Below are 141,469 nucleotides of genomic sequence, written 5' to 3'. Positions count from 1 at the left end.
TCCGTAGGGGGCGTCCCGTCCAGTCCTGACGTCAAGACGCTGCCGCCTCTCAGCTTCAACTCACATCTGCACAGTGCTACAGTGCAGGGGGAGTCCGTTTGGCGTTTCAAGTGCATTACTGGCAGGCAATTTGAAGACACAGACAATTGAGACAAAAGTGGCCTCAATTACCGAGAAGTTCATCTAGCTGTCGAAGACTTCAATCCGCTGTAACAATATTTGTTCTCGTTTTCCAAACGTGCAATGGAAAAATATTGTAACCACATAGGCTAGTAGGGGAAGCTCATACACGCGGTAGTTAGTAGTAACTTAGCAGATGAACTAAAGCAGATACAGATGGGAAGCATGAAATAAAAGAGAATGGATGGATGATGGCGGGATGGAGGGAGGGCGGAGAAGCGAGTGCCTGAGGGAGGAAAGGAACTTTCCCAGAGAAGCCCATTAAACAGATTGATGACTTCCCTCAGGGAATGTTTCCCCAGGTGTGTGTGTGTGTGTGTGTGTGCGCGCGCGTGTTCTAGTAGTTACTCTGAGTAGTTTAGAAATGCTGTCCTTGGAAGGGTGACAAGGTCAATAAAATAAATTGGGGGGAGAAATCACTATTACATTTTGGCAGAGTTTATGTAGCCTAATAAAGACACTATACACTGCCAAACTCTCGGTTAGCTGGAGGAGCATTGTTTTCTTTGAAAGCTTAGTCGATTTAGCAAAGCAAGTCTATGAGACAGAAGCTGTTAAGACAGTTAAAGGCGACAAGTACTAGGGACGTAAAATCCAATAGTGTGTGTGTGTGTCCGATATACTGTGAGAGGGTAGTAGCAGGTGCACATGTCCTGCCAAAAATCTGTACCCTGCAGCAAGGTGTAACTAATAAAGTGGGCCTAAACAAGGCATTGGTATTTGTCAGACTTCCCCCTTCGTCATAACAGTAAACACAAGGTTTGTTCTTCACAGAATCAGAACAGACTTCACAAGTTATTGACTTCCGTTATGAGGGGTTGAAATCTTGACACCCAAAGTGTTATAATTAGCATACACAAACCCAGCTGTGGACAACATTGCTTTTTATTCAAGTGTTGTCTACAGATGATCCTCCTCGTGTTTCCCGGACCTTCATGTTGTTGCCAGCTTGCCAATCGGTGACACCGGTACACCTGCAGACGCTGCCAGTCCCATGTCACAGCTGAAAGAACCAGGAACTGGGAGGAAGAGTACAACCCTGGCTACCTCATGTCACCTACTTCCCCAGGCTGCTCCCCATATGGACAAAGGACCCATGACCCCATAGGACAGGCCACCTATGCTCCCCCTAGTGTCTGGGGGTGGTTATGATCACCTCTCCACTGTAGATCACCGTCGTCTCCCCAAAGTAGGACTCTGGTACCGCATTGAGATCACGTCCTGGAATAGACAAAAACACACAAGGTACTGTAATAAACCTAGGAAATTTGGTTAGAATTTCTTGCAAGCAGCTTCACTACAGTACGGTAAGGCAGTATTCGCCAAACCTAGCATTGGAGGGCTGGCTACTGTTCACTGTATGCAGGCTTTTGTTCCAGTCCAGCAGTATTAAAACAATTGTATTGAATCATCAAGTCTCATGATTTTCAACATGTATTTTAGATCAAGAACAAAAGCCTGCAGGGTTGGCAACCAATGCTCTGAAGACAAATCTCAAAGCCCCATATGTTATTCTCTATTGAAGTAGTGCTAGAGTACTGCAATACCAACACTCAGCCACCCACTCTGTCAGTGACAGTTTCATTCAATTGTTGGAAGCAGTTGGGTAGCAGACTGAACATGCTGCAATGGAAGACCTGGAAAAATATAAACACAACAATACCAAATTCATATTCACGAAGGCGTAACCATAGAATTAGGAATTAGAACATTGCAGTGGACATGAACCTTCTTATGATGATGCAAAGGTCAGTCATGTTGATGTTGGTCAGGGAGTTGATCATCCATGGTTAGCCAGTGCTGTGATAACATATTTTGTAAAACAATGAAAGTGAAGAATTTATCTGCACTGTATGCGTGTTAACTAGCTCGCCAGTTTTAGAGGATTGATTCAATACATTTTTCTAATTAACTGCCAATATGGCAACATTCTATTCAAACAATCAGTTGATGAAAGGACTTAGACAAGTTGTAAATTCAACAAGTACTGATATTGTATCATATAATAGCACTCAGAGCTTTCTAAGAAAACAAAATCAGAAATGTATGGTTTGTTTACATATATTTTAGAGGCTATTTATCCAGAACATTTGTGTTAAACCCAAGTTGTATTATTTTGACCTTTATTTAATTAGGCAAGTCAGTTAAGAACAACTTCTTGTTTACAATGGCGCTCTATGGGACTCCCAATCACAGCCAGATGTGATGCAGCCTGGATTCAAACCAGAGACTACAGTGACACCTTTGCACTGAGATGTAGTGCCTTAGACAGCTACACCACTCGGGAGCCCTTAAATTGTACTTATATTTACATGGTAGTATAATGCCATTACACAATTTCTGATACATCACCCCTAACTTTTGTTTTCCTGCATAAGTAAAAGCAGGAAATGCATCAGCTATGTTTCTACTGCCATTAATTAGACTGGTTTCCCATTTTCACCCCATTATGGAACTTTGAGGGTTCATGACATAGCCCCTCTAGTAATCTTTATTGACGTAACATGAAATCAGATCAGACAGAAATGAAGGACATACAGTCTATACGTTATATTTACATCTTCAGCATTCGAAAAATATTGAGGCACGTTGAATTGACTCAGGCTCAAAGTTCAAGGTGGGAGGTCAAAGGTTAAAGTTCAGAGTGAATAGCGTCAGAGGGAAAGAGGTGAAGCGAGAAGTTTCACTTACTCATTTTTGTATGGAGGTCAATGAGAGTCAAACTTGGTCAATAAAAATGGAATTGCTAATTTGCAATGTGAGGCTTATTTGATCGAACAGAAGTTTCGTAATGGTTAGGTTGTGACAAATTCACTGATATAAGTGGATCCACCCCTCAACTGTACATTTGTCATGAATAAAATGCAGAAACAAAGAGCACCACATATTGGTCATTGGTCTCTGTTCCTATAGAACCTATCAGCCCAGGTCAAATCACTAAAATAATTGAACCCACAAATGGCATTTTGGCAACTTTGAAAAAAAATGACTATGTTGTAATAGGGGATGGGGGGGGGTGGATCAGCTTTAATGTTGCAAATAGATTTTGGGTTCTATCAATGTAATTATCTGCATAATTTCCAATCCAGGAATTTCTACCAGAGCTGTTGCCAGATAATTAAATTGTCATTTCTCTACCATTCGCCACCTCCGACCTCATTTTACAGAATTTGGCAGTACGTCCAACTGGGCTCATAACCACAGACCACGCGTAACCACGCCAGCCCAAGACCTCCACATTCGGCTTCTTCACCTGCAGGATCGTCTGAGACCAGCCACCTGGACAGCTGATAAAACCGGGTTTGCACAACCGAAGAATTTCTGCACAAACTGTCAGAAACAGCCTCAGGGAAGCTCATCTGCGTGCTTGTCATCCTCACCAGGGTATTAACCTGACTGCAGTTCGGCATCGAACACTGGCTTCAGTGGGCAAATGCTCACCTTCAATGGCCACTGGGTCCCTGGAGAAGTGTTCTCTTCACGGATTAATTCCGGTTTCAACGGTACAGGGTAGATGGCAGACAGCGTGTATGGCGTTGTGAGGGCGAGTGGTTTGCGTTGTGATCAGAGTGCCCTATGGAGGTGGTGGGGTTATGGTACGGGCAGGCATAAACTATCAACAACGAACACAATTGCATTTTTTTGATGGCAATTTGAATACAGAGATAAATTGATGAGATCCTGAGGTCCATTGTCGTGCCATTCATCCGCTGCCATCATCTCATGTTTCAGCCAGATAATGCATGGCCCCATGTCACAAGGATCCATACACAATTCCTGGATGATGAAAATGTCCCAGTTCTTCCATGGCCTGCATACTCACCAGACATTTCTCCCACTGAGCATGGTTTGGATGCTCTAGATCAACGTGTACGACAGCATTCCAGTTCCCACCAATATCCAGCAACTTGGCACAGGCCACAATCAACAGCCTGGTCACACCAGATACTGACTGGTTTTCTGATCCATGCATGCTAACCATGTGTATGTGACAAATAAAATTTGATTTGATTTGATTTTTGATCCTACTTTTCTTTTAAGGTATCTGTGACCAACTGATGCATATCTGTATTCCCAGTCATGTAAAATCCATAGATTAGTGCCTAATTTATTTATTTCAATTGACTGATTTCCATATATGCAAACAGTTGGATATTCACACAGCAGGAATATATACATAGCCAGACAGAGAAATAGAAGGGTTAGGCACTTAAAATGTACGGCCCTCTCTCAGATCTTGTCTGATCTAAGAAGGTGTCACGGTTGTCGTAAGAACGGGACCAAGGTGCAGCGGATGTTGAGTTCCACATATTTATTTCAAGGTGAAACTTCAAGCAAAAACAAGAAATCAATAAACAAACAATGAAACGTGACTACGTGGTGCTACATGCACAATACACAAAACAATACCCCACAAACACAGGTAGGAAAAATGTCTACTTAAATATGATCCCCAATTAGAGACAACGATTACCAGCTGCCTCTAATTGGGAATCATACAAAACACCAACATATAAAATATAAACTAGAAGACAACATAGAAATTATAAACAAGAATAACCCCTAGTCACACCCTGACCTACTACACCATAGAGAAACAAGGGCTCTCTATGGTCAGGTCATGACAGAAGGCACCTTTACAAGGCTGTAAATCAAAGTGCACATACACAAACCTCGAGAAACTTGTCAATTGTGCCCTGTAATTCAACAGTACAATTTAAGGCTATACATTGCAGCGGTAATATTAAAACAATATATATACACCTTGCTGATAGACATACTGAGTATATAGCAACGATAATTACCTTATTGCTTATTACAAATATGCTAATGATAACCACACTAAACCCGAGGTAGCATGCACTGCATACACACAAACAATGCAAGCATTAGCTGGAAGCTAGCAAAACACGACTTATCTACAAAAACATAGCGCAGGTACAGTGCCTTGCGAAAGTATTCGGCTCCCTTGAACTTTGCGACCTTTTGCCACATTTCAGGCTTCAAACATAAACATATAAAACTGTATCTTTTTGTGAAGAATCAACAACAAGTGGGACACAATCATGAAGTGGAACGACATTTATTGGATATTTCAAACTTTTTTAACAAATCAAAAACTGAAAAATTGGGCGTGCAAAATTATTCAGCCCCCTTAAGTTAATACTTTGTAGCGCCACCTTTTGCTGCGATTACAGCTGTAAGTTGCTTGGGGTATTTCTCTATCAGTTTTGCACATCGAGAGACTGACATTTTTTCCCATTCCTCCTTGCAAAACAGCTCGAGCTCAGTGAGGTTGGATGGAGAGCATTTGTGAACAGCAGTTTTCAGTTCTTTCCACAGATTCTCGATTGGATTCAGGTCTGGACTTTGACTTGGCCATTCTAACACCTGGATATGTTTATTTTTGAACTATTCCATTGTAGATTTTGCTTTATGTTTTGGATCATTGTCTTGTTGGAAGACAAATCTCCGTCCCAGTCTCAGGTCTTTTGCAGACTCCATCAGGTTTTCTTCCAGAATGGTCCTGTATTTGGCTCCATCCATCTTCCCATCAATTTTAACCATCTTCCCTGTCCCTGCTGAAGAAAAGCAGGCCCAAACCATGATGCTGCCACCACCATGTTTGACAGTGGGGATGGTGTGTTCAGCTGTGTTGCTTTTACGCCAAACATAACGTTTTGCATTGTTGCCAAAAAGTTCAATTTTGGTTTCATCTGACCAGAGCACCTTCTTCCACATGTTTGGTGTGTCTCCCAGGTGGCTTGTGGCAAACTTTAAACAACACTTTTTATGGATATCTTTAAGAAATGCCTTTCTTCTTGCCACTCTTCCATAAAGGCCAGATTTGTGCAATATACGACTGATTGTTGTCCTATGGACAGAGTCTCCCACCTCAGCTGTAGATCTCTGCAGTTCATCCAGAGTGATCATGGGCCTCTTGGCTGCATCTCTGATCAGTCTTCTCCTTGTATGAGCTGAAAGTTTAGAGGGACGGCCAGGTCTTGGTAGATTTGCAGTGGTCTGATACTCCTTCCATTTCAATATTATCGCTTGCACAGTGCTCCTTGGGATGTTTAAAGCTTGGGAAATATTTTTGTATCCAAATCCGGCTTTAAACTTCTTCACAACAGTATCTCGGACCTGCCTGGTGTGTTCCTTGTTCTTCATGATGCTCTCTGCGCTTTTAACGGACCTCTGAGACTATCACAGTGCAGGTGCATTTATACGGAGACTTGATTACACACATGTGGATTGTATTTATCATCATTAGTCATTTAGGTCAACATTGGATCATTCAGAGATCCTCACTGAACTTCTGGGGAGAGTTTCCTGCACTGAAAGTAAAGGGGCTGAATAATTTTGCACGCCCAATTTTTCAGTTTTTGATTTGTTAAAAAAGTTTGAAATATCCAATAAATGTCATTCCACTTCATGATTGTGTCCCACTTGTTGTTGATTCTTCACAAAAAAATACAGTTTTATATCTTTATGTTTGAAGCCTGAAATGTGGCAAAAGGTCGCAAAGTTCAAGGGGGCCGAATACTTTCGCAAGGCACTGTATATATAAAAAAACAATCACACCAAATATCCCACAGAGAAAATCCCCAAACGTACATGCTAAGGGGCGCACACAACACTTTAGTAAGGAAACCACATGTTAAATATGGTGTCAGTTCCAGTTTCAAAAGTCTAACCGGCGCAAGATTACGTGCACCTGTGATCCAGTGAGCAGAAGCTCTCAAGTTTAAATTGTGCTCAACTGACCTGTGCACACGCTGGAACCGTCCTCTGCTCACTCGACCACATTTTTTCTCTCTTAACTCAACGTTTGCTCTCACAACTATGTTTCATCTTGCTCGTGCACATTTTACTTTTGAGTTGGATTTGACACCAATGGTAAATTATCAATGAACCTACCAGGTACAACCTCAAATCCGTAAACAAGGGCACCCTCATAAATATCATCCTAACCAACCTGCCCTCCAAATACACCTCTGCTGTTTTCAACCAGGATCTCAGCGATCACTGCCTCATTGCCTGCATCCGTAATGGGTCTGCGGTCAAACAACCACCCCTCATCACTGTCAAACGCTCCCTAAAACACTTCAGCAAGCAGGCCTTTCTAAATGGACCTGGCCCGGGTATCCTGGAAGGATATTGACCTCATTCCGTCAGTAGAGGATGCCTGGTTGTTCTTTAAAATTGCTTTCCTCACCATCTTAAATAAACATGCCTCATTTAAAAAAAAAATAGAACCAGGAACAGATATAGCCCTTGGTTCACTCCAGACCTGATTCCTCTTGACCAGCACAAAAACGTCCTGTGGCGTACTGCATTAGCATCGAATAGCCCCCGCGATATGAAACTTTTCAGGGAAGTTAGGAACCAATATACACAGGCAGTTAGGAAAGCAAAGGCTAGCTTTTTCAAACAGAAATTTGCATCCTGTAGCACAAACTCCCAAAAGTTCTGGGACACTGTAATGTCCATGGAGAATAAGAGCACCTGCTCCCATCTGCCACTGCACTGAGGCTAGGAAACACTGTCACTAGCGATAATTGAGAATTTCAATAAGCATTTGTCTACGGCTGGCCATGCTTTCCACCTGCCTACCACTTCCCCGGTCAGCTGCCCTGCACCCCCCACAGCAACTTGCCCAAGTTTCACCCAAATCCAGATAGCTGATGTATTGAAAGAGATGCAAAATCTGGACCCCTACAAATCAGCCGGGCTAGACATTCTGGACTCTCTCGTTCTAAAATTATCAGCCGAAATTGTTGCAACCCCTATTACTAGCCTGTTCAGCCTCTCTTTCGTATCGTCTGAGATCCCCAAAGATTGAAAAGCTGCCGCAGTCATCCCCCTCTTCAAAGGGGGAGACACTCTAGACCCAAACTGCTACAGACCTATATCTATCCTACCCTACATTTCTAAGGTCTTCAAAAGCCAAGTTAACAAACAGATCACTGACCATTTCGAATCCCACCGTACCTTCTCCACTATGCAATCTGGTTTCCGAGCTGGTCATGGGTGCACCTCAGCCACGCTCAAGCTCCTAAACGATATAATTACCGCCATCCATAAGAGACAATAATGTACAGCTGTATTCATCGACCTGGCCAAGGCTTTCGACTCTGTCAATCACCACATTCTTATCGGCAGACTTAGTTTCTCAAATGACTGCCTCGCCTGGTTCACCAACTACTTCTCAGACAGAGCTCAGTGTGTCAAATCGGAGGAGGATGGAGGCGGTAGAAATCACTCAGCAGTGATGGATACAAGATGTCCTCCACCGGTACCCAGCACTTCTCCTCCCCTCCCAATCCACGAGGTACTGCAGGCCCCTCACCCCCTCACCCCTCAGTCCAGGATGGAACGTACCGTGTATGCCGGGGGCCCCTCGATGTCCAGAGGGGGCGGAAGGACCTCTGGCACCTTCCTGCAGGGGACCAGCTACCACCGGCCTGGGGGGGAGACACATGAAACGAGGTGTTAATGCGATAGTAAGGAGGAAGCTGTAACCTATAACACACCTCGTTTATCCTCCTCGGGACTTTGAATGTCCCCACACACCATGGCCCCTGCTTCCGGCAGGGCAGGCAGAGGGGCAGGTTTCGGGTCGAGAGCCAGACCCGGTCCCCCTGTGCGAACACGGGGGCCTCACTGCGGTGGCAGTCAGCGCTCACCTTCCGCTTCCCACCCGCCCATTTGAGCGATTCCTGGACGGCTCTCCAGGTCTCCTATGAGCACTGCACCCACTCCTCCACTGCAGCAGCCTCAGTCTGGCTCTGATGCCACGGTGCCAGGACTGGCTGGTATCCCAACACGCACTGGAAAGGCGACAGGTTCGTGGAAGAGTGGCGGAGTGAGTTTTGGGCCACCTCCGCCCATGGGACGTACCTCGCCCATTCTCCTGGCCGATCCTGGCAATACGACCTCAGAAACCTACCCACATCCTGGTTCACTCTATCCACCTGCCCATTGCTCTCGGGGTGAAAACTTGAGGTCAGGCTGATCGACGTGAACTGGGGACCCCGATCAGAAACGATGTCCTCAGGCACCCCGTATTGCCGGAAGACATGTGTAAACAGGGCCTCCGCAGTCTGCAGGGCCGTAGGGAGACCAGGCAGTGGGAGGAGATGGCAGGTCTTCGAAAACCGATCCACAACGACCAGGATCGTGGTGTTCCCCTGAGACGGGGGAAGGTCGGTGAGGAAGTCCACCGACAGATGTGACCAAGGCCGTTGTGCAACGGAGAGGGGCTTTAACTTCCCTCTAGGCAGGTGTCTAGGAGCCTTACTCTGAGCGCACACCAAATAGGAGGAGACATAAAACCTCACGTCCTTCGGTAAAGTGGGCCACCAGTACTTCCCCCTAAGACCCCACACAGTCCTCCCAATTCCCGGATGACCCGAAGAGGGTAGTGTGTGGGCCCACCGGATCAATTTGTCACCAACACCAAGCGGCACGTACTTACTTTGGTAACACAGGACCTAGACCAGGTTGAATTTGTGTCCCTGTCCATTGATGCGTCCAATCATGGACATGCAAAGCTGCTGCCAATACTCACAGACATGATTCAAATAGTTTTAGAAACTTCAGAGTGTTTTCTATCCAAATCTACTAATAATATACATATCTTGTCTTATGGGGATGAGTAGCAGGCAGTTGAATTTGGGCATGCATTTCATCCGGACGTGAAAATACTGCCCCGTCACCAAGAAGTTAAGTCTATTAAAGACTCATCTCTCCAGTAAGTCCTATGATTGAGTGTAGTCTGGCCCAAGGGTGTGAAGGTGAACGGAAAGGCACTGGAGCAACGAACCGTCCTTGCTGTTTTTGCCTGGCCTAGTTCCCCTCTCCTCTCCTTCCATCCCTTCCCTAGTGGGGGTGCGTTACTTGAGTGGGTTGAGTCACTGACGTGATCTTTCTGTCTGGGTTTGGCACCCCCCTCGGGCTCGTGCCATGGGGGAGATCTTCGTGGGCTATACTCAGCCTTGTCTCAGGGTAGTAAGTTGGTGGTTTGAAGATATCCCTCTCGTGGTGTGGGGGCTGTGCTTTGGCAAAGTGGGTGGGGTTATATCCTGCCTGGTTGGCCCTGTCCGGAGCTATCGTCAGACGGGGCCACAGTGTCTCCCTACCCCTCCTGTCTCAGCCTCCAGTATTTATGCTGCAATAGTTTGTGTCGGGGGCTACGGTCAGTCTTATGTCTGGAGTATTTCTCCTGTCTTATCCGGTGTCCTGTGTGAATTTAAGTATGCTCCCTCTAATTCTCTTTCTCCCTCCCCTTCCGGAGGACCTGAGCCCTGGGACCATGCCTCAGGACTACTTGGCCTGATGACTCCTTGCTGTCCCCAGTCCACCTGATCGTGCTGCTGCTCCAGTTTCAACTGTTCTGCCTGTAATTATTATTATTTGACCCTGCTGGTCATCTATGAACATTTGAACATCTTGGCCACGTACTGTTATAAACTCAACCCGGCACAGCCAGAAGAGGACTGGCCACTCCTCAGACCCTGGTTCCACTCTAGGTTTCTTCCTAGGTTCCTGCCTTTCAAGGGAGTTTTTCCTAGCCACCGTGCTTCTACATCTGCATTGCTTGTTGTTTGGGGTTTTAGGCCAGGTTTCTGTATAGCACTTTGTGACATCAGCTGATGTAAAAAGGGCTTTTTAAATACATTTGATTGATATCTGAAAGCCACTAATATTACCATTCACTTTGTTACTTTCACTAGTCTCCATATCTGTTTCCTTCAACTAGCACTCTCAAGACCCTCCCAATCACTACTGCTAATACACACGGATCACTCTCAAACAATGTTCTGCTTTTACCCCTATTGCAAGTTTTAAAACAAAACAAACATGATGACTTTCTCAATATTACAAGGCATTGTTTTCATTGTAGTCTACCCTAACAAAGTTGCTCTTAATATTTATTACCAATTTCAGCTGGATATAGATTAACCTGTAATGTGATTCATTCATAAAATATATCAGCCAATTTGGAAGGGATGTGATAAACCTTCTGGGATCAACGTGTATTAAAACTGGGCTGGCACTTTCTATCAGTCCCCTGTAGATGGTGTCCTCTGTCCCATAATAAGTCTCTACCTAGCAAGTTAAACTTTGGTTACCCATTATGCATTCATACATTGTTGCTTTATCAAATGTAGTAACACATTATATTATTAATTTATATTAATACTTTTTACACCACTTACATACGTGTGGGTGTGGGTGTGCAAGTTGTATATTATTATACTTTTTTCCATTGTTACTTCATCAAATCTCTAGTAACCGATTATACACATACAATTATCTATTTTTTCATATTCTTCTCCCCCCCCCCCACACACACGTGTTCCATTCACTCATACAATTTCCCTATATAACATTATAAAATCAACTTATATATTCACATCCACACCACCAGCTAACACACACAGTAATCTACCTTATTACTCCTTATGCATCTTCCAAGATTCTCTTGTCATTACCTCCTATGCATACATGTGTGTCTTCTGCGGTTCCTCTATAGTCTTAACAGTCGCCATAATCTCTACAGTATCTATAGTCCCTGAACATCCATATTCCATATAGCATCACAGTCCCATTAGCATCCATAGTATATATGGTCCCTATAGCATCGTAGTCCCTCAGCATCCATAGTACCAATAGTTTCTACAGTGATAAATGCTATGGTCTCTATAGACTCTATAGTCTTGCCGCTTCCCATACATATAATTGTCGTGGTTCTCCGACCACGTAGACAGTTCTCATAAATGCCTACAATAACATACTGTGCTATTTTCAGTGGTTCTCAGACCACGTAGACACTTCTCACATAAATTCCTACAGACAATTTTCAATGGGGCCTCCTCTGCCCTCACTCTAGCCTTTTTCCAAGACTAGTGGTACCCTTCGTCTTTATATTTAGTTTTATTGATTTTATGATTTTTTTTTAATTGTATTTTTTACTTACTGAAGTCAGTTGTCATGTCCCTCAATTGTTTGAGGATGATGTGTCTCCTGGGCAGCTCACAGTAAGGGTCTGGTCTGGTCGAGTCCTCGTCGTCTTTTGGTCAGATGGGAATTTCCCTAATGCTTCGTGAAATGCGCCACCGGTTTTCCTTGCAGACCCTCACTGGAAAGCTCCGCAGGCAGATTCAATCAACCCTTTTTATGATGCCAAATTGTTAAAGAAATTCCACACATGGACACTCAAAGTCAATCTTAAATTAATCATTGTTTATTAACAGCATGCTGGAGAGAACAGTCAAACTTAAGATTTATAAAGTACCGGTCTGAAGTGAAGTCCCCTGGGGCAGTCCCGTTAGTTCTCTTATATACTGCTTACACAGACAAGTTATATTTGCATGATTTAGCTTATTCATTATTCATAATTAATTCATCATTAACATTTGGTTCAAGCATGTGATCGACCAATACTGGTTCATGCATGTGACAGACCGATCTCTCCAAGCTGAGACCTTGAAACTGAGATATCCCTTTCTGTTCTCAAAACAAGGTTCTGGGCATACTGCCAAATTGCAGATACTGATAGTGAGGATTCCTCCCAGGCATGTTCATTCAGTGACTTGCATGAACACAGAAATTGGTTATTAGAAAAGCACAAACATAACATTTTCCATCACACTCTGCCAAAACATCATTCCATCACCTCGTATGAAGATGATATAACATTACCATACAACAGAGTCATCTTCAACCTGAGAGGAAATGGAATTGCATCAGGGAATTGATTAGAACATCAGGGGTAACAATCTTACCGTGGCTATCACACATTTAATGTGAGACTCACCTGTATCCAAGTGCCACAGGCTTTGACAGGGAACTGGTAGATGGCAAATGCTGCTGTGGTGTCAACAGGGCTGCAGATGTTATCATCGTCTCCTCCAAGTAGACTGACAGTGGACAAGTCCAGATGAGGTTCAGTGACCATCCCTGGTGCAGTGGAGAGTCTGAGCGTGAGAGATACTAGCAACTTTATGTAATAGGTAGGCCTAGTTCAGATCTCTTGACAAATTCAATTGGACATCCAAACAGCCAACACAAATCCATATAGCCCTAAACATTCACTAAAACAAGATGTAAAGTTCTACCATCAGATCACAATTGAATGTAAACAGCATATTAGGACTACCAGCATTCCCATAATAACACAGCTCCCTGTCAAAACAAGAGCTCAGACTCACAGTCAGTCAAATGTACAGTGCCTTCTGAAAGAATTCAGACCCCCTGACTTTCTCCACATTTTGTTACAGCCTTATTCCACACCTCAATGGGTCAATGGCTGCTTTCGCAACTGGCTGCGTGACTATTGCAGCACAATGGGTGTAACTTTTGTTCACTATTTCAATACCTTTTGGAAACATAACACATTTTATGAGGAGGATGGGATCCACCCAAGTAATTGGGTTCCTAGATATTTTCACAGCATTATAAAGCTACGTTGAGACAATGAATTTTCAATGACCCAAGCCCAGCGCAGTTAATCCCTACCATTGTGATGCTGAGTTGTCATTATGCTTCAGCAAATGTAAATTATCCCAGGGGCGTTGGTAGACACAATGTAAGTAATTTAATTTCTGTTCCTCTAACTGCCCTGAAGGCCTCTGCTGATCCTACAGCTATTGTATACAGTAATCATGTGCCTATGATCCAGATTTATACTATTAACACCTAGGCGGTGCGCCCTAGTAGGAAATCCACTGTGTGCAGCTCACCCTGCACTAAACTAAATAACATGAGTATATTTACTTCTGCTAAGCTTCCCAGTAAAGCAATGAAAACAAGCAAGCATCCCAGAAAAGTGCTCAAAATTAACTACATATGCTGGCGTGGGCTAAGAAACAAGGTTCATGAAATCAATAATTTGCTATTAACAGATGACATTCATATTATATCTATCTCTCAAACTCACTTAGATAATACAGTTGATGATACAGTGGTAGCAATACAAGGTTATTACATTGATAGAAAATACAGAAATGCCAATGGTGGAGGTGTTGCTGTTTATATTCAGAACCACATTCCTGTAAAGCTTAGAGAGGAGCTCATGTTAAATACTGTTGAAGTAATATGTCTACAGGTTCATCTGCCTCACCTAAAGCCCATTCTTGTGGGAAGCTGCTATAGACTACCAAGTGCTAACAATCCGTTTCTGGATAACGTGTGAAACGCTTGATAATGTAATGCGATATCAACAGAGAGATATATTTTCTGGGTGATTTAAATATTGACAGGTTTTCAACAAGCTGGCCACTCAAGAAAAAGCTTCAAACTTTTCACCAGTGCCTGCAACCTGGTTCAGCTTATTAGTCAATCTGACAGGTTAGTTACAAACAGCACAGGAATGAAATCAAATCTAGAGTCGGCTTTCTATTCCGCAACAAAGCCTCCTTCACTCACGCCACCAAACTTACCCTAGTAAAACTGACTATCCTACCGATCCTCGACTTCGGCGATGTCATCTACAAAATAGCTTCCAATACTCTACTCAGCAAACTGGATGCAGTTTATCACAGTGCCATGCGTTTTGTTACTAAAGCACCATATACCACCCACCACTGCGACCTGTACGCTCTAGTCGGCTGGCCCTCGCTACATATTCGTCGCCAGACCCACTGGCTCCAGGTCATCTACAAGTCCATGCTAGGTAAAACTTGTTCTCAACTAGCCTACCTGGTTAAATAAAGGTAAAATAATAAAATAAAACCTTTTTTTATGTACTGATCACATCTTTACTAATGCTAGAGAAATTAGCTTGAAAGCTAATTTCATCCATCGGATGTAGTGATCACAATATAGTAGCCATATCTAGGAAAACCAAAGTTCCAAAGGCTGGGCCTAATATAGTGTATAAGAAGTCATACAATAATTTTTGTAGTGATTCCTATGTTGACGTAAATAATATTTGTTGGTCTGTGGTGTGTAATGAGGAGCAAACAGACGCTGCACTTGACACATTTATGAAATTGCTTATTCCAGTTACTAATAAGCATGCGCCCATTATGAAAATGACTGTAAACACAGAAATCCCTGTGGATTGATGAGGAATTTAACAATTGTATGGTTGAGAGGGATGAAGCTAAAGAAATGGCAGGAATGGCTGCACAACCGATTGGCAAACCTATTGCAAATTGAGAAATTCATGTCACTAATCTGAATAAAAAGAAGAAACTACACTATGAAACAAAGTTAAGTGATATAAAAAGCTTTGGAGCACCTAAAATGAAATTTTGGGAAAACAGGTAAACTCAGCTCCATCATTCATTGAATCAGCTCATTCATCACAAAACCGACTGATATTGCCAACTTTTTATGTTTTTTTAATTGGCAAGATTAGCTAATTTAGGCATGACATGCCAGCAACAAACGGTGACACTACACATCCAAGTATATCTGACCAAATTATGAAAGACAAGCATTGTTATTTTGAATTCCGTAAAGTGAGTGTGGAAGAGGTGAAAAAAGTATTGTATATCAACAATGACAAGCCACCGGGGTATGACAACTTGGATGGAAAATTACAGAGGAAAATAGTGGATGATATTGCTTCTCCTATTTGCCATATTTTCAATTTAAGCCTAACTAGAAAGTGTGTGCCCCCAGGCCTGGAGGGAAGCAAAAATAATTCCGCTAACTAAGAATAGTAAAGCCCCCTTTACTGGCTCAAATAGCCAACCAATCAGCCTGTTACCAACCCTTGGTAAACATTTGGGGGGGGGGGGGGGGGAATTGTTTGACCAGATACAGTGCTATTTTACAGTAAACAAATTGACAAGACTTTCAGCACGCTTATATGGAAGGACATTCAACAAGCACAACACTTAGACAAATGACTGATGATTGGCTGAGAGAAATTGATAAAAATATTGTGGGTGCTGTTTTGTTAGACTTCAGTGCAGCTTTTGATATTATCGATCATAGTCTGCTGCTGTAAAAATATGTGTTATAGCTTTACACCCCCTTCTATATTGTGGATAAAGAGTTACCTGAGGGTGTTATTTAATGGAAGTCTCTCCAACATAATCCAGGTAAAATTAGGAATCTTTACTAACGACATGCCACTGCCTTTGACGAAAGCCAGTGTTTCTATGTATGCTGATGACTCAACAGTATACACGTCAGCTACTACAGCGACTGAAATGACTACAACACTTAAAGAGCTGGAGTTCATTTTGGAATGGGTGGCAAGGAATAAGTTTGTCCAAATTTTTAATATCTAAAAGCATTTTATTTGGGACAAATCGTTCACTAAACCCTAAACCTTAACTAAATCTTAGCAGGAGCTAATGGGGATCCATAATAAATACAAATACACATTGTGGTTAACCGAACAACTGACATAATTTTGCCAAAACTTAAAGGACCATCAGCACCAAGAGCCAAACGCTGAGCCAACAGGGTGCACTTCGCGTCACCAAATAACTTGAAAAGTTCTTCTTCTTCAAAGTTTAATTGGCGGAATACATCCCAAAAAGGTGGTTCGCTTCCACCTACTAAAAATAAATCATTATTTGCAGAAAAAAAATAAGTCAATATACTCCTTCAGTCAAATGCACTCAGATCCTTACACAGGTTCTGGGGGTGAGAGGAGAAAGCATTGTCAGATATTATTCCCTGCAGTGTCTCAGCAGTGAAATCATTGGTACCCAAGAACATTTGACCTGCTTTCACAATGATTTCCAGTTTCTTCGATGGTTTGTTTTGTTAGTTTGTCCCGTACAATTAATCACCTTTGCAAATAAACGCAACAAAATCAACCCCCACAATTAAGTGTTTTCAGGATCTCTCAACTAACTGACATCCACATAACTGTTGGGCATCACCCACTGCCATAGCTTCATCATCTCTGCTCGCTGCTTCAACCTTTTTCACTGCCTCTGCATAGGAGAGCTTCTCAACAGCCCTGATCCTTCCTACTTGGACCTTCTTCACCCTAAACAGGACACGCAGGGAACTCTGCAACAATATTGAGTTTGCAAACACTTGAGATGTGGGCAAATGTTTTACATTTATGACATCGAAGTGGCATTTGTACGTACGTTTGCGCTGCATATCTAATACAGTCCTGCTTTACAAGGGTCGGGAGAAATTCAGCATCAAAACGTAAAAACAGAAAGGCTTTCCTCCTTTCCATTCACAGTGCAGGGTAAGCGATGTGAAGAAACTATTCCTGGCATGTTCATCTTAAACCATGAAGCCTCAATATCTATCGAGACGCCAGATATGACACCTTTAACCGGTGCCCTTCTCCGATAATCATAGCATTCCACTTCATGTGTCGACCATTTGTGCATCCACAGTGCTTTCTCCTTTTGACACACATGAAAACACCATACCACTCTTGGTCACTTTGACTCTACTTCTCCCAATGCATCCTTCACAATCTTTGTGACGGCAAACGGGTTTCCCACCAAAAACATCCTTGCTCATGAATCGCACAAGGAATGAGGCGTTATCATACCGAAGCTTATCTTGATTTACAACTAGTCCTTTAAACTCCATTCTAAGATGTTACAGTATTCCACTAATTTCCTCAATCTATACTCGCGCCAACAGAATCAAGCATCGCTTCTGCTTCCTCCATTACTCTCAAACCCAAGTTAGAGCTTCTTCTTCTTTAGGTTTTATGGCAAACAAGTCAGTGCTTCAGCAATAAAACCTTCCATAGAGATAGCAATTAGTTCTAATTATTAATCAACTAATCAGAATTTTTGGAGATAATGAGTTGACCAATCAGGTGTAGTCTTCTGGCAGGTGGGACCGATTAGAATAGGGATGATGTCACTTTCCATAAGGCAAAAATATATTTTTTACCACATGGAAAATATTTTCCTACATTTGTGAAATAAGAATGATCAATGATGTAGCACAAAAGTAGTCAACCTAGTCAAAGGCCAATAAACAATTGTGCAGGTAAAGTTCTGTGGTCACAATTTGCCCTAGTTGAACTACTTGAATGTTTGCTGTAAAAAAAATATATATATATATATTAAATTTCATTTGAACACTGTGACTAAGTAGTTGAGAATGGAATTGTTGATTCTGGGTTGAGAAGTTACAGAGAGCCAGGTTCCAACCTTATGAAGATGACTCTTTATAGAACCTTTATTTGAATTCTGGCAACACCTCCTTAGTGTTGTTTCTTAATGTGCTTGGCTGTATCTGCTGGGTTCACATAGTTTTGGTTGATTTGCAGTACCATCCTCAGGGCCAAAAGCCTGTATAAACACTGGGACAGAAAAAACAGGAGAATACACTATTTCAATTTAGTTTATTTCCTTCAAAAAGAAACACACGTGTAAAATCGTGTTCCCATCATCGTAGACACCTAAACAGAGTTGAATGTTGGATATTTGTGCCGCATAATATTATGGAAGCAAGACTAATAGCGCACCTTCCACACAAAAAAAACAACACTTGTTGCTCTGGTCTAGGCCAGGGACCCTGACAGATCAATGCAGTTCTAGAGACAATTTCAAAAATATACCACAAGATGGCAGCACATTACAAGTTCTCACATCTCCAGCCAGGTAGCTACACCGACTTTCATTGGATATGCAAATTGTACCATTTAAAAAAAAATCCAGTATCCCAATGTTCTTGCTCCCTATACAGTAGAAGGCATGTGAAAAGCTAAATTAAATTCAGACAAATTTCAAGACTCACATGTACACAATGTGATAAGAGTTTATTCAAATTTAAAAACGGTACATATTGGATTTAGGAAACAAAAAATTACCATATAGTAGTACACTAATACAAAACATGGGCACACTTCGACAGGGTAAAAAGGCTTTCCAATTTCCTATACTTCCCCATCTTAGATAATGCAGTTGGTTTTCAATTTACTTTCATATTGTAGTGTTCTGTAGCATTCTCAGTTTCAACTTACCTACTGAAAAGGGACAGGTGTGTGTAAATTGATGATATTGATTTGATGTAAACTGTAAACAATGACACATCTATGACTATTCAAATGTTGGACACAACTGGATTGCCCCTCGCTCCATAGATACACTACATGACCAAAAGTATGTGGACATCTGCTTGTTGAACATCTCATTCCAAAATCATGTTCATTAATATCGAGTTGAACCCCCCTTTTCTGCTACAACAGCCTCTACTCTTCTGGAAAGGCTTTCCACTAGATGTTGGAACATTGCTGCAGGGACTTGCTTCCATTTAGCCACAAGAGCATTAGTGAGGACGGGCACTGATGTTAGGCGATACGCCTCGCTCGCTCTTGGCATTCCAAGTCATCCCAAAGATGATCAATAGGGTTGTTAGGGCTCTGTGGAGGCCAGTCAAGTTCTTCCACACCGATCTCAACCAAACCACTTCTGGACCTTGCTTTGTGCACAGTGACATTGTCATGCTGAAACAGGAAAGGGCCACCCCCAAACTGCAGCCACAAAGTTAGAAGCAAAGAATCTTCTACCATGTCATTGTATGCTGTATCGTTAAGATTTCCCTTCACTGGAACTAAGGGGCCTAGCCCAAACCAGGAAAAACAGTCCCAGACCATTATTCCTCCTCCACCAAACTTTACAGTTGACACTACGCATTAGGGCAGGTAGCTTTATTCTGGCATCCGCCAAACCAAGATTCGACTGTGGTACTGCCAGATGGTAAAGCGTGATTCATCACTCCAGAGAACGCGTTTCCATTGCTCCAGAATTGAATAGCGGCGAGCTTTACACCACCCCACCACCTCTACTGCCAATGTTTGTCGATGGGGATTGCATGACTGTGTGCCCGATTTTAAACACCTGTCATCAACGGGCGTGGCTGAAATTGCCGAATCCACTAATTTGAAGGGGTGTCCACATACTTTTGTAGATATAGTGTATGATAATAGAGTGGTGAAGCACTAAGGTTTGGGAGACTTGACTTAGCTCACTTTTAGCTTTCTGGGGAGCAAAACAGGAGGCGGATTGTCGATGCAGAGATAGGAATTGTAATGTTCAGTTGGTTGGTCTGCTACATACAGTATTATTGATGTTGAATGTAACTTTGCTCCATGCATTCTAACTATGTTCCACTCCAAATATCGTATGACCATTTGGGAAAGAAAGAGGGGTAGTTCTGTTAGGGAGACTTTCACTCCGCCATTTTGGATGATTTCACAGTTCTCCTGCGTCGTGAGTCTTCCCTTCTCCCTCTTCTTCGCTTGCTACCTCCACTTTGGATCCCTTCTTTCCCATGTCACCCTTCCAAACCTCCTGTAGACATTCTGAGGGAGAGAGGGAAAACCCAGGTAAGTGTTTAACTCTATGTGAACACGTGTATGTTGTGTTTGCCATTATTCAAGTGTCTTGGGTGAGTGTGTGCTTTAGGTATACGTTTGCTAGTGTGTATGCTATAGTGTGTGTGTCCTACCTTGCTCGGAGGTCTTGAGAATGTGTGTCTCACACAGGAAGCGCTCCAGCCTCTCCTCCTGATGGTGGAAGTACCAGTCCTCCACAACCTCCTCATACTGCTCTAGCATCGTCTCACACTGAAACAACCCAACACCCACTTATTGTCATGAACACGCACAACCCTCTGCCTGTAAAGCTGTGTGTTGATGTGTAAACACACACGGGTATGTACCTGTTTCTTCATGTCGGACACCTCCACTGAGGGTTCGTCCCAGAGTTCATAGGGCAGACCCAACTCCACCTTCACCCCCTTATGGACCAGGTTCTTCAGAGTGGCCATGGTCTGACTGGTACCCTAAAACACACACAGATGGTTAGTTGACTCAGGTGTGTTAATACTGGGCTGGAACAAAATCCTGCATGCCATGTGGGTCCACAGGACCAGGATTGAAGAACACTGTTCTAAAGCATGAACATTGGTTAAACTGTGAAGATGGAGAGGTGTGAGGACCTTGGCGTATCGGAGGCTGCCAGGTCTCTCAGCATGGACACTGTACTGTAGGATCCCCTCACAGATGTTATCCACTGCCTCCGTCAGACGGGTCTCACTGAAAACAGTTATTTCAAAAATCACAACTACAAAATGAGTGGTCAAATCACTTCAGTCTATGACAAGAGAGCAGAGCTCAATGAGAGGCTTCCCTCTCCTTCTCCATAACATAAAGTGGCTTCCTCTCCATGTATCCTTCCATTCATCGATCTTAAAGGCCAGTTGACCCATCCTGTTTTATCACATCAACACGGTTGAAGGAGAGGAGGGACACTTTAAAGTACTCGTCCTGGGGTTACTTACGAGGTATTGTATTTGATCTTGCGTCTGCGTTTACCCGTGTCCAGCACTGCTCCTAGCTCCAGAACCTCCTTGGACCGACCCGTCTTCTCCAAGGCTGCTTGGAGCTCCACCGTCAGGAACTTACACACTATAGGGTTCCGACAGGCGGATGATGTTCAAATGCATGTTAATTTACATTTATAAACACGTCCAATGTAAGTAAGAAAATGCATTCACAGACACTGAATCTCCTAGTTAGTTATCTAGCTAACGTTAGCTAAGTATACAAAAAGCTAACGCTGAGCAAGACATCGTCACATTCAATGTGTAACTACTGTAGCAAACGTTACCTTCGCATCGATTGGGCAGTCTTTCGTCCTCGGCTGATATAGCGAAGCTGCACACCCAAAAAAGGCACAAGAGGAAAAGTTCCATTGCAACTTTTCGCCAACTTGATTCCCTAAATCCGTTTACAGAAGCCACATCGGCATTTTTCTGAGAGACTCACAGCACGTAAATGGCAAGGCGCAGGCGCAGTGTAGTAGTTGAAGCTTCCCAAAAAGGTATTCACTTAACACAGCCAGAAAGTCATAAATATGGCTAAGCCCCGCTATTTCCACAATTTATTTTCATACAATATTATTTTAGCCCTAACCTTAACCACACCGATAACCGTATGGCTAACCTTAAATTAAGGCCAAAAAGCGATTATTTATTATTTTCATACATCTTTACGTTGCAGCCAATTGTGACTTTGTGGCTGTGTTATCTAGTGGAAAACACAAAAGGGGAAAGGTGGATCGTGCGAATCCGATTTAGGAAATCTAGTCGAGCATTGAAAAATTCAAACTCAAGGTGGGGAAAGATATTTAGAGTGGACATTTGTCAAATGTAAACGTTACAAAAAAAGATGAACGTGCATTTATTTTATCTCATAGGGATTGTATTAAGTGAGTTTAGAGCTTTGGAGTCTCAAGCCCGCACTCCCGAGTTAGCAATGAGCACTCTGGCCAGAGGAAAGAGTGCTGTGCCTTTTTAGCCGATTTATCACGCGGCTGCAATGCTCCTGAAGTTCACGTGCCGTTTTCCTCGCACAGCCTTTGCTTGTCAGTGCTATAATTCAGAGCTAGGGTCTACTATTTATTGACCCCCATGATGAAATCTGGAGGGGCCTGTGGATCGGTCTTCATCCGTTCGTTCGCACATTAGTCATACAGGATATCTCAGACAGCAATGGCCTGATTTTGACGAAATGTGGGTAAATGATGCGTCTTGCCATTAAGATCCGGCATTTAAAAAATACACTGATTGGCCAGATGGTGGCGCTGTAACAAGAGATTGAAAATGCAAACTTTGAAAGGTCACGCCCCACATCCCGTTTGACCTAAAGTCATGAAATTCGGTACATAGGTTCCTCTCCTCACAAGGAATACATTTGCCTAGGGACCCATTAGGACTGTCATGGTGGATCTTATGCCATTTAGAATTTTGTGAAAACACTACTCTGTTACCGAATGACTGATCTGCACAAAACTTGATATGTGGCATCGATGGACAACGGTCTCTCAACGCAATATTTTCCAGACTTGTACCTAAAACAACATAGACCAATAAACATTAATGTGGGTGTGGCCTGGCACATATTTGTATTGTAACGAAATTTGGTACATATTTTGAAAACACTGTCAAGACTCAACAGATGCAAGAACATTTTGACCTCACAGTTGCACTATAACGGGCACATGTTTATATCTCTTGGTCGGTTTGACTCACAGCGATGAAATTTGGCACACATGCTCAGGGACATGAGTCTAGCTAATCCATGCAATATCTCGGACACCACTGGCCCCATTTTGATGAAACTTGGGTGAATGATACATCTTGCCATAGAGAACCGTCATTTACAAAATTACACTGACTGGCCCAAGGGGGGGTGCTGCATCATTTGTGGGGGACAACATGTTTACTGTTGCCGTGTATATTTATATTTAATTATAAATAGACAGTGTATATACAGTGGTGCAAAAAAAGTATTTAGTCAGCCACCAATTGTGCAAGTTCTCCCACTTAAAAAGATGAGAGAGGCCTGTAATGTTCATCATAGGTACACTTCAACTATGACAGACAAAATGAGGGGAAAAAAATCCAGAAAATCACATTGTAGGATTGTTAATGAATTTATTTGCAAATTATGATGGAAAATAAGTATTTGGTCACCTACAAACAAGCAAGATTTCTGGCTCTCACAGACCTGTAACTTCTTCTTTAAGAGGCTCCTCTGTCCTCCACTTGTTACCTGTATTAATGGCACCTGTTTGAACTTGTTATCAGTATAAAAGACCTGTCCACAACCTCAAAAAGTCACACTCCAAACTCCACTATGGCCAAGACCAAAAAGCTGTCAAAGGACACCAGAAACAAAATTGTAGACCTGCACCAGGCTGGGAAGACTGAATCTGCAATAGGTAAGCAGCTTGGTTTGAAGAAATCAACTGTGGGAGCAATTATTAGGAAATGGAAGACATACAATACCACTGATAATCTCCCTCGATCTGGGGCTCCACACAAGATCTCACCCCGTGGGGTCAAAATGATCACAAGAACGGTGAGCAAAAATCCCAGAACCACACGGGGGGACCTAGTGAATGACCTGCAGAGAGCTGGGACCAAAGTAACAAAGCCTACCATCAGTAACACACTACGCCGCCAGGGACTCAAATCCTGCAGTGCCAGACGTGTCCCCCTGCTTAAGCCAGTACATGTCCAGGCCCGTCTGAAGTTTGCTAGAGAGCATTTGGATGATCCAGAAGAAGATTGGGAGAATGTCATATGGTCAGATGAAACCAAAATAGAACTTGTTAATGCTGAGTTGCATCCAAAGAACACCATACCTACTGTGAAGCATGGGGGTGGAAACATCATGCTTTGGGGCTGTTTTTCTGCAAAGGGACCAGGACGACTGATCCGTGTAAAGGAAAGAATGAATGGGGCCATGTATCGGGAGATTTTGCGTGAAAACCTCCTTCCATCAGCAAGGGCATTGAAGATGAAACGTGGCTGGGTCTTTCAGCATGACAATGATCCCAAACACACCGCCCGGGAAACGAAGGAGTGGCTTCGTAAGAAGCATTTCAAGGTCCTGGAGTGGCCTAGCCAGTCTCCAGATCTCAAACCCATAGAAAATCTTTGGAGGGAGTTGAAAGTCCGTGTTGCCCAGCAACAGCCCCAAAACATCACTGCTCTAGAGGAGATCTGCATGGAGGAATGGGCCAAAATACCAGCAACAGTGTGTGAAAACCTGGTGAAAACTTACAGAAAACGTTTGACCTCTGTCATTGTCAACAAAGGGTATATAACAAAGTATGAAAGTGTGATTTTCTGGATTTTTTTTTCTTCTCATTTCGTCTGTCATAGTTGAAGTGTACCTATGATGAAAATTACAGGCCTCTCTCAACTTTTTAAGTGGGAGAACTTGCACAATTGGTGGCTGACTAAATACTTTTTTGCCCCACTGTATGAAACATTTTGACACAGCAGGGTTTGTAGGGTTCATATCATCGTGGTGGTATTCTTGTTGACAGTGTTGGGTATGAGAGAGGAATATACTTTGGCTAGGTAGAGAGTGTGAAGAAGTTCAGGTATGAAGACGTGAATAGATTAATAATCAAAGTTGGGGTTTATAAATAGATGACTGATGTAATGTGATTCCGACGAGCAGATACAGTAATATTTCATCCAATGCTTCAATGCCATCTGAATCATCACAAAATGACCTGGATGTTCAGGAAACAACAGACATATACAGTATCTCAAATATTTGATAGACAAGTGGTAGCAGCAACATAAGTTATGTTCATTGGCATCACATCCATAGTCATAACTACAACATGCTTTTATGAGCATAGCTTTCCAGTCTGCAGTAGTATCTAGACAAAAGTGGTGGCGCCAGAGGGTAGGGCTGCCGTCTTATCGGCTCTCAATCAATCATGCTATTTTGTTTGTTTTGTCGCATTGTTCGTAACTTGTTTTGTACTTAATGTTGCTGCTACCATCTCTTATGATAGAAAATAGCTTCTGGACATCAAAACTGGGATTACTCACCTCAAATTGGACAAGGAGTTCCTCTTCAATGAGTTGGCCGCAGGGGATATACTGCAGACACCCGACAAGGCCCCGATCCCTGTGATTTGCTGGAGAAGGAAATAGAGATTGAGGCAAAAATGCATTTATGCATTTATGTAACAACAGCTGGTGCAAGCTATCTAAGGAAGTCTCAAAGTTTTGCTCGCCTGAGGTAGAGTATCTCATGATAAGCTGTAGACCACACTACCTACCTAGAGAGTTTTCATCTGTATTTTTCGTAGTGGTCTACGTACCACCACAGAGCGAAGTTGGCACTAAAACTGCACTCAATGAGCTGTATTCCGCCATAAGCAAACAGAAAAACATTCACCCAGAGGCTGCGCTCCTGGTGGCCGGTGACTTTAATGCAGGGAAACTTAAATCAGTTTTACAGAATTTCCATCAGAATGTTAAATGTGCAACCAGAGGGAAAAACACTCTAGACCACCTTTACTCCACACACAGAGATGCGTACAAAGCTCTCACTCGCCCTCCATTTGGCAAATCTGACCATAACTCTATCCTCCTGATTCCTGTTTACAAGCAACAATTAAAGCAGGAAGCACCAGTGACTCAGGCTATAAAAAAGTGGTCAGATGAAGCAGATGCTAAACTACAGGACTGTTTTGCTAGCACAGACTGGAATATGTTCCGGGATTCTTCCGATAGCATTGAGAGGTATACCACATCAGTCACTGGCTTTATCAATAAGTGCATCGAGGACGTCGTCCCCACAGTGACTGTACGTACATACCCCAACCAGAAGCCATGGATTAGAGGCAAAATTCGCACCGAGCTAAAGGGCAGAGCTGCCACTTTCAAGGAGCGGGACTCTAACCCAGAAGCTCATAAGAAATCCCGCTATGCCCTCTGACGAACCATCAAACAGGCAAAGCGTCAATACAAGACTAAGATCAAATCATACTACACGGGCTCCGACGCTTGTTGGATGTGGCAGGGCTTGCAAACTATTTCAGACTTCAAAGGGAAGCACAACCGAGAGCTGCCCAGTAACACGAGCCTACCAGACGAGCTAAATAACTTCTATGCTCACTTCGAGGCAAGTAACACTGAAACATGCATGAGAGCATCAGCTGTTCCGGATGACGGTGTGATCACGCTCTCCTCAGCCGATGTGAGTAAGACCTTTAAACAGGTCAACATTCACAAGGCTGCTGGGCCAAACGGGTTACTAGGATGTCATGGCTCACCATTATCCCAGAAACCCTAGACCCAGAAACCCTAGACCCACTCCAATTTGCATACCGCACCAACAGATCCACAGATGATGCTCTATTGCACTCCACAAAACCTATTCCCCCTCAGGAGACTGAAAAGATTTGTCATGGTTCCTCAGATCCTCAAAAGGTTTTACAGCTGCACCATCGAGAGCATCCTGATGGGTTGCATCACTGTCTGGTATGGCAACTGCTCGGCCTCCGACCCTAAGGCATTACAGAGGGTAGTGCGAACGGCCCAGTACATCACCGAGCCAAGCTTCCTGCCATCCAGGACCTCTATACCAGGCGGTGTCAGAGGAAGGCCCGAAAAATTGTCAAAGACTCCAGCCACCCTAGTCATAGACTGTTCCCTCTGCTACCGCACGGCAAGCGGTACCGGAGCGCCAAGTCTAGGTCCAAGAGGCTTCTAAACAGCTTCTACCCCCAAGCCATAAGACTCATGAACAGCTAATCAAATGGCTACCCAGACTATTTGCACCCCCCCCCACGCTGCTGCTACTCTCTGTTATCATCTATGCATAGCCACTTTAATAACCCTACCTGCATGTACATCATTACAATTACCTCAATTACCTCGACACCGGTGCCCCCGCACATTGACACATTGACTCTGAACCGGTACTCTGAATATAGCCCCACTATTGTTATTTACTGCTGCTCCTTAATTATTAGTTATTCTTATCTCTTACTTTTTTGTGGGTATTTTCTTAAAACTGCATTGTTGGTTAAGGGCTTGTACGTAAGCATTTCACTGTAAGATCTACACCTGTTGTATTCGGCGCATGTGGCAAATAACATTTCATTTGATAATGTTGTCCTGTCCCACTCTTGTCTGTGTACACTGCAATCCAGCTTTAAGCTGCAAGTGTATACAACATGTTTATACATCGATACATAGCTATTTTTAATTCAAATTAGATCATCAGTTTTGAGTCTGGTGATGGAGGGGTTAAGTGAGGGGGATGGGGAAGAAGGGGGGTGCCCCCTGCGGACTCAGGAGACACGGGACACATGCTTAATGACAACCTGCGAGAGGGTGGGAGGAGAGAGAGAGAGATGACGGAAGGAAAGACCAAAAATAAAGAGAACGAGAGGTAAAGTGTGAATAAAGATTTATGTGAATGTGTAAATGACAACTATAAAGTGTGAGAGAGGGAGAGAGACGGACAGAGAAAAAGCGAGGGGGAGGAGAAAGAGAGAGCGGGCAAAGAAGAGGAGGGAGAGTGAGAGGAACGAGAGGGGTCTTGCATAGATAAAGTTGCTGGGGGAGTATGGAGTTCAGGGAGAGGACAGAACACTATGCAGAGGAGCCAAAGAGAGGAGCAGAACCAGAAGTAAGAGAGACGTCCTCTGACACACACACACACACACACACACAAGAAACAGAGCGAGAGAAGTCAGTAAGTTGCTCAATGAAGAGATAACCAAACAGCACCTTAACGTGTGTGTGCTGTGTGTCTTTGCATGGAATGGCCTTCACAATAACAGTAATAACCTTGGATGGCCTCAGATCTCAAGTACTTTTTATTGGTTTGTTTGTGTGGGCTCCCCGTGTCCTATGGTCCTTGGACAGCTTGCTAACACACTTGGTCCAGAGGACGAAGTGTTCTTGATGTAATGCACTGAAAAAGCATGTCTGAAGTAACCATGTGGTTTTCCCATACCTCTATGGGTTATCCCCAGTGTGTGAGGCACTGTTGCTAATTGTGTGTTATCACAAAGAGGGATGGAAGGAGTATACATTGTCTGTCAAGGGATACGTTTACAGCAGCACATAGCTACACAGGTCTACGGATGTTACCGATGCCCTGTCAATCAAGCCCACTTTCGCTGGTGCGATGGACTTCATTGAATAGACACAAAAGAGAAATCCCCGCCCATCTGGCACTCCAGCCAGGCTTAAGCAAACACTGAAAGTATTTAAGAGATTTTAAATAGTATTTTAACCCATGTGTGACACACACCCGCATCAGATTAAGTCATAGGGAAGGCACACATTTTGACACACCCCAGGACAGGTCGTCACAGGTAGAACATGGACATTATACATAGAGTGTCACTCAACTACACGCTGTCACGTACGCACAAACACACTTATACGCTATAAAAAAAGTCACAAGCGACGTCGCTTGTGTCAAGACTACATACACAAAGCGGTCAGACAGAGGCGGACACACACACACACACACACACACACACACACACACACACACACACACACACACACACACACACACAGAATTAAACTAAATCAAATGAGAACAGCCAGATATTAAGAGTCGTCAATCCATGCTGTAATAACAATATGCCGACTTACTGAAAAAAATGTTTTAATTCACCGATTTTTTTTCTCCATTGAACTTTTATTTGATTCAGGAAAATCTCACTGAACATAAATAACGTATTTTCCAAAGGAGACATGACCAACATGCCACTATAAAACACTGTAAAACTCTGACAAGACCTAGAGCTGATCAGCGAGCCTGTACCGGCTGCCTTAGAAAAGACAGGCAGGAACAACAGAAGCTGAACCGGTCACTTCATACACCCGCTCTCTCGAACATATTCTATGGAAGATATGGATGTCCCTAAAAAGAGGATTTTCTGACGAGCTGATATCGAAGACGCGTCCTCAGTTATAATGTATTAGACAAAACAGATATATTTGACCAAGAGGGAAGGTTTAACAGGACGTAATTGAGCTCCAGGAATTCTCTCCTTCCAGAAACAAATTGGATTATCTGACAAGCCATCTAGAACAGGTATGCCTTATATTTACAGTGCCGTTGGAAAGTATTCAGACCCCATTACTCCAAATTTTGTTACGTTACAGCCTTATTCTAACATTGATCAAATATTTTTTTCCCTCATCAATATACACACAATACCCCATAAGGATAAAGCAAAAACAGGTGTTTTTTGCTAATTTATTTACATAAATAGTCAGACACTTTCACTCACTGCTTTGTTGAAGCACCTTTTGCAGCGATTACAGCCTCGAGTCTCATTGGGTATGACGCTACAAGCTTGGCACACCTGTATTTGGGGAGTTTCTCCCATTGTTCTCTGCAGATCCTCTCAAGCTCTGTCAGGTTGGATGGGGAGCGTCGCTGCACAGCTATTTTCAGGTCACTCCAAAGATGTTTGATCGGGTTCAAGTACAGGCTCTGGCTGGGCCACTCAAGGGTATTCAGAGACTTGTCTCGAAGCTACTCCTGCGTTGTCTTGGCTGTGTGCTTAGGATTGTTGTCCTGTTGGAAGGTGAACCTTCACCCCAGTCTGAGGTCCTGAGTGCTCTGGAGCAGGTTTTCATCAAGGATCTCTCTGTACTTTGCTTCGTTCATCTTCCTCTCGGTCCTGCATAGTCTCCCAGTCCCTGCCAATGAAAAACATCCCCACAACATGATGCTGCCACCACCACCATGCTTCACCATAGGTGTAGGTTCTCCCATCTCCACAGAGGAACTCTGGAGCTCTGTCACCATTGGGTACTTGTTCATCTCCCTGACCAAGGCCCTTCTCTCCTGATTGCTCTTGGTGGATCCAAACTTCTACCATTTAAGAATGATGGACTGTGTTCTTGGGGACCTTCAATGCTATAGAAATGTTTTGGTACCCCTCCCCAGATCTGTGCCTCGACACAATCCTGTCTCGGAGCATTACAGACAATTCCTTCGAACTCATGGCTTGTGTGACCTTATGTAGACAGGTGTGTGTCTTTCCAAATCATGTCCAATCAATTGAATTTACCAACGGTGAACTCCAATCAAGTTGTAGAAACATCTCAAGGATGATCAATGGAAACAGGATGCACCTGAGATTAATTTCAAGTCTCATAGCAAAGGGTGTGAATAATTATGTAAATAAAGTATTTCTGTTTCTATTTTTAATACATTTGCAAAAATGTCTATAAACCTGTTTTTGCGTTGTCATTATGGGGTGTTATGTGTAGATTAATGAGGAAAAACATTTATTTCATCAATTTTACAATAAGGCTATAATGTAACAAAATGTGGAAAAAGTCAAGGGGTCTGAATAATTTCAGAATGCACTGTAGTTAGAAAACTTTATTATATGGAAATGATGCTGAATCGTTACAGGTATCATAGAAACATAGTACACGTTATATTGCAAAGAAATACTGTCAAAAGGCTTATTTCAGTCTTACCTTTGTCATGCACAGAGAATATTTTCAGTTCACAGACATACTCTCACAGACAGAACCCATGTTAGTTCATTTTAGAGCTGTTAATGTGAAGGAGCGCTTCTCGTCAGTATAGTTCCCCTTATGATAGGCATCCCGCTAGCGGGACACCAGTCGACAACATCCCGTGAAATTGTACGGCGTGCAATTCAAATAAATAATCGTAATATTAAACATTCATGAACATACGAGTGAGTATCTTATATCATTTTAAAGCTTAGATTCTTGTTAATCTAACTTTGTTGTCCGATTCACAATAGGCTTTACAGCGAAAGCATACCATGCGATTGTCTGAGGACGGCGCCCCACATTAACATATTTTTGAACCAGCACAGGCTTCATAAAATCACAAATAGCGATGAAATAAATCACTTACTTTTGAAGATCTTCCTCTGTTTGCAATCCCAAGGGACCCAGCTATAACATGAATGGTCGTTTTGTTAGATAAAATTATTCTTTATATCCCAAAAAGTCAGTTTAGTTGGCACCATCGTTTTCAGTAATCCACTCGTTCAACATGCAGACAATGGAGTCCAAAAAGCTACCACTAAACATCATCCAAACAAGTCAAACAACGTTTATATTTAATCCTCAGGTACGCTAAAATGTAAATAAACTATAATATTTAATACGGAAAATAGTATGTTCAATAGGAAAGTAAAACTAGTAAGCGCGCACCCTCTTCCTCGCGCTCCGAAAGACTGATATTGTTCCGGTGCTGTCTTCACTAAAACTCCAAATTCTTGCTAGTTTTTCAAGAAAAAGTTAGAAACCTTGAATAAAGACTGTTGACATGTAGTGGAAGCCATAGGAATTGCATTCTGGGAGCAGGAATTACATAGGACCCATAGCTTTCCATTGTAAGAGCATGGAACCTCAAAAAAAAAAAACATTCAGGTTGGTTTTTCTTCGGAGTTTCGCCTGCCATATCAATTCTGTTATAGCCGCAGACGTTACTTTAACAGTTTTAGAAACTTCAAAGTATTTTCTATCCAATACTACCAATTATATGCATATATCTGGGCCTGAGTAACAGACAGTTTACTTTGGACACGCCAGTCAGGCGGAAATTCAGGAAACTAGACCCTATCTTAACATGGTGGCCAGAAACGGCAAGCAAGAGGTTTAATTTACTAACGCTGGCCTGTGTGTGTGTGTGTGTGTGTGTGCGTGTATGTGTGTGTCTGTGCGTGCGTGTGTCGGTATACAGCACCACTAGACCCCACAGCCACCTACACACTGGCTTCTGGCATAAACACTGACACAGAATCGCACCTGGCTAACACACACACACACACACTGCTGGCTGGTGTCAGGGCCTCGTTGGCAGTAGCTAGGTGTAATGACCTAAACTGTGTCCTCGCCTCATGTCCCCTGACCCCTACGACCATAACGTTAACCCTTCTAGCTCCACACTTTATGAATACTATGTACAGTGCCTTCAGAAAGTATTCACACCATTTCACTTTTTCCATATTTTTTGTCTTACAAAGTGGGATTAATATGGATTAATTGTCATGAGCAAAAAAATTCTCACATTTTTAAAATATTAAAACGAATATATCTTGATTAGATAAGTATTCAACCCCCTTTGGCAGCGATTACAGCTATGAGTCTTTCTGGGTAAGTTTCTAAGAGCTTTGCACAACTGAATTGCACAATATTTGCCCATTATTCTTTAAACAATTCTTCAAGCTCTGTCAAGTTGGTTGTTGATCATTGCTTGACAGACATTTTCAAATATTGTCATAGATTAAGTCAAAACTGTAACCAGGCCAATCAGGAACATTCAATGTCATCTTCGTAAGCAACTCCAGAGTATATTTGGGCATGTGTTTTAGGTAATTGTCCAGCTGAAAGATACATTTGTCTCCCAGCGTCTGTTGGAAAGTAAACTGAACCAAGTTTTCCTCTAGGATTTTGCCTGTTCTTAGCTCTATTCTGTTTATTTTTATCCTAAAGAAACACTCCTTAGTCCTAGCCAAAGACAAGGATACCCATAACAGTATGCAGCCACCACCATGCTTGAAACTATGAAGAGTGGTACTCAGTGATGTGTTGGATTTGCCTCAAACACAACACTTTGCATTCAGGGTTTTTTTTGCACTATTACTTTAGTGCCTTATTGCGAACAGGATGCATGTTTTGGAATATTTTTTTATTGTGTACAGGCTCCCCACTCTGTCATTTATGGCAGTATTGTGGAGTAACTACAATGTTGTTGATCCATATTCAGTTATCTCCTATCACTACCATTCAACTCTGTAGCTGTTTTAAAATCAATTTTGGCCTCATGGTGAAATCCCTGAATGGTTTCCTTCCTCTCTGGCAACTGAGTTAGGATGAGCACCTGTGTCTTTGTCGTGACTGGGTGAGTATTGATACACCATCCAAAGTGTAATTAATAACGGAACCATTCTTTCTCTATAGACACCAATAGAATGAGAGGACTTTGTAACATCATGTTCTAACTACTGAAATGAGCAGACATTCTCTTCGCTGTTCCCCCCTCTCCTCTCTCAATCCCCATCTTTTTCTCTCTCAATCCCGGTCTCCTCGTTTTCTCTCTCACCCTCAGTATGCCAGAGAGAGTGTGTTGGTTCCAGGGGCAGAGTTACCACAAGCTGAAGAGGGCATGTCTGCAGCGGGGCAAGCTATTCAAGGATCCCCTCTTTCCCCCATCCGCACTGTCACTCTTCTACAAACGAGCCCCACCCCCTGGACTCACATGGAAAAGACCACGGGTGAGCGGATCGGGGATGGAACGGAGGGGGAAGGTGGGGGAGAGAGAGATGGAGTGAGGCAGTGAAAGAGTGGACGAGGGTGAGAGATAGAAGTGGAAAACAGAGGTAAAATCATACACAGACAAAAAGACAACAAAAAAACACACAAAAAAAAGAAGGAAAAAAAAGAGAGAGAAGCGGCACCAGAACAGAATTTTTCATCAAAATCAATCACTTGCTTTCTCTCTTCCTCTACAACCACACACACACACTTTAGAACGTCTGGACTCGCCTTTGTGCCCTTTCCCAGGAGGCACCCGTTTAAGTCCCCAGTCTAATTCTAGTCGTCCACTCAGCAGGTTTTATTCCAGATATAGTTCATTAAAGCCTTTCTAACAGACCAGAGACGTCAGGGCAGTGTAACCCAACACCAACGGGAGCGTGTGTGGCGTGTGTTGCAGATTTGGACCTGAATATGACCAGGGTTTCAGTGTGTGTTTATTAAAGCATCACCTGATGATTTAAATAGCATGTGTTTGTGATGACGAGTGGAGAAGGGCTGTGTAGTGGTGTAGCTTCAAGGGTGGCTGTTTATTGGACATCAGGTTGTGGTTGTAGTCTTTCTTAAGTATACATAGTAGATATACAAAAAACAAAAACAATATGAGGAACGAAATGTTCCTATAGGAGGTCAGATTTTTGTTGTTGATTGCATTAATCGATAGAATACTGGACTGCACAGGTATTCTCTTTGCTCACTGGAGTGTGTGGGGGGGGGGGGGGGGGGGGGGGTAATTTAAGCCTGCATCCAACAGGAGTCAAATGATAGGATGACATCTGTCACCTCACTTTGCAGTGAGACATACGCACTTGGACTCCTGTATACACACAAACGCACACACACACTTGCACACACTCTCACCAGCATTCATGCGCGTGTACACCACACACACACAACACACACATGGACAGGACGCTTGGACACTCTGAACTTCCTTCCTCAGCTATCATAACTGTTATAAAATCCGGTCAGCATCATATTTCATACAGTACTTAGCATGAACATGATGTCATCTAAGGGGAAATTGAGTTCATAACTTTTCTAGAGTTACATGTTTACAGGTTGTGACCTGTGTGTGTGTAGCAGTGCGTTTGTGTGTGTGTGTGATCGTGTTTAACTATTGGACTGGAAGTCCCCACAATATTAGGAAACAAACAAAAATTGGACCAACTGGGGACATTTTGTTAGTCACCACAAGGTCAAATGCTATTTCTAGGGGGTTTAGGGTTAAGGTTAGAATTAGTGTTAGGGTTAGAATTACGTTAAGTGTTAGGGTTAGGACCTAGGGTTAGGAGCTAGGGTTAGGTTTCGGGTTAGGAGCTATGTTAAGGTTTAGGGTTAAGGTTAGGTTTTTGGTTTAAGGTTAGGGTTAGGGTAAGAGTACGGGTTAGGTTTAGGATTATGAGCATAGACTGGATTGACACTTGTCCTGACAAAAACACTGACACCATGTCAAGATAAACTACATTGAATAGGCACCCAATTTGCACCCAATTTACTGCTGATCTTGGAGTATGCATATGTTAACATGTTATTGTGTATCTGTATTCTCTCTCTCTCTCTCTCTCTCTCTCTGTCTCTCTCTCTCTCTGTCTCTCTCTCTCTCTCTCTCTCTCTCTCTCTCTCTCTCTCTCAGGAACTGTGTAAGGACCCTCATCTCTTTGTGGACAGGATCAGCACATGGGACCTGCACCAAGGCAGCTTAGGTAACTGCTGGATGGTGGCAGCCACTTCCTGTCTGGCCTCGGAGCCATCGCTGTGGAAGAAGGTGAGGGGTCAAAGGGCAGAGGCCAAATCCCTATAGGTCACACTCAGTGATTTACTTCCTGGTCACTGATTTCATTTTCATTTCACTGAAGAAGTCTTAACGATATGTTTCTTATAGCTGAATCAGACATGTTAGTGCTGGGCTGGAATAAAAGCCTGCACACTCTGTAGCTCTGAACGACCAGGAAGCTGGCCGCCTCTGTACTAACACATTCAAGTACCCCAAAACCCTTGTTCAATTTGATTGGTCTAAACCACCAGGTGATTCCTGATCACGTGGAACAGGAGTGGAAGCCCAAGCGTCCAGACCTGTACGCCGGAATCTTCCACTTCCGCTTCTGGCGGCTTGGCCGCTGGACAGACGTGGTGGTGGACGACCTCCTTCCGGTCAGCGAGGACGGAACGCTGCTCTTCTGCCGCTCAGCCACGCCACGGGAGTTCTGGAGCAGCCTGCTGGAGAAGGCCTACGCCAAGTGAGACATTACACTGTACTAAAGCCAAGACACAGCTGAGAGATTAGATTTCAGGTTGGCTAGGAGGAGGCTTGTTAATCACTCAATCAGTATTCATTTATTGTCCCAATTGCACAGAGTAATTTTAGATATAATGAATACAGTATCCAACACAGTATACACTACACAGTATACACTACACAGTATACACTACACAGTATCCACCACACAGTGTACACCACACAGTGTACACCACACAGTGTACACTACACAGTATCCACCACACAGTATTCACCACAGTGTACACCACACAGTGTACTGTACACCACAGTGACCACACTTGACAAAATAAACCAGTAGCTAGTCAACATTCTTTCCTTATCCTCACCCATTTAACATTTCTTCAGTCTTCCAACCCTTTCCTCCCCTCTTCCTCTTCCCCAGGTTGAATGGCTGCTATGAGGCATTAGAAGGCGGTAACACGGCGGAGGCCCTCATAGACTTCACAGGTGGGGTGTCGGAGCCCCTATGCCTGGACAGGGAGGCCCTCACCCTGCACCCCGACCAGAGGAGGGCGCTGTTCCAGACCCTGGCCAAGGCCCACGGATGCAAAGCCCTCATCACCTGCTCCATACGGGTTAGTGACCAATACACTTTTCCCTGCATAACCACAGTCCTAGGATCAGCTTACCCTTCTCTCCACAGCGTAACAGTAACCATGTGTGGGGAAGATTTTCAATTGACCTTAGATCAGTGAATTAGTACTGAGGCCTCAAAATCTAGGCTTGTGCCCACCTGCCCTAGATGTGATATGAACGTGTGCATTCAGGGTGGTAATGAATGGTTTGGGATTGGGCCAGAGAGCTTCTATGAATGTTGTCCTACCAGAGAGATCACCTCTACCTACTGTACAGTAGCGGGTTATAGAGAGACAGGTGGCTACACAGTGGCTGTGTTGGGCACAGTCCAGCATTAACAATGCTAACGCTTACATTTACTGTAGTACAGAATGCGTTAGAATGGCACTGAATGCTATCTATCCTGTCACGCCTCTTTCTGTCCTTTCACTCCAGACACATGCCTCTATTGATTAATGATCTGTATTGTTCATTGTGTAGTTGTAGTATACTGCAAGATTCCAATTATACACATCAGGGTTGCCTTCATCGAGTGCCTGTGGTGTGTATTGGTATTAGCGTATCTGTATTGAGTCTCTCTCTCACTCTCTCTACAGCCAGCGGAGGGAGAGAGAGTAGAGTCGGTGCTAGACTGTGGTCTGGTGCGGGGCCATGCCTACGGTATCACCGCGGTGAGGAAGGTGCGTCTGGGGAAGCGGTCACTGCTGACTGGCCATTGTAGCGGGACGTCCCGTCTCGGCATGGTGCGCATGAGGAACCCCTGGGGTACAGCCGACTTTACCGGGCCCTGGAGTCAGGGGTGAGGGGGAACGGTTACTGCTGTTCTAGTCTATCAGGATACGGTACATTCAACAAAGAGCTATATGCCAAGGGTTGTCCCTTTTGGGTAATGTCAAAAATCAAGAACGGACTAGAAACAAGGTTTTGTCTATTTGGTCCAATGACATAGAGCTCCTTTGCGCCCCCTTCAGGTCTCAGCAGTGGAAGCAGGTTGGTCGTGATGAGAGGGAGAAGATGGGCCTCATTGTCAGAGATGTGGGAGAGTTCTGGTAAAGACATATAGTAAAATAAGCATCACTCTTTTGACAGAAAACAATGCTCAAATCATTAAACAAGTCACTACAAATACACTACAATTCCTGTTGAAAAACTAAAAAGATACTTTTTCACCTCCCCTTCTCTCAGGATGGAGTTTGAGGATTTCTGCCGCTACTTCACAGATGTGGTGGTGTGTCGTCTGGTAGAACGAACCCTGCTGTGGCCCAACACCCACTGGAGAGAGGTTCGCTGCCATGGGGAGTGGGTCCCATCCCCCAATACTACCGGAGCAACCCCCGCCACCCTCCTCCCAGGCCGCCAGGCATCCAACCTCGGGAAGAACACAGCCAAGCCTGGGGAGGTGAACCAGACTCCGCGAGGGGACCGGAAGGAGGCAAGATTGGGGAAGAGACGGAGAGGTGGAGGAGGAGAAGGAGGAGGCGGTGGAGGGAGAGAGAAGGTGGCTGTAGCGAAGAGGGGGGGGGAGAAGAAGACAAAGAGGAAGGAGGAGAGTGTGAAGAAGGAGGGAGAGGTGGATGGAAGGTGGGATAAACACATGGATAAGAGGAGTAGGTGTGGAGGATGCATCAACCACAAAGACACCTTTCTACACAACCCCCAGGTGAGTTTACCCTATATATTTCTACACAACAACCAGGTGAGCCTACACTATAGCTAGGTTTATGCCCATAGCAACTGGTTAAATGGTTCCAGGGCAAGGTTCAGTCCACTCAGAGTCTGTTTGGTAATGACCAGTAGTTACATTCTGACGGTAGTGATAAACATATTATTTATGTTCAGAGAACTACACTCAGTATGATAGTATAGTATCTCATTATATAGTATGCTTATACCTCAAGCATGTTAATAATTTGTGTTGCTATAACTGTAAGGACTCAACATGTACTATTTTGGCAACTGCTGCAATCTTAATGGTGTAGAAATAGACCTGTGAAAGCCTATTCAGAGGGGTGCAGTTAGGAAACAACATTGCTAAGCTAAAAACAACATGGCTGACACTAAGCTATATTAGTGTTACTGCTATTCTAGGGACGCTCTGCCTCCCTTCTGCCCCCCCCCCCCCCCCCCCTTCTATATCTTATCCCACCTCTCCCACTACAGTTCATGTTTGAGGTGCAGGGAAAGGAGGATGAGGTGTTGATCTGTCTGCAGCAGGAGGACAGGAGGATAAAGAGGAAGGATGGAGGAGGAGCGAATCTGCCCATCGGCTTTGAGGTGCTGAGGGTGAGTCACAGGCAATGTTCCCTCTAAGCTGGAAGCGTGCCATGTAGAAGAAAGATTAGCCCGCGCAGAGAAGCACGAGATTGAACTTCCCTGTTAGGTAATACTATCAATATTTCCCTTTACTCTGGGAATTGTGATCAAATCAATGCAACATACCGAAACAAAACAAACTGCGCAAGATTTAATATACAAAAATAATTATGGAAGAGATTTTGTTGTAGGCACAACGCATCAGAATAGGATTCTATTGCATTGACAGGCACGACTCAGGCTCGTACTCTACACAGGCCGGTGTGCCATAACCAATCACAGCTTCAGTAGGCCTATATGCAAATAGACCATTGCCATATATGGATCTGTGCCATTCACATTGAACTGGACTGTTTTTACAGCATGAGCGGTCCTGAGTAGATGCGCTTCTTTTTAGATCAAAGCGAGAACTACATGTAGCAACATGTGCACATTTGTACATTTGTTCATATCCTTTGCTAGGTACTGAGTTATTAGCCCAGTTATAGATCCTTTGTAGTCAGCAATGGAGCCTGATTGCTTCATACAAGAGCACAAAACCTCTGCATTTCTAGACATCTTTGAAAAGCAAGTCAAGTAAGAGCTTTTTTTGTCTTAATGGGGCAGTGTCGTAATTTGAGATAGGCTTGAATAAGCTAAGTAGCCAATAGGCAAAGGGTAACATAATTTGTCTGATTCTCTGTAATAATGGTATGGGAATAATGATGCATTTTATTTTGTAAAGTGGTTTCTTGCATCAAACAACACAACAACATTTTCAGTCACGTCCTTGTCTGAAGGACAAGTGGATAAACAGGTTCATGTCAAGCCCTGCATGTTTTCTTTAAAAGTCTCATGGAATGTAGGCCTACATTGAACACCACACATTGGCTTCTACTATGGGCTGAACGATAGAACAGCTATTTCCATTTTTGTTTTGGATGGTAGGCCACTCTGGTAGGCCTACATTACGATCAAATAGCCACAACAGCCTACTTGACCACTGTTAAAATGACCTTAAAGTGGGTACAGCCTCAGTGTTCACAGTAAACAATAGGAATAGGTTCTCCCTTTTCAAGAATACGTTTCAACAAGAAGTTAAAAAAAAAAAATCTGACAAGCAACCAATTAAATATGGCCATTTTCAATTTTTCATAAATTGGAATGTTTGGAAATTACGTACAGTATACTAAGACATTTGTGAAAATGGTGGTAAAGTGGCCTTGCATTTGAACAATTAATAGACATTGGCGTTAATAAAACCGAATAAAAACCTCTGTCTTGTCCAGGACCAGAGTATACACAGACGGGTGTGCTATAGCCATTCATAGCTACATTAAGCTTTAATACAGACAATCCATTTGCCACACGGGCCTGCCATCATTCACTTAGAACTGGACTGTGTGTTTACAGGCAGTTGCACAGTGCAACTTTAGATCATTAGAACACATTCGCCAAAAGCCACAAAATACACCTGAATGGATTTCTGAAAATATGTAAACACCACGGGAGTCCTCCTACATTTGGAAACTTTACAATCCTATTGATCAAACAACCATGAAAAGATAGGCTCTCTCTCCATCAGTTTTGCACATCAACATGATCAACATCTAATGCTAGCTTGAGCAAGATGAGCTAAAATCTAATGAAGGATCTTTAGATAAACTCTCTCAAACTTTTTCAGCTAGTTGGGCATCAAAATTGCACTGATAAACAATGGGGAATTGTAGCCTCATAGTCCTTCTGTAGCTTGCCTGCCAATAGATGCTTGTCCCAACCAAGCATCCAAGCTAACTGGCTAAAGTTGGCTGGCTTGCTAGCTAGCTAACGTTACTTCTAGACACAAATGAGAGAACCTCACTGACCATTTTACTCAACGTAGCAGAGCTGGATAGGATGTTTACATGTCAACTAGAGCATTCTTGACTAAGTATTCGTTTTTTTGGCCTACGTTTACTGACACTTTCAGTTTGTGTTGCTCATTTGTAAATTCCTCAGTTGTTCTGCGCTATGGCACACTCAGACGAGAGTGCTCTGAAATTGGAGTAGATAGCCAGAGTGAATTTGCGAACGCAAGACATATGTTAACTGGATAACAGTTCAAGTTCTTGCTGGCTAACCAAATGACACCTGCATCTCTAGCTGTGTATAGCCACTGAAAAAAGAAACGAGGGGTACAAATCAGTCACTCACCTACTCCATGACATGACATCCTCCTAGCACCTGGCTAGCTAGCTAGGCTCCGTGTTTTTAGCATTCCCAGCCTTGGTTACATTCGTCTGTTTTTGTCCAGAAAATGTTGTCATTGCAACTGAAACAGTGCATCCCGAATAGAGGCAGCAAACAATGTACCAGGCCAGCTGTGGTTTACAACCTGATTGCAATATTTTTTGGACTATCAAGAAATGTATTGGTGAATTGTATTAATCATTCATTGAACTGCATCCATCTTTTCTGCCAACAATGCCTTAGTGTACGTCATGGAAGGTTGATTCAAATATAACCTATTTTTAAAACCTCTTATGAAGTTGGTTTTGTAGCATAAACTGGGAATTTGATATCTGTTACTGATGTTACGATTGTCAGTTTGTTTAATATCTGCAAAGTAGTTAATAAAACGCTGTCAGTTACACTTTAAACTTTAGGTCACTGGTTACTTTGTGTGCTAAACATGAAATGTATTTTGCAATGGGAAGTAATAGTTGTACATTTCGATTGATAAATGCTTAATGATTGTGCTTTTGTATTCTTATCATTGGGATTTACTGGCTTCGTATGTCCGAGTTTATGGACTGCTTATCTTTTAACATCATGCTGTGTGTGACTCCTGTCTTTCCATCTACCCTATGCAGTGGTGTTAGTGGTGCCTGGAGAAGTGGGTATACTCTAATTTTGACAAAAGTTCCTAAAGGCCTGCCCAGCGTAAGAAAGGCACCTCGTGTGAAAAAAAATAATGTTTTCCTATGTTTTTCAATGAGTTGTCCTATATCTTTTTCAGATTTTCACTCTCAAAATTACATTTTTTTTGTATAGAACAAAGACAACATTTGATGGTCTAAGTCCACAACAGTGGTTAAACCACATCTGATTGGATGGGCCTGGGTCCACCCAGGCCCATCCATGTCTACGCCCCTGATGCTAACAGCACATCATGACAATTGCGCATTACAAATAGTCTACTAACCAAGACTTCGGATTAAACTTTTTCAATACCTGGTTTGTATACATCATGGTAGATATGGTAGACCCCTCATGGTAGATATCATAAATTGAAATGTCTTTCCTACCCTACCCGCTATCATTCTTTGTGAGCTACTACATGCCAAAACCAGTTGAGAACTGCACACTCTTTCTGCCTGCAGATGATATTCCCCTGGATCTAGGCTATGTGTGCGGCGGGCATGTGAATATATTTCACGTGCTTTGCGATTGTGTAGACTACTTTGTGCATGATTTCTCTAATTGTACTGCGTAATTGATAAGTCGTATCCCAGGTAGAAAAAATTGGTTTCATAAAGTTTTTTTTTCGGTGTTGGATTGGTTGTCTAAACATTCTGAATGCATTCAGATAAACGTTCAGTTTTGGTTTAAGTGTAGGGGGACAGATTATGTTTTGTAAACATTTGTCATAGGTGTCATCAACGTTTGGTAAACATTGGCATTAGTGTCATTTACAACATTGGCTATTAGTTCTCTTTTAAGCTTTAATGACCAGCCAAACGTTGGTAATAGGTGTCTGTATTTTTACTACTTTTAGTAAAGTACTACTTTACTATTTTATTACTATTTCCCTTTTTTTAACCACTGGACACATTTAATCAAATCGCTGGAGTTACAAAATGTCCTCTTTAGTCAAAAAGCATTCAGGTCAAATCTGTGCTTGTGCTCCTTCTCTCTCCTGGGCTTCTGTATCTTGGGCTTCCGTCTCTCTCCATTATTCCAGGTGCTGTCGTCTGAAACAAGGTAACTTGAGTGTTATAACTCATCCCAGGACTAATAACATTTATTCGAGGGGCACAGTTAACTCGTGCTCTCTCAAACCATTTGGGCACATAGATCTCTTTCTGTTTATCGGCGACTCTGTCACAAAGCCTGGAGTGGTGGGTGCGGAGTCAAGCAGAGAGTAGAGGATAATGCGGACACCGGACTTTATTATGGCCTCCAAATTTAACGCCCAAAACAACAGGCGAATAATAAAAAATTGTCCAACCCAACACAGGGCACAAACAGACAGGAACACTACACGGAACAACCTCGACTAACAGAAAACAAGCCCGCACAAAAACAGGCGGGCCTAACAGGCTTACATAGTCCTGAATCAAAACAAAATAAGAGACAGGTGCAACCAATAAGACATAACAAACAGAAAAGGAAAAGGGGATCGGTGGCAGCTAGTAGACCTGCGACGACGACCGCCGAGCGCCGCCCGAACAGGCAGGGGAGCCCCCTTCGGTGGGAGTCGTGACAGATGTGTCAATTTTGACAAGTAACGTTATAGAAGAAGAAAGTTACCTAGCATTATGGGATAGTGGTGAAGTAAACAAACATGGCTGTACCCACGAAGTGCGTATGGAATACGTTTCAAATACATTTATTTATAAATGTTTATTTTGAAACCTCCTGAAAACGTTAACATAAACGTTGGCCAGGAGTTCCTTCTCGTACGTGTCAAACAGTATCAAATCCCAACCTATTGGCTATGTTGGAATAGGTTTCAAATACATTTATTTTGAAACATTCATTTTGAAACCTCCTGACAACGTTTAGAAACGTTGGCCAAGAGTTCTCTTTCATACATGTCAAACAGTACCAAATCGAGGCACACATGATGCCGCGGAGCTGAGCAGATGTTGACAAACCAAGCTCTTCAAAGTTATTCCATTATTACCAAAATAACAACGTTGAAACAATATTCTAACATCGGCTGATAAATTGTCAAGTACTTACCTTCCCAAAGAGCCTTGGACCTCCGGCCGAGAGGCAAGAAGGACGACCTAAACGTAGTTGATTCCCAAGATAACGATAACGCTACAGCTAGCAAGATTAGCATTAGCCCTCATAACTCAGACGACAGTTCCAGACTGTTGCTCTCCGCCTCTTGCGAGCCTGCCGATAGGCTTGCTACTCCCCTCTGGGAAATGGTAACAAAGGTCTTTCTCTGAAAATTGACAGGAAATCGTCTAACTCCATTCTTCCATTGACGACCTGAAATCCTCCATGAATGATCTCCTTTTGAGAACGACTGTGATTGAGTTGTGCATTAGCACAGTTGAAGATACCATTACTCGACATGACCAGGTTCTGATACAACTGTAGAAGGACAATGCCTACCTGAAAAACAAGGTAGATCAGATGGAGAACCAGAGCAGACGTAGCAATATCTGTGTGGTGGGATTGAAAGAGGACAGCGAGGGCCGTGACCCGGTCCGTTTCTTCACTCATTGGATCCCGGATGTCCTAGGCATAATCAACTTCACCAAGCCGTTGGAAATTGAACGCGCCCAGAGAACATCAGCCCCCGAAACCCCTGGCCAGATGAGCCCCCACGAGCTGGCCTGATCAGGTTCCTCCGTTTCCAGGACAGAGAGAAGATACTGCAAACTCGCAAGAGCCAAAGGGTACATCACCATCGATGGCAAGAGGATCAGCCATTTCCCGGATATGAGCGCGGATCTCGCCAGACGTCGCAAGCAGTTTAGACCTGCCGCCAAAGCACTGAAGGAGAAGAACCTCACCGGCTACCTCATCCACTCTGCGCAGATGAAAGTTCAGTACAAAGGCCGAAGCCATCTCTTCAACACACCGGGAGAAGTGTTCACTTTTCTCAAAGAACTGAACCGGGTCTGAACCAGGATGGTCTCTCTGGGGGATAAGATACAGTTTGTTTGTTTTCTCTTATCCGGGCTGTCCTGGGACTGAACTGCTGATATCTTCTTGGAATTTGGATCCATTTACCCCGCTATCCGGTCACTATAATTGACTTGTACATTTTCAACTAACCGTTTTTTCCCCGGGGTGAGTCCTATTACATTTACAGGAGAGTATATTTTGGTTTAGTCAATATCCACTGGGCGAAGCAAATTAGTGGGCTTAGGCCCACCGCTTTCCCCCCCATTTATGTTTCTCCTCTCCTGAAAAAGACTCAAGCAGCCCTTACTGTGGGCAGTAGATATTCAGCCATAAACGTCTATTCACAATGTTTGTTTTCAACTTAGAGAGCTCGCAGGTTTTAGTTTACGCCAAAGTTTAGCTAGTAAGAGCAAGATGGATAGCGAGCAACAACGTATCTCTACAAGTGTATTCATGTTTGATTGTTAGGATTGTGGTTTTAGTCTGACAACCCCGGGTGGGGTTTCTGTTTTTTTTTCTTTTTTTTCTATGTTTGTTGTTTTTTCCTTCCTAAAGAGACACATAGGTCACTTCAGTGTTCAAACTAAAGTTGAACATATATAAGAGATTACATATAAAAGATTTCCATTTGGTTATATATTTTAAACCCAACCTATGCTTAATCCACTAAAATATGTCACATTCAACGTAAAAGGTCTTAACAGCCCGATTAAGAGGGAAAGAGTCTATACATACCTTAAGAAATTAAAGGCTGACATTGTGTTTTTACAGGAAACACATCTTACAGCCAGTGAACACAAGAAATTGAAGAGGGAATGGGTAGGACAATTTTTTGCGTCCTCTTTTAACTCCAAAGCAAGAGGAACTGCAATTTTACTGCAAAAGTAGACACATCCCCTTCTGCGTCAACAACACCATCTCTGATCGCTCGGGCAGGTTTTTTTTGGTGTAGGGGCATGCATTTTCGGAGTCTTGGACCCTATTGAATATTTATGCTCCTAACTTCGATGACTATATGTTTATTCAGAATGTCTTCCTTCAGGTCGCTCAAGCACCACCAGGATGGCTACTGGCTGGAGGAGATTTAAATGTTTGTTTAGATACATTTCTTGATAGGTCCTCTGATAAACCCTCACTTCTTACCAAAGCCGGCAAGCTCACCATGTCATTCATGAAAGATCTTAATTTGCTAGACATCTGGAGACAGTTGCACCCACAGGATAGGGACTACTCTTTTTATTCACCCCCACACAACACACACACACGCATAGATAACTTTTTACTATCGACCCAACTGTTTCATAGAGTGTTAGATATCAAGTATCTCCCCAGATTGCTTAGTGACCATTATCCTCTGGTATTATCAATCTCCATTCCTACCAAGGAGCATATAGATGGAGACTAAATTCTACACTCCTGAAGCAACCTGAATTTTGTGCATTCATCAAAGAGCAGATCAATATTTTTACTTTGACAAACAGCCCCTCCGCTCCTGACAGTTTTATTATTTGGGACACATTGAAAGCCTATCTGAGGGGACAGATAATTTCCTATACTAAAGGGTTGAAGAGAAAACACGGTGCGGAACTGAATGCCCTTGAATCTGAAATCTCTGAGCTAGAGAGAACCTACCAAAGAGGCCCAACTAAATATCTATACAGGCTTTTGGTAAATAAAAAACTTAAATATAATATTCTGAACACATATCAAGCTGAGAGGGCCATCACTAAATCAAAACAGCGTTATTACGAGCTTGGAGAGAAAGCACACAAAGTATTGGCATGGCAACTGAATGCAGAGGAAAGTAGAGGACAATTAATGCTATAGAAACTCTTACTAATGAGATATCTTTTGACCCTACTGAAATTAATGACACTTTTAAGAAATAATACGAAGACCTCTCCACTTCCCAATCAAGTGATGATCTATCAGAGATCAACTCCTTTCTCTCCTCTCTCAACCTCCCATGCCTGTCAGAGGAAGACAGAGAGCGCCTGAGTGAACAGTTCTCAGTTCCTGAATTGTTGGAGGCCATTAAATCCTTACCTTCTAATAAATCCCCTGGGGAGGATGGTTTCCCTCCAGAGTTCTATAAAGAATTTAGGGAGCTGTTAGTCCCCTACCTTATGGAGGTACTTAAAAAAGCCAGGGAAGACAACTGCTCTCCAGAGTCTTTCTCTCAAGCAGTGATTACTGTAATCCACAAGAAAGGGAAAAACCTGCTAAAGTGCGCCTCCTATAGACCAATCTCTCTCCTGAACACAGATTGTAAACTGGTCACCAAGATGATATCTAAGAGAGTGGAGTCATGTCTTCCCCTGTTGGTCAACCCGGATCAGACTGGCTTAATAATTAATAGATTGTCCTCCCATAATCTCAGAAGGTTCTTTGATATAATTCACCTTGCTAACAAAAACAAAATACCTAGTGTCGCAGTCTCCCTCGACGCTGAAAAGGCCTTTGATAGGGTTGAATGGCCATACCTCTTTCGCGTCTTGGAAAAGTTTGGTTTAGGTACCGTGTTTGTAAGTTTTATAAAATCACTCTACAAATCTTCTAAAGCTAGGATTGCTACCAATGGGATTACTTCCTCCTCTTTCCCTCTCTATAGGGGGAGTAGACAAGGTTGCTTAATTATCCCCCACCTCTTTGCCCTCGCCATTGTCGTGTCTTTGGTTATGCCGGATTAAGTGATGTGACATGCTATTCTATAAAATAATTTCTCTGTAATTAATATCACCTGATTGAGCTAATCATGAAAATGTATTTAACTAGAGAGTCGGGCACCACAAAATAATATTTGTACAGCTGTTATCTTCCGAATAAACTCTTAAAGACCTAGTAATATTTTACATCAATAGCAGTCAATATCAATCGTCATCTTAATTCAGTCTCATCTGAAAGTTGTAAATTCTTGGTTATCTGCACGAACCCTGGCTAACAATCTGAATCAGCAATACAAAATTGGGTTTAATCATTTATTTACTAAATACCTAACTAATCACACAGAATTACACATACACATAATTAAATCATAACTTGATTACAAATTACGTCATAAAGGAAAACATCCCTAGCGGGCGGAACAGATATGACAGCTTGTTACACAAAGGAAAAGGGCTGGGTTTGAGTGAAAGAGCGAGAAGACTGAGGAACAAAGGGAGAAGCTGTGCTATCGTAAATACAGTATCTCATGCATTCTAAATTACCATCTATTTGGAAAAGGAAAATGCAATAAACATTTACTCTGAGCTGCGCTTCGGTAGGTTGGTGGTAGATGGAAGGCCGTGTTGCCCAACCGAGTCCTGTGTCCTTTGAAGAATGTCTCTGCTGGTAAATTGAATACATTGTAGTAACGCCGTTGTGTGGTAGACGGGATACTCTGTCTGTTCCTTCCTAACCTACGTTTGCAGCTGCGGTTGCTAACTCAACGGCTAGGACGTATCACTTCTGTAGTGAATAATAGTTCAAAGTTCATACCATTCGCAACCAAAGCTCCCACTGATGTTGGCTTCATTCTGTAGTTCTTATCTGAACCATTCTGACATCGGACCGTCGCCCTACATCCTCGGAACAGAAAGTTATATTGTCGTCAAGGGCTTATATAGGAAGGGAGAGGAGGGCGTGTTTGAAAAGTTTTATAGCCCATGTCCCTTCACAGGGCGGGCCACTGATTGAGCAGCCCTATCTTATGAAAATCCAAATCTCTCATTTTAGTAGTTAAAATCACATTTCATCCCATCACAAATAATTTCATATTCAAACATTTAAATTGAACAACAATTCCATGTGAATCCGATAACTCTGATGTGTAGACTTTCCACTGTAGAGTTTATATCATCTTATCATTGAGAATGTCTCAGATGAAAACCGAACTGACATCATATTCATTAAGTACCACTGCATATGTTCAATTGGTCGCATTACCAGAATATAGTTAATCTCCCCCACCTTCTGATGTTCCCCAAAACTCTATGTTAACGAAGGGTTTTGCAAAAGTAACCTTAGTAGGGTAGAGAGAGGGAAAAGGGGGAAGAGGTATTTATGACTGTCATAAACCTAACCCCCAGGCCAACGTCATGACACCATCGAACTGTTGACTGAGGCTATTAGAACGTGCCCTGACATACATGGCTTTGAGGTGGGCCCCCATACCCACAAGTTATCACTCTTTGCGGACGACCTTATCTTATTTCTAACGAACCCAGAACAATCCCTCTCTCACTTGCAGATCCTACTACAGTGTTATAGTTCTTTCTCTGGATATAAGGTACATTTTGATAAAAGCAAAATCTTACCGTTGTCTGTCTTTGACCACCATACAATCAAGCACAAGTTTCCATTTAGATGGTCGCCTATGGCTTTACATATTTGGGTATAATGGTGAACGGTAACCTGAAGAACCTCTATAAACTCAATCTGGCCAGTTTGTTGCAAAAGGTGGAGGTTGACCTTTGTAAATGGATGGACTTACCTCTCACTCTACTGGGTAGAATCAATGTAATTAAAATTAAAGTCCTGCCCAGATTTCTATATTTGTTTCAATCTCTCCCTATCCCTGTGCCCACAGCATTCTTTTCCTCTCTCGACAAGCTGACCAGACAGTTTATCTGGGACAGCAAAACCCCTAGGGTTGGCCTGGATAAACTGACCCTTGATTATGGTCAAGGGGACTTAAACCTGCCCAATTTTAGAATGTACTACTGGGATGCGCAGTCTAGGTTTCCAAAGGGTCCCAGAGATAATATGAAGTGTCGTTTTGTTAGATAAAATCCTCTTTCATATCCTAAAAAGGTCCATATAGCATGCACGATCGATTTTGTATTTCCACTCGTTCAATTTGCATAGAAAGGAATCTGTGAAAATGTAACCCTAAACGTTGTTTCAACCAGTCAAATTACGCTCGTATTTATTCCTCAGAGATCCTAGAATGTAACCAGACTTCACTAAATCATTAGGAGTGTAGTATATCCTATAGGACACCAAATTTGGTCAGAGAGCGACGCCTTCATGGAGCGCCAATGACGCGTGTGGTCTTCACTTGATTGACTGTAACTTTGTCTAATAAGCACCAATCGGGGTCAAACAAAGCTTGCTAGATAGCCAAGGAGCTGGGGTTTACAGGAGTATGCGGACCCCATATCTGTCACTAAATGTTGCTGCTGACCTTGTGCGACAGCAAGCCTTTTCCTTTTGGACAAAAATATGGAGAGTTATGAGAGATAGTTATTTATGAAAACTGGGTGTTTTGCAAATGTTGAACTTACAATATGGCTACTAATACTGGAAAAGCATTAAGCATTAAGCATTTCCCAATCGAAATGTACAACTATTTCTTCCCATTGCAAAATACATTTCATGTTTAGCACACAAAGTAACCAGTGACCTAAAGTTTAAAGTGTAACTGACAGCGTTTTAACTACTTTGCAGATATTAAACAAACTGACAATCATAACATCAGTAACAAATATCAAATGTCCAGTTTATGCTACAAAACCAACTTCATAAGAGGTTTTAAAAATAGGTTATATTTGAATCAACCTTCCATGACGTACACTAAGGCATTGTTGGCAGAAAAGATGGATGCAGTTCAATGAATGATTAATACAATTCACCAATACATTTCTTGATAGTCCAAAAAATATTGCCATCAGGTTGTAAACCACAGCTGGCCTGGTACATTGTTTGCTGCCTCTATTCGGGAAGCAAGTACAGGGAGTGAATGTAATAAATAATGGAATATTGAACGAAACAAGAAACACGAATAGCGTACAGACAGGAAACACAGAAACAGAGTCAGTAACGCCCGGGGAAAGATCCAAAGGGAGTGACAGATATAGGGGAAGTAAACAGAAAGGTGATGCGCCGAGACCGGGAGCAGGAGTAGATTTGACAGTAGACATCATGAAAAACAAATCCCTGCAAGCTCCTGCAAGTCATCTTTAGCTGACACCTTTGCTAACAGGTATTGTAAACTTGCACAAGACAGTTCACAGAAATGTCAATTTAATTTTTTTTGCCAATTTATTTTTTACTAAGGCATCAGTCAAACACACTACTCATTCAAGGGTTTTCCATTATTTTACTATTTCCTACATTGTAGAATAATAGTGAAATAACTATGAAATAAAACATGGAATTATGTAGTAACCAAAAAAGTGCAAAACAAATCAAAATATATTTTATATTTAAGATTCTTCAATGTAGCCACCCTTTGCCTTGATGACAGATTTGCACACTCACACTTTTTTGGTTACTACATGATTCCATATGTGTTATTTCATAGTTTTGATGTCTTCACTATTATTCTACAATGTAGAAAATAGGAAAAATAAAGAAAAACCCTTGAATGAGTAGGTGTGTCCGAACGTTTGACTGGTACTGTACACGTAGCTAACATTAGATAGTTAATCCAGAGATTATTACCTTTGCCTCGATTCGGCAGTCTCGTCCAGATCATCATGGCATTTGTAGTTCTTTATGATAGCCACGTTAGCAGCTAATGTAAAAGATATGCAAAACTCCAAACAAAAGAAAGAAGGGAAGCATTGCTAAGGTACACAATAGTAGATTTTGGTAGACAGAAGGGGCTCGTTGGTAAAAGGGGTAAATTGGTCATCAAAAAGAAAGGAGGACCAAGGTACTCTTCATGTAATTAAAATGCCTTTATTTGTATGGCATGTTCAATGGATACAAAGTTTATAAACTACATATGTGTGTGCGTATGTCATATTTACTGTGCGTTTACCCGCATATTAATTCACCCTCCTCCATTGTTAACAGGTGGAGGTGAACCGTCTAAGCCGTGTGCAGCGTGTGGTGGAGCAGGCTGCAAGCTCTGTGTACATGGACTCCCGTAGCGTTGCCCTGCGAGTGACCCTGGTCCCCGGCCGCTACGCCCTCCTCCCCACCACCTTTCAACCTAGGGCCACCGGACGCTTTCTGCTTCGCCTCTTCTCACATTCACACCTCAGACTCAGGTCAGGGGGAATGGTGTGAATGTTAAGAATGAAGGAATGGAACGTATGTTAGGAAAGAAGGTGTAATGTCAAGTGTGTGTGAGATTCCCTGTGCATTTAGCATGTCAGCACTATATAATGATTGATAATATTGCTGTCTATCATTCTTCCTCTTTACTACTTTTATTCTCTCTCGTTATATATATATATATATATATATATATATATAGTGAGTTGAGACAGGAGTTGCCTGCTCTGTCAGTGTGGCAGTGTTGTCTCCCCCAGTCCAGTGTCGTGACCACCGTCCACCTGCGCCGAGCTTGCGGACTCAGCCAGCCCAAACAGACAGGTAGTGTTACCTCACTGGGGCATTATTAACGTTATCACAACATACATTATCATAACATACATTATTATGACATACATTATCATAACATGCATTACATTAAACATAAATGATCATAAAATACACTATCGTGACATATTATTATAAACATACATTATCATACCATAAATTATTGTGACATATTATCGAAACAGATTATTATGACATGTATTATCACAACATACATTATCATGCTAAACATTATCATAACATACATTATCAAAGTAAACACATCAAGTCTCATTGTATACAAACCTCGATATCCATCTTTCCAAAGAATATGAGACGAAGTCTGACAACACAAGAGTAATTGTCTATGTATGGTGTCTGTATCTGTGTTGTGTAGCACCAGATGTGTATGCTGTGATCTGTTGTGAAGACGACACCATAAGAACACGAGTGTTCAAGGAGGATGGAAATCCAGAGTTCAATATGAGGGCCATTTTCTACAGGAGACACCCAGATGCACACATCAGCATTAAGGTTAGAAACACACACACACACACAGCTCACAAGGATGATACAGTACTGAGGGCTAGTAGTACTGAGGGCAAATAGTTTTGAGAGAAAATAGTATTGAGGGTGAATACCACTGAGGGCGAATGTGTGTGTGTGTGTGTGTGTAGTTGTGGAGCCGTGGTCTACTTTGGGACACTCTATTAGGAGGGGCTCGACTCCAGACCGGCGACAGCGAGAGAGAGCGGAGCCAGGGGATTGACCTGCAGGGCGGCCAATCACATTCAGGATACCAGGGATGCATCTATGTGGAAACCTCATCCAGCAAATGCCTGACAGACTTGTGACAGACAGCTGTGGCTTGTCCCACCCACTACACAACCATGGCAATCACTGCTTTTCTGGATGAAGCAGCGGATTTGAATGAGGATGGATCCAATTCAATAGCTTTGAAGGAAAATAGACATTTGTCTTCGGCTTCCATGAATTACAAAGACAAATACCTCTTTGAATGAAATGTTATGAGAACTCGGAACTACTGCGTTAAGGAACAGAAAAGCACACATCTGTTTGTTGTTCACTACTAGTGCAGAGGAGATCATAAAATCATAAAAATATCCCCTAACTTTACATCTCTGCTGGTCAGACCATGTAAGAGTACAGCATTATCCAAAAAACAACAACATTTAAACTGTAAAAATACATTAATTACCAGCTGCCAAGGTTATCTAAGGATTATACATAACATGTAGGCCTACTCTTTTTTTGTCATGAAAGGTGCATCATTTTAGGAAAAACATTTTGATCAATTAAAATGTCATTTTCCTCTACAAACTGACCATTATATAGATGTTTTATTTCACCTTAATATGGTATGCTATATTTTCAAATATTTATTTTAAAAAGATACATATTTTGTTTTTTGAATGAATGTGAACAGGAGAATACCCTAACCTGTCTCTTCTAGCCGTATTCACAATCAACTATCAGGTTTCAGGTATGACCCAGATGCAGACAGTGTCGATGAAACAAAAGTTGATTTCTAGTCCAGGGGCAGGCAAACGACAGGTCAACGGCAGGCAGAGGTCAGTAATCCAGAGAGGGTACAAAAGGCCCAGAACGGCAGGAAGACTCAGGGTCGGGGCAGGCAGGGGTCAATAATCCAGTGAGGTGGGACAAGGTATAGAACGGCAGGGTCAGGGGTCAGGGCAGGCAGAACGGTCAAAACTGGGAAGGGAGGGAGGGATTTTTGATTCCTCTCCCAAAAAATTATAGTCATATTCTGTCATGCATGAGAGTCAGAAATTGCGAGAGACATTGCTAAAGTGGGTGTGGGCAAACATTTAAATTGTAAAAAAAAGATTGAGTTGAATGCTAAAAAAAGAATATTGTACACAGTATTATCAAAGACTTTTATAACTAACCAAGATAGACTCGAGACTGTCTTTTCAAATGAGAGCAAACTGGGCTTCCTCTCATCACCATATTTGGTATTTGGTAGAGTGGAAACGCCAATCGGATGCTTCACATTTATACATCTGGTGAAATATCTGTCTCATTGTTCTATCTGTGGTATGATCAACTTACTCCAAATGCAAAGCACTTTGAGGCAAAGTGTTGATTAGAATGAGTACAAAAGAGAGAAACATATTGTATAGAACTTAAAAAATATTTTTTCTGTTGTGAGTTGAGAATTGAGGCAGCTTTATACAGTACATTTCTATAGGCTGTTGATGACCAAACCTGGGTTGAAATATTTCCAATACTTTGAGCCTGGAGTGCAAGGTATGAGGGATTTGCACTTTTGAGACTTTTCTATTGGTTCCATTTCAACAGGCAACCTAAATCAATTACAGATACAGTGAATGATTTCAAATAGTATTTGAACGCAGATCTGTTGATGACAAGGACCATAATACAGCATCCTATGGAATGTTTGTGTCATGGCTCTCTTTCTCCCTCTGACTTTCCTGAATACCAGTGGTGATTTTAGCATGTCAATCTTGGTGAAGCAAACTCCCCAAATGTTTCGTTGTTGATGCATGCCAACAAAGCCACTACACAACACAACACTAAACAATGCATTCATTGCACTATAACGGTGACAAACGGTGCCCACAAACTGTTAGGGCCTACATAAAGCTGTCCCAACAGCAGAGCTTTCTTTTCAGCATCATGGAGTGAATCCTTACCATCACTACACCTGGCTATCAGCGGAGTCTTGTCTAGCAGCAAATCAGTTAATTCAGTCTTATTTACTGTCTTTAAAAAATAGATATCTGATATGGCTGACTTGCTTAAACAAATGTGGTTTCTACTGACAAACTATGGCATAAGGAGATGACGAGCAGATAGGAGGCAATCTGTAATTTCGATTAGACATTAATGAGCGAGCTAGGACGGATTTAGTCAATATAATTATTTGTTCAGCACTTTTGACATGTATAGTTACAGAATTCAGAACATGGGCCGTTCTTACAGTATTCTCCCTGTTCACCAAGTCAGAACCGTAGGATATATAAAGGGGGCGTATACAGTGCCTTGCAAAAGTATTCATCCCCCTTGGTGTTTTTCCTATTTTGTTGCGTTACAACCTGTAATTTAAATGGATTTTTATTTGTATTGCATGTAATGGACATACACAAAATATGAAGTGAAATGACAAAAATAACTTGTTGTTAAAACGGAAAAGTGGTGTGTGCATATGTATTCAACCCCTTCGCTATGAAGCCCGAAATAAGATCTGGTGCAACCAATAATCTTCAGAAGTCACATGATTAGTTAGATGGCACACAGGTGGACTTAATTTAAGTGTCACATAATCTGTCACATGATCTCAGTATATATACACCTGTTCTGAAAGGCCCCAGAGTCTGCAACACCACTAAGCAAGGAGCACCACCAAGCAAGCGGCACCATGAAGACCAAGGAGCTCTCCAAACAGGTCAGGGACAAAGTTGTGGAGAAGTACAGATCAGGGTTGGGTTATAAAAAAATATCAGAAACTTTGAACATCCCACGGAGCACCATTAAATCCATTATTAAAAAATGAAAAGAATATGGCACCACAACAAACCTGCCAAGAGAGGGCCGCCCACCAAAACTCACGGACCAGGCAAGGAGGGCATTAATCAGAGAGGCAACAAAGAGACCAAAGATAAGCCTGAAGGAGCTGCAATACTCCAATCTCCAATGTGGAGCATCTGTCCATAGGACCACTTTAGGCCATACACTCCACAGAGCTGGACTTTAGGGAAGAGTGTCCAGAAAAAAAGCCATTGCTTAAAGAAAAAAATAAGCAAACACGTTTGGTGTTTGCCAAAAGGCATGTGGGAGACTCCCCAAACATATGGAAGAAGGTACTCTGGTCAGATGAGACTAAAATTGAGCTTTCTGGCCATCAAGGAAAACACTCTGTCACACTCACACTGTCTGGTGCAAACCCAACACCTCTCATCACCCCAAGAAACCATCACCACAATGAAGCTTGGTGGTGGCAGCATCATGCTGTGTGGATGTTTTTCATCAGCAGGGACTGGGAAACTGGTCAGGATTTTTTTTATTTTACTAGGCAAGTCAGTTAAGAACATATTCTTATTTTCAATGACAGCCTAGGAACAGTGGGTTAACTGCCTTGTTCAGGGGCAGAACGGCAGATTTTTACCTTGTCAGCTCAGGGATTCGATCTTGAAACCTTTCGGTTACTAGTCCAACACTAACCACTATAGTACCTGCTGCCCCAATTGAAGGAATGATGGATGGCGCTAAATACAGGGAAATTCTTGAGGGAAACCTGTTTCAGTCTTCCAGAGATTTGATGAAATTTCCCAGTTCCGAGTTTCCAGTTGTTTTGAATGTGGCAGAAGTCATGCTCGATTGACAGCATGGCCAATATATTCCACTTTTTCTGGCCTATGGTGTTGAATGTGTATCCTTTTAAGCTTGGAAAAGAGACCTTTAAACCCAGACTTGGACCACCCACCCACTCCACTGAGTAGCAGGCTAGTGATTGCTTTGCAACGCTTATAGTTACCCACTAATTCCTTCCAAACAACTCTTTGTTGAATTTGCGATTTCCAACTTGTTGTGTAATGTTTATGTCCAATGGCCGATGAGCACCAATACATTTTATCCATAATTTCGCTTCATATGACAAGAATTGAAAGGATTTGCCAGTCGATTGTCGACGTGATTCATGATGAAGACTGCATGTCTAGCTTGCTAGCTAAGATTTTGAAAGTATGATGTTGTCATGATCAGTCCAATCAAAGCTACGGTAGATATAACGTGATTTGACATCATTTTATCTGTGGCTAATGACCTTGAGCCTTCTTGGATGGGCATTTCTAATGTAACTCTATGGCAGCATCCAAGGCGCTTGAATTTTCCAGCTCTCCCCATAGATTTTGCCGTGACGTACAGTAGTGTCCCCATGAGTGACAGAACACTGAGCCAATCATATCGCAACTGGAGAACATTACCAAACTGGCTTCCCCACCACCACAGAAAGCACTGAGCTAAGCTGAAACACCTGCATTTTGGAGATCCCTTACTCAAGAAAGCAAAAAAGAGACCATGCAGCTTTATTAACTGAATAATTAAAAAATAGATATATTTATATGTGACAGGAATTAATGCCACTGCTGAATACAACTGCAACTTTAAATCAATATAGTGTTTGTGTTTGAATTAAGATGCAGGATTAAGATGTCAGATCTGCTGCCACCCACAAGATGCAGTAGTGATAAAGTCCGGAGAATGTGGAGTTTCTTATCATTCATCAAACTGAAAGTACTACCTTTAGATTCATACTGTTACAGTAAGGTCACCGTAGTTCCCTTTTTTTTAGCCACGTTCCAATTCCCTTTTCACTTCTGCATTTATAGTTGATTTGGTGTTCAGCAGCGTAAGTGTCTGACCACTAAAGAGAAGGCAAGTTCTACAGCTACAACAGGTAGGAAATGTATTAACTCACAGGATTTCTGCACTTCTATTCTCTCTCTCCTAGACGAGGATAACTCTGATCTATACGCGTTAGCAAACCAGCAGTGAAGAGTTAAGTAATGATGGTTCAATTGTAGCATTGTGTCAACAATAGATATATTTAGTTAGCCTATGTGACTGTGGGGAGTGTGACGGTGGGGAGCCTAGAAACTGACTGGAGTGGGAGTAAAGAGAAGATACTGCCGAAGTGCAGAAGGGACACACAACGACTACAGTGTTATCACTTCTTGTCTTCATGAAAAAGTACATTTTACATTTTGTCTCATCCGCCATTCAGGTCAATCCCACCAATCTGTGTCACGCACCATGGGCAGATGTATCGAAGGTGCGTACCTGAGCTACTTTTTTTTACGTTACAATCTGACGACATTACAGAAGCCTCAAAAATAGGTGTTTAACATAGCGGCAAATCTGATGCCCAACTGTGCAGTCGATGACGTGGCACGCAACCATTGGTTGATGAAATGTAGTCCGTCTGGAATGTGACCCTTGTAACATGACATCATAACTCTTACTATACATATCGCACCCCTTTAGAGAACAGTTAGTCATGGTATGGCTGTGCTGTTGATGATAACTGAAGGGTAGGGAAACAATGACACATGTCTGTTTATAAATGTACACGATTATAAATGTATACATTTATAAAGGTTTCTAAAATGTAAAGATGTTATATCATCATGCTATGCAACCATAGATAGGGCATGAAACAACAACAAAAACATTTTGTGTTGTCTAATTCTGCAGTTTGCAAGCTGGTCTTATGGGTTGCAGTTTGTGTGACCTTCATTGTCATGGGTAAGTAGCTAGTAAGAAAAACATATCGTTATCATACCGCATCATCTTTCATCGACAAAACTCCTCTACTTCTCCACATAGGTGCTGTGTACGCTGATGACTGCCCAGTGAAACGTGTCATCCCTATCCACATGATCATTTCTGGATCTTTCGGGCTCCTCTATGTATTCTTCTCCTGCTGCAAGGACCGTGTTGTGTGCCAACATTTGTCTAAACTATTTTGGTTCATGATCATCATCTGGCTCATTATTGGTACGAGACATCAAATTACGATACATGTTGCCTGGTTTGAATATTTTTAAATGGTTCCTTCCTCACACCTTTCCTCCCGCCTTTCCTCCCTCCTTTCTTTGAGGTAATCACTGATCTGTTTCTGTATTGCTTCCAACAATCCAACATTATCAGCTCAGTGATTACTTCACGGAAGGAAGGAAGGAAGGAAGGAAGGAAGGAAGGAAGGAAGGAAGGAAGGAAGGAAGGAAGGAAGGAAGGAAGGAAGGAAGGAATGTACTGAAACTGTCATTTCAGCAAGCACCATCTCAGATTGTTCTGAAATCATTTCTGTAGTTAGAAACAGATAAGATTAGGATTTCTGCAACATTTATTTTGTTGAAAAATAATTTGATCTCTGAGAAGCTAATTGATTGCCAAATTGCCCATTTTAATTTATAGTATTCATATAATATTCTATAAATATAGTCTGATTTGGACCAAACTTTTATCTAACTTAGCCTTAACTCGACACTGCACAAAACTACACAAGATCTCTCAAACTGTGTACATTGATTACATTTCCTACTGCTTTGTCTACAGGCCATTTTTGGACCTTCTCTGTATTCCAACCCAACTACGCACGGAAAGAGATCATCGGCAACACAGTATACTGCAACAAATTTCTATACCTCTTTGTGGCCTCTACCACCATCATATTGGACATTATTATATGTATGTGGCTGCTTGTGTTGTTTGATGTATGTACATGCTTCATACTTTGTCTGGTCTGCTGTGTCTCTTTATGCAAGTCTGACGATGTCAAACCTGTGCAGGTTGTTGAGCCTTTGAGGGTTGTGGAGACTGAGGACTGTGTTGAACCTAAGGAGTGTGTGGGGGCTGAGGTGTGTATGGGGATTGAGGTGTGTGTGGAGACTCAGGAGAGTGTGGGGCATGACGAGAGTGTGAAACATGAAGAGAGTGTGGAGACTATGGAGTATAAGGAGTATGTGGTAACTGGGCAGAGTGAGTCCAACACTGCTCATTATTAATGCAATTCACTATTCACAATACCAATAGTACATGAATTTGTCTATTTTGGGGGGTGAGATCATGTAAAAATGCAATCAATGGGTCAATTTGTGCCATTATGTTACCAAAAATCTGAAGATTAAAATAAAAATATTAATTCCCACTTTGATTTTCAAGATTTAAAATGTACCTTGGTAGACAAATATTATCGTTACCATTTTTGAGCAGAATGATAATCATTTGGCTAATAGGCTGCTGTTCCACTTCACAAACACCCGCCCTGAAATAGTTTAGTGGAACGCCCGAAAACGCACACCCAAAGAAAATGGACTGGTGTGTTAAAATGCCTGGGCCGACTTTTGGTCCGATTTTGCCCCTGCTGTAGTTCGTAAATCATTACAATTATAATAACTAACTGGATCAAATTGTGTGACCATCATCTTAGTGCTTGACAAATACTAGGCCTAAGCACAACGCCTCTCCCCTATTTGACCTGGATAGTTTGTGTACGTATTAATATGTAGGCTAAGTGTAACCGATATGAAATGTCTAGCTAGTTAGCGGTGGTGCCCGCTAATAGCGTTTCAATCGGTGACGTCACTCGCTTTGAGACCTTGAAATAGTGGTTCCCCGGCTGCGCATTTTGTGGAGCGATGCACCGAGGGTGACTGTTGATGTGTGCAGAGGGTCCCTGGGTCGAGCCCAGGTTGGGGCGAGGAGAGGGATGGGCTCAAGTTATACTGTTACATAAGTGTGCCTTTTGTAAGAAATACAATTATTTATGTAGTTCTGTCCTTGAGCTGTTGTCTATTAATGTTCTGTATTATGTCATGTTTCATGTTTTGTGTGGACCCCAAGAGAGCACAGAGAGGCTGCTGCCTATATACACAGACTTGAAATCCCTGGCCACTTTAATGAATGGAACACTAGTCACTTTAATAATGTCACTTTAATAATGCTTACATATGTTGCGTTACTCTTCTCATATGTATATACTGTATTATATGCTGTTCTACTGTATCTTAGTCAACGCCCCTCTGACATTGCTCGTCCATATATTTATATATTCTTAATTCAATGCCTTAACTTGGACTGTGTGTATTGGGTATATGTTGTGAACTTGTTAGATGTTACTTCTTATTTAGTACAGCACTGTCGGAGCGAGAAACACGTGCATTTCGCTACACGCGCAATAACATCTACTAAACACGTAGATATGACCAATAAAATGTGATTTGACTTGCTTTTGCAATAGCTAATGGGCATCCTGATAAAATACCCCAAATACCAAGCTTATGGGTCTACTGTCTGTTACCAATATTAGCAATTTTATATGCAGCAGCTTGTTTACTTGGAATAAACAGAGCAAATAATGCAAATGAATACAAAGTCAAACAGAGACTAAATCGAAGTTTGAATGTATTATGGCTCAATTGAATTGATAAAATGTGCGTTGTGTTCTTCCACAATAAAAAGGCCAGGGCTTCTAGACTGGTGTGTTTCATTTGACCTACTCTATTTGAGTTGGCATAATTCAAATGGTTGCCAATCTATTCAAATGAAGTTGTGCTGCCTTACTGTAACATTGTAAATTGTCAGTCGCCCGTACCGTTTCGATAAGGTAGCCAACAGTAGCTTGTGATCTTGGCTGCTTTCAGTCGCCCGCAGCACCAGACGTGGGACCGCAAGAGCATGCGCTGTCGAGAGCGGTGGCTCCGTCAGTTAATGAGAAATGGTGAAATTGAATTATTTTCTGACTTTCCCCAAGCGCAGATCTCTCAGTAGTAGTGTTTACTTCACTGACACACGCACAACCAAGGTAAGTTTACCATATCGCAATCAAATACATTTGACATGTTTTGCCAAATTCTGTAAAGGTTTTGAATTGATCTTTTTTTATCATAGCCTACATTCTATTGCCGACAATCCATGGATGCGTTCATTGGACATAGAGTAGACGAAAGAATAAGAGGCTGATCATTACTGGTTATCAATTGTCTGCATAGGTTCTTGGTTATTGGTATTAACTTAATATGATTAAATTACATAGTATTAGATAAATATTATTAATTGTAATGTAGAACTGTCCTACTGTGTTTTATTGAAAAAAATATAGTCTGTGATGGACTAACAAAATGCTAACGTGAACAAGTGTGACAGGTCAGGTTACTTCACTATTTAATGTAACTTCAACCAAACATAAAACGTTGTATGAAAACACAACGAGAGGTGACATTGCAAAGCTAAGAAAATAAAATGTGTATAGTTATGGGATTGTTGATTGTGTGATTGATGTTTGTGTCAACTTTTCATGGTAGATATACAGTGCATTCAGAAAGTATTAAGACCTCTTGACTTTTTCTACATTTTGTTAAATTACAGCCTTGTTCTAAAATTGATTAAATAATTATCCCCCCTCTAATCCACAGACAATACCACATAATGACAAGGCAAAAACTGAAATATTACATAAGTATTCAGATCCTTTACTCAGTACTTTGTTGAAGCACCTTTGGCAGCGATTACAGCCTTGAGTCTTCTTGGTTATGACGCTAAAAGCTTGGCACACCTGTATTTGGGGAGTTTTTCCAATTCTTCTCTGCAGATCTTCTCAAGCTCTGTCAGGTTAGATGGGGAGCGTCGCTGCACACCTATTTTCAGGTCTCAAGATGTTCGATTGGGTTCAAGTCCAGGCTCTGGCTGGGCCACTCAAGGACATTCAGAGACCTGTCCCAAAGCCACTCCTGCGTTGTTTTGGCTGTGTGCTTAAGGTCGTTGTCCAGATGGAAGGTGAACATTCGCCCCAGTCTAAGGTCCTGAGCGCTCATGAGGAGGTTTTCATCAAGGATCTCTCTGATCTCTCTCAGTTCATATTTCCCTCGATCCTGACTAGTCTCCCAGTCCCTGACGCTGAAAATCATCCCCACAGCACAATGCTGCCACCACCATGCTTCACCGTAGGGAAGGTGCCAGGTTTCCTCCCAACGTGATTCTTGCCAATCTTATCTCGGAGCTCTACGGACAATTCCTTCGACCTCATGGCTTAGTTTTTGCTCTGACATGCACAGTCAACTGTGGGACCTTATATAGACAGGCATGTGCCTTTCCAAATCATGTCCAATCAATTGGATTTACCACAGGTGGACTCCAATTAAGTTATAGAAACATCTCAAGGATAATCAATGGAAACAGGATGCACATGAGCTCAATTTCGAGTCTCATAGCAAAGGGTCTGAATCTGTATGTGAATATGTTATTTCTGTTTTTAGTTTTTAATAAATTTGCAAACATTTCTAAAAACCTCTTTTTGATTTGTCATTATGTGTGGAGATTGATGAGAAAAAGGTTTTATTTAATCAATTTTAGAATAAGGCTGTAATGAAACAGATTGTGGAAAAAGGGAAGGGGTCTGAATACTTTCCGAATGCACTTTAAGTTTGTGTATGAATGGTATATAACATCATATCTCAACATCACAAACAGTCAAAAGTTTGGACACACCTACTCATTCAAGGATTTTCTTTATTTTTAATATTTTCAACATTGTAGAATAATTGTGAAGACATCAACACTTTGAAACAACACATATGGAACCAAAAAAGTGTTAAACAAATCAAAACATATTTTATATTTGAAATTCTTCAAAGTAGCCACACTTTGCCTTTATGACAGCTTTGCACACTCTTGGCATTCTCTCAGCCAGCATTACCTAGAATGCTTTTCCAACAGTATTGAATGAGTTCCCATATTTGCTGAGCACTTGTTGACTGCTTTTCCTTCCCTCTGCAGTCCAACTCATCCCAAACCATCTCAATTGGATTGAGGTCGGGTGATTGTGGAGGCCAGGTCATCTGATGCAGCACTCCATCACTCTCCTTCTTGATCAAATAGCCCTTACATAGCCTGGAGGTGTATTGGGTCATTGTCCTGTTGAAAAACAAATGATAGTCCCACTATGCGCAAACCAGATGGGATGGCATATCGCTGCAGAATGCTGTGGTAGCCATGCTGGTTAAATGTGCCTTGAATTCTAAATAAATCACAGACAGTGTCACCAGCAAAGCACCCCAACAACCATCACACCTCCTCCTCCATGCTTCACGGTGGGAACCACACATGCAAAGATAATTTGTTCACCTACTCTGCGTCTTCCAAAGACACGGCAGTTGGAACCAAAAATTTCAATTTAGACGCATCAGACCAAAGGACAGATTTCCACCGGTCTAATGTCCATTGCTCGTGTTTCTTGGCCCAAGCAAGTGTCACACCCTGGTCAAAGTATTTTGTGTTTATCTTTATTTATTTGGTCAGGCCAGGGTGTGGCATGGGTTTTTGTATGTGGTGTGTATGTATGGGGATTGTAGCTAGTGGGGTGTTCTAGCTAAGTCTATGGCTGTCTGAAGTGGTTCTCAATCAGAGGCAGGTGTTTATCGTTGTCTCTGATTGGGAACCATATTTAGGCAGCCATATTCTTTGAGTTTGTCGTGGGTGATTGTCCTTAGTGTCCTGATGTCATTGTTCTGTGTTAGGTTACACAAGTATAGGCTGTTTCGGTTTTCGTTAAGTTTATTGTTTTGGTAGTGTTTGTGTTTAGTGTGTCACTTCATTAAACATGGATTGCAATAGACACGCCGCATTTTGGTCCGACTCTCCTTCTCACCAAGAAAACCGTTACAGAATCACCCACCACAAAGGGACCAAGCAGCGTGTCAACAGGCAAGAACAGCCCAATGTGGAGTACAGTATGGACTATACTTCTTGGGAGGAGATAGACAGGTGGGCGGTCGACCCAGGGAGAGTGCCGGAGCCCGCCTGGGATTCGATGGAGCAGTGCGCGGAAGGATATAGGAGAATGGAGTTTGCGAAGCAAGCAAGGCGGCGCGGACGGAGGCCCCATAGTCAGCCCCAAAAATTTCTTGGGGGGGGGCTCAGGGAGAGTGTGGCAGAGTCAGGAGCCAGACCTGAGCCAACTCTCCCTGTTTATCGTGAGGAGCCAAGGAGGAGACCAGAGCCGGTGTTGGAGGTGAGCGAAACAGAGACTGTGAAGGAGTTAATGGGGAAATTGGAGGAGAGAGAAATGAGGGAGTTGCTGTGTTGGTGTTTTAAACATGGAATTCGCCCGACGGAGCGTGTCGGGGATTTGATGGCACCTGGGTCAGCGCTCCATACTCGTCCTGAGGTGCGTGTTAGTCGGCTGGTTAAGATGGTGCCAGTCTCACGTACCAGGCCTCCTGTGCACCTCCCTAGCCTTGCACGTCCTGTGCCAGCACCGCTCTCAAGATCTCCAGTACGCCTTCACGGTCTAACCCATCCTGTGCCACCTCCACACCCCAGCCCTCCGGTAGCAGCTCCCCGCACCAGGCTTCCTGTGCGTGTCCTCGGCCCAGTACCACCAGTGCCAGCACCACGCATCAGGCCTACAGTGCGCCTCGCCTGTCCAGCGCTGTCGGAGCCCTCCTCCTCTCCAGCGCTGTCGGAGTCTCCCGCCTGTTTAGCGCTGTTAGAGCCTTCCTTCTCTACAGCGCTGCCGGAGTCTCCCGCCTGTTCAGAACTGCCAGTTTGCAAAGAGCTGCCAGTTAGCATAGAGCTGCCAGTTAGCATAGAGCTGCCAGTTAGCATAGAGCTGCCAGTTAGCATAGAGCTGCCAGTTAGCATAGAGCTGCCAGTTAGCATAGAGCTGCCAGTTAGCATAGAGCTGCCAGTCTGCAAGGAGCTGCCAGTCTGCAAGGAGCTGCCAGAGCTGCCTGTCTGCAGGATGCCGCCAAAGCTGCCAGTCTGCAAGGAGCCGCCAGAGCTGCCAGTCTGCAAGGAGCCGCCAGAGCTGCCAGTCTGCAAGGAGCCGCCAGAGCTGCCAGTCTGCAAGGAGCAGCCAGGGCCGCCAGTCAGCATGGAGCAGCCAGGGCCGCCAGTCAGCATGGAGCAGCCAGGGCCGCCAGTCAGCATGGAGCAGCCAGTCAGCATGGAGCAGCCAGTCAGCATGGAGCAGCCAGAGCAGCCAGTCAGCATGGAGCAGCCAGAGCTGCCAGTCAGCATGGAGCAGCCAGTCAGCATGGAGCAGCCAGAGCTGCCAGTCAGCATGGAGCAGCCAGTCAGCATGGAGCAGCCAGAGCTGCCAGTCAGCATGGAGCAGCCAGTTAGCATGGAGCAGCCAGAGCTGCCAGTCATCATGGAGCAGCCAGTCAGCATGGAGCAGCCAGAGCTGCCAGTCGACCAGACTCTCCCAGATCTGCCAGTCGACCAGACTCTTCCAGATCTGCCAGTCGACCAGACTCTTCCAGATCTGCCAGTCGACCAGACTCTTCCAGATCTGCCAGTCGACCAGACTCTCCCAGATCTGCCAGTCGACCAGACTCTCCCAGATCTGCCAGTCGACCAGACTCTTCCAGATCTGCCAGTCGACCAGACTCTTCCAGATCTGCCAGTCGACCAGACTCTTCCAGATCTGCCAGTCGACCAGACTCTTCCAGATCTGCCAGTCGACCAGACTCTTCCAGATCTGCCAGTCGACCAGGATCTGCCAGTCAGCCAGGATCTGCCAGTCAGCCAGGATATGGTAGATTCGTCAACCTGCCTGAGCTTCCTCTCACTCCTGAGCTTCCTCTCACTCCTGAGCTTCCTCTCACTCCTGAGCTTCCCCTCAGTCCCGAGCTGCCTCAGTCCCGAGCTGCCCCTCAGTCCCGATCTGCTCCTCAGTCCAGTGGGGTTCTGGGTGAGGACTACTAGGCCATGGTCGGCGGCGAGGGTGGACTATCCAGGGACGCGAGGAGAAGGGACTAAGACATTGATTGAGTGGGGTCCACGTCCCGCGCCGGAGCCGCCACCATGGACAGACGCCCACCCGGACCCTCCCTATTGTTTTGAGGTGCGTTCGGGAGTCCGCACCTTAGGGGGGGGGTTCTGTCACACCCTGGTCAAAGTATTTTGTGTTTATCTTTATTTATTTGGTCAGGCCAGGGTGTGGCATGGGTTTTTGTATGTGGTGTGTATGTATGGGGATTGTAGCTAGTGGGGTGTTCTAGCTAAGTCTATGGCTGTCTGAAGTGGTTCTCAATCAGAGGCAGGTGTTTATCGTTGTCTCTGATTGGGAACCATATTTAGGCAGCCATATTCTTTGAGTTTGTCGTGGGTGATTGTCCTTAGTGTCCTGATGTCATTGTTCTGTGTTAGGTTACACAAGTATAGGCTGTTTCGGTTTTCGTTAAGTTTATTGTTTTGGTAGTGTTTGTGTTTAGTGTGTCACTTCATTAAACATGGATTGCAATAGACACGCCGCATTTTGGTCCGACTCTCCTTCTCACCAAGAAAACCGTTACAGCAAGTCTCTTCTTCTTATTGGTGTCCTTTAGTAGTGGTTTCTCTAATAACTGGTAACTCTAATGAACTTATCCTCTGCATCAGAAGTAACTCTGGCTCTTCCTTTCCTGTGGCGGTCATCATAAGAGCCAGTTTCATCATAGCGCTAATTGGTTTTTGTGACTGCACTAGAAGAAACTTTCAAAGTTCTTGAAATTTTACGGATTGACTGACCTTCATGTCTTAAAGTAATGATGGACTGTCGTTTCTCTTTGCTTATTTGAGCTGCCTTTTACCAAATAGGGCTATCTTCTGTATACCACCCCTACCTTGTCACAACACAACTGATTGGCTCAAACGCATTAAGAAGGAAATAAATTCCACTATTCCATTAAGTCACACCTGTTAATTGAAATGCATTCCAGGTGATTACCTCATGAAGCTGGTTGAGAAAATGCAAAGAGTGTGCAAATCTTTCATCAAGGGTGGCTACTTTGAGGAATCTCAAACATAAAATATTTTTTGATTTGTTTAACACTTTTTTGGTTACTACATGATTCCATATGTGTAATTTCATAGTTTTGATGTCTTCACTATTATTCTACAATGTAGAAAATAGTAAAAATAAATAAAACCCTTGAATGAGTAGGTGTGTCCAAACTTTTGACTTGTACTGCATGTACACTTTGGGGGGCAAGAGGTCCTCTGTCCAGTGTCTGTTTTCTTTTGCCCATCTTAATCTTTTATTTTTATTTTCCGGTCTGAGATATGGCTTTTTATTTGCAACTCTGCCTAGAAGGTCAGCATTCCTGAGTCGCCTCTTCACTGTTCACGTTGACACTGGTGTTTTGCAGGCACTATATTATTGAAGCTGCCAGTTGAGGACTTGTGAGGCGTCTGTTTCTCAAACTAGACACTCTAATGTACTTGTCCTCTTGCTCAGTTGTGTACCGGGGCCTCCCACTCCTTTTTCTATTCTGGTTAGAGTCCGTTTGCGCTGTTCTGTGAAGGGAGTAATACACAGGTTTGTATGAGATCTTCAGTTTTTTGGCAATTTCTCACATGGAATAGCTTTCATTTCTCAGAACAAGAATAGACCGACGACTTTCGGAAGAAAGTTCTTTGTTTCTGAACATTTTGAGATGGTAATCGAACCCACAAATGCTGACGCTCCAGATACTCAACTAGTCTAAAGGCCAGTTGCATTGCTTCTTAAATCAGCACAAAAGTTGTCAGCTGTGCTAACATAATTTCAAAAAGGTTTTCTAATGATCAATTAGACTTTTAAAATGATCAGCTTGGATTAGCTAACACAACGTGCCATTGGAGCACAGGAAGGATGGTTGATGATAACAGGCCTCTGTGTGCCTATGTAGATATTCCATAAAAAAATCGCTTGTTTCCAGCTACAATAGTAATTTACAAGATTAACAATGTCTACACTGTATTTCTGCTCAAGTTGATGTTATTTTAATGGACAAAATTGTGCTTTTCTTTAAAAAACAAGGACATTTCTAAGTGACCCCAAACTTTTGGACGGCAGTGTATGTTTACAACTGAAATCATTACCTATCATCTCTTATCTATTATCTCTGTTGTGGCTAATTGAGAATTGTGAGAGCTATACATTACATTTCTATCTCCAATGTTCCAAGCGTTGCACACCACTGAATTAATACAGCGTCCTATGTCATGTTTGTGTCATGGCTCTCTATCGCCCTCTGTAGGCCTAACTGTGTCGCACAAGATGGAGAGGGGAAATCTGCTGCAACACATGCGTCACCCTTCCAAACCAACCATATCAGGTGTATTGAAATACGTCCGATTGCATCACTTAAGAGTTGCTCAGATCAATTGAATGGTGCATTTAGGGTCTAATCCTAACTTCCACTTAAAGCGCCCTTCCGCAGTTGAAACAGTAACATAGCTCTTGGTAAACAGCTGAAGGATGGGGCTGCAGAAATGTAACCACTATCGCATAATTCATAGACATGGCTATGGATGCAAGGACTGACCATCCATGCTATCGATTTACATTTACTTTATATACAAACATTGGAGTAAAATTCAAACAAGCTTATATTTTGGGTTCTGAGGATGACAGTTGAACTAAGCTCATGAGACATTTCTAAGTTATATTATTTAATAATCAATGGGTACATATCATTAATATATAGGTCCAAAAATGTATGTAGTAGCTGCAGATTACCACTTTAAGTCAAAGGGAAAATGTAGCTAAAATATGTAGATTGGGTTTAGGGCACAAATCTGAACCTCTATCTTCTCTCTCCCCCAGGTATCTCAAAACTACGTGCGTGTGTCATTCCTATCGCTCAGATCAGATGAGTAGCTGAAGTAAAACTTTTATAATACACCTTCCTTACCATTGTTGTACACTTTGCAACCCCCTCTTGCTGCAACTGACTATCCCAAACTCTCCTACCCCTATGTATTACTTTATAGGTGCAGTGTACCTGTATGACTGCCCCCGGCAGCACTACATCCCCATTTACCTGGTGGTAATGGGGGCCTCCGGCCTGGCCCTAGCCCTGCTCTCCTGCCTACCATGTGCCCAGGACTCAGATGACATGGCCCCCAACCTCCTAAACCACCTCTGCACCACCTGGAGCACCCTGGCCTCCCTCTTCCTCTTCTGCTGGTTCATCAGCGGTGAGTCTGAGAGACCGTGGGAGAGAGAAAGACGATGTGGTAGGATAGAGAAAGAACACGGTGTGTGTGTGTGTGTGTGTGTGTGTGTGTGTGTGTGTGTGTGTGTGTGTGTGTGAGAGAGAGAGAGAATAGGAAGAGAGAGAGAGGAGGAAGTGTTCCAGCACACTTTTAAACTCTTCCAAGAACTAACTGATTCCCACCAAAAATACAACGTTACAGTATCTCAAGCTGTGACAGTGAAAGACTTGCGAAAATAACAGACTTGTGTGAGTTTTACACTCTGTTAGGAAACATTTACTTGACAAAATGACTGTCTTTTCAACTTCATACCAAAGGCCTCTCTCTTTCTCTTTCTCTTTCTCGCTCTCACTCTCTCTCTCTTGCACTCTCGCTCTCTCTCCCACTTGCTCTCTCGCTCTCTCTCTCTCTCTCTCTCTCTCTCTCTATATATATATATATATATATATATATATATATATATATATATATATATATATATATATATATATATATATATATATATCTCGCTCTCTCTCTACCTGTCTAGGTAACGTGTGGATCTACTCCATCTATCAGCCCAATTTCAACCAGACACTGACTGAGGACCCCTACTGCAACAAGACCTTGTACCTGTTTGCCTTCTGGACCACCACTCTAGCTTACGTTGTGCTGGGCCTTCTGCTGCTTGGGGGATGCTGTATGCTTGTCTGTGCCTTTATACTGGGCAAGAGGGACCCTGATGACAACAGATCATGAGGGAGAGGATGAGAGGAGGGGAGGAGAGGAGACAACAGTACAAGACAGGAGGAGGAAGGGAGAGTAGAGGGCAGTAGAGGAGAGGGGAGAAGAGAGGAGCGGAGCGGAGGAAGATCGTATTGGAGAGGAGGAGAGGGGAGGAGAGGGTGTATAATGTTTACTAAACAAACGAGAGAAATCAATTGAATAACGAATTATTGGTTTTAACTGTTATTATACATTACTGTGTTTCTGTATGAGAAATGTTGTTGCATTCATTCTCATTAGCTCAATTTTAAACTATTTTTAAACGTTATTAAATGTATTAAAGAAAATATTCAAATTGTGAATAATGTGCCTGTGTTTCATGTTATGATCCTAGTCTGGTGTAGGTATATGATTGTATCAGTGATTCAGTTTAATCTGCAGGACAAAACTGTTTTTGTATCACAATTAGTCAGTGATACAGGTCTATCAGAGCCACATTATTACCGGTTCTTACCTTCTGGGTAACTGTTGCATTTCCATGCCTAAGGTATATTGTTAATACATTATATATCTCTATGGATAGCTCTACGTAATCATTGACTAACAAACATATCAGGCTTACTGTTATGTGTTGGACTGGGAGCCTTACAACCCCTGAGATCAAAATGAAAGTGAAAGATTCAGCTACTTGAGAATCCCAGACGAACCTTGTTCAGTTTAAATGTTACTCCATTTGAACTCTTTGTACAGCTATTTTCTTTCATTCAATGCTTTCGATATGCCCTATTCACCGATAACATCACAGGATACTTCTTATCTGTATGATTTGACAAAAACAGTGCTTTAATTAGTCTGAGCTGCACAAGGCCTATCTATATGAGCTGTCTTATTTGACACATAATATTTTGGTGTCCCCAACCTGGCTTAAAATACATAAACTCCTTTCAAATATTTGAGCTGCACTGATTGAGTTGCCTTGTACAAGGGAATCAATTGAATAATCCCAAAAGTGCAAAGTTCATGCTAAATCAAACGCCATTCAAATTACCAAGACAGTTAGAAGCCTTTCAAAATCACTGGGTTTAAATATATTAAATATACAATATACAAAAGTCTACAGTCAATCACAGACTACAAAAAGAAAACCAGCCCCATCGGGGACCCCGATGTCTTGCTCCGAGACAAACTAAACAACTTCTTTGCTCGCTTTGAGGACAATACAGTGCCACCGACACGGCCCGCTAGCAAAACCTGCGGATTCTCCTTCACCGCAGCCAACGTGAGTAAAACATCTAAACGTGTTAACCCTCGCAAGGCTGCCGGCCCAGACGGCATCCCTAGCCAGGTCCTCAGAGCATGCGCAGACCAGCTGGCTGGTGTGTTGACGGACATATTGACGGACATGTTCAATCAAAAATTATCCCAGTCTGCTGTTCCCACATGCTTCCAACATTGTTCCTGTTCCCAAGAAAGCTAAGGTAACTGAGCTAAACGACTATCGCCCCTTAGCACTCACTTCCGTCATCATGAAGTGCTTTGAGAGACTAGTCAAGGATCATATCACCTCCACCCTATCTGGCACACTAGACCCACTCCAATTTGCTTACCACCCCAAAAGGTCCACAGGCGACGCAATCACAATCACACTGCACACTGCCCTAACCCATCTGGACAAGAGGAATACCTATGTAAGAATGCTGTTCATTGGCTACAGCTCAGCATTTTACACCATAGTACCCTCCAAACTCATCATTACCCCACCCTGTGCAACTGGGTCCTGGACTTTCTGACGGGACGCCCCCGGGTGGTGAGGGTAGGAAACAACATCTCCACCCCGTGGATCCTCAACACTGGGGCCCCACAATGGGACGGCCTACAGGGAGGAGGTGAGGGCCCTCGGAGTGTGGTGTCAGGAAAATAACTTCAAACTCAACGTTAACAAAACAAAGGAGATGACGTGGACTTCAGGAAACAGCAGAGTGAGCACCCCCTTATCCACATCGACAGGACAGTAGTGGGAAGGTGGAAAGTTTTAAATTCCTCGGCGTACACATCATGGACAAATTGAAATGGTCTACCCACACAGACAGCGCCACTTCAACCTCAGGAGGCTGAAGAAATGTGGCTTGTCACCAAAAACACTCACAAACTTTTATCACCGCCTGGTACGGCAACTGCTACACCCACAACCGTAAGGCTCTCCAGAGGGTAGTGAGGTCTGCACCACGCATCAACGCAAACTACCTTCCCTCCAGGACACCTACACCACCCGATGTCACCGGAAGGCTTAAAAGATCATCAAGGACAACAACCATCCGAGCCACTGCCTGTTCACCCTGCTATCATCCAGAGGGCGAGGTCAATACAGGTGCATCAAAGATGGGACCGAGAGACTGAAAAACATCTTCTATCTCAAGGCCGTCAGACTGTTAAAAAGCGATCATTAACATTGAGTGGCTGCTGCCAACATACTGACTCAAATCTCTAGCCACCTTAATAATAAAAAATTGGATGTAATAAATGTATCACTAGTCACTTTAAACAATGCCACTTAATATAATGTTTACATACCCTACATTACTCATCTCATATATATTCACTGTACTCTATACTATCTACTGCATCTTGCCTCATGCCACATATTGTTATTCATTCCTTTGTTGTTGTGAAATTGTTAGATTACTTGTTAGATATAACTGCATGGTACTGTTAGTCCATAGTAACATGTCAAACAAAGTATAGAATAAATCTTTAGGATGTTTTTAACATAAATCTTCAATAATGTTCCAACCGGAGAATTCCTTTGTCTGTAGAAATGCAATGGAACAGAGCTTGCTCTCACGTGAACGAGCGTGGCCAGCTCGTGGCTCTCTGGCAGACCTCTGACTTGTTCGACTCCACTTCACAGTAGAAGCATCAAACAAGGTTCTAAAGACTGTTGACATCTAGTGGAAGCCTTAGGAAGTGCAACATGACCAATATCCCACTATATCTTCAATTGGGAATGAGTTGAAAAACAACCAACCACAGATTTCCCACTTCCTGGTTGGAGTTTTTCTCTGTTTTTTTCCTGCCATATGAGTTCTATTATACTCACAGACATCATTCAAACAGTTTTAGAAACTTCAGAGTGTTGTCTATCCAAATATAATAATATATGCCTATATTAGCAACTGGGACTGAGTAGCAGGCAGTTTACTCTGGGCACCTCTGGGCACCTTATTCATCCAAGCTACTCAATACTGCCCCCAGCCATAAGAAGCTAGTGTTCAGCGAAATAACAACACAATGTCAAATACAGGTATCCTAGACAAATACAGTAAGTAACATCCAATCACATTAACCGTCACTCTTTCGCGGGAATTCCACTAAGGGTCTGTATGAAGCCAAACGTAGCTGCTGATCATGTTGGTATCTGTACTGATGGTGCAAAAGCCATGATGGGAGACATAGTGGAGTGGTAACGTGCGTGCAAGCAGTTGCTCCCGACACCACTTGGGTGCACTGCAGAATCCACTGAGAGGCTCTTGCCTCCAAGGGAATGCCTGACAGCTTGAAAGACGTTTTGGACACTACAGTGAAAATTGCTAACTTTGTTAAAGCAAGGCCCTTGAACTCTCGTGTATTTTCTGCACTATGCAATGATATGGGCAGCGATCATGTAATGCTTTTACATACAGAGTTCATATGCAAGAATGGCTGGAGCCAGCCATTCTTGCATGGTCCTCCTTAAGTCATCATTAATAATTCAGTATTATCATTTTTTTCTCTTTGTCTACAGGTAATGGGATGACCTGGAGTGTATATCCACCCAACTATGATCAGACCTACGGGAGCAAAACATACTGTGACAAAACTGTTTACATTCTCTACCTCTATCATATTGGACATTGCAAGTTCAGTGACACTGTCTGCATGGATTATCAAGTTCTTTCAGCAATTTGATGTCTGTGGTGATAGTTTCAGTGTTGCTTTCTGTGAGTGCTGCTGAAGATGTTATGGGAGGTGTGTGCTGTAAACACTCCAAACTATGGGAGTGCTGTGGCGGTGAGGGGACGTTAGTACCTTGGCAGGCTGTGAGGAATGTATGGCAACATAAATGTCATACAAGCTGACAATGTTTACGGGCTGCCTGGACAGGAGTGATCTCAGGAGTAATTCTTGGGGTGTTTTGAGATTTTTTTGACTAAAGGATTTTTGACTTGCCTTGTTGCTGAACCATCCAGTCTATTTGTCATATACTGTAAATCAACACATTGGTATGCTAATAAAATCAAACAACATCTTCCCCATTGAGTTCAATCAGAAATATACAGTACATACTATATGCATTATCATTGGGATACACTCATTTGAAGTGTTGCAACGATCAAGTGGTGTCTTGGGGACTATTTTCAAACATCCTGCCTTAAAGATTACAAACTAGTGTTCTGTTCATTAATGTAACTCTGGTAACTCTGGCTTTTGCAATGTTAGTCTTTGAAAAGAGAAAATGCAAAGGAAATGGCTGCTAAGAATAATTCTCTATGCAGGGTATGTAACGATGTTCGTCTGAGGAAGAAGGAGTAGAACAAAGCTCAGCGTGGTACTTGTTCATATTTCCTTTAATACACTGAACACTAAATACAAAAGAAGAAGAGAATAAATGAAAACCGAAACAGTCCCGTATGGTGAAAACACTGAAACGGAAAACAACTACCCACAACCCATAGTGGGAAAACAGGCTGCCTAAGTATGGTTCTCAATCAGAGACAACGATTGACAGCTGCCTCTGATTGGGAACCATACCAGGCCAAACACCTAGAAATATAACACACAGAACCAAAACATAGAATGCCCACCCCAACTCACGCCCTGACCAAACTAAAATAGAGACATAAAAAGGTCAGGACGTGACAGGGTATGAGTTGTGTTGTAGAGTGTGGTTAGGGGGTGGTTAGGGGGTGTTGCAATGGTTCTGCTTTGCCCTGAGGGTGCATTTCAAAACATCCTACCTCAATGGTAGAAGTTTCAAAGTTGACTAATTATGGCACAAGCTGTGAGGCTACATGGTAACGGAAAAGCAAAAATCTTGACAGATTCACTCCTTCACAAAAGAGAGGTAAGAGATACTCACAAAATAAAACATATTTTATGTATTGAATACTGTATACTTTTATCAACAACTAATTTTAGAGTTCAGTGTTTATTTCCACGTCATTTGGTAACCATTCATTTATGATTTCAGCATTTGACATAAAGTTAATCAAGTAAGAACCGATATCTACGCTGGTTTTTATCTTATTCATCATTTATTGGTGGTGGCACATTGTATAGTAGTGAATAAAAACTGAAACTAGTATAATTAAATGTCGGAGTCTTTGCTGTCTGCAATTTGGTAAATAAAACTTTGAACCTGGAACCATCTATCAAATAATTTAAGTTGAAATGACTGTTCAGAGACCAATCCTGTGTCTAGTCCTTTTAGATTTAAAGGACTCACAAAAGATGGAGACTTCACAGAGGTCTCCCGTTCTGTCATCCTGTCTGATCTCAATAATAGGTACAGTAGTTACCTCTCATATAACAAACGAATGTTCAGTGTTTTCAGGATGTTGTCGAGTTTGTGATCTCTTGATCTCTCTGTCTACAGTTGTGCTGAATATCATCCTGTGGATGTTTCTAATGTCAGCAGTGGGATTAGGTGTGTACCTCATATTTCCTTTCCTCTCCATACTCCTTACTGCGAGAATGACATTGATGGTGGATAAGATACTGCAAGATGCCTAAAACCACCCTTTGAGAGAAACTGACATACTGTGTATATAATCAATCTCCACTTTCTTCCTTTAGGGGCTATGCACCTTCATGACTGCCCCTTACAGCCTTATATCCCCATCTACCTGCTGGTGATCGGGCTGACGTCCATCGCCTCCCTGCTCCTAGCCTACCTCAATAACACACTGGAGACTGGCTTCCTGAGCCTACTGTGTTCCTCCTGCATCTTCCTCCTCCAACTCTTCAACCTCGGCTGGTTCATCACAGGTAAGCAAGAGGGATGAGGAAAGGAGATTGAGGGAAGGGAGAAGGAGGTGGCAATAGACACATAGGGGCAAATCCTATCTTCCACTTAAGTCAAATTTTCACTTGCATTCATGCATTAATGTCAATGGGAGACTAACTGAAAGGATTTGCCATGTAGAGAGGCTAGGGGAAACAAGAAATTATGTGTTGAAGTTTTGGTGCACAAACCGGTCAACCAGAACACTTGAGCACAGGAAGTTGCAGAATAGCCTAGCACCACCAACTTCACATTGTCATTCCCAATACATAGACTCCACAGTATGTCACAAAGTAAACAGTAGCGTTATTTCCCAAAATCTGTATATACAGTGCATTGGGGACTACTTTACTATTTCCACATTATGTTACGTTACAGCCTTATTCTAAAATGGACTAAATCGTTATTTTCCCTCATCAATCTACACACAGTACCCCATAATGACAAAGCAAAAACAGATTTTTAGAAATCTTTGCAAATGTATTAAAAATAAAAAAAACTTAAATATCACATTTACATGTATTCAGACCATTTACTCAGTACTTGGTTGAAGCACTTTTGACAGCAGTTACAGCCTTGAGTCTGCTTGGATATGATGCTTCAAGCTTGGCACACCTGTATTTGTAGAGTTTCTCCCATTCTTCTGTGCAGATCCTCTCAAGCACTGTCAGGGTGGATGGGGAGCGTCGTTGCACAACTATTTTCAGGTCTCTCCAGAGATGTTCGATCAGGGTCAAGTTAGTTCTGGCTGGGCCACTCAAGGACATTCAGAGATTTGTCCCGAAGCCACTCCTGCGTTGTCTTGGCTGTGTGCTTAGGGTCGTTGTCCTGTTGGATGGTGAACCTTCACCCCACTCTGAGGTCCTGAGCGCTCTGGAGTGGGTTTTCATCAAGGATCTCTCTGTACTTTGCTACATTCATCTTTCCGTCTATCCTAACTAGTCTCCCAGTCCCTGCCGCTGAAAAACTTCCCCACCGCATGATGCTGCCACCACCATGCTTCACCGTAGGGATGGTGCCAGGTTTCCTCCAGACGTGACACTTGGCATTCAGGCCAACTCCAAGTGGGCTGTCATGTGCCTTTCACTAAGGAGTGGCTTCCGTCTGGCCACTATACCATAAAGGCCTGATCGGTGGAGTGCTCCACAGAGGAACTCTGGAGCTCTGTCAGAGTGACCATCTTGTTCTTGGTCACCTCCCTTTCAACCAGAGTGGTTGAAAAACAAGTTTTAATGACTCCAACCTAAGTGTATGTAAACATCTGACTTCAACTGTATGTAAATAAGGTATTTCTGTTTTTATATTTAATACATTTCCAGAAATGTCTAAAAACCTGTTTTTGCTTTGTCACTATGCAATATGTGTTTCAAAATGCTTTGTGATGTAGTCACAACAGACAAAGATATATAGTTAATCAGACATTACCATGCATGTTGTTTACCAGCACATCAAGTACATGAAGACGGTAAGTAACAATTGGTTTCCGTTCCCTGTTTCCTGTGCAACTTCAATACCACCGCCACTCTCTGTTGTCATCTATGCATAGTCACTTTAATTAACTCTACCTACATGTACATACTACCTCAACTAACCGGTGCCCCGGCACATTGACTCTGTACCGGCACCTCTATGTATATATTGTTATTTTTTCTTCTCCTCTTTAACTTGTTACTTTTATCTCTTATTCTTATCCATATTTTCTGAAACTGCACTGTCGGTTAGGGGCTCATAAGTAAGCATTTCACTGTAAGGTCTACTACACCTGTTGTATTCGGTGCATGTGACTAATAAAATGTTATTTGATTTGATCAATAGTGCTACAGTATTGTGTGTAGATTGATGAGGAAATTGCTTTATTTAAACAATTTTAGAATAAGGCTGTAACGTAACAAAGTGTGGAAAGAGTCAAGGGGTCTGAATACTTTCTGAATGCACCGTACCTATTATTGTCTGACATTATTCCTTGTTTTTCTCTGTATCTTAAGGGAGTGAGTGGGTGTACTCCATATATCCCCCAAACTATGACACGAATGGTGGAGAGAAGTACTGTCAGAGGAAGATATACCTGTTTGCTTTCTGGTTCAACAGCCTGGGCAGCATCTGTATGGCTGTGGTGTTCTTCTGTGGAGTGTTCTTCATCTTCCTTGCCTGTGTGAAAATGGCATTTAGGGGACACCATCTACTCCATTCACATAAGAGATCGTATGGTGTGGACGCTTGAGAACTCCATGGCACAGAAACCTCACTAACATGGTTTTGCTGTTCTTTCTTTCTTTCTTTCTCTGTCTGTCTGTCTGTCTGTCTGTCTGTCTGTCTGTCTGTCTGTCTGTCTGTCTGTCTGTCTGTCTGTCTGTCTGTCTGTCTGTCTGTCTGTCTGTCTGTCTGTCTGTCTGTCTGTCTGTCTGTCTGTCTGTCTGTCTGTCTGTCTGTCTGTCTGTCTGTCTGTCTGTCTGTCTGTCTGTCTGTCTGTCTGTCTGTGTGTGTTGGTGGTGCCTAGAGAAGTGGGTATACAATAATTTTCCCAAATGTTCTGCCCGGTGAAGGAAAGTCACACTGTGTGAAAAATAGTTTTCCCATAGTTTTTCCAGGTATTCACTCTCAATTGCAATTATTATTTTTTACCATATCAGGAGACAATTTTGGGGTCTGGAAAAAATCTAAAAATCAATATTTGGGGAGGTGTAGTTGCCATTTAATTCAGTTTCACACCATGCAAGATACCTTTTGGCTAGTGGGGTTTCTGTAGCCTAGTGTACAACGTACAAGTCAGAAGTTTACATACACTTAGGTTGGAGTCATTAAAACCTCATTTTTCAACCACTCCACAAATTTCTTGTTCACAAACTATAGTTTTGGCAAGTTGGTTCAGACATCTACTTTGTGCATGACACAATTCATTTTTCCAACAATTGTTTACAGACAGATTATTTAACTTATAATTCACTGTATCACAAGTCCAGTGGGTCAGACGTTAACATACACTAAATTGACTATGCTTTTAAACAGCTTGGAAAATTCCATATAATTATGTCATGGCTTTAGAAGCTTCCTTATATGCGTCGCGGAAGTTAGAATAACAATGATCCAGGGTTTTACCAGCCCTGGTTGCACAATCGATATGCTGATAGAATTTAGGGAGTCTTGTTTTCAGATTAGCCTTGTTAAAATCCCCAGCTACAATGAATGCAGCCTCAGGATATGTGGTTTCCAGTTTACATAATGTCAAATGAAGTTCGTTCAGGGCCATCGATGTGTCTGCCTGGGGGGGAATATATGCGGCTGTGATTATAAACGAAGAGAATTCTCTTGGTAGATAATGCGGTCAACACTTGATTGTGAGGAATTCTAAGTCAGGTGAACAGAAGGACTTGAGTTCCTGTATGTTGTTGTGATCACACCACGTCTCGTTAATCATAAGGCATACCCCCGCCCTTTTTCTTACCAGAAAGATGCTTGTTTCTGTCGGCGTGATGCGTGAAGAAACCAGCTGGCTGTACCGAATCCGAAAGCGTGTCTCGAGTAAGCCATGTTTCCGTGAAGCAAAGAACGTTACAGTCTCTTATGTCTCTCTGGAATGCTACCCTTGCTCGGATTTCATCTCCCTTGCTGTCAAGAGACTGGACATTGGCGAGTAGTATGCTCGGGAGCGGTGCGCGATGTGCCCGTCTAAGGAACCTGACCAGAAGACCGCTTCGTCTGTATCTATATCCACAGTAAAACTAGTCCTATATTGACATAACCTGAAAGGCCACTCAGCAAGGAAGATGCCACTGCTTCAAAACCGCCATAAAAAAGCCATACTACGGTTTGCAACTGCACATGGGGACAAAGACCGTACTTTTTTAGGAAATGTCCACTGGTCTGATGAAACAAAAATAGAACCGTTTGGAGGAAAAAGGGGGAGGCTTGCAAGAACACCATCCCAACCGTGAAGCACGGGGGTGGCAACATCATGTTGTGGGGGTGCTTTGCTGCAGGAGGGACTGGTGCACTTCACAAAATAGATGGCATCATGATGATGGAAAATTATGTGGATATATCGAAGCAACATCTCAAGATATCAGTCAGTTAAAGCTTGGTCGCAAATGGGTCTTCCAAATGGACAATGACCCCAAGCAAACTTCCAAAGTTGTGGCAAAATGGCTTGAGGACAACAAAGTCAAGGTATTGGAGTGGCCATCACAAAGTTCTGACCTCAATCCTATAGAAAATGTGTGGGCTGAACTGAAAAGGTGTGTGCAAGCAAGGAGGCCTACAAACCTGACTCAGTTACACCAGCTCTGTCAGGAGGAATGGGCCAAAATTCATCCAACTTATTGTGGGAAGCTTGTGGACGGTTACCCGGAACTTTTGACCCAAGTTAAACAATTTAAAGGCAATGCTACCAAATACTAATTGAGCATATGTTAACTTCTGACCCACTGGGAATGTGATGAAAGAAATAAAAGCTGAAATAAATCATGCTCTCTACTAGTATTCTGACATTTCACATTCTTGCAATAAAGTGGTGATCCTAACTGACCTAAGACAGGAATTTTAACTTGGATTAAATGTCAGGAATTGTGAAAAACTGAGTTCAAATGTATTTGGCTAAGGTGTATGGAAACTTTTGACTTCAACTGTAGACCTACATTGTAAATGTGATGGCAGAGTTCGCTAAAAAAAAGAATGCCCTCCCGATTGATAAAAATCCTAATGATATCATTCTGTCAGGTAGGCCTACTTTGGAGTCATTTAATTGTGAAGGTTCTTTTGGTAAAGCCTTGTTTACTCAAACAGCGCCTGATGACTGAATTGCACTTTGCAAAGATTCAAACAAGACTTCGGACTAAACGTTTTCAATACCTGGTTTGCATACCCATTGTTCCCTTAGTTAGCATATACTGGTAGATATCATAAGTTGAAACGTCTTTCCTACCTACCCTACAGGCTCCCATTGGCTGATCGCAACCAAGAGGTGCATACGGCACCTACTTACTGTACTGGAGTGTGAGGCCAGTCACAGCCTCCCTATTCATACATTTCTCTTATCTAGACCAGGCTGGCAGCCTGGACCCATCTTCCTCTACTACTCTCTTCACTGCCTGAGCATATTACACCTTCAGTACTACTCTAATCCTGGCAACCTCAACCTGCCTTTCTCTCAAATCAAAAATCAAATAAAATGTATTGGTCACATACACGTGATTAGCAGATGTTACTGCGGGTGTAGCGAGATGCTTGTGCTTCTAGCTCCGACAGTTCGGTAATATCTAACAAGTAATATCTAACTAATTATACAACATATACCCAAATCTAAGTAGGAATGAATTAAGACTTTATACATATGGACGAGCGATGCCAGAGCGGAACGGACTAAGATACAGTAGAAAAGTATAGAACACAGTATATACATATGAGATGAGTAATGCCAGATATGTAAACATTAAATTACTAAGATACCATAGAATAGTATAGAAAACAGTATATACATATGAGATGAGTAATGCAAGATATGTGAATATTATTAAGTGAATGAGATACCATAAAATAGTATAGAAAACAGTATATACACATGAGATGAGTAATGGCAGATATGTAAACATTAAATGACTAAGATACCATAGAATAGTATAGAATACAGTATATACATATTAGATGAGTAATGCAAGATATGTAAATATTATTAAGTGACTAAGATACCATAGAATAGCATAGAATACAGTATTTACATATGAGATGAGTAATGGCAGATATGTAAACATTAAATGACTAAGATACCATAGAATAGTATAGAATACAGTATATACATATTAGATGAGTAATGCAAGATATGTAAATATTATTAAGTGACTAAGATACCATAGAATAGTATAGAATACAGTATTTACATATGAGATGAGTAATGCCGGATATGTAAACATTATTAAAGTGACTAGTGTTCCATTCCTTAAAGTGGCCAGTGATTCCTAGTCTATGCCTATAGGCAGCAGCCTCTAATGTGCTAGTGATGGCTGTTTGACAGTCTGATGGCCTTGACCTTTTTTTAAATGTAACTCTTGCAGGAAGACACATCTGCTGACAATCTCTTTAAGTGTTCAAGAACCATATGCTGTCATGAAGCCCGTGCATATTCCATGTGATACATTGGATTTTGTTGGTCTACTTTGTACTATGAGGCGCTTGGCCTTTTTAGGGCTTTTAAACTTAAACTTCTCTCCTAATGTACCAATAAAAAAAGTTTTGATTATGTCATTGTACATAAAATGGAGAAAGAGTGTTACTTAAGTACTGTGGCCAGGTTGTATTACCTTAAATTCAATTGTACCTACCTTAAATTAAATTAAAGTATAGTGGCTGGTGGGGGTCTACTTGGGGAGAGTGGGTCCACCAAGTGACTGAAATGGGATGAATGGAGGCCCCATGCACACCTCAGAGAAGTGTCTGATGCCCTCCCAGTCACCCCATCAGAGTCCCCTGGATTAAGCTCCTCTCGATTTTCACCAATAACCACCATTGAATCTTCGCTAGAATGACAAACAAGGAATGATAATTATTTGACATCCTTTCCTAGTCTTTCAGGACTCTTATTCATTTTACAGCGGGTTTGCAAGTCACAAAAAAACAATACAATTAATGCAATTCTCCCTCTTTTACCCCACCCAAGCCAAGCGTATCCCAAACTCCCATCTTTTACTCACCCTTGCCCACCCACGCCACGCTTGTCCCCACGCTCCCATTCTTACACACATTCTCGGAGCTCTACGGACAATTCCTTCAACCTCATAGGTTAGTTTTTTCTCTGGCATGCACAGTCAACTATGGAACCTTATATAGACAGGTGTAGACTGCCATCACTGGCTACCACCCGGTTACTCAACCCTGAACCGTAGAGGCTGCTTCCTTTTTGGTCACTTTAATAATGGAACACTATTCACTTCAATAATGTTTATATACTGCTTTACTAATTTCATATGTATATACTATATTATATTCTACTGTATTATAGTTACTCCTCCATTGCTCGTCCTAATATTTATATATTTCTTAATTTCATTATTTTACTATTAGATTTGTGTGTATTGTTGTGAATTGTTAGATATAACTGCACTGTTGGAGCTAGGAACACTAGCATTTTTTCTACACCCGCAATAATATCTACTAAATATGTGTATGTGACCAATAAATGTGATTTGATTTGTGTGCCTTTCCAAATCATGCCCAATCAATTGAATCAACTCAATTTCGAGGCTCATAGCTAAGGGTCTGAATACTTATGTAAATAAGGTATTTCAGTTGTTTATTTTAATACATTTGTAAAAATTCTAAAAATCTGTTTTCACTTTGTTATGGGGTATCGTGTTGATTGATGAGGGAAATAAATAATTTAATCAATTTTAGATTAAGGCTGTTATGTAACAAAATGTGGAAAAAGCCAAGGGGTCTGAATACTTTCCAAATGCACCGTAAACTGGTCTTGGGCATCACTACAGCCTGCTCAGGGCTTCATCGATGCTTGTGAATTCCATCCTCTGTGATCCCTTCCATACCCAAAGCACTGCCGGGAATCAGAGTTGATACTTGATTCCGTTTTCCTCCAGTGACTACAAATATTAATTGCACAAAGCCTATTATTTGGCAGGGAATACTATTTGTAGATCAGTGATTCTACACCTCACTTTGCTCAAGCTGATCCTCTACAACAGACCTAATCCCTGAACATCAGAGGTTATAAAAATGGGGCAATTAGGACAGTTAAAGGGGAGACTATGAATCCAATCAGAAAATATATAACATTTGCCTTGGCAAATCGCGCTGTTAAGACACTGATGCCCTTTGCAACCACGTACCTATGTGAGATTGGATTCTCGGCCCTCACTAGCATGAAAACTAAATACAGGCACAGACTCTTTGTGGGAAATGATTTAAGACTGGGACTCTCTCCAATACAACCCAACATTGCAGAGTTATGTGCATCCTTTCAATAGACAAATAAGGTTTTAAGGTTTTATATGTAAGATTGCTATATAAAGAGCAAAATAATTGATTATTATTATATTATTATTTGTGCCCTGGTCCTATAAGAGCTCTACGTCACTTCCCACGAGCCGGGTTGTGACAAAAACTCCCACTCATTCTTATGTTTAATAAATGTATCATATAGTGTGTGTCTGGCAGGCTTACAATGATGGCAAAAAAACTACATTTCAGAGTGCTCCGAACCTGGTGCTAGAGGGGGTACGCAGCTGGAGGTTGAATGTCTGAAGGGGTACGGGACTATATAAAGTTTGGAAACCACTGATATAGCCTATACATATTGGATAAAGGCAAAATCATTTGGGCATTTTTGGGGCTTGGGCTCATTGCATTTCTTTATTGTAGGGCTCAAAAAATGTTTTTAATACTTGGCTCACCAGGCTCAGGTAGCATCAGGTTAGAGTTTTCATGCTGATCATCAAAGCTGTCACGATCGTCGTAAGAAGCGGACCAAAACGCAGCGTGGTAAGTGTTCGTCATTTGAATGGAAAAACGTAACACCCCCAAGGTGCGGACTCCGGCCGCAAAACCTGAACCTATAGGGTAGGGTCTGGGTGGGCATCTGTCCGCGGTGGCGGCTCTGGCGCTGGACGTGGACCCCACTCCACCATTGTCTTAGTCCGCTTCTGTGGCCTCCTAGGAACGGAGACCCTCGCCACCGACCTTGGACTGGCAACCCTACTAAAGGGCCCCACTGGACTGAGGGGCAGCTCCGGACTGAGGGGCAGCTCCGGACTGAGGGGCAGCTCCGCACTGAGGGTCAGCTCAGGACTGAAGGGTAGCTCAGGACTGAAGGGTAGCTCAGGACTGAAGGGTAGCTCAGGACTGGCTGACGGCTCTGGCAGCCCCTGGCTGGCTGGCGACTCTGGCAGCTCCTGGCTGGCGGCTCTGGCAGCTCCTGGCTGGCTGGCGGCTCTGGCAGCTCCTGGCTGGCTGGCAGCTCTGGCAGGTCCTGGCTGGCTGGCGGCCCTGGCAGGTCCTGGCTGACTGACGGCTCTGGCAGCTCCTGGCTGACTGACGGCTCTGGCAGCTCCTGGCTGACTGATGACTCAGGACAGACTGGCGGCTCAGGACAGACTGGGGGCTCTGACGGCTCAGGACAGACTGCCGGCTCTGACGGCTCAGGACAGACTGCCGGCTCTGACGGCTCAGGACAGACTGCCGGCTCTAGCGGCTCAGGACAGACGAGAAACTCTAGCGGCTCAGGAAAGACGGGAGACTCTAGCGGCTCAGGACAGACGGTAGACTCTAGCGGCTCAGGACAGACGGGAGACTCTAGCGGCTCAGGACAGATGGGAGACTCTAGCGGCTCAGGACAGACGGGAGACTCTAGCAGCTCAGGACAGATGGGAGACTCTAGCAGGTCAGGACAGACGGGAGACTCTAGCAGCTCAGGACAGTCGGGAGACTCTAGCAGCTCAGGACAGACGGGAGACTCTAGCAGCTCTGGAGAGGAGGAAGGCTCTGGCAGCGCTGGACAGGCGGGAGACCCTGTAGGCAGAAGACGGAGAGACAGCCTGGTACGGGGGGCTGCCACCGGAGGGCTGGTCCGTGGAGGTGCCACTGGATAAACCGGACTGTGTAGGCGCACTGGCGCTCTTGAGCACCGAGCCTGCCCAACCTTACCTGGTTGAATGCTCCCCGTAGCCCGACCAGTGCGGCGAGGTGGAATAGGCCGCACTGGGTTGTGCTGGAGAACCGGAGACACTGGTAAGGCTGGTGCCATGTACGCCGGCCCAAGGAGAAGCACTGGAGACCAGATGCGTAGAGCCGGCTTCATGGAACCTGGCTCGATGCCCACTCTAGCCCGGCCAATACGAGGAGCTGGAATGTACCGCACCGGGCTATGCACCCGCACCGGGGACACCATACGCTCCACAGCATAACACGGTGCCTGCCCGGTCTCTCTCGCTCTCCGGTAAGCACAGGAAGTTGGCGCAGGTCTCCTACCTGGCTTCGCCACACTCCCTGTGCCTCCCCCCCAAGAAAGTTTTGGGGCTGCCTCTCTGGCTTCCTACCGCTCCGCCGTGCTGACTCCATTTGCCGGTATCCCTCCTCACACTGCTCCAGAGAATCCTAGGCGTGCTCCCCCCACCTGTCTATCTCCTCCCAAGTAGTGACATAGTCCAGATCTCGCTCCCATGTCCAGAAATCCTGACATCGCTGCTGCTGCTGCTGCCCATTACCACGCCGCTTGGTCCTTTTTTGGTGGATGATTCTGTCACGGCTGTCTTCGTCCTCCTCATCTGACGAGGAGAAGCGAGAAGTATCGGAGGACCAATACACAGCGTGGTATGTGTTCATGATGATACTTTAATTAAAGAAAGCACTGAATACAAAAACAATAAACGAATAACGACCGTGAAGCTATAATAAGAACTGTTGACACAAACACTACACATAGACAATCAGCCACAACCCACAATGACAAAACAGGCTACCTAAATATGGTTCCCAATCAGAGACAACGACTAACACCTGCCTCTGATTGAGAACCATATCAGGCCAAACACAGAAACAGACAAACTAGACATCCAACATAGAATGCCCACTCAGATCACACCCTGACCAAACAAAACATATAAACATACAAAGCAAACTATGGTCAGGGCGTGACAAAAGCTCTAATCAAATCCAGACATATTCATATGCTTCATATGCTTCAATAATCCTTTTTATTGACACTTCCGGTTTTGACATACCGGGTACCCTCTGGAATGGAACATTTTTAAAATATCAGGAAATATTCAACCCTAATGGGTATGTATGATAGCCATTTTTATGTCAGAAAATGTAGAGAGGAAAGGTTAACTATTCTCAGAACATAAATGGCTAGCCTATTTTCATTCGCTATAGAAATAACTCAACAACTTCCCCAACTCTGTTAAGACCACAGTATTTGGTGAGATATGCTTCTCTGCCTCCACTAAGCACACGTAAAAGCGCAGGTACTCTGAATGATAGCTATTCTGACACTGTTGAATAGTTCAATGCCTGTAAATAGGGCTACACCTTATCAGCTAGAATAACTTTAACGTCTTCACCAAGCTCTCCTAAAAAAAACATTAAGAACATATTGGTCTTGAGTGTCAGTGGATTCGCACGTTAATATGGATAGCCTTTCAGTTTTTTTTAACAGACTGCGCCTCCGTTCTTTAAATGTGTGTTAAATAATGTGTGCATTTTGGGATTGTCAACTTTTCTGAGAGGGATGTTGGTGCTTGCAGAAGCCATATCCTGAGCATTTACGTTTTTACATGTATTTTTATAGTGAATAAAAATGGCTACTTTTTTCGGAAATAGATTACATTTCCTTAGAAAAAATGCCTATTATTCTCTTATATAATCTTGATAACAGACAATTAAATATGATTTATGTTGATAGCTAATTTCCTTAAGATATGTGCATTAGGCTAAAGTGTAGGTTGCTGATGAGAATAATTGCAGGCAAACATTTAATTTGAGTCAATCCACATGGTTGGGAATTTATTTTGGACTAATTTGATCATGTATTAGTGTTCACACGTGACAATTAATTCACACATGGTGTGAGAAGGTGCAATATCGCCCACTTGAGGTCTGGATGATCGAAATGCGGTGTAGAAAAACAACTCTCCAAACAAAAAAGTGGGTATATGGGCATATACCTATAGCCCGTACACCACTGTATGTGTATGCAAGCCTTTCTGTCACTTTAATTACAAAATAAAGCTAGCAAGAAAACTGGTCACCTTGCAAAATATGTAATTGTATGTATTCTTTGAATGTGTGTTTACTGTAGTCTCAACAGAACAACGAAATGCCTGGTTCCGCTGTGGCTGGTGGCACATTGCAAATCTCCCCAAAATGACGCACACGTTCAACCAACCAATGGTGTAGAGGTCAACATTACATAAGCGTGAGTTAGTCCCTTCTGATGTATGATACATTTGCAAGACAAAACCAACTTGTGCGCTGCTGCCTGGTGCCGTAATTTGAATGAAGTTGTCCTACTCTGATCTCCAATTTCTCAGTTTCAAAAGGATTCAATGTTGCATAGCCTACTTGTGGAAGACCCGTTTCGATTCCAACTGATATGGCAGGCAAGTGCACTAACAATAGAGAGACAGCTATCTTTTATTGCCAACAGTATTTTAAACACAGAGTAGGACAATCCTAAATGTGACAGAGTTAAATGTGCAGAGTTAAAAGCATTACGTTTGTAAGTGTGTGTTGTTTGTCTTTCTTCTGTATCCTACTCATATCCCAGGCACAGACAACGCAAAAGTCAAGGAGCTCGTTTTAAAGTGCATGCATGCACGGGAAATGGCATATTGCCCTTACAGCCGGTTCCCGGTCGGTGCCGCCATATTGACAGCAGATGGCGCTATAATTACGGGTAATAATCTTAGTCAAGGAGCTTAGATATTACTGACTGATGTCACTTTTCCTCTCTCAGCCGCACATTTGACATTTTATGCTTACAGTCAAATCGATTTCGACATGTAATATGTTGTCCTTTGTGTGTTTGTTTGTGTAATAGGTTGCAATGTGGAAAATGCCTCTTTTGGGCTCACAGTGTGTGCTGAGCGAACAGCAATACAGAGAGCCGTAGCAGAGGGACACAGGAAATTCAGTGCTATCGCTGTTACATGGTGAGATACTGGCCCAGTTGCCCTTCATATTTATACCTTCTAAATTACTTCTACAACTGGTGAGACTGAACATATTGAATTGTCTATAACCATGATCTCTAATAACCAGGCTAACCATGCCTCTGGCTGGCTGTTTTTTTTCCTTCTCTCTCTCTCTTCAATTTCCATTTAATTACATTTTCAATTTAAGGGGCTTTATTGGAATGTGAAACATATGTTTACATTGCCAAAGCAAGTTCGCTCTCTCTCTGTGTGTGTGTTCTGTAGTGACATCAAAGATAGTTTTGTTGGACCTTGTGGAGCTTGTCGGCAGGTGCTCATTGAGGTAAGGTCACCACTGATATTTCACAGAACTAAATATAATAATATATCCACAGGCAGCAGGCAGGGATTATGTTTGTATGTTTGTACACAATGTGCCTCTAAATCTTTATAAAAATGTTACTACTTATAGTTAGTTACATTTTATATGTGTATGTGTATGTGTATGTGTGTGTGTGTGTGTAGTTGTCAACTGTGTTATAAGTCACTATCTCTCTCGCTCTTTCTCTCTCTCCCCAGTTTGGAACAGATTGGGTTGTGTACTTGACTAAGCCAGATGGCTCATACAAAGAAACCAGCCTCAAAGAACTGCTCCCTCTAGCTTTCTCCCCAGCCCACCTAGGACATTAACTGACACAGCCAAGGACATAGCCATAGTTAGCCTACACAGTTACAGTAATTCACACTGTATAGATATGATATTACACATTCAAAATACTTCTTCTCGCCACATTCCAATTGGACGTAGTGGTACAGCCAGGCAGAATTTATATTTAGAAATATTATATACCATTTTTTTTCAGAAGAGGAAATACAACTATGTTCAACTACCATTAAAATGACTGTTTGCATTAAATAAAACCATATGATTTTAACGTTTGTGTGTATTCATGTATTATTATTGTATTTGCATATGATTTAGTAAAAACATGGAAATAAAATAATGTTTGCTATAATTATATGGCTAGCTAGGGGCTCCCGAGTGGCGCAGCGGTCTAAGGCACTACATCTCAGTGCTAGAGGTGTCACTACAGACCCTGGTTTGATTCCAGTCTGTATCACAACCGACCATGATTGGGAATCCCATAGGGCGGTGCACAGTTGCCTCGGTGTCATCCGGGTTAGGGTTTGGCAGGGGTAGGTCATTATTGTAAATAAGAATTTGTTCTTAACTGACTTGCCTAGTAAAATAAATAAAAAATAGCTAGCCATTTGGTAAAAGTGGGAGTTTCCAGTCACTTCCGGAAACATGAGTCGAAAATAGGTCGAAAATATACAGTAGCTTCAACATAGAAACTGTGAGGCTGTTGTCACATGGTAAAAGTGAGCATTTCCAGTTAGTTACTTCCGGAAACATGGAGGCTGTTGTCAGTGAATTGGTAGCTCCCGAAGACCTTTTGGTAAATTTACGTTTTATAATTCTCTTGATTTATAACAAAGCTGTATCATGTTTAGACAAAACCGTGTCGGAGATACCCAGCTTTCCAGATACACTCGTTAATATGTGATCAAACGTTTACAACAGTTAAGGTGTAGAAGTGAAACATATGCTAACGTTATCTAGCCATATTGCTAGTAGCTAGCTAGCTACAGTAACGTTAGCTGTCATTCCTTACACATAATCACTAACACTAGCTGCGTTCTGTTGAGTCGTTTTGCCTAAATACACAGTATGCAGATATGTATGAAGCCTTTTGATGGATATTTCAATCCAACGAAACGTTTAAAAGCCAAGTGTTTAGCGCATTGTTGTGTTTTTCATATTGCATCTTGAATGTTGTTCGACCAACGTTAGTTAGCTTGCACAACCTTTATTTAACCAGGTAGGCTAGTTGAGAACAAGTTCTCATTTACAACTGCGACTTGGCCAAGATAAAGCAAAGCAGTTCGACACATACAACAACACAGAGTTACACATGGAATAAAAAAACATACAGTCAATAATACAATAGAAAAAGTCATATATATATATATATATATATATATACACTATGTGCAAATGAGGTAGGATAAGGGAGGTAAGGCAATAAATAAACCATGGTACAGAATTAATTAGAATATAGCAATTAAACACTGGAATGGTAGATGTGCAGAAGATGAATGTGCATGTAGATATACTGTGGTGCAAAGGAGCAAGATAAATAAATACAGTATGGGGATGAGGTAGTTGGATGGGATATTTACAGCTGGGCTATGTGCAGTGATCTGTGAGCTGCTCTGACAGCTGGTGCTTAACGCTAGTGAGGCAGATATGAGTCTCCAGCTTCAGTGATTTTTGCAGTTCATTCCAGTCATTGGCAGCAGAGAACTGGAAGGAAAGGCGGCCAAAGTAAGAATTGGTTTTGGGGGTGACCAGTGAGATATACCTGCTGGAGCGCGTGCTACGGGTGGGTGCTGCTATGGTGACCAGTGAGCTGAGATAAGGCGGGGCTTTACCTAGCAGAGACTTGTAGGTGACCTGGAGCCAGTGGGTTTGGCTGGAGTATGAAGCGAGGGCCAGCCAACGAGAGCGTACAGGTCGCAGTGGTATCACGCGTGACCATGATATAGCATTAATGTAGCTACTGTACTGTCAACATCATCAACATCAAACTTCCATTACTAAAGGTCCCAGATGAATCTTTTTATTTTACTATTATGACAGGAATACAGTCTTGAAATATGCTACAACAACTGAGATTGTTTATTCTCACTGCCTTCAGTAAATTCACCAGTGAAGACTATCAACACCCTGAACCCACTAAAGGTACCCATATTTGTTCTGTTTTTTGACCATCAGAAATTTGAGAAGAAGTACAATTCTGAATTGGTAAAGGGGGGCGTATCGAAGGAGACCAAGTTTGAATATGCATGGTGTCTGACCCGGAGCAAATATTCAGGCGACATCAAGAAAGGAATCGTATTGCTGGAAGGTGGGTAGCCTACAGTAGTTCTGTACTCGGAAGACAATAAGATATCCTTACAAATGCCTCTCATAAAATAATGATGTACAGTGCCTTCTGAAAGTATTCAGACCCCTTGACCTTTTCCACATTTTGTTACATTACAGCCTTATTCTAAAATGGATTCAATAAATAAAAATCCACAGCAATCTACACACAATACCCCATAATGATGAAGCAAAAACCATTTTTTAAAACAGAAAAACCTTATTTACATAAGTATTTGGACCCTTTGCTATGAGACCCGAAATTGAGTTGTGGTGCATCCTGTTTCCATTATTCTTGAGATGTTTATATAATTTCCCACAGTTGACAGTGCATGATAGAGCAAAAACAAAGCCATGAGGTCGAAGGAATTGTCCGTAGATGTATGTATTTATTTTATTGAGCCTTTATTTCACTAGGCAACTCAGTTAAGAACAAAGTCTTATTTACAATGATGGCCTACCCAGATCTGTTGAAAGGTACCAAAACATTTCTGTGGCATTGAAGGTCCCTGAGAACACAGTGGCCTCCATCATTCCTAAATGGAAGAAGTTTGTAACCACCAAGACTCTTCCTAGAGCTGGCCAAACTGAGCAATCGGGGGACAAGGGCCTTGGTCATGGAGGTGACCAAGAACCCAATCTCTGCAGCACTCCACCAATCAGGCCTTTATGGTAGAGTGGCCAGATGGAAGCCCTCCTCAGTAAAATGCATATGACAGCCCGCATGGAGTTTGCAAAAAGGCACGTAAAGACTCTCAGACCATGAGAAACAAGATTCCCTGGTCTGATGAAATCTTTGGCCTGAATGCCAAGTGTAAATTCTGGAGGAAACCTGGCACCATCCCTACTGTGAAGCATGGTGGTGGCAGCATCATGCTGTGTGGATGTTTTTCAGTGACAGGGACTGGAAGACTAGTCAGGATTGAGGCAAAGATGAATAGAGCAAAGTACATGATGAAAACCTACTCCAGAGCGCTCAGGACCTCAGACTGGGGCGAAGGTTCAGCTTCCAACAGGACAACAACCCTAAGCACACAGCCAAACAATGCAGGAGTGGCATCGGGACAAGTCTCTGAATGTCCTTGGAGTAGCCCAGCCAGAGCCCGGACTTGAACCCGATTGAACATCTCTGGAGCGACCTGAAATAGCTGTGCATCGACGCTCCCCATCCAAGGCTGTAATCGCTGCCAAAGGTGCTTGAATAAAGTACTGAGTAAAGGGTCTGAATACTTGTGTAAATGTAATATTCGTTTTTTTTTTTATATATATAAATGAGCAAAAAATATCTAAACCTGTTTCTGCTTTGTCATAATGGGTATTGTGTGTAGATTGGGGGGGGGGGGGGGGGGGGGCAACTTAATCATTTTTTTGCCCTAACGTACCAAAATGTGGAAAAAGTCCAGAGGTCTGAATACTTTCTGAAGGCACTGAATGGATCTTTTTGGAATGAAATGCTGACATAGTGCAACGTAAAGTGCATTGGCCTACTTAACCCGCCTATAATAATGTTACTGGGACTGTTGCTCAATTTGTTTTATAGAGCTGGTTAACAAGGGATCAAAGGACGATGCCAGAGACTTCCTGTTCTACCTAGCTGTGGCCAACTACAAACTTAAGGTGACATTCACTGTACTACTATATTACCCCCCAGGTTTTAAGAGAGAATTTATTGTAATGAAATAAATGACTCTGTCTCCCATCTCTGTTGAGTTGATTGCGGAAGATATCATTGCACCTTTTACTCAATTGTATCTCTCTCTCGCTATCGCTCCATATATCTCTTTATCATCACAGGATTATGAGAAAGCTCTGAAGTACATCCGCACTCTCCTGAAAAATGAACCTGGGAACAAGCAAGCCTTGGAGCTGGAAAAGCTCATAGACAAGGCTCTAAAAAAAGGTGAATGGCGAAGACAGGGAGCATATATGAAGGCTGGAACGCAATAGTTCTAATTTGAATCCTTTCCTTGTCTCCTTCATGATCACTGATGTGGCGGGACATGACGGGTAGAAGATGGATAGGTGTAAGTAATAAGGGCAATGTTCATGTTTTGACATTCACTTTTCTCCACACAGATGGCTTGGTCGGCATGGCGATCGTCGGGGGAATCGGCCTGGGCGTGGCCGGACTAGCAGGCCTCATCGGATTGGCTGTGTCTAAGGGCCATGGTCCGAGGTCTTAATATGAAGTGTGGAGGGCCTTCACTTTACTAACACACGTCAAAGAAAGACTGACGACATGCATTCTCTTAACTTCTCCCCCATAACAAATTCAACTAAGGTTGGAAATGGATGGTGTTTCCAAAGATCAGAAGATCACCCAATGATCTTCCAAAAACATCCTACTCACATTCTCCATGGAATAATGTTTGGGGATTGGTTTCTGAAAATAGCCTTAATTTCACTTAAATTGTCTTTGTATTTTAACAGGTGTTTTGATTCCAGTGAATTTGACATGTGTATGTACAGAAGTATATTGTGCCACATTTTGTCTTCCATATTATGCAGTGTAAATAAGGGTGATGAAATATGTAGCTGAATGGAATGGCATGTCTTGACTTACTGCCCTCAGTATGTTAGTTAGCATGCCTCCTGAGCATATAATTATGGTGGATTTTGTAATCGACTTCTTTATAAGTGCAATGATACTTCAATTATTATTGTTCTCTGTATCATTCATTTAGAAAGAAAGCATTGTAGTTTAGGGAAGTGTCTTAGTTTTAGAGGTAAGTGTACTTGTGTTGTGATGTAGTGTCCACGCCGGTAGCAGTGTCTCTATTGTTGGTCAGAATTAGGCAGCTGTGATGTGGGTCACTCATATAATGCCCACAGGGGGCATCCTGTCTTAGGGATGCAAGTTGATGTTTACTGGGATGAGTCTTGTCCTGGTGGCAGAACTGAGCAATTTCCGCTAGATCGGCCAGCTGCAAAGTCAAAATTGTCTACATTGTGAAAATTAACGATAACAAAGAATAGGTTTTTGGTGTTAAGGTTAGCAGTGTGGTTATGTTTAAAATCTGATTTTATTACTTGGCTGTGCCAGCTGGTGGCCACTCTGCAGAGCTGCCTCCAGAATAAGATTAATGACAAAAAATCACTAACCTGCCTTAGGGATAGGGTCAAGATGAATACCCAACTAGTTTGTCTTTCATTTGCAGTGTACATGTAATAATAACAGTATTTATCCACAATCTAGCACCATTTACTCAAGTGATCGTAATAACAGGATACTAACATGATTATGATTGTTTTGTATCTGGTGTAATATAATACATCAACATTCCAAGACTTATCAACTTTTGATTGTCAAGGAATTAATTTAAAGTTGGTATGGTTTCTTAATGTACACATTTGGAATGCACTGTTGGAGATAGGATACATCATTGTCATCATAATCCTTGCAGATGTTCAGTATTAACCAACCACACGTTTGGGTCACTGCATGCTTTGTTGTGTTTTGAATTGTTATAAATTATCAACAGGTTGGAAGGAAATGAATAAAGGGCAGAGCTAGTATACACGCACAATGTTGGCAGACCCATCTCCCAGTCTGTTCAATCTATCAAAGTCATTCTCTAAAGGGATCGTCTATTGATCGACCAAAGTACAGTTTGCACTCCTCATCCTCCCTGACCTGCTCGCGTTGTTTTCACACGTCTAACTGGCATTCTCTTTACTGTTGACGTGCATGTGCCAGGGTTGTGTTCATTATGGCAAACCGTAGAAAAAGGTTTTGCAACGGAAAACAAAAACAAGCATTTCTTATTAGTTCAGGTAGCCTACTCCAGGTAGCCCTAGTTCATGTAGATCCTCCCTGTTTCAGTCCATTTTCTTCTGTTTGGAGCGGGTTGAGAGTTTCAAATTCCTTGATTGTAAACATCACTAAGGACCTATCATGGTCCAAACACACCAAGACAGTCATGTAGAGCACTCCCCAAAGCCTATTCCCCCACAGGAGGCTGAAAAGAGGCTGAAAAGATTTGGCATGGGATCCTTAAAAAGTTATACAGCTGCACCATCGAGTGCACTGGTTGCAGCACCGCTTGGTATGGCAACTGCTCGGCATCCAATCGTAAGGCGCTACAGAGGGTAGTGTGTACGGCCCAGTACATTACTGGGGCGGAAGGGTAGCCTAGTGGTTAGAGCGTTGGACTAGTAATTGAAAGGTTGCAAGTTAGAATCCCCGAGCTGACAAGGTACAAATCTGTCGTTCTGCCCCTGAACAAGGCAGGGGCAGAACGTTCCTAGGCCGTCATTGAATCAAAGGATTTTACTGACTCTTTTGCACAGGCTCGTTGTATGCTCACTGTACTCTAACCACACACACATACGTACTAAACTAACACTCCCAACACACACACACGGACAAACACACACATGCATATTGACGCCACAAACACACACACATAAACTCAGCTTTTTCAGGACCCTGTCTTTCAAAGATAATTCGTAAAATTCAAATAACTTCACAGATCTTCATTGTAAAGGGTTTAAACACTGTTTCCCATGCTTGTTAAATGAACCATAAACAGTTAATGAACATGCACCTGTGGAACGGACTTTAAGACACTAACAGTTTATAGACGGTAGGCAATTAAGGTCACAGTTATGAAAACTGAAAGAGGCCTTTCTACTGACTCTGAAAAACACCAAAGAAAGAATCCCAGGGTCCCTGCTCATCTGCGTGAACGTGCCTTTGGCATGCTGCAAGGAGGCATGAGGACTGCAGATGTGGCCAGGGCAATAAATTGCAATGACCGTACTGTGAGACGTAGCTGATCATCCTCACAGTGGCAGACCACGTGTAACAACACCTGCACAGGATCGGTACATCCGAAAATCACACCTGCGGGACAGGTACAGGATGGCAACAACAACTGCCCGAGTTACACCAGGAACGCACAATCCCTCCATCAGTGCTCAGACTGACCGCAATAGGCTGAGACAGGCTGGACTGAGGGCTTGTGGGCCCGTTTTAAGGCAGGTCCTCACCAGACATCACCGGCAACAATGTCGCCTATGGGCACAAACCCACCATCCTTGAACCAGACAGAACTGGCAAAAAGTGCTCTTCACTGACGAGTTGCGGTTTTGTCTCACATGGGGTGATGGTCTGATTCACATTTATGGTCGAAGGAATGAGTGTTACACCGAGTCCTGTACTCTGGAGGGGGATCGATTTGGAGGTGGAGGGTCCGTCATGGTGTGGGGCGGTGTGTCACAGCATCATCGGACTGAGCTTGTTGTCATTGCAGGCAATCTCAATGCTGTGCGTTACAGGGAAGACTTCCTTCTCCCTCATGTGGTACCCTTCCTGCAGACTCATCTTGACGTGACCCATACTGCTCGTTCTGTGCGTGATTTCCTGCAAGACAGGAATGTCAGTGCTCTGCCATGGCCAGCAAAGTGCCTGGATCTCAATCCCATTGAGCACGTCTGGGACCTGTTGGAGCGGAGGGTGAGGGCTAGGGCCATTCCCCCCAGAAATGTCCGGGAACTTGCAGGTGCCTAGGTGGAAGAGTGGGGTAACATCTCACAGCAAGAACTGGCAAATCTGGTGCAGTCCATGAGGAGGAGATGCACTGCAGTACTTAATGCAGCTGGTGGCCACACCAGATACTGACTGTTACTTTTGATTTTGACCCCCCCTCCCCCCTTTGTTCAGGGACACATTATTCCATTTCTGTTAGTCACATGTCTGTGGAACTTGTTCAGTTTATGTCCCAGTTGTTGAATCGTGTTATTTTCAATCAAATATGTACACGTTCAATTTGCTGAAAATAAACGCAGTTGACAGTGAGGACCTTTCTTTTTTTGTTGAGTTTACATTCACATTCCTTCACACTATTCACTTACGCTGCTGCTACTGTTTATTATCTATGCATAGACACATGCATGTACATATTCCTGCATGTACATATTACCTGAATTACCTCAACAAACCTATACACTGCACATTGACTTGGTACCTGTATATAGCCTTGTTATTGTTATTTTATCGTGCACAATTGGCCCTACGTCGTCCGAGTTTGGCAGGTGTAGGACGTCATTGTAAATAAGAATTTGTTCTTATCTGACTTGCCTAGTTAAATAAATAAATTATAATTTCATAGTAAGGTCTACCTACACCTGTAGTATTCGACGCATGTGACAAATAACATTTTATTTGGCTGTTCACTAGCCTAGTTCAGTTTGGTGTCACACGCTCCAGAATGGATTCACTCACTGTGGACATCATTTTACAACAGGAAGGTTTAAAGATTATGGATGATAGGTTATTACTTATGTAGGCATTATCAGCCGACAGCGATGTTAGCTAGCTATTCATTAACTCTTCGACACGACCGAAACTCACCATGACATTGCATCGGGCAAAATAATTCTCATTTGGGTTGGTGTGCTGAGGCCAGGGTCACAAGGAAAAGCACATCACATAAAAGGGATAGTTCAGCCAAATTACAAATTAATGTGTATATTTGGCTGTGTTTACACAGGCAGCCCAATTCTGATATTTTGACCAATCATTGGTCTTATCGGTCAAAATACCAATGTGTGGAAAAATACCAGCCTTAGTTTCATTACGTTGAAAGGCAAGGAGAGACTACAATCCACAATTTGGTTTTGTTAAATTAGCCACTGCCATCAATTGCTAATATAAGCATTACAGAGGAGGGCATTTAACTTTCTATATCAGTTTGACGGGAAACCCAACATAGTTTCTGCATTGTCCATTATACCAGAGTAATTTATCCGATTACTGGCTTCCCCACATCCTGTACAAACACACTTTCCTAATCAGTGCTGTTATGGGAATGGTAATATATATTTTTTTGTTTTATCTTAACCTATTACACCAAGGACATCACAAGGATTCATCAAATAGTCCAAATGTTATGAAATATCACAGTCATATAACTAATCATTTAAAACCACTCAGTTAATTGGCAGATACAGTACTTAGTGCCTAATTGATACTTAGCTGGAGTGAAATCAACATAGACATGTGGTTCCCAACACTAAGAAACACTGGTCTACACCAGGGTTTCTCAAACAATGGGTCGGAACCCAAAGTGGTTATGAGAATAGATCTATAATCGCACACTATTTCTTCTTAATTTGAGTCATTGAGGATGATTTGCGTCACGGGAGGACGGCCAATTTCTCAATTGGGTCTCAAGCCGAAATAGTCATAAAAAGAACCTTGTCTAGACTAACTTGAAACTTACATCTACGCCCAACCAACCCCTAGCTCACAGCTTTAGCCAGTGCACTTGCAGAGTAATCACATTTTAATGATGACTAATACCTGTAAAGAGTTAGGGAAAGTTACACACCCTTCCATAAAAAAATCACATAAAAAGAACGTTGGCAGTAAAAGTCATAACAACATGAAGAACTAATGGTTTGACCAACAGCTCAGAAGCCATGCTGGAGCAGAGGAAGCCATACAATTAGGCTTTGGTAAACATCTCTCGTTTTCAGAGCAAGTGAACTCCGGTGTCGGCGGACAACAGAACTAGCAGGCTTTAGGCTAGACTACATTTACTAGGCAGCATCTCAATCGCCTAAAGAGGCTTTCTCTCTCATTTACTGACATGAAATAACTGGACAGGGCAAAAAACTATGTACAACAACAGTATCACTTTCACCTGTCCGTTGTTTTCAGATCAGTTCAGATGAAGAAGAGGAGATGATAAGACGAAGAAAGGAAGCCACAGACTATTGAGATGCAGCCTTAAATAGTGAGACAATGGCCCAGTTCAAATATGTAAAGCATGCACCCTTCATATGATATTCACTGGATTGTGTTGTGTTGTGTTTCACCAATTGGATGAGACAAATGCATTAGTAGTTTCACTGTTCAAACACTAAAACCACATCTATTTGTTAACCAGACTTTTATCTTTTCGTAATAACAGTTCCTGACACTTCATGAAAAATTTACCCATATTTCCAGGGAGGGTGCGGCCTTTGGCACCCTTGCCTTCTCTCACTCATATTTATTGGCCAACAGTGTTTTCTTCTGGATTGATTTTAAAGGCCCTCCTATTGTCCTTACATGGAGTTTGCACAAATGTGTTTGCTTGTTTTAAATTCTCCGCACCTAAATACTTCAACCCCCTGTCACTGAATCAGGTTAAGGATTAACATTGTTCTGACTGGGCATATTAGTGGGGGTCTGGGTTCCAGGAAGTGTGTGACTATGTTACACTTACCCTACAACAACCATGCAACAGATGGTAGCCTATGTGATTTGGGTGTGTTACTTGGAACTGGGCAGTTTTAGTGGGATGGTAAATGTGACAGTTGACCTTGTGTCAGTTGGCCTTGAAGCAATGAAATTCACGACCAAAACAAATGTAACTGGAGGAACACATTTTGTCCAGATCTCCTCAGTCATCACTTTAAAACACCAATTTACAACACCTGACTCTCTGCCAGTTAGGAGGTTGTCAGCATCAATATCATGCTGCCTGTATTCTTTAGTGGAACTGGCATAGGTCAACCTGCAATGATGCAGAAACTGAATTTCATATTGAAAAAAATAAACAGGCTATGTATCAAATTAAGAATAAAGATAAAAAATATTTGGGAAGTAATGTTAGACAATGTAACATCTCAATGTTTCAGTTATATTAGTACATCAATTATAATATATTGTATTTTATTTTGTCATTTCACCTTTATTTAACCAGGTAGGCTAGTTGAGAACAAGTTCTCATTTACAACTGCGACCAGGCCAAGATAAAGCAAAGCAGTGCGACACAAACAACAACACAGAGTTACACATGGAATAAACAAGCGTACAGTCAATATATTTTTTTTTAAAGAAAGTCTATATACAAGGGTGTGCAAATGGCGTGAGGAGGTAAGGCAATAAATAGGCCATAGTAGTGAAGTAATTACAATGTAGCAAATTAACACTGGAGTGATAGTTGTGTAGATGTGCAGATGATGATGTGCAATACTAGAAATACTGGTGTGCAGATGAGCAGAAAGGTAAATAAAAACAATATGGGGATGAGGTAGGTAGATTGGATGGGCTATTTACAGATGGGCTATGTACAGCTGCATCGATCGGTTAGCTGCTCAGATAGGTGATGTTTAAAGTTAGTGAGGGAAATATAAGTCTCCAGCTTCAGAGATTTTTGCAATTAGTTCCAGTCATTGACAGCAGAGAACTGGAAGGAAAGGCGGCCAATTGAGGTGTTGGCTTTGGGGATGACCAGTGAGATATACCTGTTGGAGCACGTGCTACGGGTGGGTGTTGTTATCGTGACCAGTGAGCTGAGATAAGGCGGAGCTTTACCTAGCAAAGACTTATAGATGACCTGGAGCCAGTGGGTCTGGCGACGAATATGTAGCGAGGGCCAGCCGACTAGAGCATACAGGTCGCAGTGGTGGGTGGTATATGGGGCTTTGGTGACAAAACGGATGGAAATGTGATTGACTGCATCCAATTTGCTGAGTAGAGTGTTGGAGGCTATTTTGTAAATGACATCGCCGAAGTCGAGGATCGGTAGGATAGTCAGTTTTACTAGGGTATGTTTGGCAGCGTGAGTGAAGGAGGCTTTGTTGCGAAATAGAAAGCCTATTCTAGATTTAATTTTGGATTGGAGATGTTTAATATGAGTCTGGAAGGAGAGTTTACAGTCTAGCCAGATACCTAGGTATTTGTAGTTGTCCACATATTCTAAGTCAGAACCGTCCAGAGTAGTGATGCTAGTCGGGCAGGCGGGCGGGTGCGGGCAGCGAACGGTTGAAAAGCATGCATTTAGTTTTACTAGCGTTTAAGAGCAGTTGGAGGCCACGGAAGGAGTGTTGTATGGCATTGAAGCTTGTTTGGAGGTTTGTTAACACAGTGTCCAAAGAAGGGCCATATGTATACAGAATGGTGTCGTCTGCGTAGAGATGGATCAGGGAATCACCCTCAGCAAGAGCAACATCGTTGATATATACAGAGAAAAGAGTCGGCCTGAGAATTGAACCCTGCGGTACACCACAGGTTGTTCAATTATTTATTTCCTAAATATACATGTAGGCTAAGTCAACTTTCATGTATTCCGACATACTGTAAACACAAGGGCATAGAGCAACCATTGGACTTTCGTGAGTCTCCATTGCCTGATAGACACCTGTTCAGTTTCAGGCTGTAAAATGCAAAAGGCAGATAGGCCTAGAGAGAGAGAGAGAGAGAGAGAGAGAGAGAGAAATAGAGAGATAGAGTGAGTGTGTGAGTATGTGTGTGTGTGGGTGTGTGCCTGTGTGTGAACCTGTGTGAGAGGGGGTGGGAGAGAACACAGGTTGACAATGATAAATCATTGAGCATATCTGTTGCTCTCAACAAACTTTCTCATTGGCAACCTAACACAACTGTGTCCCAGAAGGGGAACAGACACTCAAAAGCATTTGCACCGGTGAACTATATGTTCGTTTTTTTTTTAAGCCCGAATATCCTAAACAAAAATAAGTGAATCTAATAAAATCGAAGAGGAGACAATCTAACGAAGGGATATACCCGGTTTCTTTCTCTCTATTTGTCTATCGCCTTCTCTCTTTATTTATCACCAAATACTTGAAAAAAACAGAATGGATCCAATAGTGGAGGTCGTCGCCTTGCTGCTTGGGTTTATAGGATGGGTGATGGTGGGGATAGCTATACCCAACCGTTACTGGAAGGTTTCCACCGTTGATGGGAGCGTCATCACTACCTCCACCATCTATGAGAACCTATGGATGTCCTGTGCCACGGACTCTACAGGTGTCCACAACTGCCACGAGTTCCCCTCTCTGCTCGCCCTGAATGGTACGGACATCCTAGAGAAGGATAATATTTTTGATGTGAAAAAATTGTGTTAAGGAATAAATGGATTTACTGCCTGTGGTGATATTGTTCGGTTGTCAAGGCACATATGTTACACTTTTTCTTAGTAATGTTTTGTTCGTGACTGAGAGGTCAAAAGGTTCAAATATTATCATCCCAGAACGACATCAATAAACAATTCATTTAGGTTGAATCATTGAAATCAGTCAAATCAGACCCTTTTTTTAGAGTTTTTAGAGTTTTTTTCTTCTCGAATAAACACAAAACAGAAGGATAGTTCCATTTCAATAGATCGTATTCTTAAATATCATCATAATTATTGGATATTATTTGGCTATACAATGTGTAGAACTCAATATGTTTCTTTACAAATCACATTTGAAACAAATGTAATAATCCTCCTATTTGTTATTACAGTATATATAAAAAAAAAACATGTTATAGGCCAATTAATTTTGTTTGTGAAAGTGACAATTTGTGTTTATTCATATGCTCTGTCTCGCAGGATATATCCAAGCGTCTCGAGCACTAATGATTGCTGCGATTATTTTCGGATCTATCGGGCTCCTTGCAACCCTGATCGGGATGCAGTGTTCTAAAGCAGCTGGAGAGAACATGGTTCTAAAGGGTAGAATAGCTGGTGTTGGAGGTGTCCTATTCTTGCTTCAGGGTAAAGGGATATTCTTGTCTTTAACTGTTTATAGTCATAACTGCCACCTCTTAAGGATCTTGAGCACAATTAACTTAAATAATCTCTCTCTGTCTCTCTCTCTCTCTCTCTCTCTCTCTCACACACACACACACACACACACACACACACACACACACACACACACACACACACACACACACACACACACACACACACACAAAAACACAAAAACACATACTATATCTCTCTCTCAGGCCTGTGTACAATGATCTCAGTCTCTTGGTATGCTTTCAACATCACCCAGGACTTTTTTAATCCATTATATCCCGGGATAAAGTAAGTGAGAAGGAAATTACCACCCAATCCAATTACTACAATTAGGCTACTGGCACACTGCTGTCCTCTGCTGTCTGTTAGACAGAAGAGCAGTCACCAAACCAACATGTAATGCCTATTGTTTATGAACTTGACAAAATGAAGGACCTACTGTGTTTTGCAGGTATGAGATTGGAGAGGGCCTCTACATTGGCTGGTGCTCTGCTGTTCTTGCTACCGTTGGGGGATCTTGTTTGACATGTGCCTGCAAACTGGGCACGTCTGAGAAACAGTGAGTTCAGTGGATACTGTGTGTGTCTGTGTCTGTCTGTGTCTGTCTGTGTGTGTTACAATCCTTAATGCATGTGGGTTGGTGATTGGTGGTTTTATTTTATCTATGTTTGCCCTCCTCACCCACTCTTCCTCTCATCTTCTTCCTCAGATCTTACCCCTACCAGCCCAGGGGCACAGTGTACTCTGGCAATGCACCATCGCAGAGTCAGGCTGCCACTTCCTATGGCCGGAACGCCTACGTTTGAACAGAGTTAGAGAGCACACCAATGAACCATGGGGATCACCTGTATCCACCATGTCCAATGCCTGCAAACCAGACTCCAGTGCTATACTATGTAGGATTGTGTATTTCATATTTGGATCAATCACCTCATATTGAAGATATTATGGCTGTTAATTTGGTTGTGGTGCACTGTGCAAACATGTCGCCTGTAAAATAACGTGCAATAGCTGAGGTGTCTAATGACTGATGCCTGCATTATATACCATTTTTTATTTTCATAATGATATAGGCTCATGTTTGCATGAAAAGGGATGATTTGATGAAACGTCTAGATCTAGGGGAATGTACAAACCAGCAGATTAAGACTGTTGATTCTCAAGTACTGATGTTATGGAGATGTTTTGTATTGTTTGTACAGTTTTATAATGTCTGAGATGGGTGTGGCTGTCTTATGCCATTCTGAATGTTTGTTTTAGTTCTTTAGTTTCGTTTACAATTCCACCCAATAAAAATATTCTTTAAATACTCAAATTCCTATTTTGTTTGTATCTAATAACCTAACGTAGCAAGCTTCTAGTGAGGAATGAACATGATCAACCATATGTTTATTATTATTACAGACAATAGACATAGTGTTTGGCCCACAGATAACACTGAGGGATAGGCATATCAATAATATTCCTTTGTGAATATTATGGTATGACCAGTGACGGCGTAATGTGCCATATATGGACATGGGAGTATAGTCTACGAGCTAAAATAGTTCATCCAATGAGACCGCCCCACGTTGGTAGGCAACAACGATGTGTGCCGCTAGAACCGGCCACTCACCGCACAGAAATATAGGGCATTTGAATCCGTGAAGGAGGGGGTAAAAACCAGACCGGGTGAAGTTTCACTTTAGAAAGCACCTAAATTGACAGCTGGCGAAGTTATTCAATGTCATGCCACGTAGAGAAAACTAAAATAATTTATTAGATCCATGCAAAATTGCAATTTGGCTGTCTAAACAACGTTGTCCTACGCGAGTAAATTATAGGAACCTTCCATTAGCTCTCCAAGGTGTCACTCGGAACTATTTCTTAACCGGACCACTAAAACATATAGCCTCAAAACGATGAAGACGTTATGAAGAAAATTACCGTTTAAATGATATCGTACGTAGTTTGCAATTCAATTATATCAGAGACGTGAAATATACAACTCCAGGAGAAGTGTGAAGTATATAAGTATGGAGTCGGGGCGACGGAAAGGTCTCAGCGGGGTCCTGTCCTCCTTGTCACTGCTCTGTGTCATTCTGGACCTCCAGTTGGACGGTAAGACCAGACAGATAGATAGCAATGTGTTTTTGCCCGAATAGTTCAGTCTGCATAGAGCTGTTGATTTAAAAAATAACGGTAACTAAGTATTCGGTTAGTTCCTTAGCTAGGTATGCTACGACCGATTGTACAGGATAATCAGGTAGTTTTCTGTGTGCCCTTACTTGTTAACCACTGTAGACTAGCTAGGCTATCGAAACCCTTTGGCTGTTGGTTTACTTTTTTACATACTCCCTTTACAAACAAGTCCTATGATTTACATCTAGAGGGATGGAATGTATGTCTACTGTTAAAATGACACAACATTCATGAACATAGCTACTCTGTCTCCTTCATTTAGGTCAGTTCCTATGTGGCTATGTGAGCAATTGCCTATGGGGGCTTCCAAGAGGCTCACACTAAGTGTTTTGTTTCAGGTGTCTTGGGGGCAACTCATGTGGAGATTGAGCAGCACTTGGAGATGGGCCGTAAACTGTTGGCTGCCGGTCAACTGGCGGAGGCCCTGTCCCACTACCACTCTGCAGTGGGTAAGGTTACCAACCAGACACACACATCATTATAGCTCCAACGTCACTGCCCATGTAGCCTGTTTGTCTGTCTCCCTCTCTCTGTCTGTACTCTGTTTGTAATAAGTCGAGCTGCTTCCACATAAAAGTCCCTTCAAGTGATGGGTTATTTCTTATCTCTCTCTCCCTTATTCTTTCAGGTCAACACATTGAGTGAACTACACATTCTCAGTAAAATGTGGCCATGTACACCTAATAAATAAGTCACATGAAAGTAGAAATCTATTGTGTTCTCCTACTTATCTACTGTATTTGACCCTTTCCCTTCCCTCAGAGGGTGACTCTAAGAACTACCTGACTTACTACAAGCGGGCAGCTGTGTTCCTGGCTATGGGAAAGTCCAAGTCTGCCCTGCCGGATCTGACCAGAGCCATCCAGCTCAAACCTGACTTTCTCGCTGTGAGTGGACACAGACAGTTGTTGACAACATCGCTGTCATCATGATAAATCACGGTTATGAACAACAATTGTGTGAAATTGTTATTAACTCTTAGATTAAAAAAACTATCTGTATCTTTCTCTATCTCCGTCCCTCTCTCCTCCATATCCCCTCTTCCCTCTCTCGGCCTCCATGTTTCCAGGCCAGACTGCAGAGAGGGAATATCTTCTTGAAGCAGGGTAACACCCAGGAGGCCCGGGAGGACTTTGAGGCTGTGGTAAGTCTAGATGCATAAAAATATAGCTACTATTTTACTACTACCATACTATTAATTATATTTCTATGTCTAGTTACACCTTATCCATCTGTCAACCAAAATCTCACTGCTCCCCCCCACCCCCCCCAATACACTCATCATATACTGTCTCATATTGCAATTATGTGGTGTGGGCGAGGTTAAGGGAATCTGAAGGATTAGATACACTTGATATGTGTTGTGTTCTATTATGTATTTATGGTCCTGATATGAGTCATCTATTATATATTTATAATTACAGTTTCTTCAGAAACCTTACCTTTTTTAATTTCCTCAGCTGCAGCGATCCCCTGACCAGGACGAGGCGCGGAACCAGCTGATGAGGGCCAACGAGCTTGAGGAGCTGCAGGAGGAGGCCCACGCGGCCCACCACAGAGGAGACTACAGCACCACCATCACTGTGCTAGACCGCGTCGTAGAGGTAGGGAGTAGCTCCACCACAGGGCCTAGTCATGGAGGCAGGGGTTACCTCTGCCACAGGGCCTAGACATTGAGAACTCTATTTCACCTAGCCTCTTAAACTTGATCCTCAATACCTTCATCAATCTGTGGTGCACTATACTTCAACAGACTTGGCATCAAATCATAAATTCACACCACTGAACTCCCTACCTACCTACCTCCCACCCTTCTCTCTTTTCAGCTCTCCCCCTGGGACCCTGAGTCTCGGGAGCTCCGGGCTGAATGCTACATTCGTCTGGGAGACCCTCGGAAGGCCATCCAGGACCTGACCCCCACCACCCGGCTGAGGAACGACAACCGAGGTGCCTTCCTCAAGCTCAGCACCCTGCACTATGACCTGGGGGAGCACCAGGAGTCACTAGGGTATGCGCACTAGAATATTGTATTAGTAATAGGGCGGAGTGATTTTAAACAAACAACCACATTTACCAAGCAAATACATGTAAATTAAGAGGTTGTGAGCTTCAGAGCAACATTGGTTTGTGTTTTTGTATCTGTGGTTGATTTAAAGAATGCTCACTCTTTCAAACATACTAACACTTTTTTTTTTTGACAGGCAAAAATCTCAAACCGCTTTGCAATGTGTAAATCTGTCTCTTTCCTCTCCCTCTGCAGTCATGTCAGGGAGTGTCTGAAGCTGGATCAGGATGACAAGGAGTGTTTATCCCGTTACAAACAGGTGAAGAAGCTCAGCAAGCAGCTGGACTCTGCCGAGGAGCACATCCAGGAGGAAAGGTCAGTACCACTGCATCTAGCTAGTTTGGCAGTCTAGTCCCTGTGGTGGTTTCTCTTATGTTTTCCTTGACACTAAAGACAAATGCAGTTGCCCATCAGACAAATCGGAAGTATTTTTTTTGGGGGGGGGGTTGCCCAGAAATGATGAACACTGGCCCGAAAATGTAAATTAGCTATTTACACGCAGAAGTGCCATATGTTGCCTGCCTTTCACCAACACAAAGGGGAGTACTCAAAGATCAGTACTGGAATTCTTTGTATTTTTGTTGTTATCAGTAAAAATAAATCATATTGGAGAAGACTCAACTTGCCCGTCTGCCATAAATGCCCTAAATTGTTTATCATTCACTTAAACAATGGGGAGGAACCAGAAAGATACAGTATGTTTTAGGCTACTGGAATTCTATGCAGTTTGGTTGTTTTCGCTTTTTTTATCACCTGCCTAATGAGGCAACCTCAGAGCAGGTTCAACTTGAGCGACGGCTCAATTCATATACCCCAAGCAATAGGGCAACCCTCAAGGTCAATCCCTGCCTACCTACAGTGGGGCAAAAAAGTATGTAGTTAGCCACCAATTGTGCAAGTTCTCCCACTTAAAAAGATGAGAGGCCTGTAATTTATCATAGGTACACTTCAACTATGACAGACAAAATGAGGGAAGAAAATCACATTGTAGGATTTTAATGAATTTATTTGCAAATTATGGTGGAAAATAAGTATGTGGTCTTATATGGTAGCACATCTCTATGTGGTAGTCCCTCCCTGTGGGCAATGTTTCAGTCCCTATGGGAGTTTTATATTTCAGTTCCTGTGTTCCCTCAACAGGTTTATATTTGAGGTTTCTTTGACAGTTTTAATCACAACCTATTTGTATCCACTTTGGTTCATATTTAGATATGACTATTGTATGGTGGTTCTATTTAACTCTTGTCCTAAAAATGAATATTATTAAATGTTTGTCTTCAGGTATCAGGATGCCATAGACAAGTATGAGTCAGTGATGAGGACAGAGCCTAATGTCCTCTACTACACCAATAAGGCCAAGGAGAGAATCTGCTTCTGCCTGGTCAAGGTGGGTCCCATCACATAGATGCGTTTAACCCATGGAGTGGGCCATATCTAGATTAGCATGACCTGTCCCTCTACTGAAGTCAATTGTTAGTGTATCGGAAATTCTCAATTACTTTTACAACTGCGGATTTCCCATAACTTTAAAAATGATATTACTAATTAAGTAATTACAAATAGAATGGGGAAACAATGATGATGCTTAAGTGTTGCTCCATTTCTCTCCACCAGAACAAGATGCCTGCTATGGCAATAGACATTTGCTCAGAGGCCCACCAGAGAGACCCACGCAACATCAACATCCTCCGAGACAGAGCTGAGGCCTTCATCCTCAACCAGGACTATGAGAAAGGTACTTTCACCATCCTATTACTGTAGCAAAGAGAATGATGACACGTGGTGATAAGACTTTGTGCCGCATTTGTGTCCCCTCCGTCAAGTACTCAGAACACCGGCTGTCAAACTTGCCATGTAAACAAACCCGGTGTTTTGTAGCCAGAACCAGTCTAACGCCGCCCTGATTACGGCACATCCAAATCCCAGCGGGATCATTGTACCAGCTTTGTCAAGTATCCATTTTGATCTTTCTCTCTCTGCCTTTTTTCCCCGCTTACCTTGCCCTCCCTTCTCTCTAGCGGTGGAGGACTACCAGGAAGCGAGGGAGTTTGACACGGAGAACAATGAGATCAGGGAAGGTCTGGAGCGAGCCCAGAAACTGCTCAAGCTCTCCCGGAAGAGGGACTATTACAAGATCCTTGGTGTCAATAGGTATGACTGACATAGAGAAGGGAGCTCTGTTCAAATACTTCTTCGAAGCATAATGCCTTCCTTCCTTGGAATAATCTACAGTGTATTTATGATCTATAAGCAATTGGACAAGTGACAAGTTGATTCTATTTGATGACATTCTATTTTCACCATATGTGATCACCTCATGGTAATGCATTTGGTCCTTGTATTCAAACAATATTCTACATTACCAACATGTTTTTTTTTCTTCCAGGAGTGCCAACAAACAGGAAATAATCAAGGCGTACAGAAAACTGGCCCAACAGTGGCATCCTGACAACTTCAGAGAGGAGTCGGAAAAGAAGGAGGCAGAGAAGAGGTTTATCGACATCGCCTCTGCTAAAGAGGTGCTCACCGACCCAGGTAATGAACTGTATATGTACCTGATAATGTTGCTCAAGCTGGTAGATAAGATCACTACTAACTAAACCCTCCCATACTGGAAAATCTGACTATTTAGGAAGCTGTAAAATATTTGCAGTATGATAACGTCCTGTCGGACCACTTTACTGTAATCTACATGTGTTGAAAACGTAGCTGGATACTTGTTGTGCATTATTCATGTCTCCCTACCCCGAACCGTTAGAAATGCGCCAGAAGTTTGACTCTGGTGAGGACCCCCTGGACCCAGAGAGTCAACAGGGAGGCGGTCAGGGTGGCCAGGGATGGCCCTTCCACTTCAACCCCTTCGAGTCTGGCGGCAACTACCACTTCAAGTTCCACCACTAGTGAGGATGAGACAAGAAACATGGGGGTGGGGGGGCTGACTGACAGAACCAGGAAGGATTTACAATTGGAGGATTTTAGGGCTTATGACAACCCGTGGAGTAACTGGTGGACGTACCCAGGGGTTGGATTTGGGGGATTCAGGTTGGATGTGGGGTGTTGTGGGTAATGTAGTGAGACAATGGGGATGTGAATGACACTGTCAAAGGCATTGGACTACTACTGTACCGCGAGGGGTTGAGTTGTACAGAGTTAAACTTTCCTACCACAAATTCTACATGGATGAAACTAAGTGACAATGTTGTCGGCTGTTGACTCGAGTGGTCGAAGACGCGCAAATAAAGTCCTGCATTGGTGCGCTGTTCAGTCCTCCCAACTTGGCCCAGGCTGTTGATCCTGTCATTGCATCCCTCCATGTTATTTTTTTGTGATGTCTGCTGCTGCTTTTACTTTTGCTTGGTATTTCTTCCATTTTTCGTCTATTCAACGTAGCTCTTTTGGTTTTTGCTTGACTAGCCTGGATGCTGGACTGTTTCTCCATATATTTAAAGGCCCAGTGCAGTCAAATGTAATTTTCCTCTGCTTTATATATATATATTCTCTCAGGATGGATTAATATTTTGAAAATGGTATAAGAGCTCTTTGACATTTCAGCCTGTTTTGGTGGGATGGAGTTTTGGCCTGCCTGGTGAATTAGTTTAATTGACCAATAAGAAAGTTACAAACCCCTCTGCCAATAAAAGCTAGACCACTCCCAGACAGTCCTAGCAAAAGTATTGCCTGAGAAAACAATTTGAAATGAAACCAATCTACAGTAAGGTACTTCATTATTACCCAAAAAGGATTTGATATTGAGATAAAAATGCTGTATTGGACCTTTTTTAATAATACTTAAATAAGCTCAAGTTGGATAAAAGCAGATTCAGACTGGCACCCAAGCTGATTTATTTTCAGAGCTTTCAGAATGTTTTAGAAGAGTGTCGTTTTCTTCTTCACTAAACAATGTCTGTTTTTGTTATTTTTATCTGCAAAGCTTTGAATGTTCTCCACAGAATATACTCTTGACCTAACTTAATTGACACAAGTGTTATGGAATAGTTGGTGACCTACACCTTCCTGGTTGTGTACCCGGTCAAAAGGGTGAGTGGATAAAGCATGTCTGTCTACTTCCTGAAAGAGCCTGTTCTCGCTGCCCTTTGAAAACATGTTTTATTTGCCGGTCTTTTTAATAACTAATCCTCCTGTGTTCCCCAGTCCAAAGCAACTGAAGGGACTCCCTGCAATGACAAACAAATGACTTGCGTCATTTTAGTGTATCAAACAAATTATGGACTACAACCAAATGATGGATTGTCAATATCATCCTGTCAAGTCCACTGTTAACATAATTTGAGTTCTAAGGATGCAGTATAGCTGTAACTGAAAGCTTTTTATGTCACCGACTGCTCAACTACGTGATCATTTTAATGTTTCTAGGGGGTTTTCTCGTTGCCAACCAGAATTAACTAAAATGCTCAAACTATTAAAATATGGAAACAAACAACCCTGTTCTCTGGTTCTTTCACTGTTATAAATTCATGGTTCAGGTATAATTTCAGTACTATACTGATGGCATACCATCTTTAGCTCATGTTTGAGTTGTCTTTTGTGCAAATCATCTTCCAGTAGCATGCAGGTCTGTCTAGTTCCAAGAAAATGTTCATGTCTGCTTGAACTATTTGACACACTTATACACTGAGTATACCAAACACATTACCAGAAAAGAATAGCCAACTTTTGCAATCCTGTAAGCTCGGGGCCCTGAGTCTGAACCCCGCCCTGGTGAAGGTAGGAAACAACGCCACTTTGCTGCTCAACACAGGGGCCCCAAAAGGGTGAGTGCTCAGCCCCCTGTTGTACTCCCTGTTCACTCATGACTGCGTGGCCACACACGCCTCCAATATAATCAAGTCTGCAGACGATACAACAGTAGTAGGCCTGATTACCAATAATGACAAAACAGCCTACAGGGAGGAGGTGAAGCCTTTGGCGGAGTGGTGCCAGGAAAATAACGTCAACAAAACTATGGAGCTGCTCGTGGACTTCAGGAAATAGCAACGGCACCTCTTCAACCTCAGGAAGATGAAGAAATATGGCTTGGCCCCTGACACCCTCAAACTTTTACAGATGCACAATTGAGAGCATCCGGTCAGGCTGTATCACCGCTTGGTACGGCAACTGTGCCACCCGCAACCGCAAGGCTCACCAGAGGGTGGTCAACCCAAAGCATCACCGGGAGCACACTGCCTGCCCTTCAGGACATCTACAGCACCCGATCTCAAAGAACGTCTATCTCAAGGCCATCAGACGTTTAAATAGCCATCACTAGCTGGCTACCGCCCGGCTACTCAACCCTGCCCTATATACATAGACAAGGAATCTTTTGTCACTTTAATGTTTACATACTGCTTTACTCATTTCATAGGTATATACTGTATTTTAGTCCATACAACTGACATTGCTCATCCTAATATTTATATATTAATTCCATTCTTTTACTTTTAGATGTGAGTATTGTTGTGAATTATTAGATACTGTCGCTACACCCACAATAACATCTGCTAAATATGTATATGTGACCAATCAAATTTGACTTGAACAGCTAACTGATGGCCTCAAATGGTGTGACCTGGAAAGACTTGCCCTGATGAGTGAGATGGAGGACATTTGCCAAGAACTTATGCTCCTAATAGGAGCCAAGGGTTTTAAGTCAAGTAGGTAATTCACTTTAGCTATTCATATGCTCTGAACTACATGTAACTGCTGCACTACCAGTATATAAGGAACGTCTGCATCGTTCCTCATTGACAGATCAGACACAGGTTTAAATACTGAAATCTATTGAAAATCATTTATCACACAGACATATACTGTACCGTCTGGCTCAGTCCCATGCCCCTTATTGCGCAAATAACTTTTATACTCCGTATTAACTTCACAGACACTAATGTCACTGGGGATGCTTGGTTACATTTCGCACCTATCTTGGTTCTGACTGGTAAACCCACGACACTGGCACCAGAGATCAGCCACATCTGGAATTCCTTTGATTGAATTCTCCCATTTCAAGTCTGTACTGTAGCCTTTTCTAGGACCGTGTCCTCCGACTTTGGGTGAGCTCAGCTTGTTCTTCAGTGGCTGCCCCCGAACCCCTGTGTGTCGGCCAGGGTGTCTGACTCCACCTCGATGGAGACCACGTGGTGGCCGGGAATCATGGCTAAACCCAGCACTCTGGGCTCACCCTGGGAGAAGGAGTCTGATGCAAAAACAAGCAAGACAAGCACACAAAATACATTTTAAATATGGATCTGTACACAGTGTAATGATGGTCAAGTTACATAATAGAAACAACATATCATGTGGGGTCCCAGAGAGCTGCAGTTCCTTCAGTATTCATACCTTTTGACTTATCCCACAGTTTGTTGTGTTACCGCCTGAATTCAAAATGGATTCAATGTTTTTTTTCTCACCCATCTACACACACACAACACTCCATAATGACAAAGGGGAAACGTGACATTTTAGCAAATTTATTGAAAATTAAATATCTTATTTATATAAGTATTCACACCCCTTAGTCAATACTTTGAATAAGGAAATTGGGCAGCGATTACAGCTGTGAGTCTCTTAAGAACTTTAAACACCTGGATTGTGCAACATTTGCCCACTATTATTTTCAAAGTTCTTCAAGCTCAGTGAAATTGGTTGTTGTTCATTGCTAGACAAATATTTTCAGGTATTGCCATAGATTTTCAAGTAGATTTACGTCAAAACTGTAACTCAGCCACTCAGGAACATTCAGGAACAAGCAAACTGAACCAGGTTTTCCTCTATAATTTTGTCTGTGCTTAGCTCCAATCAGTTTCTTTATCCTGAAAAAATCCCAGTGTTTAACGATAACAAGCATACCCATAACATAACTCAGTAATGGATTTGCCCACAACAGATCACTTTTTATTCATGCTTTGTTGGACTAATGTAATATTGTACAGGCTTCATTTTGTTCACTCTGTCAAATAGGTTAGTATTGTGGAGTAACTACAATGTTGTTGATCCATCCTCAGTTTTCTCCTATCACAGCCATTAAACTCTGTAACTGTTTTAAAGTCACCATTGGCCTCATGGTGAAATCCATGAGAAATTAAATTTCGCTCCTCTCCGGCAACTGAGTTAGGAAGGACGCCTGCATGTTTGTAGTGACTGGGTGTATTGATACAGCATCTAAAGTGTAATAAATAACTTCACCATGCTCAAGGGGATATTCAATGTCTGCTTTTCTTTTTTTGCCATCTACCAATAGGTTCCCTTCTTTGCAAGGCATTGGAAAAATTGGTTGAATATCTGTGTTTGAAATTCACTGCTCAAATGAGGGACCTTACAGATAATTGTATGTGTGGGGTACAGAGATGAGATAGTCATAAAAAATAAAATAAAAGTTCAACACTGTTATTGCACACAGAGTCCATGCAACTGATTATGTGACTTGTTAAACACATTTTTACTCCTGAACTTATTTAAGCTTGTCAAAACAAAAGGGTTGAATACTTATTTACTCAAGACATTTCAGCTTTTCATTTTGAATTGATTTGAAAAAAAATCTAAAAACCTAATTCCATTTTTACATTATGTGGTAGGCTAGTGACAGATACATTTAATTCATTTTTAATTCAGGCCGTAACACAACAAAATGTGGGAATATGGTTAGCATTTCTGATTGCAGGTTTTTACAGCAAATCAACTAATGATTGACTGATCAGCTGAATCAGGTGTGTTCAGTGCTGGGTTGGGACAAAACCCTGCACCGACTGCTCTGCAGGAACAGGTTTGAAAAGCAGTGAACTTGCTAGAGTATGTAGGCCTAATATGTACTTTAGTTACCTGAGGATTTGAGGAACTCCTGAGCGGACCCCAGGATGACGTTGCAGTCTCTATCTGTGCACAAGAACAGTCCCACCAGCGTCCGTCCGTCTGTCATTCTGATTCTCATGTTCTTGTTCAGCAGGCTCTCCAGCTTCTGACGCACTCTGGAAGAAGAGGATGACAGTTCACTCTGCCCCTAGAAATAGGGATTGGGGAGAAATTAGACAAAAGGCTTATAATCATTCAAGGGTAAATCCCTTTGAATTCAATCACTTTTTTGACAGCATCCCTTCCGGTCAGAAATTAACCTTTTGAACGGGAATGCCAAAACATTCAGATAAAGGTGCTCAAAGTCGACACATTTCACACACCATACCATGACATCCATGTCTTCAGCACTGAAAAATATAAACACTTGAGTTTGATATCATTTAAAAGCTTACGTTGTCAAACTATTTTATTTGTTGAAAAAAAAAATGTTTTAAAACACAAATTGTCATTATTAAACCTTAACGTAAATGATTAAAAAAATACAGATAAACCCCCCCCCCCCCAAAAAAAAAAAATCATAGTCGCATAGGTTGTAGCTTAAACCTCATTTCACATTAACTGAGGTTTTTGTGTTGTGACCGCCATCAGTTGAGACAACATGCTCTTGAATACAGGGTTGGTGTCATTTCAATCATAGAAATATATTTAAAAGAATGGACCTATCCAAGTTCAGACCACTGCAATTTAGCTGGTACAGCATAGACATTTAAATTTATATTGTAACTTCTAATTACTATCACAAAGATGACTGCTTGTCCACCCACCGTCGAATGTCAACGTAAAACGTCATGCCTATTCTATTATCTATATTTCAATGATTTCAACAGGTTTCCTATAGAGGAAAGAGTCTAATTTAAAATGACAGATATTCTCATTCAAGTCAACATTCTCTGATGTGTGGAGATCCAACCATCTATGTGGTACCATTTGAAAGTAGAAAAGTCTATTTTTTATTCCCATTTTAGTACATTTTATCACCCAAAACATGAAACTCCCCCTGTATTCAAGAGCATGTTGTATCTAAACCGTTAGTGGACAAAACACAAAAACCTCAGATGATGTAAAATAGGATCTAGGCTACAACATATGCAAATATGAAAAGAATCTGAGTTCATGCATTTTTTGATAATTGACGTTAAAAAAAATGTGTGGGGGGGGGGAAATTATATTATAGTTTGACAACCCTGTTTGTAAGCTTTTAAATGAGATCAATCTCAACTGTTTATATTTTCCAGTGATGAAGACATGGATGTCTCATGGTATGGTTGGGGTATGCAAAATGGGTCAACTTTGAGCACCTTTATCTCTTGAATGTTTTGGCATTCAGATCCAAAAAGGCACTTTCTACAGTGCCTCTTAGGGGCCATGGTGGTGAGAAAAAAAGTCCAGGCTAATCTGCTCCCTAATTTTAAAAAAAATCCGTGCCCTACAAAAAAAATATCCGTTCCCTACAATGTTTCTTATTCGTTCCCTACGATTTTTTATTTGTTGACCTACAATTTTTTTTATAAAGCTACTCCTGAAGTCCTTGTGGATTTAAGTAGCCTGTCTCAAGGCCTAAAAACGTCATTCTCCTTATGTAGGCTACCATGACTGTCCAGGACTATAAGACAAACTACTTTTGAGCATTTTACCATCAAACAGTTTACCATCAAACTAACTCTGGTCCAGGCACATGCGTACGTATCCGGCGCATGTGAATGGATGAGAGCTAGGTAAATGAAGTGTTCAAAAGTCGTGTCACCTTGTCAACATTGCCAAGGGGAAGTTTGACAAGCAAACAAAGAGAGGAAGCCAGATGGTTGAGCTGCACCCAGTAACACCATTATGCTTCTTTTACTTGTGGGTAAATACATTTGAATTCAATCACTTTTTGACAGCACCCGTTTCGATTTGAATGAAACCTTTCAAACATACTTGCCCATTGTAGAAGTGCTCAGAAAGTTACTGAGACCCTTAGGGGTCATGGTGTGTTAAAAAAAATAATATTTTTTTAAAAAACAGGCTAATCCATTCCATCAGTTTTTTTTCTCCATTCCCTCTGATTATTTATACTTTCCCTCTGTTTTATTTGTTTATTCGTTCCTGCTTCTCCTTATGTAGGCTACCATGACGGTCCCACTTGGCCGATAACTTATTGCAGCCTAAATGTACTTCTATTTAGTTATTACATGCTTCAAATGGTGTGTTCATATGCCTGAAAAACCAGGAGCATCACTCGCAGTCATAAATGAATGATGCATGTTTAGGATGCAAACCAGATAGGCTACACTCAGATTCATGCCACTTGGATCCATTTTGAGCACCTCTCCTCCCCGCAACCCAGTGTTTTACCCCTTGTGCATAAAGTCAGGGACATATGCTCAGTAAAACATGGTCCAGGCATATGCAATTGTGCATGTGACTCACCGGTGGCAGAAAGAAACGGCATGCGAATTTACTGTGCATAATTCTGGTGCAATGATGCGCTCTCATCCCTGCACTAGGCAGGTGAACATCTGTCATAGCCAACCAGGCACACAGAAAGATGGTTTAAAGCAGCTCTGGCTCTATGTGGTATGTTTATAACTAAAACTGATAGCTATTTGCTTGGTTGCGATGACAATAAGTTCACCTGGAAATCAGCTGATGTAGCTAAAGAAATCCTTCGGAAAGTAGACAGAACAGCTAAGGTCATGAAGCAGAGCCAGATGAATTTATTGCCTAGGGATGAGAGCACCGTATTTGCACCTTGAGTGGTTTTGCACACACGTTACCTATTATTTGCCCTTATGATTCGGAGACATATGAAAACACTGAAACTGGAAAATAGCAAATGAATGGTCAGTGATCATCACCATTTGAAGCATGTAATTAACTAAATAGAATAACAATTAGGCTGCAATATGTTATTGGCCAAGTGGGACCCTCGTGGAGAAGAGGGAACAAATGAAAAAAATCAGAAGGAATGGATAACAAAACAAGGTAACAAATAAAACATCTGTGGAAATTGATTTTAAAAAATGTAGGGAACGAATACAAAATACAAAAAAAAAAAAAAAAAACAGAGGGACATAATCTGAGGGAATGGATAATAAAACTGAGGGAATGGATAATAAAACTGAGGGAATGGATAATAAAACTGAGGGAATGGATAATAAAACTGAGGGAATGGATTAGCCTGGTGGCCATGACCCCTAAGGGGCTCAGTAACTTTCTGAGCACTTCTACAATGGGCCAATGTGTATGAAAGGTTTCATTCAAATCAAAACGGGTGCTGTCAAAAAGTGATCGAATTCAAATGTACAAGTAAAAGAAGCATAATGGTGTTACTGGGTGCAGCTCAACCATCTGGCTTCCTCTCCTTGTGTGCTTGTCAAACTTCCCCTTTGCAAGGTTGACAAGGAGACACCACGTTTGAATGGCCTAGCCCGGCCAAACCCGGACGACGCTAGGCCAATTGTGTGCCGCCCTATGGGACTCCCAATCACGGCCGGTTGTAATACAGCCTTGATTCGAACCAGGGTGTCTGCAGTGACGCCTTTAGCACTGAGATGCAGTGCCTTAGACCGCTGTGCCACCCGGCAGCCCAATTTACCTAGCCTGGTCCATGCACATGTGTTACATGCACATTGGACCAGAGCTAGTTTGACGGTAAACAAAATGCTCAAAAGTAATTTGTCTTATAGTATCGGATGTTGCGTACTGTGTTCAGCCAATCAGACCATGGGTGAAAAAAAAAAACATACTGTATGCAATACACAACATCCGGGAATAGCGTTAGCCACTCTAGCATGTTTGTGAAAACTGTGCTTCATAAAGAAAGTATGCATATTTCCCCTGTTTTTTCAGCCTTGTAGCCATTAAATCGATATAAAGGGGAATTTGACGCCTTTGATGCCAGAATGTAGAATGTTTAACGTACGAACTGGTCCACGGGGTAGACGAGTTTATAGACGGCTGCATACGTTCCCTTTGGATAGTAAAGCTAATTTACGGTCATTCTGGCGTCTGCATTGGCTGTACAACAGGGTTCCCAATTGGCGGCCCTCGGGACAAATTTATATTTTGGACATAAAAGACTGTCAAAACACCGGAAATCAGGTGAAAGTGATTTAAATTTTGGAAATTATTCACACGCATAAGAGAGGACACGTGATTGTACACAAACGTAGGCAAGGTTTGAAATTATGTGCTTCTTACGGTTTATTTGCAGTCTAAAAATGATCTGTAATTATGTTCCGGCCCCTGACCTTCCGCTCAAGAAAAAAATCGTCCCGTGTCTAAATCCAGTTGATGATCCCTGCCATACAGCATTTACTGAGATGTGGTCTCTGCAGAAGTCAGGGCATTCATACTTCTTGTGCATCGCAGAGCTGTTGTGAAGGAAGTTGTCAGGGAAGTGAGTGTGTTTATACAGGACATGCCGCCCCCAACTACCGTCAACCAATCATTTCAAAGCGGAGCTATACCGAGCCCTCTGCATTGTTACAAAATTTGGGAGGTGCACGGCGATGCAGTTTGTTTTTTCCATATTTATTGCTTTTTTTCTTCTTTTTTTAATTAATAACAAATCAATACATAAAGCACATGAGGGAACACAAGCATACATAGATTACAAACAATAGACAATCGAGCTAGGGGGTACAATATCACATTACAATTACACAAGGACCTTAAGGGACATGCATATACTTACAATTCAAACAGCCTTTTTGTTAGTAGAGCATTTAACCGTCTTAAAATACAGTTCAATTTATTTTTGTAGGGTACGAAAATGTGGTTTTCTGTTTGTAAATTTACATTTGTGTATATGAAATTTGGCCAAAAGATTAATGAAATTAATTACATAAAAATGATTCCGCTTATTTCTATTGTATGTAAAGAATCCAAACAGTACATCTCTCCACAATAGTGTAAACTCTTCATAAATGTGTTCAATTATAAACCTACTGATGTCTTGCCACAGTTTTCTTACATGCATACAATACCAAAAAAGATGCAAAACTGTTTCTGGGTGGTCATTACAAAAGGAGCAATTTGAGTTGATGTTTTCCTTAAACTTCTTCATATAGTGGTTGGCAGGATAATATTTATGAATAATTTTAAAGGAAACTTCCTTAATTTTGTTAACAAGTAGGTATGTGTGTGGCAACATCCAAACTTTTTTCCAACAGATATTATCAATAAATCCATTCCAATAAGGCATGACATAAGGTATAGATACAACATCCTGCTGAAACAAGGATCATATCGCTCTGTTGTTGAATGGACCAAAAGAGAAACAAATCTTTCCTACTGATGAGTCAACAGGGTCAACAGAAGGTAGGCTCTGAGAGTCAGGTCTTGACACGTTCCTGAATAACATAGCAACACCTGAGGGAATGGCATCTAAAACAATTGCAAAATCTTTAGGTGTTACAGGGACCTTGTAAAGTGATAAGAATTATTTATAACTGAGTAAAAGACCCTCTGCATTAACCAGTTGGCTCACCAATAGGATATTATTTCGGAACCAATATTCTAAAAACAGAGAGGTATTTTTATACAATATATCCCGATTATTCCATATATAATATCTGTGTGGAGAAAAATTGTGTTTATAAATTAAGGACCATGACAAGAAAACCTGCCGATGAAAAGCAGAAAGTTTCACTGGAACTTTGTCAATATTATAATTGCAAAACAACATGAAGTTAAGGCCACCAAAAGTAGAGAAGACATGATGAGGAATAAAATTCCAGATAGAAGTGGGTCTTCTTAGGAATTGTTTTATCCAATTGATCTTAAAAGTATTATTTAAAGTAGTAAAGTCCAGAAAATTCAGTCCACCATTCTCATAAGTGTTCATTACAACAGTTTTCCTAATGTAATGGGTACGGTTTCTCCAAAGAAAGTTGAAAAGCATCTGGTCTATCTCCTTGCTTATTTTACGGTCAAGATATAAAGATAGAGCACCATATGTTAGTCTAGAGATACCTTCAGCCTTGGTTATTAGGACTCTACCTTTTAAAGATAAGTCCCTCTGTAGCCATTGATTTAGTTTCTTCTGGGTTTTTTTAATAAGAGGGTTAAAATTGAGTAAGCCTCTAGACTTCTGATCCTTTGTAATGGTTATGCCTAAATATGTAAGTTCTTCTTTTACTGGAATACCATAATATGAAGGTGTCACACAATCTTTGACAGCTATGAGTTCACATTTATTAATGTTAAGATATAGACCAGACGCTTTGGAAAAGGATTGTATCACATTGATCGATATGGGAATTTGGTTAGCGTCTTTCAGAAAAAGTGTAGTATCGTCAGCCAGCTGGCTTACAATAATTTCTTTACCAGCTATGGAAATACCTTGTACAGGACTATTATTTAAAGAATTTGCAAGAAGTTGGGTGATTAATAAAAACAGGTACGGCGAGATAGGACAACCTTGCCTAATTCCTCTCTTTAACTCAAATCTAGGTGAGGTGCCATATTTCAATTTGATAGAGCTGTTACCATTTGCATAGAGAGTCTTAATAGCCTTACAGAAAAAATCCCCAAAGCCAAGTCTCTCAAGGGAGTGGTAGAGAAACTGATGCTCTACTGTGTCAAATGCTTTATAAAAATCTAAAAATAATATGAAGCTATCCTCAGTTATTAGGTCTGAGTAGTCAAGTACGTCTAATACTAGTCTGACATTGTTAGAAATACGTCTGTTCCTCATGAAGCCAGACTGTGTTTCATCAATGATTGCATCCAGGACTTCTTTAATTATTTGTGCAAGTAGTAAGGCTAATATCTTATAGTCATTATTAAGAAGACAAATTGGACGCCAGTTATCGATGAGCAGCACTTCTTTTTTAGGTTTAGGTATCAGTGTTATTAACCCCTGACTCATTGTAGGAGGGAGAACATTGTTTTTTATGTTCTCTAAAAAGACTTCAAATAGGAAGGGAGCTACTTGTTCAGAAAATAATTTGTAAAATTCTGATGTAATTCCATCAACACCTGGTGATTTATTGTTCTTTAGATGTTTGATAGACTCTATAATCTCTTCAACTTTGATGGGTTCATCACACTGTTTAGATTCTATATCACTGATAGAGTGAACATTATTCAGTGAGTTAAAAAATATATATCTGTGGATTCCAGACAGTACGTAGAGCTATACAATATTCTGTAAAAATTGCTACAGTATTTAGCGATTAATTTTTGGTCATCTGTAATAACACCATCAATGTTTAACTTATGGATAGTGTTATTTTTTGAGTGAAATTTCTCAGTACTGCGCTTGATTTGGCTGAAATTGCGTCACACGCTCTGTACGGAGCCTCTGATCCACATTTCCAGATCAAGCTTAAATGAGCTTTAAGACGAAACGACTCAATATTGCCATCTGCCAGCCTTTGGGTTAGATTAGAGCTAAGGAGAAGAAGCTACTTTAGACTATTAAAATGCACCGTTTAAGAAATGCAAAAGCGTGCAACTTTTAACAGATATTTCTGGTCCTACTATTCTTGGTAATGCCAATAGTACCGTAGACAACAGATCCGACCCGCTTGCTTACAGCTACACTAGGGTCGGACAGACTTCCTGTGTAGATTAAGACACTGCACAGCCGGCACAAGATATGGCTCGGAAAACATACCTCAATCCAGGGATGAGAAATGTGTTGTACTTCAAATTGTCCCACTATCCCAACTGTTACACCGAGAAGATCTAACGATTTGCTGATTTTCGTCCACATGCTAGATAGCGGTAGCCACAGCACTGGCAGCCATTATGGAATGGAACGTGGTGTTGAACAAAGGAGCTGATTGGCTGACATTGCCATTCCAAAATTGCGGCTGTGGCTTCTAGCACGAGGGCGAAATTGACAGATTTTCGGCAAAACTAGCAGATCTTGTTCAATCTTCTCTCTGTAATAGTTGGGATAATGGAACAATTCAGAGAACAACACATAAACCCTTTAATCTACACAGGGTGTATGTCCGACCCTAGTGCAGCTGTAAGAAATCAGTTCGGATCTGCTGGCTAATGGTACAGTAGGTTGTGGACAAATAACGTTAGCTAGCTACTACTGTAGCTACGTTAGCATAGCTAGCTAGTGGATCCAACTTGCCCAACAAATGTATGGATCAGTTACGCACGCTCTCCTTTCAGTTTGGCAAAGTGAATATTATGCGTTAAAAGTGTGTAAAGTGCGATAATATTAAACATATATCACCCCTACATGAGTTGATGGACCATTTTCTTCAATCATTGTTGCCATTCCACCCTTTCTTGATTCTATTTTTCTAGCGGAATTATTTCTCTGACGTACAACTGGAAATGCATCAGGGAATACATTGCATTGTGGGTATTGTAGTATGCAAGGTAGGCATGACGAATTAGAGTTAAAACTTTGCTGACACTTTTCGCCTATTTACTTTTCAAATTGGGCATTACATTTGTCAAATGTCTTACCTTGTGATTTATGGACTGTCCAGCCGCTCACGAGATGCAGCAAAGCTGATTTGAGTCTGGTGCTGTCTCTATACCAGGTGCTTCCGTGGTTACCATAGTAACGGAGCTTGTTTGTTAATGCAATGTAGCGACTGAGCTTGCAAATAAACAAAATTAACAACATTTTATATCTATGACATATTTCACGTGACCATTTATAGGTATCCATACATTCTCCATATATTGGGTAAACTTTCAGAAGTAATATAAATGCCGCGACCAAAGTATTTCACTCCGAACAAGGTGTCCTTTCATAACACCATGCCTTGGCGACCTCACACTATTGGTGAATGACTTTAAAGGTGAGTTGTCAGATGCATGCATTTATAATAGGCTATTATTAGGCTACAAACGTTTATTAAATTACACAATTATTTTTCAGTTGATGTACTTCTGAGACCTATTATTGGCTGTGCAGGAAATGACATCAGTCACTGGTTTGAATTAAAGACAACATTTGTGAGTGAGAAAATAATCTGAAAATAATATTTATCAAGAATTCAGCATGTTTGTCTTCTTAAAGTTTATTTTTCATCATGAGTAATTCCCAATTTGTATTCTTACATTCGGACTCACCTGAACCCACTATCTGACTATGTGATGTACTACACCCCTAGGGGGTGCTCTGTGCACGTGTCGTCTCCCTGCCCTAGTACTAACTGGACCAATGACTTTGGGCAACCCTGGTGGAGGGATACCCAATATGAGGTGGGGCTATTTTGCCAAGACCAGGTGGATCCGCATCATCAACACCCTCACATCCCAGGAGCATAGGCATAGGAAGTAAAATATCATTCTTCAGATTAGGGAGAATGTCATGCATAGATCACAAGAAGCTACATGTGTACATGCCACATGTATAGGCTACATGTGTTATCATACTAATCTCACTTAGCCTGACACCATCCCCTGGCAAGCGAGGCCTAGGGTCTTACATAGATATCATCAGTATTATACATGCATCATATATGTGCAATAGATATGCAGACAACATACAGACATCATTCTGCACACATACATATCACCTACATGCATACGTGCGTCATTTATACATAACCATTCATGCATTCTATTGTAGTTGTTCAAGCTTTATCCTCCTACCCCCTCCTTCACCTCTACCCCTCAGCATATCACAGTAGCAGTATGTTGGGAGTGTGTCCATTCATCTGGCACGGTTTCACCCACACAGCATAATATCACTGAGTGGAGCACAGGTGCTGTTTCTCCCTTCCTCTGTGTGCCACTGGCTGCATAATATATGGGTTACCACACTGCCCTTTAGGTAGCCCTGGCCTGTACATGACTCGCTTCCAAACGGACACGACGAGGTGGAGTTAGTAGTGCACTGTGTCACCGTCAAACCCTGGGGGCATATGAGTGAGTCCTGGCTGGGTTCACTCATTCCCCCTGCAGCACACACACACACACACACACACACACACACACACACACACACACAGCACACAGAGCACACAGCACACTCACACCCCGAGCACACCTCTCCTCTCCGGCATGGTGGGAGAGCACGGTGGGAGAGCAGGCTTTCCCGCCAACCCGCCCCAGCTGGCACTACTAGTCTTCTACTGAGCCAGAGGCTTAGTGTGGGTGCTCCACTCTCCACTCACACAGTCAGACACATGCTCTCTCTCTCTCTCTCTTTCTTTCTCTCTCTCTCTCTCTCTCTTTCTTTCTCTCTCTCTCTCTCTCTCTCTCACACACACACACACAAAACACACAAATTCTCTCTTTCTCTCCCACACTCTGTCCCTGCACACACATACTCACATTCTCTTTCTCTTCCTCAAATAGTCTATCCTCCTTCTTTCTCTCATGCCCTGCCTCCTCCCTCCCCCCTCATTCCTCCCTCACTTTCTCTCTAGTGGTTCTTGGCAAATGTGCCCATTGGACCCTGCATAAACAAATTCCTTTCTTCTTTTTTTTAAATCCTGGAAGCCAAGCTAGAGTGGTTTAACTGCCTGTTGCAAAATTTGCCCATAGTCCACAGAATGATTTTCATAGATAAACCACTGGAAAATACAATTTTTTGAATGAAAAATCCTCTTATCATTAGAGGACAATTGCTGGTAGCCGGGGCGGCAGCTAGCCTAGTGGTTAGAGCGTTGGGCCAGTTGGGGAAAGGTTGCTAGATCAAATCCCCAAACTAACATGGTAAAAATATGTAGTTCTGCCCCTGAACAAGGCAGTTAACCCACTGTTCCTTGGCCGTCATTGTAAATAAGAATTTGTTCTTAACTGACTTGCCTAGTTAAATTAAGGTCAAATAAAAAATTACAATGACTATTTATATACTGTAACATAAATATAAGCTATACACTGAGTATACAAAACATTAAAACAGAACATCTGCTCTTTCCATTAAATAGACTGACCAGGTAAATCCAGCTGAATGCTGGATCCTTTATTGATGTCACTTGTTAAATCCACTTCAATATGTGTAGATGAAGGGGAGGAGATAGGCTAAAGAAGGATTTTTACGCCTTGAGACAATTGAGACATGGATTGTGTATGTCTTCCATTCAGAGGGTGAATGGGCAAGACAAAATATTTAAGTGCCTTTGAACGGGGTATGGTAGTAGGTGCCAGGCGCACCGGTTTGCGTCAAGAACTGCAACGCTGCTGGGTTTTTCATGCTCGACAGTTTGCCGTGTGTATCAAGAAAGTTCCACCGTCCAAAGGACATCCAGCCAACTTGACACAAATGTGGGTAGCATTGGAGTCACCTTGTGGAACTCTTTCAACACCTTGTAGAGTCCATGCCCCGACAAATTTAGTCTGTTCTGAGGGAAAAGGGGGGTGCAACTAAATTTTCAGAAGGGGTTCCTAATGTTTGGTATACTGACTGTAGTTTCTTAATCTAAAACTGCTGCAACTGATTTCAGCTACAGTCAATAACCACTGTACATGGGTTGGAAAAGTAAAATAAGGTCTAAAACAGCAAATCCCTCCTCTCTCTCTCTCTAACTCTCTCTCGCTCTTCTCTTTTCCCAAGTGTGTTCTGAGGAGACCTTGAATGAGATTCCCCTTCGCAACAGCTCCCACACCACCAGCTCCACCTGGAAGCACAACTGCGTCAACCCGGGACATTAGTAGGACACTGGAGGAGAACGGTATCCTCGACAAGGATGAGGACTTCTACAGTGGACGCATGGACCGCGACCTCTTCTCCCAGTCCATCGGTCTCTACTCAACATCAATCCCACTGAACTTTGACCTCATTTGTAAGGATGTCAGAAAATGGTGAGGAGCAATATGAGCAATCTATTAAAAGGTTGACTTACAAAGTACAGGTCCTTTATTTTTTTTATATTGTGATATTGTTATGAACATTTTATTAGAGGGAATTTGAGCCTGTAAAGGACTAGAACTCATAACCTCACAATCAACATCCGTTCCTTGCCATTCTATCCCAGTGTCTTCCTTTTGTCATTCCTTCAAACCTTCTTGCATCTACAATAGGCCAACATACGTTAATAAATTAACAATAGTCTGCCAAAACTGTACATAAAACTGCATGGTAACCATGGTAATCGTTTATGTGATATTTAATAGTAGGCTACTTCCTCTCAACAGCTCCTTTGTGGCTCTGCTGAGTTTTAATTTCCTGTACTACAAAATGTGCAGGAAACCAACTCTACTGTAACAGTAGCAGTTTTAGTCAGTTGTGATTTCTTTAAATCAGTGACGTGTCATTGTTATCAATGTTTAGTTTATTCATCACAATTCACAATTATACACACACACACATTTTTTACTGTAAAATGTGCATACAGTGCCTTCAGAAAGTATTCATACTGTAGCCCTTGACTTATTCCACATTTTGTTGTGTTACAGCCTGAATTACATTTTTATTAAATGGATGTGTTTTTCACCAATCTACACACAATAGCCCATAATGACGAAGTAAAAATATATTTTTAGAAATGTGTAAAAATGAATTGAAAATAAAATAAAAAAATATCTAATTTACATATGTATTCACACCCCTGAGTCAATACATGTTAGAATCACCTTTTGGCAGCGATGACAGCTGCGAGTCTGTTTGTCTAAGAAGAGCTTTGCACACCTGGATTGTATAATATTTCCACATTATTCTTTAAACCTTTCTTCAAGCTCTGTCAAGTTGTTTGTTGATCATTGCTAGACAGGCATTTTCAAGTCTTGCATTGATTTTCAAGAAGATTTAATTCAAAACTGTAACTAGGCTACTCAGGAACATTCAATTTCGTTTTGTCACATATTTTGCAGTATTACTCTAGTGCCTTGTTGCAAACAGGATGCATGTTAGGTCATATTTTTAATTCTGTACAGGCTTCCTTCTTTTCACTGTGTCAATTGGATTAGTATTGTGGAGTAACTACAATGTTGTTGATCATCCTCAGTTTTCTCCTATCACAGCAATTAAACTCTGTAACTGTTTTAAAGTCACCATTGGCCTCATGGTGAAATGTCTGAGTGGTTTCCTTCCTCTCCGGCAACTGAGTTAGAAAGGACGCCTATATCTCAAAACATTTGACATTATGAGTTATTGTGTAGGCTAGTAAAACTACATCTAAATGTAATCCATTTTAAATTCAGACTGTAACAACAAAGGAAAAGGGGTGTGAATACTTCCTGAAGGGATGTACAGTATGTTTCATCTTAGACCCCTTAATCAAAACTGAACTGCCTAAAGGGGAGACAAGGCAGTCTGACTACTAGAGTTCACATTGCCTTACTGCCACCCAGATCAGAGAGACTGTAGTGAAACAGTACAATATGCGTTAAAAATGTGTCCTCTTTCATTTCTGTGTTCACCATCTTGAAAATCATTTATTCGATTTATATTTTAATCCGAAATCATTTCCAGTTGAAAAAAATGATAGTCTGCATATTGCATTGTTTTTTATCCCCACCATAAGTGGTTAATTTTTAAGCAATCCAATCTGATGTAAAGTCTGGGCATGGCTGCGGCAGATTTTTCCAACCCCCCGCCCCACACACACACTCACACACACACACACACACACGCTTTCAAGCTCCCTCCCCGACTCTCTCTCTCTCGCTCTCTCACACACACGTATAATTTTATACTACGGTGGGGGCCTTTAAGAATATTTCATAGATTTGTGTCGTGTTCTGCAGTTCAGAAAGGGAGCGTTGTTTCGTTGTGATCTTGAGGCACAGTTACCAGGCAAGTCTGCCTTCGTGTCTGATTTGGGGGGGGGGGGGGGGACAAACAAGTAACAATTTGTACAAGCAGTCATACACCCCCTTTCTTGTAACAATGTGAATGTTTTTTGAGGAGGGAGGGGTGCGCGGAGAGAGGGAGAGACAGGCAGAGAGAGAGAGAGAGAGAAAGGAGGAGGGGTGGTGGGGGGGCGTTCTGCAATAATATAGTCAGCCATTTTTTATGTAAGGGGATTTTTCTTATTGGGGGGGTTGTTAAAAAATAAATATAAGGGCGGCCATCTTTGTTTCCTTGCGTTGTAGTGTAAAATATTCCAAAACGCCCCCCACTTTTTTTCTGGAGTCGATTTGAATATTAAATAAATATCATAATTCCGGAGGATTTCTGATTTCGAGTACGGAGCCGATGACAGGAATATAATGTCCTCTCCTCTCCGGTCCTGTGAGGAATACAAGGGCATGTTGGTTAATTCCAAAGGAGGAGATTTTGATGAAGAAGAGGACGACGGAGATCTAGACGAGAACGCAAGCGACATAAACTCGCCGGCGGCGCCTCGAGAAACTGCAACACTAGCCGCGCCAGGTAGGCTATAGTAGGCTACAGGAGACAGACACTGGCGAAAGACTCGGGAGCGCGCACACAAAATAGAAACACATCCAAATTGTGAAAAAAGTAAGACAGGACACATTGTGCCGCTCATCTCAATAGTTATCTTTTGCTACAATATAATTAGTTGCGCCCCATTTGCTCCAGAGGATAGCGCAGCTTTGAAATAGAAAGAGTTGAGGATTCCAACTTCTAAACCAACTTGAGAATGCTCTTTTCGTTTTATCCCATATACATTGACTACAATTAACAAAGTTGATCCTCGACTTTCTTTTCATCCGTAGAATGGTGCCACAATATATATCATATCTCAATATGAATAGGTCGACGTGAAGGGTAAAGCTCACGACATCACTGTTAGAAAACATGGACTCCCCAGCAATACGCTTTCTGATAGTGATCTTTAGAATAGTGATGTGTAAGGCGTAAGCGTTAAAACCGGATGATGGAGTGAGTGCTGGTATGACAGCGTGTAAATAAACTTGACCCTACCCCCTGACTGTCTCCACACTGACAGGGACGGTTCATGATAGGACACTGACACTCTACTCAAGTTATGAATAGAACCGTTATGTGTCGACTACAGGGCCTTTGTTTTCCCTCTCTTTTCGTTGTCATAGCAGACTAACACATATTTAACAAGTAGGCATGTAATAAACATAATAAATATTGCCACATGAAAGAAAGGACTTGCCTACAGGATGTAATGTGCAAAACAGTTTTTTTTTTCTCCAAATAAGTTTATTTTTGAGGGACTATGATCAGGCCTACCTGGTTCCTGAAAACCTAGTAACATGCTTGCATTATTTTACAGTTCATTTGAATTAGCCTAATTAAATAGAATGCATGTGCATGTAGCCTATTCAATAGTAGCATTCGATAGGCTATTGCATATAATGATTTTGGGATATTCAACAAGGGCCCATTTAGAATCACTGAATTGCTCGTCTCGAGAAGGACAAGCGCGCGAATCAATTAGTGCGCTTCCCGCCGTTGCCAACCCCCAGCGACCTCCGCCAGCGGTTGTCGCTCTTGTGGTCAGGACTCAGGTTTTGGAGTTAACAAGAAGTAGCCTAGGGTAGGGAGTTGTTTCAGCCACAGACGCCCCATTATTTTGACTAGATACTCAAGTGGCCGCTCTAACAATAAAAATACATGTAAATAAAATGGAAGGCAGTCGGGAGGAGGCAAGAGCAGGTGGGACCATTTTAGCCAATGAGAGGGCAGATACGCCTGCGAACAACGGGCACAACTCCGATATAAAGTGTTTTTTTTCTCAAAGTTCCCGGTATGTCACATGTGCTACTTATATCAGTACACTAGTAGTAACCTAAGCATTACGAACCTTCTATTCGATCAAATAAGCCACAAGTAACAAATAAGCCTTTGCATATTTGTTTTAACCAAATTCGACACTCTCATTGATCTCCATACAAAACTCCTCGCTTTGGTGAGCGAAAAAACCGCAAAACCGCCACCTGCTGGAGAAGACAGATTTTGGGCCTAGTTATCCCTCTCGCTTCGCCTCTTCCTCTCCGGTTCAGTTCATCAGATATAGACAGACTGGCTTGCGGCCTTAGAATCACCGAGCCCCGCGTGCGTGCTGCTGCCGCCTCTGGCTGCACTCTGCAGCAGACATGCGGAGACTTTGTTTGGGCGCGCGCTGCGGGTTGTAAAACCCTACTGTAGGCGCCCAACAAAGACAAACAATAAAAACGAACTAATTTATAAGATGTACATGGTGGCCGTAAGCGATAGTTCTTGGTGATTTCTTTCCCCTTTTCTCCACCCTCCTGACAATACATAGACTTATCTTTCTCTCACTCTCAAAAAGGCTACCGTCTCTTTGCCCAGTGAAAAACTTGAATAAAGGTTTGAAAGACTCATTTGGAAGTCCCTTGAAAACTCACTAACACATCCTCAAAACGTTCGGTGGTGTTGTCTTCGAAATAAAGCTAAGACATGTTTGCATGGTTTCTATTTCCCCAATTGTTTATTGCAGGACAAATACAGTATAATGCTATGGTTACACATTTCTTATATGACAGCCTCAGTTTTAAAATACTGCCACGGATACTATTATTGTGTGCTATACAACACTCATTGACATATAATGTCAATGTAGCCAGTTATGGCTTTGCTTTTCATTGAACTAATAACAAGCAGCTGTCAAATACACTTATCTGTCAAACACACTGACTGGGACTAATTGAACATTTGTCAGAATTCAGTCAAGGTAGAAAGTCATGTTAAGACACTAGTCCCTCCCATTTGACACATGTGGTGTCAATGCACACATCACAGCGGGATGGTGCGATGCTTCTGTTGTGCTTAATTGTGTTCAGAAGAGATTAGATTGACGATTCAAAGCCTTCAAAGAGGATTATAGTCAATATGATTTAGTCACAACTCGCTCTCTTTCTTTTCATCCACATCTCCTCTCTTCAACCTGCCGTAGAGGAAGAAGGGGGGGCATTGGACAGGGACAGTCTAGGGAGGAAGAAACGAGGGCCCAAGAAGAAGAAGGAGACAAAGAAGAAGGAGAAAGAGAAAGAAGGAAAACTCTCCAAAGCTAAAAAACGGAAAAAGATTGTAAGCTTCTCGGACATGACCATATCACTCCATCTATAGCCATACTTTCTGATCACACCTCATTCTATTTTCATTGCCCCCCCCCCCCCTTTTATGTTCTCTCTCTCTTTCTTTCTCTCTTTCCCTGTCTCCCCTCTTCTCCTATCCCCTCTCAGGACAGTGATGTAGAGAGGGACTCGGAGAGAGAGAGAGACTATGGAGAGAACTCTGACAGTGCAGCCAGCATCTTCGCCTGTGAGAAAAAGAAGAAGAAGAAACACAAGGAGAAGAAGGAGAAAAAAAAACAAAAGATGAAAAAAGACAATGGGGACAGCACGCAAGAGGAGACAATAAAGGTAAGGACACAACAAAAAAGTGTTGTCATTGTTTTGCTTCTACTTGGCCTCACTCTGATGGCTCAAGTCTAGCTCTGATTGGTTGTTTCTTTCCACCAGCCAATAGAACAGAAGACATCTGCCCAGCTGGCTAAAGATTGGGGTCTGGAGGATGTGGATCATACCTTCACTGAAGATGACTACCGCACACTCACCAACTACAAAGCCTTTAGCCAGTCTATGAGGTACTGTGGAGATGTCACGCAGCTGACTCTATTTAACTTGAAATCAGACAGGGCCGGTGGCAGAATGTTTAGCCTAGAAACATGTAGCTTATTGTGCCTCGTTCTCAGTCAAAGGGGACAAGTTACTGAGTTATTGATTGAGATTAGATTCCTAACGTACTCATTTAGCTTCCCCTCTCCCCCTACTCCTCTTCTTCCTCATCTTCCTCTTCGCCCCTCGCAGGCCCATGATCGCCAAGAAGAACCCTAAGATCCCCATGTCCAAGATGATGACCATCCTGGGGGTCAAGTGGAGGGAGTTCAGTTCCAACAACCCCTTCAAGGGCTCAGGTGCTGCGGCCGTGGCAGCTGCAGCCGCGGCCGCCGCCATTGCCGTCGCCGAGCAGGTCTCCGCATCAACCGCTTCCCCATCCCCGGAGCCCCCACCGCCCCGGAAGCAGCCCCAAACCCCCCGGCTGGCCCCCCAGCCGCCGCCCCCGCTCCGCAAGGCCAAGACCAAAGAGGGCAAAGGTTAGAAAAAGAGGAGGGTGGAGGAGTCTATTGTCATAGTATGTGTACAGTAGCAGGGTTTGAATTGGAATGGGTTTGGTCCTAACCAATTGCCCCGGTCCTCTCACTGTTTTTCAGGCCCTGGATATAAGAAGAGTCGCAGTAAGAGTCCTCGTGTTCTGGCTGAGAGGAAGAAGGCGGTGGCAGCGGCTGCGGCAGCCGCAGTAGCAGCGGCAGCAGCAGCGAAGGCCAAGAAGATGGCTCCCATACGCATCAAACTAGGGCCTCTAGGCAACAAGAGGAAGAAGAGCAGCTCTGTGAGTTTCACTATGCTATGTAATGTATATGGATGTATAGATGTGCTGTGTGGGCTACTGTCTGTGGGAGCATGCAGGTGTGTGAGAGTCGAGAGATTTGACTGTGCTTCTCTATCTCGCTCTCTCCCTCCCTCCCTTCCTCCCTTCCTCTCAGAGTGGGGATGATGTTGAGGAGGAAGATTCGGAGCAGGAGGACTCCAGTGTCCACAGCTCCTCGGTCCGCTCCGACAGCTCGCCCCGCGTCAAGAAGAACAAAAGAGGACGGCCCGCCAAGAAGAAGAAGAAAAGTAAACGAAATGTTCTTTAGAAAAAGTCAACTTTCTATTCTAATCTGGTGTCTCCCAATCTCTCCCTCTTTCTTTTTCTCACTCCCTCTATCTCTTTCCCTCTCTTCTCTATCGCCCTGTCTCTCGTCCTCTCTCTCCCGGGTCTGTCTCTCTCTGCCTCATCTCTAGAACCTAAAAGAGTTCTTTGTCTGTCCCTATAGGAGAACCCTTTGAATAACCCTTTTTGGTTCCAGGTCGAACCCTTTTGAGTTCTACCTGGAACCAAAAAGGGTTCTCCTATGGGGACAGCCGAAGAACACTTTTGGAACCGTTTTTTCTAAGAGTGTACCTTGCGTCTCTCTCCCGCTTATCTTTTTCTCCATCTTTCTCTCTATGGTCTCTCTTTCTCCACAACATCTCTCCCTCTATCTCCCTCACATTGTTATTCTCCCTAATTTTCTCCCCCACCCCTCTCTCTGTCAGTGCTGGGTGAGGGTGATGTGGAGGTGGATGGTTATGAGACAGACCACCAGGACTACTGTGAGGTCTGCCAGCAGGGAGGGGAGATTATTCTGTGTGACACCTGTCCCAGGGCCTACCACCTGGTCTGTCTGGAGCCTGAGCTGGAGAAGGCCCCCGAGGGCAAGTGGAGCTGCCCCCATTGTGTGAGTTACTGTAATGCTCAAAATTGGTTGTAATCATGACATCTGCGGTTGATTTATATTATTGTATGGAATAATATATTACCATTTCGCACCATATACACACTATTGCTTTAAGTGCTCCTCCACCTATTCATTCTCCATGGTCTCATTCTCCTCTCATGTCTTGCTCCTCTCCTCTTCTCCTCTCCTGCAGGAGAAAGAGGGGATCCAGTGGGAAGCGAAGGATGAGGACTTTGAGGAGTTTGAGGAGGAGAGTGAGGACATGGTGGTACCAGAAGTACCTGGGGTTGGACTGCTGGTAGGACTGGAGGAAGAGGAGGATGAGCACATGGAGTTCTGCAGGGTCTGTAAGGATGGGGGGGAACTATTATGCTGCGACACCTGTCCCTCCTCCTACCACATCCACTGTCTCAACCCGCCCCTGCCTGAGATCCCCAACGGAGAGTGGCTGTGTCCGCGCTGCACTGTAAGTCATGTTTGTTTGTTTCTACTTTGTGTGGAGCGCTTTGATTCTATTCTTCATTTTCGTCTTCTTCCCCCAGTGTCCTGCCATCAAAGGCAGGGTACAGAGGATCCTCCACTGGCGATGGGGCGAGCCCCCCGATCCTGTACCCGTGCCCCCCGCCCCTGATTCCCCCCCTGATGCTCCCCCGCCACCCCCCATGAAGGGCAGGGCCGAGAGAGAGTTCTTTGTCAAGCTGGCCGGACAGTCCTACTGGCACTGTACCTGGATCACTGAACTACAGGTGTGTGTGTGTGTGTGTGTGTGTGTGTGTGTGTGTGTGTGTGTGTGTTTGTGTGAGAGAGAGAGAGGGAGAGAGAGAGAGAGAGAGAGTGAAACAGTTGGAGAAGAGGCTGATGAGATAATATGAACAGCTGAAACGCTTGGCATGCAAGTGTGTCTACCACCTGTATTTCTTGCCTTCCTTGTTTTCATTGAACACATTCTCTCTATTCCTCTCCTCTTTTTCATCCCTCCATCCGTCTAGCTGGAGATCTTCCACTCGGTAATGTTCCGTAACTACCAGAGGAAGACAGATATGGACGAGCCTCCCAGTCTGGACTATGGGTCGGGGGGAGAGGAGGAGAGTGTTAAGAGTGAGAAGAGGAGGCTGAAAGACCCCGACTATGCTGCCCTGGATGACAAATTCTATAAATACGGCATCAAGCCTGAATGGATGATGGTCCACCGCATCATCAACCACAGGTACGTGTGTGTGAGGGGGGGGCGGTGTGTGTGTGTGTGTGCGTGCATGCGTGTGCTAGTTTATTGATTGGTATGTCTGCAGTTGAGGCCGTAATGTGTGTGTTTTTCCCAGTGTGGACAAGAAGGGGATATACCACTACCTGGTCAAGTGGAGAGACCTGACCTACGACCAGTGCACATGGGAGAGAGACAATCTGGAAATGCCAGAGTTTGTCATCCACAAGGCCAACTACTGGGCACACAGGTACTAGACTACTGTACTGGCCAACTGGCATCCATGTTGGCACCAAACACTAAAACATTCAAACTGTCTCAAACCAAGTTTGCCCAACTATGTAGGCTATTGGACACTGGATTTGATAGGTTGATTGATTGATTCAGGGATGAGGTGATGAAGGAGGCCCCAGACATGCCGAGGAGGATGAGGAGCATGAGGATGGAGGAGAGCGAAGACCCACACAGATCACCTGTCAACGACGTGAGTTCTGATTAGCTCACTCACTCTGTAACAGCCACATCTATTGGTCGTCATTCTGGTCGCCAATCAACGAACACTTCCAAGTCAAAACTCTACTATCCTTCTTTACTTGTATGCCAATTATGTTGGTCTCATTTTTTCCCCCTTACATCAATATCCAGCCTACTCATTCCTTGTATTTATCTTCCAGCCTACGATAAAGTACGAGGAGCAGCCAGACTTTGTGACAGCGACGGGGGGCACTCTGCACCTTTACCAGCTGGAGGGGCTCAACTGGCTGCGTTTCAGCTGGGCACAGGGCACTGACACCATCCTGGCAGATGAGATGGGGCTGGGCAAGACTATCCAGACCATCGTCTTCCTCTACTCACTCTTTAAAGAGGTAGGACACCACTGTCAGGTGGCTCTGTGTACTATGTACACCTGTATTTGGTATTGCCAGTGCTTCTAGTCCCTTCTAGTTCTTGCTAGGGATTCTAGTCCTGTGTGGCTCAGTTTGTAGAGCATGGCACTTGCAACGCCAGAGTTCTGGGTTCGATCCCCATGGGGGGACCAGTACAAAGAAGGTATGAAAATATTTGCACTCACTACTGTAAGTCACTCTGGATAAGAATGACTAAAATGTAAATTGCAATGCAAATTCCTTAACATATTCAGCTCTATTCTATGCATTATCAATGGGTCTTTCTGCATCACAGTCACCATTGGAAATATGGTCCATCTCTTCTCTGTCCTTCCCCCCACAAAGGGCCACACCCGTGGCCCGTTCCTGGTGAGTGCCCCCCTCTCCACCATCATTAACTGGGAGAGAGAGTTTGAGATGTGGGCCCCGGACTTCTACGTGGTGACCTACACAGGGGACAAGGACAGCAGAGCAATCATCAGAGAGAACGAGCTGACCTTTGACGACACGGCCATTAGGGGAGGGAAGAAAGCCTTCAAACTGAGGGTGAGGAAGGAGGGGACAGACGGACGGAGGGAGGGAGGAGAGGAACGACAGAAGAGATGAGAGAAAGCTGCAATCTGTCTATTGTTTTATTATGACCTCGACTAATCTCAGCATCTCCTTCCCCCCTCCTCCTTCCACTTCTCTCCCAATACAATCCCCCCCCCCACCACCACATACCCCTCTCGATCTCCCTCCCTCTCTTTCTCTCTTCTCCAGAGAGAAGCCCCAATAAAGTTCCATGTCCTGTTGACCTCCTATGAGCTGGTGACGATAGACCAGACCTCCCTGAAGTCTATAGACTGGGCCTGTCTAGTGGTGGACGAAGCCCATCGCCTCAAGAACAATCAGAGCAAGGTTGGCTCCCTCTGTTTTTGTGTGTATGTGTGTGTGTGTGTATGTGTGTGCACTGTATAGAACCTTACTGAATTTCCTCTTCAAAGGCAATAAAAGTCCAATCAATCAATGAATTATTGCCTGCGATTTCTTTTCTCTCCCTGGTCAGTTCTTCAGACGTCTGAATGACTATAAGATTGACCACAAGCTGCTGCTGACTGGTACTCCTCTCCAGAACAACCTTGAGGAGCTGTTCCACCTGCTCAACTTCCTCACTCCCAACCGCTTCAAGTAGGGCCAGCCTCACGCGCACATATTCACACATAGAACCACGTACACATAACATGTATAGACTGATACACACTTGGATGTGCTGTATGTATAGACGCGCACACTCGAGGAAACAGGCTAACAGACATAACCAGTCACACATCTCTACCTCTACTTACATGTTTTCAACCAAAATGGCCCCTTTCTCTCTCGCTCTCCCTCCCTCCCTCCCCCCTCGCCACCCTCTCTCTGTAGTAACCTGGAGGGGTTCCTGGAGGAGTTTGCCGACATCTCCAAGGAGGACCAGATCCAGAAGCTACATGACCTGCTGGGCCCACACATGTTGAGGAGGCTGAAGGCTGACGTCTTCAAGAACATGCCGGCCAAGACAGAGCTCATCGTACGAGTGGAACTCAGCCCCATGCAGAAGTAAGGGTTGTAGGGAGGGAGGGAGGTCAGGGAGGGAGGGAAGGGAAGGGGTAAGGAAGGATGAGAGGACAGGAAAAGAGAGAGGTAGTGATGCATGGAGGGAGGGAGGGCAGGAATAGAGAGAGGTAGTGATGAAAGAAAGGTCATGAAAGAGTGAGGGAAGAGCGGAAAGAAGAGGGGAGGGAAGGTGAATAGTGTGGTAGATGGAGAGATGGAAAAAGACAGAGAGAGGGAGTATTTGACTAGTTAATCATAAAAACAATCACACTCTAACTGTGCCCGTCTCAATTGACGTATTTTTAACAGGAAATACTACAAGTTGATTCTGACGAGGAACTTTGAGGCTCTGAACTCGAAAGGAGGAGGTAACCAGGTGTCTCTACTCAACATCATGATGGACCTGAAGAAGTGTGCCAACCACCCCTACCTCTTCCCTGTCGCCTCCATGGTAACTATCGTCATAATTATTTATAGTCATTTATGTTACAGGAATACTGTATCAACATTTTCCACTGTAAGACTGTAATTCACCTCTGAATTGCAGTACAGTGACACCTTCTGGTAGATTTGAGTATTATAGCTACAAATATATCCAGCCTATTACAGTCCAGGGGGGAAATCTAGCAATATGCATGAATGTAAATATGTCCAAACATAGATGTTTATGAAATATAAAACGTTTATATTCTTTAAGTTATTTATCAGATGACCTTGTCCGGTGATTTAAAATAAGCAAGTTCAGTAAAGAAGCTGTATCTGTGTATATGTCATCACATGGACGCGGTGTGTTGTCTTTACCGTGATATTAGGAGGCCCGTAAGACTGCAAGCGGAGCGTACGAGGGCACGGACCTCACAAAGGCTTCTGGGAAACTAACTCTTCTGCAAAAGATGATGAGAAAACTGAAGGACCAAGGACACCGCGTGCTCGTCTTCTCACAGGTTGGTACGCACGCACGCACGCACGCACGCACACACGCACACACACACACACACACACACACACACACACACACACACACACACTCACACACACACACACACGGGCACTGTTAGCACTTCCATAACCATTTCGCTGTTCTCTCTCTCTCCTCCCTGTCTCTACTAACCTCTGGTAGATGACTAAGATGTTGGACCTGTTGGAGGACTTCCTGGACTTTGAGGGTTATAAGTACGAGAGGATCGACGGAGGAGTCACAGGGGCTCTGAGACAGGAGGCCATAGACCGGTTCAATGGTAAGGGAGACACTCATAGTCTAAGGGCTCTAGAAACAAAAGCCAAGCCTATAGATGAAAGGGGCCTTTTTAGTTTTTTTGTGAGATTTGGGTGTGTGTAATACAAGTCCACCCTCTCTCTATCTCTCTCAGCTCCTGGTGCGCCTCAGTTCTGTTTCCTGCTGTCCACCAGGGCAGGGGGTTTGGGTATTAACCTGGCTACAGCTGACACCGTCTTCATCTTCGACTCAGACTGGAACCCCCACAATGACATCCAGGTAGAATGTCTGCCATTCACTGCCATTCTATAGCCCACAATGCACTCAGATCTGTCATTAATCTACATTTCCATCAATGGAAACAAGTCTTGACAGCATTCTTGTATCAAATCAAGCCATGTTTATTTGTCATATGCACAGGATACACATGTACTTGCAGGTTCCCTCTCGACAATGCGACAACAATAAGAAATAATACAAATATTTTTAAAAGCTTGTATGGTTTTTTACGACATATTTTGTTTTTCCGTTTTCTTTTTTCGTCTTATCTCTTCTCTACCCATCTCTGTCTCACCCCCCTCTACTTCTTTCAATCTCCCTTATCCCACCCTGCTGTCTCACTCCTCCCTCCCCCTCTACCCTCCCTCCCCCACAGGCGTTCAGTCGCGCCCACCGCATCGGGCAGGCCAACAAGGTGATGATATACCGCTTCGTGACCCGTGCCAGTGTGGAGGAGCGCATCACCCAGGTGGCCAAGAGGAAGATGATGTTGACCCACCTCGTGGTACGGCCCGGCCTGGGCTCCAAGGCTGGATCCATGTCCAAACAGGAGCTGGACGACATCCTCAAGTTTGGCACCGAGGAGCTGTTCAAGGACGAGATTGAATGTGAGTTATTGTCAAGCATTTTGTGGCACCTGTTGATGTGGGATGGAGGGAGGGAGGATAGGAGAAAGGGGGAAGGATAGCAATAGCAGGAGGAGGATGGAGGGATATCAAATGCGAGGATAGGAGGCCGAGAGCTTAATATGAGGGGTTCTTTAGGTACATAATATGTGGGGTTCTTTAGGTACATAATATGAGGGGTGCTTTAGGGACTTAATATGAGGGGTTCTTTAGGGACTTAATATGAGGGGTTCTTTAGGGACTTAATATGAGGGGTTCTTTAGGGACTTAAATGAGGGGTGCTTTAGTGACTTTATATGAGGGGTTCTTTAGGGACTTAATATGAGGGGTGCTTTAGGGACTTAATATGAGGGGTTCTTTAGGGACTTAATATGAGGGGTTCTTTAGGGACTTAATATGAGGGGTTCTTTAGGGACTTAATATGAGCGGTTCTTTAGGGACCTAATATGAGGGGTTCTTTAGTGACTTAATATGAGGGGTGCTTTAGGGACTTAATATGAGGGGTGCTTTAGGACCTTAATATGAGGGGTGCTTTAGGGACTTAATATGAGGGGTTCTTTAGTGACTTAATTTGAGGGGTTCTTTAGGGACTTAATATGAGGGGTTCTTTAGGGACTTAATATGAGGGGTTCTTTAGTGACTTAATTTGAGGGGTTCTTTAGGGACTTAATATGAGCGGTTCTTTAGGGATTTAATATGAGGGGTTCTTTAGGGACTTAATACTTTCTTTTTTGGGTTGTTACATACATCTGTATATGGAATGATTTTAGTCACATCTTCATCCTTGTTTCATCACCGTTTCCTATTCCCCCAAAGTCCTCTCACCACCACGTATGTCCACCCTCTCTCCCCTACGGTGTCCAGCGGGAGACAACAGGGACGATGAGGGCAGTGTGATCCACTACGACAGCTCGGCCATCGAGAGGTTGCTGGACCGGAGCCAGGACGCTACGGATGACACGGACATGCAGA

At 42.7% G+C, this 141,469-nt stretch overlaps 11 protein-coding genes and 1 pseudogene across 21 annotated transcripts in view; 10 read left to right on the top strand and 2 right to left on the bottom strand.

Moving 5' to 3' along the window:
* Positions 1-18,885: 18,885 nt before the first annotated feature.
* On the bottom strand, positions 18,886-21,977 carry cnpy4 (canopy FGF signaling regulator 4). The gene is made up of 6 exons (XM_021577999.3): positions 21,759-21,977; positions 21,430-21,556; positions 21,088-21,184; positions 20,809-20,931; positions 20,596-20,713; positions 18,886-20,449 (listed from the first exon to the last, which is right to left on the bottom strand). The coding sequence occupies exons 1-6, from the start codon at positions 21,841-21,843 to the stop codon at positions 20,340-20,342; spliced, it is 660 nt and encodes a 219-aa protein (XP_021433674.1). The 5' UTR covers positions 21,844-21,977; the 3' UTR covers positions 18,886-20,339.
* An 11,577-nt stretch (positions 21,978-33,554) lies between these two features.
* LOC110500582 (calpain-5) lies at positions 33,555-53,392 on the top strand. Its single transcript, XM_021577998.3, has 12 exons — positions 33,555-33,719; positions 35,396-35,527; positions 35,788-35,999; positions 36,423-36,615; positions 37,213-37,415; positions 37,588-37,665; positions 37,802-38,276; positions 38,777-38,899; positions 51,542-51,738; positions 51,948-52,066; positions 52,449-52,585; positions 52,729-53,392. Exons 1-12 carry the CDS (start codon positions 33,555-33,557, stop codon positions 52,903-52,905), a joined length of 2,211 nt encoding a protein of 736 aa, XP_021433673.3. The 3' UTR covers positions 52,906-53,392.
* A 3,994-nt stretch (positions 53,393-57,386) lies between these two features.
* LOC110500942 (uncharacterized) lies at positions 57,387-61,093 on the top strand. Its single transcript, XM_021578447.3, has 5 exons — positions 57,387-57,512; positions 57,840-57,887; positions 58,310-58,360; positions 58,442-58,612; positions 59,174-61,093. The coding sequence occupies exons 2-5, from the start codon at positions 57,869-57,871 to the stop codon at positions 59,620-59,622; spliced, it is 690 nt and encodes a 229-aa protein (XP_021434122.3). The 5' UTR covers positions 57,387-57,512; positions 57,840-57,868; the 3' UTR covers positions 59,623-61,093.
* Positions 61,094-69,342: 8,249 nt separating this feature from the next.
* On the top strand, positions 69,343-70,650 carry LOC118942807 (transmembrane protein 272-like). The gene is made up of 2 exons (XM_036956517.2): positions 69,343-69,565; positions 70,113-70,650. The coding sequence occupies exons 1-2, from the start codon at positions 69,343-69,345 to the stop codon at positions 70,319-70,321; spliced, it is 432 nt and encodes a 143-aa protein (XP_036812412.1). The 3' UTR covers positions 70,322-70,650.
* Positions 70,651-75,194: 4,544 nt separating this feature from the next.
* LOC118942789 (transmembrane protein 272-like) lies at positions 75,195-82,574 on the top strand. The gene is made up of 5 exons (XM_036956496.2): positions 75,195-75,389; positions 75,747-75,830; positions 75,921-75,971; positions 76,121-76,312; positions 78,314-82,574. The coding sequence occupies exons 2-5, from the start codon at positions 75,776-75,778 to the stop codon at positions 78,547-78,549; spliced, it is 534 nt and encodes a 177-aa protein (XP_036812391.1). The 5' UTR covers positions 75,195-75,389; positions 75,747-75,775; the 3' UTR covers positions 78,550-82,574.
* Positions 82,575-88,228: 5,654 nt separating this feature from the next.
* zgc:103586 lies at positions 88,229-89,895 on the top strand. The gene is made up of 5 exons (XM_021577997.3): positions 88,229-88,426; positions 88,594-88,722; positions 88,867-88,978; positions 89,246-89,303; positions 89,540-89,895. The coding sequence occupies exons 1-5, from the start codon at positions 88,420-88,422 to the stop codon at positions 89,648-89,650; spliced, it is 417 nt and encodes a 138-aa protein (XP_021433672.1). The 5' UTR covers positions 88,229-88,419; the 3' UTR covers positions 89,651-89,895.
* Positions 89,896-90,120: 225 nt separating this feature from the next.
* Positions 90,121-95,476, top strand: LOC110500580 (mitochondrial fission 1 protein). Its single transcript, XM_021577996.3, has 5 exons — positions 90,121-90,420; positions 91,800-91,932; positions 93,490-93,566; positions 93,744-93,849; positions 94,026-95,476. Exons 1-5 carry the CDS (start codon positions 90,376-90,378, stop codon positions 94,130-94,132), a joined length of 468 nt encoding a protein of 155 aa, XP_021433671.1. The 5' UTR covers positions 90,121-90,375; the 3' UTR covers positions 94,133-95,476.
* Positions 95,477-102,112: 6,636 nt separating this feature from the next.
* Positions 102,113-104,789, top strand: cldn15a (claudin 15a). Its single transcript, XM_021577995.3, has 5 exons — positions 102,113-102,756; positions 103,280-103,444; positions 103,681-103,762; positions 103,926-104,033; positions 104,184-104,789. The coding sequence occupies exons 1-5, from the start codon at positions 102,540-102,542 to the stop codon at positions 104,278-104,280; spliced, it is 669 nt and encodes a 222-aa protein (XP_021433670.1). The 5' UTR covers positions 102,113-102,539; the 3' UTR covers positions 104,281-104,789.
* Positions 104,790-105,012: 223 nt separating this feature from the next.
* dnajc3b (DnaJ heat shock protein family (Hsp40) member C3b) lies at positions 105,013-112,158 on the top strand. Its single transcript, XM_021577994.3, has 12 exons — positions 105,013-105,574; positions 105,994-106,104; positions 106,418-106,542; positions 106,725-106,799; positions 107,116-107,259; positions 107,482-107,663; positions 107,916-108,035; positions 109,002-109,107; positions 109,335-109,455; positions 109,739-109,871; positions 110,107-110,255; positions 110,479-112,158. Exons 1-12 carry the CDS (start codon positions 105,490-105,492, stop codon positions 110,619-110,621), a joined length of 1,494 nt encoding a protein of 497 aa, XP_021433669.3. The 5' UTR covers positions 105,013-105,489; the 3' UTR covers positions 110,622-112,158.
* An 889-nt stretch (positions 112,159-113,047) lies between these two features.
* LOC110500577 (N-alpha-acetyltransferase 38, NatC auxiliary subunit) lies at positions 113,048-123,873 on the bottom strand. Of its 4 annotated transcripts, XM_021577988.3 has the most exons (4): positions 123,760-123,873; positions 123,175-123,445; positions 115,536-115,713; positions 113,048-113,913 (listed from the first exon to the last, which is right to left on the bottom strand). In XM_021577988.3, exons 2-4 carry the CDS (start codon positions 123,271-123,273, stop codon positions 113,789-113,791), a joined length of 402 nt encoding a protein of 133 aa, XP_021433663.1. In that variant the 5' UTR covers positions 123,274-123,445; positions 123,760-123,873; the 3' UTR covers positions 113,048-113,788. The 4 variants fall into 4 exon arrangements, with proteins under 4 accessions (XP_021433663.1, XP_021433665.1, XP_021433666.1 ...); XM_021577990.3 differs by lacking the exon at positions 123,175-123,445 and having other exon boundaries at positions 123,760-123,872; XM_021577991.3 differs by lacking the exon at positions 123,175-123,445 and having other exon boundaries at positions 115,536-115,681; positions 123,760-123,849.
* Positions 123,874-124,141: 268 nt separating this feature from the next.
* On the top strand, positions 124,142-127,333 carry LOC110500575 (cytochrome b5 domain-containing protein 1-like; annotated as a pseudogene).
* A 1,693-nt stretch (positions 127,334-129,026) lies between these two features.
* The window catches only part of LOC110500574 (ATP-dependent chromatin remodeler CHD3), a 31,386-nt gene continuing 18,943 nt past the window's right edge, over positions 129,027-141,469 (top strand). For 4 of the 8 annotated variants that reach the window (XM_090214650.1, XM_090214649.1, XM_036957979.2 and 1 more), the window contains exons 1-24: positions 129,027-129,801; positions 132,284-132,417; positions 132,573-132,752; positions 132,852-132,976; positions 133,200-133,486; positions 133,604-133,782; positions 133,937-134,069; positions 134,532-134,713; positions 134,907-135,179; positions 135,256-135,459; positions 135,703-135,920; positions 136,033-136,164; positions 136,302-136,398; positions 136,589-136,780; positions 137,147-137,347; positions 137,564-137,701; positions 137,850-137,971; positions 138,206-138,379; positions 138,686-138,827; positions 139,189-139,320; positions 139,497-139,614; positions 139,747-139,871; positions 140,248-140,479; positions 141,362-141,469. The exon at positions 141,362-141,469 is cut by the window's right edge and continues 62 nt beyond it. In XM_090214650.1, coding sequence (XP_090070776.1) covers positions 129,639-129,801; positions 132,284-132,417; positions 132,573-132,752; positions 132,852-132,976; positions 133,200-133,486; positions 133,604-133,782; positions 133,937-134,069; positions 134,532-134,713; positions 134,907-135,179; positions 135,256-135,459; positions 135,703-135,920; positions 136,033-136,164; positions 136,302-136,398; positions 136,589-136,780; positions 137,147-137,347; positions 137,564-137,701; positions 137,850-137,971; positions 138,206-138,379; positions 138,686-138,827; positions 139,189-139,320; positions 139,497-139,614; positions 139,747-139,871; positions 140,248-140,479; positions 141,362-141,469 — 3,991 coding nt within the window. In that variant the 5' untranslated portion in view covers positions 129,027-129,638. Of the gene's footprint in view, positions 129,802-132,283; positions 132,418-132,572; positions 132,753-132,851; positions 132,977-133,199; positions 133,487-133,603; positions 133,783-133,936; positions 134,070-134,531; positions 134,714-134,906; positions 135,180-135,255; positions 135,460-135,702; positions 135,921-136,032; positions 136,165-136,301; positions 136,399-136,588; positions 136,781-137,146; positions 137,348-137,563; positions 137,702-137,849; positions 137,972-138,205; positions 138,380-138,685; positions 138,828-139,188; positions 139,321-139,496; positions 139,615-139,746; positions 139,872-140,247; positions 140,480-141,313 lie in introns of all 8 variants that reach the window. The other 4 variants (XM_090214648.1, XM_036957980.2, XM_036957977.2 and 1 more) reach the window with 1 other exon arrangement.

The sequence above is a fragment of the Oncorhynchus mykiss genome, chromosome 21, assembly GCF_057628025.1.
Source record: "Oncorhynchus mykiss isolate SJ-2025 chromosome 21, ASM5762802v1, whole genome shotgun sequence".
In the NCBI taxonomy this organism is placed as follows: domain Eukaryota; kingdom Metazoa; phylum Chordata; class Actinopteri; order Salmoniformes; family Salmonidae; genus Oncorhynchus; species Oncorhynchus mykiss.
The sequence above is the reverse complement of the archived record's forward strand: the minus strand, read 5'-3'. Positions and strand labels throughout refer to the sequence as shown.

Bases quoted from the DNA above. Each gene is read 5' to 3' on its own strand.
- LOC118942789 (XM_036956496.2), top strand. From the start codon at position 75,776: ATGGAGACTTCACAGAGGTCTCCCGTTCTGTCATCCTGTCTGATCTCA. The intron at 75,831-75,920 runs GTACAGTAGTTA...CTCTGTCTACAG, and splicing joins CTGTCTGATCTCAATAATAG to TTGTGCTGAATATCATCCTG. The intron at 76,313-78,313 runs GTAAGCAAGAGG...CTGTATCTTAAG, and splicing joins CCTCGGCTGGTTCATCACAG to GGAGTGAGTGGGTGTACTCC.
- dnajc3b (XM_021577994.3), top strand. From the start codon at position 105,490: ATGGAGTCGGGGCGACGGAAAGGTCTCAGCGGGGTCCTGTCCTCCTTG. The intron at 107,664-107,915 runs GTATGCGCACTA...CTCCCTCTGCAG, and splicing joins GAGCACCAGGAGTCACTAGG to TCATGTCAGGGAGTGTCTGA. The intron at 110,256-110,478 runs GTAATGAACTGT...CCGAACCGTTAG, and splicing joins AGAGGTGCTCACCGACCCAG to AAATGCGCCAGAAGTTTGAC.
- zgc:103586 (XM_021577997.3), top strand. The intron at 88,723-88,866 runs GTAATAATCTTA...TTTGTGTAATAG, and splicing joins AGATGGCGCTATAATTACGG to GTTGCAATGTGGAAAATGCC. The intron at 89,304-89,539 runs GTAAGGTCACCA...CTCTCTCCCCAG, and splicing joins GTCGGCAGGTGCTCATTGAG to TTTGGAACAGATTGGGTTGT.
- cnpy4 (XM_021577999.3), bottom strand. From the start codon at position 21,843: ATGGAACTTTTCCTCTTGTGCCTTTTTTGGGTGTGCAGCTTCGCTATA. The intron at 21,185-21,429 runs GTAAGTAACCCC...AACTGTTTTCAG, and splicing joins AAGATCAAATACAATACCTC to TGAGACCCGTCTGACGGAGG. The intron at 20,714-20,808 runs GTACATACCCGT...GGGTTGTTTCAG, and splicing joins TGTCCGACATGAAGAAACAG to TGTGAGACGATGCTAGAGCA.
- LOC118942807 (XM_036956517.2), top strand. From the start codon at position 69,343: ATGTATTACTTTATAGGTGCAGTGTACCTGTATGACTGCCCCCGGCAG. The intron at 69,566-70,112 runs GTGAGTCTGAGA...CTACCTGTCTAG, and splicing joins CTTCTGCTGGTTCATCAGCG to GTAACGTGTGGATCTACTCC.
- LOC110500582 (XM_021577998.3), top strand. From the start codon at position 33,555: ATGCCAGAGAGAGTGTGTTGGTTCCAGGGGCAGAGTTACCACAAGCTG. The intron at 35,528-35,787 runs GTGAGGGGTCAA...CTAAACCACCAG, and splicing joins AGCCATCGCTGTGGAAGAAG to GTGATTCCTGATCACGTGGA. The intron at 36,616-37,212 runs GTTAGTGACCAA...CTCTCTCTACAG, and splicing joins TCATCACCTGCTCCATACGG to CCAGCGGAGGGAGAGAGAGT.
- LOC110500942 (XM_021578447.3), top strand. The intron at 58,361-58,441 runs GTAAGTAGCTAG...TTCTCCACATAG, and splicing joins TGTGACCTTCATTGTCATGG to GTGCTGTGTACGCTGATGAC. The intron at 58,613-59,173 runs GTACGAGACATC...CTTTGTCTACAG, and splicing joins CATCATCTGGCTCATTATTG to GCCATTTTTGGACCTTCTCT.
- cldn15a (XM_021577995.3), top strand. From the start codon at position 102,540: ATGGATCCAATAGTGGAGGTCGTCGCCTTGCTGCTTGGGTTTATAGGA. The intron at 103,445-103,680 runs GTAAAGGGATAT...TCTCTCTCTCAG, and splicing joins TGTCCTATTCTTGCTTCAGG to GCCTGTGTACAATGATCTCA. The intron at 103,763-103,925 runs GTAAGTGAGAAG...TGTGTTTTGCAG, and splicing joins CCATTATATCCCGGGATAAA to GTATGAGATTGGAGAGGGCC.
- LOC110500577 (XM_021577988.3), bottom strand. From the start codon at position 123,273: ATGTGGACGAAAATCAGCAAATCGTTAGATCTTCTCGGTGTAACAGTT. The intron at 115,714-123,174 runs GTATGTTTTCCG...CCCTATTTCTAG, and splicing joins TTTCTCATCCCTGGATTGAG to GGGCAGAGTGAACTGTCATC. The intron at 113,914-115,535 runs GTAACTAAAGTA...TTTTTGCATCAG, and splicing joins GGAGTTCCTCAAATCCTCAG to ACTCCTTCTCCCAGGGTGAG.
- LOC110500580 (XM_021577996.3), top strand. From the start codon at position 90,376: ATGGAGGCTGTTGTCAGTGAATTGGTAGCTCCCGAAGACCTTTTG. The intron at 90,421-91,799 runs GTAAATTTACGT...TTTGACCATCAG, and splicing joins TAGCTCCCGAAGACCTTTTG to AAATTTGAGAAGAAGTACAA. The intron at 93,567-93,743 runs GTGACATTCACT...TTATCATCACAG, and splicing joins TGGCCAACTACAAACTTAAG to GATTATGAGAAAGCTCTGAA.